General features: G+C 37.7%; 1 protein-coding gene across 3 annotated transcripts; it reads left to right on the top strand.

Moving 5' to 3' along the window:
* The first annotated feature begins 40,616 nt into the window (after positions 1-40,616).
* KHDRBS3 (KH RNA binding domain containing, signal transduction associated 3) lies at positions 40,617-136,462 on the top strand. Of its 3 annotated transcripts, XR_012633088.1 has the most exons (11): positions 40,617-41,140; positions 66,647-66,765; positions 78,141-78,257; positions 85,175-85,321; positions 91,697-91,836; positions 102,834-102,944; positions 104,261-104,453; positions 117,125-117,207; positions 131,593-131,651; positions 134,895-135,044; positions 136,405-136,462. XR_012633088.1 is itself a non-coding variant. In XM_074898393.1 (10 exons), the coding sequence occupies exons 1-10, from the start codon at positions 41,053-41,055 to the stop codon at positions 134,984-134,986; spliced, it is 1,149 nt and encodes a 382-aa protein (XP_074754494.1). In that variant the 5' UTR covers positions 40,617-41,052; the 3' UTR covers positions 134,987-135,502. The 3 variants fall into 3 exon arrangements, 2 of the variants coding, with proteins under 2 accessions (XP_074754494.1, XP_074754495.1); XM_074898393.1 differs by lacking the exon at positions 136,405-136,462 and having other exon boundaries at positions 134,895-135,502; XM_074898394.1 differs by lacking the exons at positions 102,834-102,944; positions 136,405-136,462 and having other exon boundaries at positions 134,895-135,502.
* The last annotated feature ends 7,717 nt before the right edge of the window (positions 136,463-144,179 follow it).

Raw genomic sequence — 144,179 nt, 5'->3', positions numbered from 1 at the left:
AGCTATGCAGTCAGTCCAGGTTGCTCAGGACTTTATCCAACTGTGTCCTGAGAATCTCCAAGGATGGAGACAACCTCGCTAACTGGGCAAGTGCTCCAGCCTGACCATCTCAGTGGCCCTCCACTGAATTCCTTCCAGTTTGCTGATGCTTTCCTTCCACTGGAGGACCAAAAACTGGATGCACCATCCTCAATTTTTCCCAGATGTCTCTTTCTTTACTTTTAAAAGATGAATATTGCTTGTAGGAAGTCACACTTTTCAGGAGTTTGCAGTGGGGGTCCATTGGATTCTTAAGGCAGAAATTCTTAAAAATAAGCAGAACATTTTTGAGAAAATAGGACAGAATGACACAGTGAGTATACTCCCTAAACTTGGGAAAGTATATTAATACTCCAGAAGACATTTCCCTGTTTCCTTCCCAGGCTTTTGGAGGGGCCTACAAGAAAGATGAGGAGGGACTCTATATCAGGGAGTATAGGAATAGGACAAGGGGTAATGGTTTTAAATGGAAAGAGGTAGATTTAGATTAGACATAAGGAAGAAATTCTTCACTGTGAGGGTGGTGAGGCCCTGGCACAGGTTGCCCAGAGAAGCTGTGGCTGCCCCCTCCCTGGCAGTGTTCAAGGCCAGGTTGGACGGGGCTTTGGGCAACCTGGGCTAGTGGAAGGTGTCCCTGCCCATGGCAGGGGGGTTGGAACTAGGTGATCTTTAAGGTCCCTTCCAACCCAAACCATTTTATGAGTCTATGATTTGGAATTATCATGACTCTTACAGCTGTGATGAGTTTATGAGTTAACTGACCACTGCTCCCACTTGTATACCTTCACACCGTTGGCTGTTCAGCCTTGGAGACTGCATTTTGGACATACCTCTCTGTTTCTCTTCAGGAAATTGCAATTCAAGTGCTCTCCTATGCCTCTCATCTCTGGTCATAAATAGGCCCTACATTGGACTCCTTCAATTAGGCTGCTAGTGTCAACACTCAAGTAACCTAAGGTCCTTACCACTGTATCAGCTAATATCGTCCTCACTGTCTTAACTTCCTAGAGAAAAATCAATATTATAAAGTATCACATTGATGTCTTGCCCACAGATAAGCCCTTTGAACAGAAAAATGCTTGTTTATAGCTATTATGGAGAAGAGTCCTTTATTCCAGCAGTACAGGCTGCCGTTCAAGGTTACTCACCTTCTCCCCAGATCTGACATGATTCTTTTGCCATTTCTGTAGTAGACTGCAATAACAGCTTCTTTATTATTAAACGCAAACATCTCAAAAATCGACACACATAACAGGCAAACAGCATCCAGCTCAGTAAGTTTCTCTTGCCCCACAAAGACTTCTTCATACTTGAGTCACTGGTCTATCTGGATTTCTTGTAAGCGTTTATCTAACAACTACCGCTTCATTCTCTGAAGATTTAAATTCCACACTTCTCACCTCACATCTTCAGGTAAATTCTGAGGGAGAATGAAATATGCAGTGCACAGCCTGCGTGTCTAACTATTACAAACAAATATGAAATAATCATCCTTATGTCAACAGAATAAAAACTCAAATGAAATTGTATTATCACAATCAGTAACACACTTAGATGAGAATTCATATTAAGTGCAATATGAAATATGGATATCATAACAGCTGAGCTATCTCTAGATGTCTTTCAGGTTGGTAAGTAATAACATGCTATTCAGAGACGCAGATCCATACCCTTCATCTATTCTAACAATGCAAGCACGGATTTCTTTTTTGTTAAGTGTCTACCTATTTTGCTGTAGATAATTTCAGTACTAAAAGTTCTCTTGATAGCTATTTACATAGTGCTTCTGCTCTTCAAAGTGACCGTGGAGCAATATAAGTATTGCATGTCAGTGCTTTTTATATCAAATTAGTTCAGTTTAAATTTTGAGGGGTTTTTCCTTCACTGCTTCCATCTCTACAAAGTCAAGCCTGTGCCCACACCGTGATAATCAGAGCTGGGGTTTTCCACAGCAAGTGCCACATGGACATACCCACCAAGAGCCTGGAGGCTGTGTTTCAGGGCCATGTTTGCTCCAGCATGTACTTACACATCCCGAGTTTCTAACTCCCAGAGTCATCTCCCCAAGACCCAGCTCTGGTATCTAGACCCACTGAATACACATGGCTCAGGTGCTTTTTCCTTCTGTATCACTCCTGGCAGTAAAGGTGGTGTCACATTTTTATCTATGCTGTCTTCAGGTTATGTTCCACTGTCTCCACATGATGCTAATTTCCATCCTTACAAGGATATTTTGTGCAGAACAGTTTTCTCTTGGTGTAACTTCGGGGAAAAGCAAATGGCAATAGGGTTATGGAGGTGTTATTGAATTGTTACTGCTGGCAATAAAGTGCCAGCAGAGAAAAGCACAGTTTGACTGCCATATTCCAAACTCAGTTACCAGCTCTGACAGCTAAGGAAACAAAATGAGTACATATCTTTTCACCGGTAACGTGATCACATTTGACTCAAAGCCCCTGAAACACTGTGCATTTGGAATGATAGGTTACACTTTTTATAGTCACTAATCAGAGGCGAAACATGATTTGCTACAACTTCTTTTAAAGGAGACATCTGGATGATATAAGCTAACTGCACCCAAAAAATCCTACAAAAACTGAAATTCTGATCCAAAGTTTTTGCAATAACCATACATATCTAAAATAATAGCTTGAGCTCCCTAATCTTTATAGCATGCGTAGTGCACCGCTGTGGTAGAATAGTATACATTACAGTCATTTGTTTTTCAGCACTGAAAATTTAAATAATGTTAACCTCTCTTTAGGTTTGATGTAAATTTAACTTGCTTATATAGCAAACTTCAGTCTTTCCCTGGATAAATTCTGCATTCCTCTTCCGTCTTGACCTTTGAAAATCTTCCCCATGACTACCAATCAAAACACTCTATACCTCAGAAAAGCTTTCAGATCTTGCTGGAAGATTAATCATTCTGTATTCCAAAATATTCAGTTGAGAGTCTTTTAGTTAGTTAATTTCCTCAAATCACACTCGAATAGTGTCTAAGTAATAAAAACTGGCAGAAATGATTAGTGGCAATATCCTACATTTGCCATTGAAAAGGACATGAATACTTCCAAAGATATTAATTCCCCGAAGTGTACTTTTTGCTTCCTAAGCTAGATCCAGTAAGAGACGCCTATGCCTGGAAGCTAATCTATGACATTTAGAGGTCTGTTTCCCCCCAGGCAGAATCCAGGACTCTTTGCTAAGTGTCTGGACTCTGGGTATGAGACATAGAGAATAACACTCCACAAAATGAGACTTGGGGCAGCTACTGTGCTGAGCAGAAAGCTGACAAGAGTGTTTATGCTCAGAGTGCAGCCATTTAGGTGTTGTCAATAAAAAGCACTGTTGGGATAACTTTGGACACAGCTTTAAAAGAGTTTAAAACCACCTCTGCTCTGTCTCCTTACACAATCTAGTTTCTTTTCAGGAATACTGAGAATCTAACGATGATCCAAATATAAGAGCAGACAGGTTTAAGAAAGGGCTGTCAAGCTACATCCACCAACTGTCCCAAAGCATGCTGGCAATTAGCACAGACACACTACAAACAACTTGCCAAATTCTAGCCTTGCCATAGGCAAGAATATGTGATGAGTGTGCTTGCAGAGAGTGTCCATGTTAATCTCAAATCCTCGCTCCTTCATCTGTTGTCTGATGGAAAGTAGAAAGGTAATTGGATAAGAAATAACCAAAAAGGGGGCTCTGGGATTTGCTGCTCTAACACAACGCACCCTCTCTCACAGGGGCTCGCAGTTCCTGTGGTTGCTATTCCTACAAGTTTAGTTTCTCCTTTCTATTGCATTGGAAACATACGTGTCCAAGGGAAAGCTCTGGATTTGAGCAGAGGGGACCAGGTCTTTAACAACAGGGTCATGTGGGTGTTCATCCCTTAATCTCTGCACTTTCTCCCAGGAAGTTCTTTTAATTCCCCTGTATATCAAAGATTCATTGCATAATTATGTTTATAATAATTTCTCCTTGGAAAGTACCAACAGGGTTGTTCAAGATGTAAGACACTTAAAAAAAAATTAGTTATCATTGTGATACTGGGATTTATCATTTGCAAACTATACAGATAAGAGACTTAGTAGCTTTTCCTAACTTTATGTTTGTGCTCTCACTAATTGGTATCTCTCTTGGGATTCTTCACCACCAGATGGGTGACCATATGGATGGGGACACTTGTTTATAAACCCTGTTATTTATGCACATACAAGGCTACCTAGGGAAAATAAACTTCCCCTAGATTTTATTAGGGAGACAGATATTAAAGTATTGTCATTCCATAGTGGCAGAAATTGCATTTTTCTTGTCCCTTTTCAATAGAAGCTAGAGAAAAAGCTCAGGTTTTGGTTGTTTTTTTTTTGGTGTGGGTTTTTTTTTTATACTTCGTAAAGAAAGCGAGTACTTGAATCAGTAGTAAGGTAAAAAGCTATTAACTGTTCAACTGCATCACCTTTTCTTCTCCAAAGAAAGAGCACAGAATGGCAAAAGGGAAAAAAAAATATATCTTGCAACAAGACTGACTCTAACAAAGAATAGCTTGTTTGATTATTGTAGAGTGCACCAGAAATACCAGCTGGAAAACCAGCAAATGAAACCTGCATTTTAAGTCCCACCAAGAAGGACAAGGCGTTCAGATTTTGATCTATTACATTAGCAAATGTTCAAAAAAAGTTCAGTAGCTCTAAGCCAACAATTATTTGCATTCATGCTGGTGTACTTGAGATCAGACCCTGTCCTGGAAACTGTAGTAAAACTAATAATATTAGAATAACACTTTAGGCTAATGATAATTTTCATTACTTAATTTGCCATTTACCTAAAGCCATTTAATCCACCAGAAAAATTAATTTGCTGTTAAAAGACCTTTTATATCCCATTGACTTCAGTGGACATTGGATAAACCTTTATGAGTTCACAGCAATTTTCAAAAGGAAATTAAGATAAATAGTAGCTAGTTTTAATATTGGTCAGTTGAGACTGTACAAGGAATACTATGAAACAGTTTATACTAAATAATTTTTACATAATTCCTGTAAGTCAGCAAGAGGGTTTTTTCTAACATGAAGTTAATAATTGTATTACTAACACACACGACGAGTGTTGTTGCACAGGGTCTTACATTGAAAATTCAACCATTTTGCATGCTGTTTGTGACATCAGTCCTGTACTGATACACCGTATGAGTAAAACCTGCAAAATCATCAGCCCACACAACAAAACATCTATTTATATTTTTCTGTAAGCATTAAACATAGTCTGATGTCATTGTTGGACTGAAGGACTGAAACATGGCCAACTGGTATAAGCAATGAAAGACAAGAGTTCTCTCCATCTATTCCTAGCAGGGCTGTTATGTTCATCCCTAGGCATCACTGTCCAACCTCTAAGACCTCATTCAGTTTCTTCCAGCCCTTGATCTTCCAGGCTGGGAACCTTACTGGGCCCTGATGAGGGCTTGTTCACCTTCCCAGTTCATGGATAAAGGGAAGAAAGAGATAGTGTCTGGGTCTCATCAAGACATGAAGTCAAATGTGAGCAGGGCCTGAAGGTGAATACAGGAGCTGGGAAACAGAACTCAAGCTGTTGGGCTTTTTTGTTTGTTGTGATTTGTTTTTTTGTTTTCAGATATAGCTCAAGAAACTGTTCGATTTGTGTTTAGCCTCTGCAGCCACTTAAAAGATAGGTTATAACAGAGCACAGCTTACATTTTCAAACTGTTGATTTCATCAACAGAGCACTGCAGGGAGTTTTCACAAAGCAGCTCAGCTCTAGAGCCCAGTGTGCAGCAATGCCTTATTTCCCTTTTGAAGCCCTGTAAGGGAAATAACAAGACAACGTGAAATGGGGGAAGTACTCCTCTGCGCTATGGTTCTGCACTTAATTCCACCTTGCTTGGATATCAGTCGAGTTAATTCAGCTGTGAGGTTAAATTAGGTAGAAGGTTTGTATTGGCACTTCTCCCTCTTCCCTATAATCCCCCAGTAATACTCACAGTAACTGCAGCAGCAGGTTGGCTACCCAAGTACTGATTTCTCACAACTACTTAAAAGATCCACACTTTAATGACAGAGTAGCACAGAAAGTGATTTCTAAGGTCAAAGGTTTCTTCCTATTTACCCAACAGCCACATTAATGTAGCTTTCACACAGAATTTACGGCTATGTCTATACAGTACATTAAACAGTGCCAGGAAATAGTCCTGGCCACAGGTATCCAATTCTCTGTACACACTGTTAAATCATTCAGCTGCTCCCTGGTGCCGTTTTGCCCCGTGCCAACCAGTAGTCCCCCAAACAATGTCCAAGAGCAGTCTGGGAGTTAGCACAGGCCAGGGACCACTCCTAAGAGGAAGTCTGGATGTAGCCACCCTATTTTGGAAGCTACAAATCTTCAGTAGTGTGGCCATTAGCCATTAGTTTCAGGGGCAGATGATGGTCTTGGTTACTTTTGACTTGTTAGAATAGTAGTAGTCTATGATTTTGTTGTATGAAAATGTACATGCCAAGAAAGAGATGCTTACAAAAGGGTGAAATTTATAGCCATCATAGATCATAAAAATCACATTTCCATTGTATCAGGCAGCAGTGCATGTTATTGAGGCAGTTTATGAAAATAGTGGATATAGGAGACAATTCCAGACACGATGGATCCAACAGGTACAATGTACTGTGAGGGTGACCGAGCACTGGAACAGGTTGTTCAGTGAGTTGTGCAGTTTCAGTCCTTGGAGATATTCAAAAGCTGTCTGGACATGGTCCTGTGCAAGTGGCTCTAGGTGGCCCTGCTTGAACTTCAGATGTCCTTTCCGATCTCAACCATTCTGTGTTTCTGTGATTTTAATGAAGAAATATAATTTTAAATTCCTCTGGTTTAATTGTGTCAAAGGCCACAATGAAGATGAAGGAAAATGTCCCTCCTTCTGGACTGTTTTGTAACAGAATTGATTGTCTTAGTGTGATGGCATAAGGTATAGGCAGCAGAGAGCTTGACCCATGAAAATACTCTGCTCCTGGATATGGTTCTACACTATAGTGCACAGGAAAATGGGAAAGAGGCTGGTGAACTCTAAGAGATTTGAATGAAGACAAAAAAATATCTTTGCCACCTTTCCCTTGTAGTAATAAAACATCAAATTCTAGTACGGACTAACTCAAGCTGGAATGCAACTTTTTCCTTTAAAGGCAGAATGTATTTCTCACAAAAGGTGATTAATTGTTCAGCTTCTGCACAGAACAGGAAAAACAAAAGGGTATGAAAAAGAAAACTTTGTCATGAATTGAAAAGCACATTATAATGGCTATTTATTCTGCAAATATGCCTTCAGAAGAAGTAAGCTGTCATCCTGTCATCTGAAAGAACTGCAGAGGACAAGTAGGGTGGACATCTGACCACTACAAACAGGGCTAAGATCACTGCACTCACTTTTGTCCATCGGTTGCAGGATAAAAGGTCCCATATCCCATAATTCATCAGGTTTATCGAGCCAGATACATGGCCACATCTGTGCTCCTATTTACTGAGTATGTTTGAGCAGTTAAACTGCCAATAAATCAACTTTTATGTAAAATCTGCAAAAGAAACATCTCAGATGTGTCCTTAATATTTCACAGCTTGAAGAGGGTTATTGCCCCCTTACCTCTCACTTCTCAGAGGGTTGAGAGTTTGAAAGGCATGTCTATACCACCTCCCTCTCATATCAACTGCACCAAATGTTATTCTCTCTAAATAACTGACATTCTGGATTGGAGTTTCTCGATAACTAAGTAGAAATATTTTGATCCTATTAGTACAATATATATTTAATCACTTTTAAGAAATCTATATTGATGGATTTTTTTTTTAATTGTCCTTGGACACTGGAGCAATTGATGGTACTAGGGAGAGCAACAGTTACAGAATCACAGAATCATCTAGGTTGGAAAAGACCTTGAAGATCATCCAGTCCAACCATTAACCTCACACTGACAGTTCCCAACTACACCAGATCCCTCAGCGCTATGTCGACCCGACTCTTAAACCCCTCCAGGGATGGGGACTCCACCACCTCCCTGGGCAGCCCATTCCAACGCCCAACAACCCCTTCTGGAAAGAAATGCTTCCTAATAGCCAGTCTAAACCTGCCCTGGTGCAACTTGAGGCCATTCCCTCTTGTCTTATCGCTTGTTACTTGGTTAAAGAGACTCATCCCCAGCTCTCTGCACCCTCCTGTCAGGGAGCTGTAGAGGGCGATGAGGTCTCCCCTCAGCCTCCTCTTCTCCAGACTAAACCCCCCAGTTCCCTCAGCCGCTTCTCGTACGACCTGTGCTCCAGACCCTGCCCCAGCTCCGTTGCCCTTCTCTGGACACGCTCGAGTCATTCAATGGCCTTTTTGTAGTGAGGGGCCCAAAACTGAACCCAGGAATCGAGGGGCGGCCTCACCAGTGCCGAGTACAGGGCTCAGATCCCTTCCCTGTCCCTGCTGGCCACGCTATTGCTGACACAAGCCAGGATGCCATTGGCCTTCTTGGCCCCCTGGGCACACTGCTGGCTCCTGTTCACCTGGCTGTCAATCAACACCCCCAGGTCCCTCTCTGACTGGCAGCTCTCCAGCCACTCCTCCCCAAGCCTGTAGCGCTGCTGGGGGTTGTTGTGGCCCAAGGGCAGAACAATACTTCAATTCTTACCACTGAAAATAGGCCATGGCTTCACAGAGGTCACTGCTCATTAAATGACTGGTGTAAGAGGAATTAGAGCCAGATTGGGGTGGAGAGTCAGGAAAGGGTATTGTCAGGTAAAACAGAAGTGGAAGGAGTAATTCCAACATGGGGCTCAGCTCAGCACATACCTACCAGTGAAACACCTCAGGCAAAGCAGGTTTCTCTTCCTGGCCCTGAACTCATTGCACATGCCCAGAATTGCCCTGGTTAATCAGGTAAGTCCCTACCTCATGTTTTCTACCTGGGCCATGACAGGGTAAAAAGAGTAAGAAAAGTAGGTCCACAGTGCCTTGACAATCCCATCTGGTCTGTTCAGGGTCACATAATCAGCACATCAACAGCTGTCTGGAAGCCGCAGGTTATGTGTATATTCTCAGTGATGCTTGATGACACTACCAACATTTTATATACGTTGCATCCCTTCATACATTTCTCCCAGATATCAGACTACACTAGCTGGAAAAGAGGATTTCTGTCCCTGTTGGTCACTAGGATGATGTTTGAACAGATAGGTGTAGCTTCTTCAAAACCACTGTGACTGAGAAAATCCTTGGACCAGGATCTCACTTTGTGAGTAAGAGCATCTAGCCACTTGTCTTGAAGGTAAAGGAGTGACACTACCACTGATCCTCGTTCCTCTTTAAAAAGACAAGAGTAAATCATCATCATATGAGGTCTGTGAGAGAATAATTGTAGGGGCTTCTTCTAAAGAGTGGACTTTGTGTTCTAGCTTCCAAATAGCTAGGTAAATATTTCTGAAATGCTTTTGTTGAGACTTCTCATTTCTGGGAGACAGGGTTGAAAATGCATCCACTTGCTTAACAGATTCAACAGACTACATGGAGAGAGGTCAGCCTGAGATCTGGAATGGCTGAGTTGTTCTAATACCTCACGATAATCAGAGGAGTGGTCTACTTATGTTTATATGCTCTCATTGCATCTTACATTCATGAGAGACCTTGCACCTTACTAATCCAGAGAAAACTGTTCACTCATTCTTAAGGCAGTTTTCTTCTAGCATAAGGGAGGGAGCAAAGAGAGAGGAGGGGAAAGAAAACTACACCTCTGGCTGAGTTTAGCCTTTTTCATGAAACTTCACCCTCATAAATTCACATTCTTAATTTGCTTTCTCTGCCTAAATCGTCCTGTACACCAGATAAAAAGTCAAACCTCTGAGATCTGGATGCAACCCTAGTCATCAGGCAATTCCACTTGTAGGTACTTAAGTCTTACATTGAATTAATTCAACAAGAGTCAATAGGCTACTGTTCAAAAAATCTCAAGGCCCAGTAACCACAGGTCAAACCACCAGCAACAGATCGGAGCTCTGTCACACTTTTCTAAAGACCCTTTGGCTGAGTTAAATTTTCTTCTTCTTCATTGCTCAAAGACAATGAGTAATATGGAGAAAATTTTATGTCTTGGAATGTGCAAAACAATTCAGGAATCCCCCAAGAAATGGGTATTTTGTTGTATAAGTGAAAAGTATTTGCACCATCATTTTAAAAATAGGACCTTGTGTAAATCTGCAATAAACAATTTGGTGCCTGACCTCGTGAAAATAGATATTACAATGGATAACCTAACACTTCAGTAATTCAGTTATTTACCATTTTTATTCCTGTTATTAATAATATTTGCAATGTAATTCATCCAGTTTCTTATCTACTTTTGTATCATTAGGATTAAGACACACTGGAATCCCGTTTTTTAAAATATATATTAAATGGTAGTTGTTGCTTTCATGAAGGTAATTCCTAATGGACATGACACGAGGTGAGTGTCTGTGCCTTCACAAGTACACCAACTAATGGAAAAGCTTGAAGAGCTGAATGAGATAAAGAAGCAGTAAGTAAAAGTGGAAGAAGAGGCTTTGAAAACAACATATTATTTCAGCATTAGTCATCAACGTGCATAATTTAGAGTTAATCAATAGTGTCAATTACAACTCCTTACTGACCTAACTATTATCAGATGGCAATATTATATAAATATTCATGTTATTGGAATGGATTACCATTATTATTCACAGCTATAATAATTTTTATAGTGACATAATGGTCAAAATCCTTTTCATCCATGTGTGGCATATTAAAATTTTAGTTTTGGTAGAAAGAGATCTGCTCCATCCATCTTAGTGCAGCTCAGCTGCTGATGAATTTTCTGATTACTTAACCCTGAAGAAATATTCCTGCTAAAATGCCATTTTCTCTCCTCTAGACACAATTTACATTTCAGAATAGCAGGACAAGTGCTGGGAGGTGTCAAGCATTTATAATTTGACTTCAGTGAAAGTTACAGATGCTCGATACTTTTCAGGTCATGAACCAACGTCTGCTTCTCTAGCTACTGAAACACCGATGCTGTCCACTGTAATTTGAGTTTACTTTCAAATCATGGATTTGATTGTCAATTGCTGGAGTTAATGGCAGTCTTGTCATTCATCCTACATGGGCCAGAGACAGCTACATGCAAAGGAAAAAGAGAGATTTATTTCTCATGATTGCATTGAATATTCTGTGAGGGAACTAAGTAATAGTAAAGCTGTATTTATAAAACAGATTTTATACACCAGTCATAAAAGTACTTTACAAATAGCAGAGGCCTACGCTTCATGGCCAACTCTCCCAACATTTGGATTAACTCTTGTGGTAACATTTGGTTAGCCTTTGCTCCACGTTCAAAGCTCCAGGTAATCAACAAAGTATTTGTTTATCAACAAAGCAGAAGAAAACACTTCTGGAAATAATTATTTTGTTTATCTATCCAGTAAAACTAGCCATAAAAATATCAAGTTTGGGTTTTATATTTTATACTTAAGTGACAAAACTTTCAGTAAGTATTGGCATATAAATAAGATAAAAATCTAAAAAGAGATAAATACATAAAGATATTACTCTGATGTTTACATACGGCCATGTATTTCTGTGCCTAGAGATTAGATGCTGTTTTGGAGATGATCATGTGCATTTCACGTATTCACCTCTGTTGTCTATAGTGTTTCTGAGAATTATTTTCTAGGCAGAAATGCAGAGTTATACTGACGTCTCAGAAAGGGTCTGCACATGTGTTGTTCAGCTGATCTACGTTTGCACAATTCTGAACTTTCCCAAATGGGCTGACCATCCAAGGAGTGAAGGCTGTGAGTTCTCCTGCATCTGAAGGGACAATGAATACATTTCAGTTCACAGAACTGCACAAAATCTTCTAACTCCACTCAGACTAAAGTTTCAGGCCAAAAAAAAGATGTGACTGAGAAAATGTCGACATATGGTAACCATAAACCACTGGGCTCTGCAAAGCAGAGATGCGAAGCAGAAGAAGAAAGGTGAATTAAATGTCTTGCAAGATGTTACAAATTAAAAATAATTCCATTAAGAGTTGAGTATTAAAGAAATCTCACCAGTGGGGTGACAATGACTGTGCACCACTGTCAAGATCTCCACAAGTTCACAGCTCTATTTATCATAGTTTTTGAAGGATTTTGATCTTGAGAGATCTTCATCACTTATAAATGAACTAGTCATTAGTAGTCTTTTATGTATCTCCAGAGAGCTATCACAGCTCTCATTAACCGCTGTATCTAAACAACTGAAATCTCCCGTTCCAACGGCATGTATTTTCAAGTCTGAGTCCCTACCCGTTACCATGTCCTGTCTTACAGAAGCAGAATAAAGCCTGAATAAATTAGGGTAAACCACAAATTTTTCAACCCTGCCTCAGTGTTTTGGATGTATATAAGATATATCAAACTCAATAGTTCAGTCTCAAAGACTTCTTCAAGAAAATGAGAAGAAAGCAAAGGACTGTCACAAAATATTTCTTCTGAACTGACAGAACTGGGTTTTTTCCACCAATTGTTGGTGATCTAATTTATATCACTAATTTGCAGCTATAAATGTAATCATTTAGGTCAGTAAAGAAACCTGTAATAAGAAGGTTTTTCTGCAGAACCAGTTTGGACAATTATTGAATCCTATCAAGAGAAGCAGCTGTGTTGCTTGTTCTTTTTTGCCAGTTTTCCAGAGGGAAAAAAAAAATAATCCAGCAATGAGTTGTCACCTAATTCACAGTTTCCACCCTGCCCTTTATATGGTTCTTTGTCTAAGACTGTGTAAAAATACTGTATATACTTAATTAATGAAATCAATTTGCTTCTCTCAGTCTTACTATTACCCTGTATTTTAGTTAGAAATGTAAAACATATCTGTACCTAACTAGAGAAAAGGTCCATCTTGCTGAGTCCTATTTGTGACAGTGGCTAGTAGATGCTGTTTATAGGAAGGTATAAAAACAGACTAAGGACCCAATTATATTTTCCCTCATCCACCCTACCAGCTTTCAGCAAAAATATAATGGGTTGCTTTGTACTCATCTTTTCACCCAATTTCTTCCCTTACTGCTAACTTGAAGGATTTTATGAAGCACTATAACTACACAATCACTGTCCTCTTTTATGGGCACAGGCAACATTTCTCCCCATCCCCCTCTTTTATTACATTTATAGTCTTTGCCTGCCAAGATACTTTTATGGTGGTGGGAATGATTGCCTCACTCTTGATAAAGTCTGGAGTATCCCTTGGTGCTCCATATAACTTGTCACAATATTCTTAACAACAGCTCGTCGCGTATTCCTGAGCGACTGACGCTTGCTACGAACTCCCCTGGTGTTCTTTCTGACACTGTTAAAAAATATTCTTCTTTACAGCATCTCCCACACAGTGCTGTGCACCAGCTCTTTCCAGCTTCTGCTCTTGGTTGTCTTAACTCCTGGGCTTTTGCCTTTGGAGACAATGAAAATTTATACATTTGCTTTGCACAGTAACTACACAAACAATTTGAAGTAAAACATTTCCTCTGCTGCATCACATTTCTGTTGAGAGTGCTGTGTGTGTTCTAGTAAGGGGTATATCCTCAACACTTTTTTTTTTTTTTTTTTTTTTTTTTAATGTAACTGGAAACCAGGCATGTTTACCTCAAAGTATCTTGAGGAGAGCAGCTTGCATTGTTACAAGCTCTTGGCTTTCCATTCAGCTCAGCCTTGCTGCCTGGTTCATCTGCACTTCCAGCTCACAGAAGATTGCATATGTACTTTCTGTACTGAACTGTGTGACCTAAAGGGAATAAAAGACCAAGCAATAGTATAGATTTGGTTCTTCTTCAGAGATCTAAATGGGAAAGAATTATTGAAGATACTGTTAGGGCCCCTTGCTGAATCATCGAACTATTTTGCAGTGGTAATTGAGACAGCATATAAATACTGCATAGATATCTCTTCAGGTCCTCTTCATAGACCAGTTATATTCCATTAAAGTGCTTTTCATGTACAGGTTAATCTCTCAGAATAAAAGTGGAAAATACAGCAACAAAACAAGATGATATTTTCACTACTCAATAAACCTCTCTTCACTTGCCTGTAAATAAATTATTCCCAGAGGCATCCCCTCCAGGGCTCCTGAAAATGCAAAAGGGCATGGAAAGGAATTAAAAAATATCACAGCCTGATCCAACACATTCATAGTATATATTAAAAACAAACAAACAAACAAAACAGCACATCAAAGTCTGTCCTGCCTCACTGATTTACATGGTATGCAAGTTAAATCAGATTTGGACCCAATCTGACTGTAGGAATACACGCCTCATGCTCCCATTGATTGAGATAAAGGTGAAAGCAACCTCCCAGTTGATATAAAGCAGAAAAGCTGGTGTTTATGAAAATGAGAATGGCAAATCAGGCTTGATGATCAAGACAAATCCAACGTGTGAAAGAAGGAGTAGAACAAGCTGCAATATCACCTCCTGTGATTTCCTGTATATCACTCTTTTTTTCCTGTCCTGTGATTTTTTTTTTTTGATTTTTTTTTTTTAGTACCAGAACTCTATCTACAGCAACTGAACAGCACCTGATATATTTTGGATTCTATGACAGTGTAACTACCGGTGACAAAAATACATTCTCACTGCAGCTGCACACATAGGAAAGTATTTCAACACTCATTGCTGGGCTGATTTCACATTACAGGTTAAAAAAATAGAAATGTCCCTCCTAAGGGAAGTGAAGACCTACAATATAATGTCTAGATTCCAGTATCAGGGTACTTCAATAAACTGAATTTATTTACAGTCTATATAATTGTATACTATGTGCCATTCAGTTTTGACACCTCTGTCCTCCTCCTATCCCAAATTGTTGTATAATAGTATTGCATATTCTGCCAGACAATTGTTTCTTGCCCAAGCAGTGGTCACACCTTCTTCATGGGCCTTGTATTTCCTCTCAAAAAGGTTGTTTAAAGGAGTTCATAAAATGCTTTGGGATCTTCGGGGATGAAAGGCACTATATAAATCTCAGTTATTACTATTAAAAGAGCACTGAGTGAGTTGTCTAGAGGCAACTCCAGTATGTGGTTTGGCTCTTTATTGATAAATCATAGAAACCTGCATTACTGGTCTGCTTTACTGTATACGAAACAAGTGTTGGATGACACCTTGTATTTCACCAGCTGCTTTCCTGCACTTTCTCAAAGAAAGTAACACAATATATGGCCCACCTGCTGTGAGAACATCTGAAATACCACAGACAGTAAAAAGCCTTTGAGTAAAGTTCTTCCAGAGAGTCTTTTGTTGATATACTCAATCTTCAGACAATATCTCTAGTTTTCCATGGAAAAGAACTATGCTTATATCACGGTTCATTTTTTTTATGTGCATCAGAATTTGATAAGAGTATGTTTTTTTAAAAAAATGTTCTTTTTCCTTTTGTTTTAGGCTTTTGTTTTGTTTTGTTTTTAATTTTCATTTAGGTCTGCACAAAGAATCAATCAGCCCATTATTACCTCATTCCTAGCAAGTACAAATTTAGCTCCGGCAAGAGTCCTTTTAACAAAGGAGTAATCTTGTATCCTTCACTTATGTAAGTAAATTGTCAGATGTTAGTGGAACTAATTACAAGAGCATTGCTTTCTGCTTTCATCAGGACTTCAAGGCCTGATTGAAGCATGGTCAATATACAGCACTGTCTTCCAATAACATCTTTATTCCAGATGTTGATTTAAAAAGTAGTGTCCTCTTTGAAGAGTGTGAAAGAACTTTGTAAGCATTAATTCCTCCAGTCACCTGGAAGGGGGCTACACCCATCCTACCAGCAGGTCGACTGGGTTGCAGCAAGGCTAGGTGGTTCATCCAACACAACATCATCAGCAACTGAGCCACGTTTTCCACAACCCACACAATTCTCGTCATTAAATTCCGCTTGATTCCCTACCAGCACTCTGTGTCTTTGATTTATACTCAATTCCTTTAGACCCACAAAGCAGCCACTAATTGTACTCTATGTACACAGTGGAATGGGACCTTAAGGGATAGGTTTTTAGTAGCTCTGATGACACCTTTCTAGTTAGTGCGGTGTAGCAGTATCCTATTTAAGATTGCTTTGTTTAATTATTTAAGAGCCATTATGGTAACTGGATATACTCTAACTGTAATTTATTAACTCATACACTTGAATTATCCAAGCCTGTACATCCACTTCACAGAATTACAGAGGAACTTGAATAAGGTAATGGTATCAAAATGCTATGGAATATTCCCTCTGCTCTGAGAAGTACAGTTCTCATCTCTCACAGCAAAGGGGTTCATAAGCATTTTCAAACTATGCACTAAGACCGTAAGAATCATTTTATACCAGCAGCAGTTGTTCATATAGGCACTATTAAGAAATGTATGCATTTTATATATATGTATGTATAAGTAAATATTTACACATATGTATGCATTCATAGATACATCTTCAATGTAATACTATGTTTTGCTTCCCTTTTTTTGTATAAAAAATGATACTGCACCCGTCTGTTCATCCTTCTTTCTCTGCTGCTCTGAATATGCCTTCTTCACACCCTGATCCTTGTCTCTTTTTCCACTCTTGTGCTTTCTTGTTGTCTACGTGTCTTGTTTAACATAGGTTGCCATGTTAGATGATTCCTTTCTCACTAGAAATACTGCCCATTCCCCTGAATCCCTCTTCACCATCTTCATCTGCATACACTGCCTGCCTTTCTCCTGCCTGCCTGCATGGGACATCTTTTTTTCTCTGGAAAAAGACAGCTCTGGGAGCAGCACCGTGAGAGTAGTTCTTCCTTGCTCCGATATAGTGTCTGTTCTTGTCATCAGCAGCTAGATTCTCTTCTTGCCATTCAGGCACTTTTACACATCTCAGAGCTGTCATTTGCAAAAAGAATAGAGACACATGGAGCAGCAGATGAAGAAAAAAAAACCTAGAGTAAATCATGTGAGCAACCAGCTCCCTGAAAGCCATAGCAAGCACTCACAGACCATCTCAGTGTCATAAATTAATTTGGAGCTGCTCAGAAAGGAAAACTTTTAGCACTCAAGATTCTTACTTACAGCAGTCTCTTCAGCAGAACATTGCTTTAGTTACAGCATGTATCCTTCTTAACCCAGGATGCTTACCAGAATTCTGCTGTGCTCCAGACAATATGTCATAACCATCATGAACCTGCAGAGCCATTATAGCTCCTGGATTCTGGGCTGCAGCATCCCTGCTGTTCAAATATACTGGCACAGGACAGAAAACTGATAACAACAATTCTACAAAGCTTTTGAGCCAGGAGAAGAAAAGGATTGCAACCAAATACTGCCTTGGAGGCTCAGATGTTCTAAAACAAAAAGTGGGAAAACTCATAATTTACCTGGTCTGATCATTCTTGCAAAAAAAAGTAATTTGCTCTAAACTAAGAGCTTGCCAAAAAAGAAAAGTTAGGTAGGCATGCCTGAGAAAGATTATTAGCAGATACAGAATGCTTTCCTGCACAAACAGAATTGTGTAATCACTAATGTACAACATCCCTCTTACACTTAACCTTTATGTGCTACCAAAGTACAGTGTCAAGACTGTCCTTCCAGCACATGTCTGTAACTGAAAGCTTTTAATATCCTCCTTCCATCTCCCTCAAAGCCAAGTTATCAGGAACATAGAAAGATTTAACCACTTATTAAACAGTGCTATATTGTCAGGCAATATGTTATTTTCTGCAGGGCACTAGTGAATTGAATGCGCAAGAGAGACAAGTGTCTAACAAAGAAAAAGTTGCTGCATGACAAGGATTGCTTCTCCTCTCCCAAGGAACTCGACTAGCAAGGAAACCTCCTTGTGGAGTACAAAACAAAGCAATCCTACGACAGCAAATGAGGCAATGGGAAATCACACAAATAAAGATGTAGAAAGAGACTGGGTGACACGAAATTTGTAACTTTTATTGTAAATATTGCTTCAATAATAAATGAAAACTTGGGCCCGAATTGCTTTGATTAGCTGGCTCATGATGAACCCATGTCTCCCATTTTTCTGTAAAATGGAGTGGGAAAAACCAACTCTCGCTGTCATGTTGTACATCACCACTCTACAAACATGGCACACAGCAAGCTGGGTACAGGAAACAGCTGAGAATCAGGCCTTGTGGCAGGCACTCATATGCTTAAGAACACAAAACAAATATCATTATATATCTATGGGCTTTTAACACTGTAGGAAAGCTGTCATTGGGTATTGCTCCAGTGAAAGAAAATGCAACAAACAGTCCTCCCATGGCAATATTACCACATCTTTACTGCACGGTTTGGATGCAGGCATACATACTCACATAGAGAGGTCAGAATGAGCCTATATTCAGCTTTACTGTCCCACAGCTTCAGCGTAGTGACACCTGCGCTGTCTGTGGAGACAAAAGCAGTGCAAACAGTTCAGGACTCCTCCATTTCTATGCTGGTAACTCTCATCTTCCACTGAGACTGCGGCTGATAGAGAGTTCCTCTAGCTCATACTTGCTTCCTGTCTTTAATGCTGTGTCTAAATCCGTAAGTAGAAGTTGATGTACAATCATGAGTGATACACAAAAGTCACCAACACTTCTGCACTCTTCAGTTTCTGAAACCCAAGACACACCAACCAACCTACTTGCCTCTGCAAATCTCTTCATAATTGGAGGACACATGGGCCTGGTTGCAGTCTTCTTTTTTTTTTTTTTTTTTACTTTGGACAGAATTCCACCAGAAAAAGAAGAAGCAGCCAAGAATATATGGGTGCATGGCAACCTTGAGTCTTGGGCTTCCTATGAGTAGCTATTTTAAAACTGTAGGCTGTAACTTTTACGGGGCTTGGAGCATCCAGTGCAACTTCTCTCACATGGCCTGATGAAATCCTAAGCACAGTTCTAAGGTGAGGAAGAAAAAAACCCCACAAAGCAACCCCCCAAACTGAATACATTGTGATTTCAACAGAAAATAAAATATTAATTTAAAAATTCAAATTCAAAAATACAGCCGCATTAATTACACAGTTTAGTTTTCTTGTCTATTTCACCTTTTAAAAAAAGGGGAATTGTTTTACATTCAGCAAAACAAACATTTAATTAGGCTTTATAATTCACATATAATTGAATAGAATACATGCAAAAGGGTGTATCCATCTCATTTTATACTGTTGCTTGAATTAATATAGCATGGCTTCATAAACAGTGGCTATAGCCTGACAAAATAGAAGTGTATTGTTTTTAAATGAAACATTAAACCCAAGGACATTTGCAAACTGTTGCATATTCAACCATTTAAGCTGCTTTCCTCCTCCTTCCTACATTTAGTATGGGGCATGGCTAGCAGAGACTTCTTCTATCACCCTTTGTAAAGCGTTAACGTTTCTCATCCAGCATGTGCCAGGTAAAGCTGACAGCCTCTGAGACAAGCTTTTTGAAATGATCTGAAATAACGGTGTTGGTATTAAACTTCAAGATCTCACTTTCCAGGGGTTGCAAAGAAAGTTCCCACACCCACTAATGGTGCCCTGTGCATATTTGTAGCCACGTCTTACCTCATTATACACACATATATAAGGCACATATGCCTGTACTTTGACCACGCTTTAAGATTTTCAGCTACTTAGTGGATGAAGCGTTAAAAAAGAAGCTGGCTATGAATGTGACAGTGGGAGCTGCCAGAGTCAGTGCCCAAAACTTTACAAAGGCTGACCCTTCTTTTAACAGTGACTTTCAGCTTTTGAAAAGACAGTCGTCTCCCAGGTCTGAGCCATCCTCCAGTCTTTGTGCAGACAGGTCAAGTAGACCTGGGTGTTCTTGAAAAGTCATAAGCAACACAAAAAAGCTAATGCATATAATTAAGTTGAAGGATACAGACTCATTAAATCATTTCTGCAAAATGATGAGAAGTTGCTAGCAATTAGATTGCTCAGTATGCTGCAGAAGAAATTGCTCTGGACCTAAATTTGACACAGGGAATATAACGCTTTGTGTATCCTCCTAAATAATCACACCAAGCCAGAATAAGAAAACAGCACGTTGGGGTTTTTAGTCTGAGTCTCAATTACTGCTACTGTAGTAGAATAATCATATGAAAAAGTCAGAAAAAACATCCTTCAACTGCACATATGGGTGTAGCTATGTCTTACTGTAAATAAAAAAAAATAAAAAAAAAAAATAAAAAAAAAAAAAGGAGTTTACTTACCTGTGCGCACTTACCATTCAAAATACAAAAGAAACAACATGATTTCTGTCAGCCACAAAGCAGCTTTGAAATTTTCAAGCACGGAGCGGGAAGGCGGGCGGGAGCCACCGGGAGGCAGCATCGTCCCTCGGCCGCGCAGGCTCCGAGCCCGGCGCGGCGCAGCGCCCGGTCCCGCGGGGCGCCCGGGGGCAAAGGGAGAGCCGGCGGGGCTCGGGGGCTGCTGCGTTTGAGAACGCAGGAGCAGTGTTCAAAATAGAGGCAATAAAAGTGACGTGCGAGTTTTGCTAGTTACCCAAGACTAAAGTGGTTCGGGTTTTTTTTTTTTTTTTTTTTAAATAGCATCATCTATCTTTCTCCTGAACAACCGCGGTATAACAAATAAAGAGGGCTCTAATGAACAAACCAAAATGTTATGTGCTTATGAAAGAGCTTTTTTGTAAATTAGATATTAAGGAATGTCTACAGAATGAACACTTATCTTTCAAAACTGCAAAATGCTATGCAAAAGGAAGAAACTGAATGGTGATTCAATCACTCACTCCAACTGAGTGGTGATTCAGTATGGCTCTCAGTTGACAAAACCCGTTACAGTTGTGGTTTATTAATTTTCCACTCTATCATCCCCCTTGATTATAACCTCACAAGAAGAAACAAAGCTATGTGTGGCACAGATGAAAATCAGAAACCACAGAAGCCTAAGAGACATCCCGTTCTTATACTGTCCCTCATCTGAATAAAAGTCCACAAAATCCAACCTGATTGTTCTTCCAGATACAGCTAAGGTGGTTTTTTTTTCTTGTCTTTTTTTTTTTTTTTTTTTTTAATGTAATTAACAATTCTTTTGCAGCTTGAAGAATGTTGTAGGTCTTTTTCACACCTGCATTCCATGATTCTGAAGGAATTTCATAAAATCATTCAACTCTTGCTTGCAACAGCTGTCAGAAAAGGCTTTAATTAATATTTTTGTCTTATGCATTTATTATATTTTTAAAAGCTGCCATAAACTTGGAAAAATACAGCATTAATTATTTTTTTAGATATTTTATAACGAAAATAACATATTGAAAATGCTGTTTCAAATAATGCTTTATGATCTCTATTGGTCCATATGAGCGAGAGTTTAATTCCTGAAGCTGATCATGCTATAACATTTTCCTTTTCTGCTGTTACCCACAATATTTCATATGCAAGATATTTGCCTTTTTTCACCTGAAGATAGAAACACACATACCTCTAATTATTGATAAATGTGATATCATGTCCCTTGACTGCCCAACAACAATTAACCCAGAAATATCTGCTGATAGTATGAACTATAGAAACCCTTATTATCATGTAAAGAACCCAAAGTGAACAATTTTGAGGAACATTATGCTTGGAATTATTTAGCTCACTACACAAAATACATTGAGAGAAACACAATACACATCTCAATTGAAACTCCTCTTTAGTCCAGAGGTTTTAATGTTAAAGTGAATCTAGCAGGTTAATCCGTGGGAATATCAAATGTTGCCTGGTATATCTGCCTGTGCCAAAAGCGTGTGCTTAGGCAGGTGGGAACATCTGGTTTTAATTTTGCTTCCACTCAAAGGCAGCAAAATGCAAATGAGCTCCAGGTTTGATAGCTGTGCTCCTGCAAGAGTGTGTCACCCGAGATGATGGATACCAGCAGAAACCTGAGCCAACGGCATTAAACAGTTCTGCTTTTACACCTGGCTTGCACTCTGCCGTGCTCCAGAGTAGGCAGAGTTAGCCCAGTCAGAACATGAAGATAACATCAGGGCACCAGAGGTGGTTTGCTGTATGGGGTGCTAGCTGAAATCTAATCCACTGCTCTGTCATAGTTATCTTTGGACAATTTTCTGTGCTTTGGATCTTCATCTACAAAAGAATAATTAATTATCATGGTATTGTAGAAATAAATCAATTTATGACTGTCACGCACTTTGATACTGTTGTGATGAGGTTCATACAAAATACTTCAGAGAGGTCCTTAGAGCTATCTTCTACAAAAGTGCAGTAAACTAGAAAGGAAGAGTTTATATGCCTCAGGCATGAGGCACCCTCCAGCTTCAGGACGAGGAAAAAAAGATCTGTTCATTTGATGTATTTATTTATTTTTACTTGCTGGACAAAGGGAACAAAGAGCAGTCATTTAGTTCTGCTCCAGAGAGGAAAAAAAAAAAAAAGCAAAGTTCAACCAATATTCTGGCTGTTTGCCTTTATTAAAACCAAACTGTGAAATTATAAAGTCAAGTTAAATGTGGGATTCAGACGGATTTATGATTCACACAGTCAGTGGTTACAAAGCAGCTCTGCCCCCACACTGCTTGTTGTCTGCGCTGAGAGTCCCAGAGAGTCCACTCAGGAACCTGTGATGACATGGCTGCGTGTTTTCACTCCTGTATTAATGAGAGTTAACAATCCTACAAAGAAAGTTCATTTTTTAAAAGTTGGCATTTCTAACCTTGATGTCAGAGGTAACCTGCAGGTAGGAAATAGTTTCACTGATGTTATTAGACAACTTAGTTGTTGACTTAGCCTCAGACATCTGGGGTTACAGGCAACCCAAAGAGGTTTCTTGAATCATTTGAACCCAGTAGCTCATCAGAGAGCATATAGGAAATTATATTTCCCATGTTGTTGCTACAAATTACGCCATCCAGGGAAGACAGTTCCAGAGAAATCTGGAATTTGACCAAATGAAACTCACCTACCTGCATTATTAGGACCATGAATTTGTACAGGACTGAGTATTATTGTTTATTTTTTCTTTTTTATTTTTTTTACCTTAAAGAACAGTATTATTTCTACAAGTTGGTGGGAGTGGAAACCTATAAACAACTGTTGATTGGTTGTGAATTACAATACTCTTGGAATTGTACAGAGTAATAATCATAATTAATAACAGTAATATTATGTACAATGTCATGACCTGGTAGAAAGTCTTTCATCTATAATTAATTATACTCCTCATTTTGGATAGATATCTTTTTAGAAATGGGCATGACAGTATTTGTCCTGATCTATTTAACTGCTAACATTAGTCTAATTTCACTCACCATGAAATTTTGTTTCTGATTTGCACCAATAAAAACAAAATCAGACTCATAATTCCTGAAAATTACCTTAAAACTAACTAAAGCTTTGCTTGCTTTTACCAAGGCACAGAAATAGAATTTTTTTCCTTATAAAAATAAGGTGAAAAAATATGCATTTACTTACCTTTACTGTCTGGAAGTTGCTGTTAATTTCTTCCATGTTGATAATGCAGCAGCTGCAGAGCTAAAAGATAAGCTCAGAGGACACTTGTTTTAAAATTTGCTCTTTGGAGAGTTATTAGATTTATGTGCTTTTTTATGGAAAAGGGCAAAACAAAAATGATGAAAATAGAATGCATAAATAGACCGTGTACCTAGTTATGTATCATAAATCATGCAGATTAGTATTTTTAACCGGGGAAAGGCAACACAAGAACAATGAAGAAATGTAGATGTTTCTAAACCCTAATGTGATGTTCTAAACCCTATTCTGCTGTTCTCGAGGCACTAGAAATGCACATATACACAGAGGTTTATAGAGCTTTGCTTACTTCTCAAAGGGAATTGATAAATGTGAGAAGGTATCCCAAGGGGTTCCCTTAGTTTAACAAAAAGAAAAGTACTTTTCAGTACATTGCTTTTTCCTCACGTCTTCCCTCAAATAAAATGAATTATGCACACAGATTGTTTATTGTCAGTTTGCATGCTGTGGAATTTCTGTTGTAATAAGTCTCTGAGGACTTCTCTTTAAATGCTTTTCCTGTTTTTATCAGTACAAATGCTTATCTCAACTCCAACATTTTATCCCCCCTACTTAAAAAAAAAAAAAAACCAACAACCAACCAACAACCCTAAACATTATTAATTTGAAGATGGTGAGATACCTTGTAAGTGTCTGTCTCCCTGCATCTTTCCATCTGGCAGAGCAAATGGAATAGGAAAGTTTATGTTCCTGCAGCATCGATTGTCAGATCTTTTGCATTTCTTATATACTTAGAAAACAGATTTGTGAGGTGTTTAAGTTAATTTTGTAACTCAATTTGCTGTAGGATTTAGGAATAGTCATTCACAACTAAGAAAAAAAAAAAAAAAAAAAAAAGAGTGTATATAAAAAAAACAACCTGAGGATATTTTTATGGTAACTCCATTCTGTACACAAATATGGCAATTTTTTTTTTTAAGCAGATGCAGTTCTGCCTTCTTACCCCCAATAGCTCGAAGCATGAGATCTGTCAGGATCCAGAAAATATGTAGAGCAATGCCTAACAGTCAAGGCACCTGGTTTGGAAAATGTCTTCTGAGAATGGTGGGGACACATACCCAAAAAGACAAATGCTGCCAAAATGCGCTTGTAGCTTCTTTCTTTATAAAAACCTATCTGCAACACTATCTGTCTTTATAATAGCTCAGTAGTTGCACAATTTACCCAGAAAATGTTGACAACTAACTTGTATGCTTTGGGAAGATTCTCCCCTCTCAGAAAGCTGCTCTGGTCAGTTAGCAGTTCACTGTTTCACATCCTTTCTCCTCCTGTCCTAGAAAACTTTCCTCCTTTTCAACACAGGTGAACACTTTGAATGTACCTACAGGCTACTATGTTCTTCTTTCAGCAATGAATTTAAAAAAGAAATAATGAAGTTGATTATTTTAAGCAAGTTGAGACTCCAGGACTCCACATTCTTAAGCCAAGGTATTAGGCACTAGTGTAAATGCATTTCTGATTAAGTGTTAAAAGCAGTAGGTTATTTTGTAGAAGGAGGCTTTACAATGTTTTTAGCACAAGATTTTCTTTCCATTCTTTCAGATTAGGCATCTTCCCCTGTGAACCCGTTTTGAGTCTGGACTCTGAGGAGGCTGTGTAGCATCTCCCTGGCAGAACTGGCTGTGGTGCCTAAATTGCAGTGAGGACACAAACACCGGATTTCTCCCATGCTCAGAATTTTCCACTGGTAACTGCTGAGGTCCTAGAAATTCCCTAATGAATCTGAGAGTCTTTGGATTGCCTCCCCAAGGGAACTGTTTCTCTCTGCAGCATTGCAGAGAGAGCACATAGTCAGTTTTGGCTTCCATTTCTTGGGACGAGCCACCTAAAAATTAACCACTGCAAAAAATCACTGCAGTTCTTTATCCATCTGTCTTTAGTGGTGGTGTGAGACAATTTTACTCTGAGTTGCTAGTACTGAAGGAGCCCTACTTCACTGATGTATTGCCACTGAAAACAGCTAGGCAGAGAAGCTGTTCTTGGAGGATATCTTTGCTCACTGAGGCAGATTATAGTACTCCACGCACTTACACAGTCTTGAAGAAGTAAGAAGATGCAGCAGGCTCATTTTGGCTCAGGTTGCTGTGGCTCCCTGTTCCCATTATAAATGTACTCGTTAGAGGCCATCATAAAAGGTCTGCATATACGCTTGAAGTTAAATACCTGCACAACCTTTGGTACAATGGGGTCATAGCCATTACCAGTTATATTGGTAGTTATTTTCATCTCCTCTCATGCTAGCTTGTTTTCTGTATTTTAAAGAGGCTACCAAATCACTATAATGTCATTAAATATTGTCAGGACATGAAAAGCTTGGTGAAGAACTTCCTTTCTTAGAGAAAAAAAGAAAAAAACTAAGTAAAAGCTGTATCATCCCTTTGTCTGAATATTGAAATAATATAATAGCACTCAGGATTTCAACCACTACTACGACAAAAAACCTATCATAACAGATTTCAACAGATGATTTATTGCGTGTGGCTCACAGACCCCATTATGAAGCAAATTATGAAACCCAAACCAAGCCATCTTCCATTATGCTCATAAAAAGCATCTGGCTTCTTTACTGAAAGAAAACAAAACACAGGCTCTAAAACCACCAGATAACTTAGACCAAATGCGGTACAAACAAGGTTATGGACCCCTGTTACACCCTAACATTCTCCTGCTAGTGCCATGTTGTCTTTAACTATGAGACAGTTTTATCAAACACTACCAGCTTTTCATCTCCTTTTCCCAGTGTGTTAATAAGGTTTAATTATTAAAATAATCACTTGCAGTAGAACTACATTTCCCAGACTGTTTTGCAAAGCAGTTATTTTTCAATAACTCTCAAGGCCAAATAACAGGAAACCCTCTTCTTAAACCTTTATCAGGGACTGGGTTTTAAAACCCAGTCAAATCAGCCACTATGTACAGCAGAGTTGTTCTCCACTCAGGGTATGCAGGTATTTGTAAACAAAGACAAAAGATTAATTTTTTATAGGGACCTTATATCATCTCAGCTTACTCTACTGTAGCATCTGTACAATGTTTCCTTATAACAAAAATTGAAAGGAGAACCAAATTTTCTAAGGATTTTCTCACCACAGGAAGTATTAAATGACATGTACCATGGGAGACATCTAGGGCTATATTGAGAGCTTCAATTTTGAGGGCTTTAAAAATCTTAAAACCCACAAATGATTTGTTAATATGAGATAATACGATTTTTCACATTTTTAATGCAAGTTAACTTTTATTTATTTCAAAATGTTTAATATTAGAGCTAATCCCCTTCTTGGTAGTTTGGTTCTAAGGCTCTGGGGGATCAAAAATGGATTCAGAATTCCTGGGCTGCTTCTTTCAAATTCGGGTAAAGAAACATGTTACAGACATCACTAGCTGTGTGTGAGGCTTTGTGTTTTCTAAGGGTGGAGGTTGACAGCTTTTTTAAAAACAGACTAGAAATTACCTGAGTAAAGACTCCTGCTGAATCAGCAGAACTGGATGAAAGCAATCAGTATAAAATGATGTATGGGCTTCTTTTCGTCATTAAAAAACACAAAACAAAACAAAACAAAAACAAAAAGAAAACAAAAGTTGAGAGCTCAGTGTAAGTAAGAAAAAGCTAGCTGAGATAAAGATTATATAAACATATGGACTTGTGCAAAGCATTTGACACTGTCCCACACAATATCCTTGCCTCTAAATTGGACAGACATGGATTTGATGGATGGACAGCTTGGTGGATAAGGGATTGGCCGGATGGTCTCTCTCAAAGAGTTGCAGTCAACGGCTCAATGTCTGAGAGCAGTGACGAGTGGTGTTGGGACCGGCGCTGTTTAACATCTTTGTTGGTGACATGGACAGTGGGATCGAGTGAATCCTCAGCAAGTTTGCCAGTGACATCGAGCTGTGTGGTGGGTCAACAGGCTGGAGGGAAGGGATGTGACATCCAGAGGGACCTGGACAGGCTGGAGAGGTGGGACTGTGCAAACCTCATGGAGTTCAACAAGGCCAAGTGCAAGGTCCTCACATGGGTCAGGGCAATCCCAAGCACAAATACAGGCTGGGTGAGGAGTGGATTGAGAGCAGCCCTGAGGAGAAGGACTCGGGGATGGAAAACTATGAGCCATTAGTGTGCGCTCACAGCCCAGACAGCTAACCGTGTCCTGGGCTGCATCAAGAGCAGTGTGACCAGCAGGCTGAGAGAGCCTCTACTCCACTCCCATGAGACCCCCCCTGCAGTGCTGTGTTCACCTCTGGGGTCCCCAACATCATAAGGACATGGACCTGCTGGAGTGGGTCCAGAGGAGGCCACGAAGATGATCAGGGGGCTGGAGCACCCCCCTGTGAGGACAGGCTGAGAGAGCTGGGGGTGTTCAGCCTGCAGAAGAGAAGGCTCCAGGGAGACCTTATAGGGGCCTTTTGAAGGGCAGTTAAAAGAAAGACAGAGAGAGACTTTTTACTAAAGCCTTTAGTGACAAGGAGTCACTAAAGGCTTGTCCTTTAGAACAAGGGGTAACAGTTTTAAACTGAAAGAGGGTAGATTTAGATTAGATACAATGAAGAAATTCTTCCCTGTGAGGGTGGTGAGGCCCTGGCACAGGTTGCCCAGAGAAGCTGTGGCTGCCCCCTCCCTGGCAGTGTTCAAGGCCAGGTTGGACGGGGCTTTGGGCAACCTGGGCTAGTGGAAGGTGGCCCTGCCTGTGGCAGGCGAGTTGGGACTAGACAATCTTTAAAGCCCCTTCCAACCCAAACCGTTTTGTGATTCTGTGATTCCATGAGCGCTGAATTAGCTTATAATTTATTCCTTTTTCTTCCTGTGTCTCTTACGCATTTGAAATTACATACTCAGCGTGATTTTATTTCTGAAATAAATATGTGGACAACAGTTTCTTGTTTTAATTAACAATTACTGACATAATTGTATATTTTTCTTCTCCTGAAGGACATAAATATTAGTCCTTTCAATCTCAGGACAGTCATAGCAATGAAATGTCATAAATCCAGCTCTTTTAAGCTCCTTGATATGGATGAACCATCTTGTAAGATTAGGGCCACAAATAGCCAACAGACTTTGCTTTCATTCTTCCAGAACAAAACAACTTACTTGTTTCTCAAATGACAGTGTTTGCTTTTTTCATGTGATATCCTTTAAGTTTTTATAAGTTTATAATAGAAAAGAAAAATTAGACAAACACATCTCTTTTGAATTCCTTTCATATTTTTTATTGAATTAAGAACTTTTGTCTTACCACTACTGTAGTAATAATACTCTCCACATCTTTTTTCTGAGTCCTTTCCATTTGGAGCAATTTTGAGATTATTTTTTTCTGAGCTTCACCAATCACATATTGCAGTGCATAGCAATCTAACTAAAATGACTGAAGCATTAACATTTTAATTATGAAGATTTTATTCAGAATTTATTCTTCAAAAGCCCATAACTTTTATGTTAACCTTTCACAAGTGCCTTCCTCTGGCCTTTACATTTAGTGAGACACAGAAGACCATTAGTCTGCAGCAATTTTATTGCAGTAGGTTTTAAATGAAAAATAGACTAACCATTAACCTTTTCAGCTAAAAAGGGGTTAATTGGGAGATAGTATTGCTAGTATAATTTTCATAACTGCTGAAGACTGGAACACGTTAGAAGAGCAGTGTGGAAAACACGTGGACTCTCACGTGTGATTTACTCATTCCACATGTAAATAGATACGGTGATGCCAATTCAGCATCATCTGTGAGCTCTGAATTAACTTGAAAAAGAAATCATACCATGAAAAATAGTAAAATGGAGGGAAAGTTAGGTTTTTATCTTACGTTTAATATAAGAAGGTAAGTAACTAGGTACTTGTATAGAGATTTCAAGTCTAAAATCGTAAGTATTCGTATCTTTAGAGTGGGTGAACAAACAAGGTGCAGGATGTGTAAGAGCAACCTGCATAACCTGAACAAGTGGGATAAACATATATGTTGTCTTATATAACTTTAGGGCAAAAGCTCAAGTCCTACAGTGAGTTCTGTCCTGGTGCACTTGCATCCCGTAGAGGCAAAGGCCATTACCAGGGGCATTGTATCCAATTTTCTGGTAAGGCAGTTCAGCAGATATTAGTGTCCCCTGGACTCTTTCCTTGGGCAAACTGTTGGATTAGATGACCTCGTGGGGTCTGTTCCACTCTGTTTTTTCTTCAGTTCTATATCATGCATCTCAGTGTATGACTGTGTTGTCAAGAAAAAAAATTCCTGTTGATTTTTTCCTGCATGTAGAGGACAACAGCATCTGCCAAAGCCATCTTTTATAAAGCTGCAGTTGACCACTGGCCTGTTATGTTTAAGGAAATCTGAATATTTGTATTTTCTTCCACATGAAAAAACAGCAAGTCTTTAACACTGCCATAGTTAAATACCATAAATCTTGAAATGAAAGCATATGTTTCTTTCACACATTCCCACTTTTATGCTTTAATTTGTCCCAGCCTACCTGAAAGTGTTTTTACTCAAATTAGATCTGTTACTAGCATAACATTATAGCAGTTCTATTTATGTGATATAAAAAAATGAAATAGAAATGTATCTGGGTATACTTACAATTGGATATTTTTAGGATTGCTTTCTAATCTTGCTGTGGAAATCTAATGCAATATAGAACATAAGAGATCACATTATTAGCCTTATAGCTATAATATAGGCCATCATGAATGAAAAAAAAAGTATACAATAATGAATATTAAAAATCTAATAATTTGTGTCATTTAACATTGTATTTGTTTTATAATACAACCAAGAATATGGCACATTCATGTAACACATTCTGTTTATTGAAAAACAAATACAAAATGAGATAATTTTAACTGCATATTGTATCATGGGAACAAAAGATCTGTGGCAAAACACCAGAGAAAAAAAATCACAGTAATGAATGAAAAAATCAGTAGCTGAGAAACTTACAGCTAGGGACCCATTTGTTCTTTAGGATTGTTATGCTAATTTTGCGGACTTGCTGCAGCAGCAAAGTTAAGATTTAGGATGTATGCATCAATTGCTAGCTACTAATGCTATAAAGATATCCTTAGCTTCTCAAGGTAATTTAAAAGACCCATTCATACCCTGCTTTTCAAGCATTGCACTTTTACTTGAACTGTATGAGGTAAACTCTTTAAAAGTCAATAAAACTTAACAGTTTCCTTAAGAAAACAGAAGTGGTTTCCTTGGGAAATATTATGTTTTAATTCTCCACTAACTTAAAAAAAAATCTATCTAGAGGCCTGTGAATAAGATCCAGAATTGAAGTATTGGCCCATTGATGTATTACTTCTAAGGAAATGTGTGCTTGGATACATTTTAAGCCTCACTAAGCATTTCTTACCCAAGCTTACCTTCACGGCTGTTCACTGCCAAAATAAGAGTGCATCAGTAATATTCAAACTATTTATTCTTAGTAACTTATTTTTGACAAAAATATATTTCTCCATTTAAGTCACAGAACTGCATTAAGTCAATATTCCAAATTGTTAAAGAAAATGATTGGGTGAGGGAAACTACATTTAAGTAAAATCTTTTAGCAGGAAAGAAAGACATATTCTCTCTAAACGTTTCACTTTATAGACTGATCTATAATGAAATAGTCCTTCTTATTTTCCCTCATTTTGCTAAAACTTAATACGCGGACAGAAGTGCTGTGATATTTGTGAACATAAGGTCAGGACTATTGTTTTCCAGTTGAATTCTAAATTAAAAATCTGAAATCAGGTCATTCTCACCCATTGAATTCTCAGGCACACTTTGTAGAAACAGGTTATTTTTTTTCCCTCAGTGACTTAATCTTTCTTTTCTCACAGGCACATTTTTTTTTACCATCCCCCAAACAAACAGCTCTCTCACCTCTTATATTGCTCTATTCTATGTGTTCTGTCTTGTTTCCACAACACATTGAGGACTCACAAATCTGAGACAACCTCTGGAACTGCTGTTTAAGCCTCAAAAGCCAATCTCCTAATGTACAACATCCAGACTGTATTCCCAGAGCACTTTCCCCTGGGATTTATTAATGTTCAGATTTATTTTTTTTTAAAAATGTAACTAGATATGATATGTTTGTAGATTTTTTTTTTTCTTGCTACACCATAAAAATTCCAATACACTCCTTGCAGTTATAACCTGTCCTTCTGGATTTTTTTTTTTAACAAGGCAGGCAAAACTGACTTTCATCCCTTAAGGTGAAATTCTGAAGTTAGCAAACATCTTTAAATACACCTAAAACTGCATGCAGTAAAGGAGGCTGTAAGACAGCTAACACGATACCACCTTATAACTGTAAAACTAGCATGAGGGGTTGTGACAACTGTTATAATAACTCTCTGTCCCCTTACCCCCATGTAATGCTACTTGATGTTGTGGCCACTCGACATTTACACAGTGAATGATACTAATATAGTTTTCCTCCTACAGTTAGACAACTAAAAGGAGGATTAATCTTGATAAACAATTTTAATTGATACTTCCATCCAGACTACTTTATCTCAAATAGAGACATAAATATATGGCTATAGAATTCATATAATTATAAAACATATAATTATTATAAAAAGCTCGATTACTGTTGTAATGCAGTATCATACTGCAGAGCAGACACTTTAAATTTCACTTCATATCTGATATAAAAGGAAACCTAAAAATGAAATCAGACTGTTACTGAATTAGAAATTACTTAGTCTATTTACCCTCCAAAGCAAGAAATACTAAACTTAAAGATATAATATTTAGTTTGCTTATGGCAAAAACTGAGAGAAAGTTAAGTTTAAGGAAACATTTTATTTCAAAATATAAGATTATTCAGAACACAATGATTAGAAGTTCTATTAGAACTCAATTTAAACTTATCAAGTGACAGACTTAAAGAACGATTTATTTGTGTGACAAAATTCATAAATATAGAAGCTGACAAAATGCTGCTTTGCCACCATAGGTACTCATTTTTTCTATTACTAAGAATTATCAATATATACACAGCTGAAATCTTTTTCGAAACAACTGTTTTGCATGTACTGTCTACCTGCTTTGTGATATTACAAAATTAAGAAATGAGATACATATGCAATGCTCACATCAACATTTCAGTGTGGAGCTGGTATTGATAGGTGGCTTGAAAGCACTGGGCCATACAAGACAGAACTACTTTGTGATAAAAGTGCAGGTGACATTATTTGGAGCTAAGCAATAAAAACACGCTTGCCTTTTCAGCAATTGCTAGTGAGCTGAGCAAATCTCTGATGGCAACTGTTTGATGATTCCATTTCTGTCCCTTAACTGTCTGTATTAACAAGTACATCGGATCTTGAGAACATTTTGCATTGCTTGATCCTTCCATTCTAGAACATATGCCTGGTACTTACAAAATCAATGTTTCACATACTGATTTGCCTGTATACCTTGAGCAAGGGCTGAGTCTTGCTGTCTTTCATGGCGAGTTCATCGTCTTTCATCTGTTGCCTGTAGAAGGTGCAGAAGGAGCATGCTCCCACTCCTAAACCAAAGATGAAAGAGTTAGAATGCTTTACACCTTTTTTTTTTTTTTTTTTTTTTTTTTTTTTTTCCCCAACAGTTCCTTTGGGGCTCTCCTACAGCTGCTGTTTTTCTTCATAATCTCACTTTCAGATATGCAGACTCTTGAAGGTCACTTGAAAGCATCATTATTTTTGTGTGTACTTTGGTCTCATCACGCCATGCAAAGCATTCAAGAATTTCTGGCTCATTCTCACAGAAGTAGCTGGTGCAGTTGAGCACCTGGACTAAAACCCCCCATCTTACAGCATTTTAAACAAGAATTTTTTCTCAAAAGAAAAATGAGCATTTTACTGTTATACCTCCTCTCCCTTAAGAGAAGCTTGAGAAATGCTTTTTATAAGACTGCTTCATGATTACTCTGTCTGAGTTAACTCTGTTTAAAAGCAAATGCAGTAAACTACCATCTCCAAATGGCCTCTATTATATAATAACTTTAGTTTACCCTAGCTCTCTGAGGATCTCAGCAGTCTGAACAATGATATTTTCTGATATATTATCAGAAGAAACTATCTACAATTTTCATTCAGAATAATGAAAGAAATGGGCCATGGGTAGATCAGAAAAGAAGTCTTACAGAAAAGAGCGGTATGCAGAAGATATTAATGCAGCAGGTTTCTTTCAGGGTTGGAGTAGATAGTATTCTTCACCCTGAATAGCCATTCGTTCCACTAGGTAGCAAGGAAAAAGGCAGGGGTATTTTCAAAGCTCAGATATCCAGTAAACTCATACAAGCAGAGAGGAAAACAGATTATCATTCTGAGCTGAGTTCTGTTTATTTTTAAAGAAAACATCACCATACAGAGATAAATGTTGTGAGACACATCAGTCTTACTAGGACAAGTGATAAGTTATGGCTGATGAAGCCTTGGTAGTTAGGAAAGACAGTCTGAAAGACAGGCTTTTAATGGCACTGAATATAAGAGAAAAAAATTAGTAACAAACAATTTCACACTGGAAAAAGCTGTCCTAAGAACAAAAGAGAACGTTCATTAGCACACAACTCAATGGGCTAAAAGAGGTGCAACCAGGAAGGAGACAGGTATAACAAAGATAAGAGTGTACTGGATTTGGCATCACCCACATTCAGAGCAATAGAAGAGGTATGTGGGAGGACCAGATGCATCAAGGTTTGTAAGTCATGTTGATTGTCCAGCACTAGAGAAGACAGTCACAAAGAACACAAAGCAAACCACTTCTATATGCATACTACACAGGAAAACAGGAAAGTAAAGAGCATACAATTTTGCAAAGTCTTCTAGCAGAGGAATTTATCAATAGTACAACATTCCTTTATAGCTACAGTACAGGATCAAGAAGGTCTTTTCACCATGATAATATTGATATATTTTGCATCATTAAAATTACACGAGGTATTACCAAGTATAATAAAAATGTAAAAACCTAGATTTTTAATAAATACATGTACAAAGCCAATACTAGGTCAGAGAGCTGTAAAATCATTGCACCTTATTTAAAACAAAATTAGAAAAGACTCTTTTTGTCTCACAAAATACTTCAGAGCAGAGAAAATAAAGTTCGTCATGATGCCTACAGGCATATCATTTATTAAGGTATATGGGCATGCAGCTCCAGGACTATGTGCACTGTTACAACTGCCATTAGCAAAATGCCTAAAGGAAAGAAAAAAGCCTTTTAGATCATGACATACATGAATATAATGAAAAAGGTGGTGAACTCTCTGCAATGTATTGCCTCAATTACTGCACTAGAAACTGGAGAGAGTGTTCTGATACAGTGCATTAGCTTTTAAGACCTAAAAAGAACAATAACATGGAATGCTAAAATTTACCTGCTACAGATGATGTAATCTTTTTGCTCTGCCAATCTCATACAGTCTACTCCTACTACTACATACTCCTACTACTGTGTTCTACCTGGATACCAGGAGTTCAGGCCAGGCAGATTGTAGCAACCCACTTTTCAGCTCTCTGGAAGATGGCAGTTCAAGAAAATGCTTTTTACCATGACTATTGCACCTGAGATTTTTAAGAAAGGTGCAATGATATACTAGAAGGACTGTTTGGAATTAGCCATTATTGATACTATACCAAGACAACAACAAAACATGATGGCAAAATCCTAATGTCACAGGCAAAAGATAGAAGGCGATGCAATCTAAAATTCAATTACACTTGATGGAAAACTGGTGTTAATCATTTTGGTTATGTCTAGGAATAGAGATGCATCTAACTCTCCGGAGTTAGTGCTCAAAGCAAGTAAAAATATTTTCTTTTTACAAGACCTGAAGAACATAATGAAGATGATGACTAAGACTGGCAGAAATCTAGAGCAATTGGAGAGGGAAGGATGAAAATGGTATTGGAAACACAGTCTGAATGATTTCACAGATGATGTTTTCCGTAACATGAAAGATTTAGACATTTACTTGCTCTACTGTAGTATCTTAACTCATTCAAGGAAACACACTGTAGGCCAATACATAAGAAGGAGAAGAGTAGCCCTTCATTAATGTAAAGTTATGCTTATCAGAATAGTAGTTACTTGTGGATACTATACTTTTTTTTTTTTTTTTTTCTTCACAGATATGGACACACAGGAACAGTAGAAACTCAACATAATCAGTTCAGATTCAACAAAAATCTTCATAAAACTTTGGCTCTCTCAGTGCTGACCCTGTGATACAATAGAAAAAATACAATGTGCAACCTGAATAAGGCATATAATCCTTAAAAAACCCCCAACTTTTTTGCCTATCTTTTGTACAATACGGAATCTTTGATGCGGGAAGGGATCTGTGGAGGTGTTCTGGTCTAATACCCCTGCTCAGGCAGGGCCACCGCGAATCAATTGCTCAGGACCATGCCCAGGTGGCCTTTGAATGTCTTCAGGGATTGGAGACTTCACAACCTCCCTGGGCAACCTGTGCCAATTCTCAGCCACCCTCACAGTAAAAAAGTGTTTCCTGATGTTCTGAGGAAATCTCTGTGTCTCAGTTTTTGCCCGCTGACTCTTGTCCTGCCACTGGACACCACCTAAATGAGCCTGGCTCCTTCTTCTCTGTACCTTCCCTTTAGATATTTATATACATTAGTAAGACCTCCCCTGAGCCTTCTCTTCTGGCTGAACAGTCCCAGCTCTCTCAGCCTTTCCTCACAGGAGAGATGCACCAGACCCTTCATCACCTTCATGGCCTTTTGTTGAACTCTATCCAGTATGTCCATGTCTGTCCTGTACTGGGGACCCCCAAACTGGATATAGCTCTCTGGGTGTGGCCTTACCAGTAAGAAGCAGAGGATAAGGATTACCTGTAAGCAACACTCCTAATGCAGCCCGGGATATCATTTGCCCTCTTTGCAGCAAGGGGTCATTGCTGGCTCATGTTCAACTCGGTGTTCACCAACACCACCAGGTCCTTTCCTGACAACCTGATTTTCATCTGGGTGGCCCCCAGCATCTACCGCTGCCTGGTGTTATTCTTTCCCAGGTGCAGGACTTTCCACTTCCCCTCATTGAACTTCATGAGGTTCCTGTCAGCCCATTTCTGATATTTAATACTATAAAATAAGGTGCAGAACAAATAGAAGACGGATGAACAGGTGCATGTGACACTATGGCATGTTATAGTGACTACAAATATGGTGGCAAAGAACTTACATGCCTTAAAACCTTTTTTTTTTTTTTTTTTTTTTTTCGTAACACAAGATACTTTCTTCCTGCAACCCTTGTTTCTCTTTGGAATAAAAGTAGAGGAAGAGTGTATAATATATGAAAACAATATAACAAACCTTTTAAAAGAATAAACTTAATGTAGCTGATAATTAAGTAAGTTTCATTAGGGACAAAAATAGCCTAAATTTTGAACTATGCGGCAAAAGGCATGAAAGTGAAAGCCATAAATTCTTAGAAGAAAGCATCCAGAGCTTTTTAAAATGGTTCATGATGGATGTCTTGATATTACTCTTACCTATTTTTTTATACTGTAACCCATATGTAAGTTAAAAAAAAAAAAAAAAAGAAAGAAAAAAAGAAATGGGCACAGGAATATTGGAGAAAGGAGTGCAATGGTAATTTCAATGTGCCTAACAGAAATTGGCAAGTGATGTATTGGAACACTAAGGAAGCCAGCACCTACTTAGCAACATGCTAATCAGAACTGTGGTGAGTCACATCAAGGACATATTCAGTAGATGTGGTATTTGTGACAAACTATTTCCCAAAATAGACCCTGCTTCTATAGGTCTTCAGCTGTGTGCATTTTAATGAGCTGAAGTCTCAAATAAATAATGATTCCATAACAGTCTGTTGTGGTCTGAGCTTTAAATCATGAACCCAGAGGTAAATCAGAGTCAAGAACTACATCAGAGTCATGTAAAATCTACCACAGTCAGTGGCAGTTTGATATGATCATTGAATAAATGTAGTAACAGTAGTCACACAAAAAATATAAAGATGAGTGGACAGTAATTTAGGCAAAATTATGCATATTTAAGTGGACTTACCATATTAGGAACAAATACTTAATGGTGAAAATCCTGTTTGTTATGTTGATCCAGCAAGTAAGGAATATGTGACTGCATTCAGTTGTACAGAACCTACACACCAGGGAGAGGATGAAGCTCAGTTTCAGCCTCTTCACACACAGTCCCCAGACGTCCCATTGGCTGCATCAAAAGGCACAAGAAGTAAGAAAGTGAATCTCACCCCTGAGAGCAATGGTACTAACACGTTCCAATGCTTCTGTTACGTATGAATATTAATTCTGGCATCTACTATTTTTGCGTATAATTAAGCAGGCACACTGTCCGGTCAGACAACCGGTGCTTTAAGAGAAGTATTGGACGTTAGTCTGACACTGGTTCCCGACTGATGTACACCTATCAGACTAACTTCCTGAGGCTACCACATGCATATAGACAGCAGGATGGATGTGCAAAAATCCCTGGTTAGTTTATTATTGGAGAGTAGTGATAAACACATGTAAATCATGAATTTTAAAAGTTTGGACTCATGACTTTTAAACATTTATGAGTACTAAAGCTAATGCTGGGCAGTTCCTTCACCAAGCTGCTTTTCAAGCTTTGTATAGATTTTAGTAGCAAGAAAGAAACCAGTCTTTAAGAAGTTGGTGTTTCCTGCCTTTCCCGGACAGAAGCTCAGCAGGCTTTTCCCAGCTAACCACATCCTAGGCTGCTTTCTACGGCCCGAGGCTCATAATTTCCCATCCCTTCTGTTCTCCTCTTGTTTTATTACATCCTAGTGAATTTCATTGAAGAAAACAATATCCTGCACTTGTTATGTGCAGGTTTGAGTTTGAACAATAGGGTAAAACGTGGATAATTTTATAATTCCTCTATTATTATAGACCTGGTGAGAAACAAATCTTCAGACTTTCAGTAAGTCTTTCTCTATTGTAAACCAGAGGGAATTGGTGTAATTTGGGAAGAAATACTGTGGTCTCTTGAAACACCAAATGTTTATTTAATCAGTTACCAGGGAGAATGCGACTCTTTTCTAGAAAGGTACATTGTGTCTTACACCATTCATAATAATATAGCTACCTTTCTGTCTGAGGTGCTGTACGCTATAGAGGGACTTTAAATACGTTTTTGGCTTTACTGGCAAAGATAGGGATTATTTTGCTCCAGGTCATTCAATAAAGATTATACTCCTACATATTGTTCTGTGTCAGTTGTATGTGCCTGCCACAACACAACAGATGGCTGCATTTCAGTAGTTTTATATAGATGTATATTGAAGGTTGAAATAAAACATTCATTGTAATCCAAGTTCTTCCAGTTGCTTATATGTTTTAGTTGTATCCATCAAGCTCGATGTCATGCAGGAGAATTTTTAAAATATAACTTTGTAAATTTGATTCTGTTCATCCTGCATCAAGATTTATTTGGAATGGTTGTAGAGAGAATGTAAATCAAGTGTATTTCATATTGCAACTTATCAGACATTGTTTTATGAGATATTCCAGTGTGTAAAATACAACAAGAAATAAGATATCTTAATATATGGTCCTTCTGTTTTAAGGGTGAAAAAGCACATGTAATTCTGAGAAGGGAGCCTTAACCTCTGCTTCCAAGCTTTGAGTAAGTGATTTCTCAGGCTAGCCTTTTCTTCAAAGCTTTTTTCTCCCCATCTTGCACGGATATGACTAAGATACAAGGCAAACCTTTTTTTTTTTTTTTTTTTTTTTTCATAAAATAAACGAGTAAATGTGTGATTATTCCATTTACAGAGATAAGAACATTTTCAGTGGTCTTTTAACTGTAGCTTATCACTTAGAAGTTTCTTACTGGCTTTTCTAGTAAATGTTGGTTTAAAATGTTACTTTACCATTATGGTTTTGGCTTCAGTGATTTAGTAATTTTTCTGCTTTTCCTTTGTGCTCTGTTACAGAGAACAGTCGGTCTTGCTTCCTTTGGGCTTTTGTCACCAAAGATTCATTGATGAAGCACCTAAGGTCTAATAAGGAAGAGCCTCAAAGCTAAAGATCGGAGTGAATAATGATCTAATATACCAAGTGTATCAACTGGAAAAAAAAAAAAAAAAGGAAAATAGGGTTGAGCAAGGTATTTTAAACTTTGCTCCTCTTTCCTGTCAAACAGGCTGCTCCTGAAACACAAACCCACTTACAAAGGCCCATGAGTGTAATTCATCGGAAATAAGATTTTCCGGCTCGTATTTATGAAGTGCTTTGTATTACTGAGGGCGTAAGTACAGAATGTTGGATAAATGAGAGCACCGCTGTCCGAGGGAGGAAACCGCGGGTTTCCCCCTCCTGTAAAAACGCATCTTGCCGTTTTTCCTTCCCCCTCCCCTAGAGATCTGACGGGGAGGGTCAGGCCGCTGCCCTGGCTCCCCCGGGCCCCTTCACGCCCCCCGGTGCCTGGGGGAGCGGGCCCCGCGCGGCGGAGCGCGGCCGGCAGAGGCGGGACGCGGCGGGCGGTCCCTTCTCCCCTCGCCCGCTCCAGCCCGGCGCTCAGGGCGCTCCCGCAGGCCGAGCGCCCCCGCAGCCGCCCGCGCCGGTGGGGTTTTCGCGTTTCAACGGCCCGCGAGCTCCCGGAGGGGGACCAGCGGCGGCTCTGCTCTCCGCAGAGGGTCCGCTGAGGCTTACGGGGACACCGCGCTCGCTGCCCGGCTCCGCGCAGCGACAGCAGCCCGGCGGGAGCGTCCCCGCAGCGCCGCGCGGCAGCGCCACCCCTACCCCGTACCGGGGCGGGGAAGGACAAGAGTAACAACCAACCAGAAGCTGCGCGTGGCTCCTGACTGACAGGCCACACCACCCAATAGGAGCCGTCACCTGAGTAGGCGGGACGACAGTGACGAGGCCTCTGCTATCCCCGCCCAGTAGGAGGAGCCGGAGAGCGGGGCACCGGCCCTGGGCGTGGCTCGGCGGTCAGGGGGCGTGGCTTAGGGCCCCTCGGGGGCGTGGTCTCGGATGGGGTATTTAAACCTGGCGCGGTGGGGCTCGGCCCGTCAGTCGGCGCGGCGCCGCGGGAGGGGCGGGAGTGTGCTCTGCGCCAGCCGCCGCACCCGCTGCTTCTGCCTCTACGCGCCCGTGTGCGGGAGTGGGAGGGGGAGCGGGAGCTGTCCCGCCTTGGTCAGCGTCTCCTGGGGCGCGTCTCTTCCTCCGTCCCTCCCAGCCCCCTGCGCCTCCGCAGAGGGATTTCTCCGCGCCCCTTGTCCGGTGTGGGGGGGCGTCCCCCCGGCCCGCGCCCCTTCCCTCCCCGCTCCCGGCCGGGGGTTTGCGGCGCTTCCTTCTGGATGCGTCCCCGCAGCCCCGGGCGGGAGGCGGCCAGGGGGAAGCGCTGCCGCCGAGGATTTACCGCCGCCTGGGACTCGGACCCGCGCCGCCGCCGCTCCCTTCCCCGCGGGGGCACCCGGCGCCCCGGCTCCGCTGCCGCTCCAGGCCGCCGCCGCCATGGATGAGAAGTATCTGCCCGAGCTGATGGCGGAAAAGGACTCGCTGGACCCGTCCTTCACCCACGCCCTGCGCCTGGTCAACCAAGGTGAGGGCCGGCGGGAGCCGAGCGGGGTCGCCTCGTCCCGCCGCGGGGGCGAGCGGGTCCGGACGGGCTGGAGTTCGTGGCGGCCGCCGAGGGGGCTCGGTGAGGGGTTTACTCGAGAGAAAAACACTTGGTGGGTTTTTCTTGTGTTCAGGCTAGTGGTGTTCAGGGGCTCCTGCCTCCTTCCCCTGGCAGGGCTGCGCGGAGCAGTCGGGGGGTCCCCCCAGCGCCGGCGGCCGCTGCCCGGGCAGGGCTCCGGCTGCCGCTCCGCGCTGCCCGGTGGAGCTCAGCGGCGCTTGCCGGGCTGCTCCGCTAGCGGACAGAGCATCTCTGCCGAGCAGCCCCAAAGCCTGGGCTCCCTTCCCAAATCTCTCCTCTTTCATAGGTTTCTCTTAGGGTAGCAGAGGCACGATCGCTCAGCGCTTCAGTTATTCTAAGTTGAATTGTTGTGTAGAACAGCTTGGGTCTTCTGCCCTCTGCTTGGGCTTTAAATGGATTCAAACCCCGAAAGGTGTTTCTGAACAATAAATAGCTTGTTTAGGTATGTGTGAGCCTTTTTGAAAAGGAGCCTACAACCTGTGTCCTTTCCTAGGAACTTTTAGCTCTGCAACTCAATATTACAGAACCGACAATATGTTTTGGTGAATCTTTGAAAAACCCAAAAGTATATTTACTTTTTGCAATTATGTAAGTCCAAATAATGATTCCTACCCTTTCTGATTCTACATGTCAGGCTTTACAGTGTGAGCTCTGTTTTGATGCTGTACTGAATAGAAAAGTAATTCTGTGATCTAGAGTATGATTTACTGCAAATCTGGGAATATTGTATAATTGGCAGGTGACTTTCAGGTTTCAGGAGAGACAAACACTTGATATCGTGCTTGTGATGGTCAAGGAAAATAAGTGATGAGCTGGTCTTCTAATACAACTTAGTGACAGCTGAAATGATTTTGGCTTCAAGTGAAGTGATTACAAAGCTGTGCTAGTGTACTCTGCTTCCTTTAACAGGAACAGGTCTAAATCAATGGGGCTGCTTTTAATGCATTGTTGTAGTTTTTGATGTGTAATGGTCTGCCAATGCCCATCTCTAAATCAGGAGGAGAATCAACTATTGTCAGAAATATTCTGGAGTTAAGAGTAGCTGTCTCGGTTTCAGCTGTGGAATGCATATGCCATGTGATTTGTAGCTGCGTGCCCTTGGACGATTGGTATTTTGTGTATTTTTCCTAACTGAATTTGTAATAATGTCACTGTTGACAGTGAGAGAGAGAGCTATGTTAATAGATACTTGTATTGTTTGCTATAAATAATTAAAACTTAGCTTGATGACTGAGAACTTAAGGCTGCAAATTAGTGAAGTTCTCCAGATAGTGAAGGAAGAATTTTTTGCGTATGTAAATTATTTTAGGAAGCTACTGCACTACGTGATTTACTATTTTACAGCATTTATAGAAGTAGATATGACTGTATAACTGTTATCAAAATTTTGACTTTTGGGGACTATGATAGTTTTTTGAGGTTCTCACTGAAATGAGAAATTATAGGACAGACAAACTTCTGCCTGCTTTCATCATGTAATATGTGGTGTCTACATGTCTTACAAAAATAAATTGTTATCAGTGAGAAAATGAACATAGTTGAACATGTATACAACCTTTTTATTCTAGTATATCTAGATTTTTTTACTTTGGAAATGAAGTCTTGTGTTAAATCTGAAGTGTTTCCTATGTTAGAGGCAGGTGAAAAGATTAAGCAGGGTAACTATCAACTGGTTAACAGCAGTGTAAAATGCAAAATTGTATAGTATCTGTGTAAAAGAGGTATTTTAGGCAGCTGTAGAACCAGAGAATCACATAAGGTGAAGTGACTGTATAATACAAGTGGGAAATATCAGATGTTTTACAAACCCATCCTGTCATGACGGTAACTATCAGTGACTGTTTTTCCATCTCAACTGTGATAATTCTGTGCAGTTAAATGAAGCAGAATATTAGTGGAAATTATATATGTAATAGTTCTGACTTCATATGTCAGGTGCATGAGTTCTATGCTAGCTCAGTGAGCAGGCAAATGAAATGGCTTCTCTAATTTTAAGTGGGTTTGTTTAGTTTTTAAATTTAGAATAAAACATGTTTCTAAGTTTGGCTTCTGCCAGGTATGTGTGAGAATGTCTTAGCAGAGGTTTAAGGGCTTAAAATAAACAGCTTAATTATATAATAGCATTTTGATGTCTTAATACTATTATATTTACTGTCTGTTACCTGAAACTGAGATACTGTAGATCAGTCAACTTTCTTTGGAAACTCAAGGCTGATTTATAAGAACTGTATAGTTCAATTGGTAAATCCTTCTGAGATGCTGAAGGAATTGAAGTGTGTGTACTGCTTAGACAAGAGCCAACCGGATTGCTAACAAATTTCTAAGCATGTTGAAATTTGGTTTCTAGTGAAAAGTCCTGTGCCTAGAGTTACAAAATGTGTTAATTATAGTTCTCAAATGGAAGTGGACACATTTGCATATTATGCTTATAATTACATATTGTAATTTTGGTATGTACAAATTACATAATTTTAAATGATATGGGGAAAAAAGTGGAGCTTGACATGCTCTGAGTTCCAGGGTAGCCTTTCAGTTTAAAAAAACCAATGTGGAAGATAACTAAGATGCTGCAAGAATACTTCTGTGGGCAGTATTATTAATTTATTTTTCAGAATTAAGAGATGATGGCATGGTCTCTTGACTGAGTAGAACCATGTTTTAAGCATTTTGAAAACATTAAAATCCAAGATCAGTATCCTTTATTGTGCCTGCATGGTAGTGCTGATTTTTCTTGCTAAAACTCTGCTCAGGTATTTGACTTGTCTCTTTGGGACACAAATATAAGAGCAATTACTTGAATTTTGTTTTAAACAGTCATTGAAACATTCAGCTGCTGCTTAAATTTTAGAACAGTAGGAATCTTGCAGGAGACTTGACTATATACTTTGCTCTAAGATTTGAATATTAAGCCTTCCTAAAAAGAGGATTTTTTCCTGTAAACCTTTAAACGTGTTATAGATTGGAATTAAACTTATTTTACATGGGTAGTAAGGTGACCATGCTAGTAGTGTTAATTTGCAGCTGGTACCAGACAATGGGAACTGGAACATTATGTCCAATTATTATCTTACTGTAACTTATGTAATTGAAGAACCTTGGGAAGAATGACATACTGTGAAGAATCAAAGGTTTAGTACCTATGGATTTATATTTTTCCCATTTACAACTCTCAGGTGCTCATTTATGCAAAATTTGAAAAATGTTGTATGTGAAAGTGATGCTTGTTTCTTGTTTATCATTGCAAGGCACTGAGTAGCTTTATTTTTTTAACTTTTGAGACCTTTATTTTGAAGATGGACCTTATTTGTGTTTGAGGTTGTGTGTAAATGTTAGTAAACGTGCAGGTGTAATGTTGATTGTCATAATTAAAGTTCATGAGTGGTGCTGTAAAAATATTGGAAGATCTGTATAGAGAGGAGTTGCTTTATCTTCATTGTTTTCTTTACATCTGTGCATAGTATTGATTTATGGAAGCGTTTGTGAATATTGGGTGAAGTATGTGAAATTGCAGATGGAAAAAGCTGACTGTAAATAAAACATGTTGATACCAGACATGTTTTGTAACAGGGCAGGCATTAAAACGGATGCCTGGCAGTTGTTTGATTTGTGTACTGTTAAATGTGTAGGTGGAGAGGACTCTGTAATCAAAGTTAGGGCAGCTGAAATCCTTATGAGTCCCAGTGCCATTGCTGAGAGAACTTTTACTGCTCTGTGTGTTGTACCAGTGGAATTCTTCCTTACGAGCTTATTTTAGCTTTGAGATGTGAGGTAATAGCTTGAATTGGTAAGGCTTCCTTTACATTGTCAACAAGATGTACAGGAATAACAAGCTTTCCCATCAGTAGATGGCTGTATGTGCTAGCTGTATATTAAATTGTGTTACTGAGCTGTGTGTCTAGTTGTGAACAGTAGAGACTTGCTGGTTCTTGTGTCAAATTTTGTGTAGGAGTTCAATAATAAAACAGACCAGCACCTCCCTAAATAGCAGAGAACATGGAGTGTGAGGAAAAGTATACTGATTTTTCTGCATGGTGGAGGATAACTGTCTTAATTTTTAGTAGCTAAGGGGTAGCTTTGTAAAAATGATTGAAGCAGGAACTTAATAAATTTTCTGTAGATGTTATTGATTTATGAATAAATCTATCTTGATATGCAAGGGCTTCAGGGTGCTTATCAAGGATTTTTTTAATTTTTCAGAAATAGAATTTTATTTTTTCATAACCCTAAAAGGTATACTTGGTGATATGTAGTAAAGTGACATACATATGCTGTGACAAATAATCGGTTTGCTACTGAATCATGCACTTTGCTCTGAGAACAGGCATTTCATGGCATGGAACAGACATACATGGTGCTGCTTGTTTCCAGTGCCTAATGGTGTTACCTGTACTCTGTTGCTGTGTAACCTCAAACTCTCCTTCATTTCTTGCAGTCTCAATCATATGAGCAGCACTTGTTTCAAGTGTCCTACTCTTGGAGGCTGGCAAAACACTTTATGAAGGTCATAGGTGTTTTGTAAAGCAAATTATAGTTTAAGAAATCTGAGTTTTAAGATTACTCAGGGCATCCTATTAACTTGAATAAAATAGCTCTGTAATTTGCCCTTCAGACAAATATTTTTTTAGACAGCAGGTCACTAAGTTTTCTTAGAGGTTAACTAGAAAGAAGAAAGTCTTCTGCTGTCTTCTAGTAATCAGACTTCAAAACAACAGTCTATGAAAATGCACAGCGGGAATTGGTTATTTGGCAGGCTCAGTGTGATGAGAAATTTAAGTGACAGTAATAGGAATGGATATGGTGTGATGGTAGCACTGTAAAACCAGGGAAGGCTGACTTTGGTTCTATTTCTGTTTTCTTAAAACAGCATGAAAAGTAATAAGACTTGGAGTGAAGAAGGCATATTTCAGAAGATTGTCCCTCGTGTCTCAGCTTCCCTTGCTCAGTAACACTTCAAAATTTCACGTTTTCATAATGGTTGGCTCCTTGCTTTTACTGCAGTGAAACTGTATTGGGAAAGTCATAGGTTTTATTAACAGATTCCAGTCTTGGTCTCCTAAATGGCTGGGGAAGCAATTTATCAGGTATTCCAGGCATGTTAACAGGGCTGCTGTGAAATGCCGCTAAAGATGATCATACATACTTCACCCTAGGCTCATCTGCTCTGAAGCATGACTCTAGCCTGCAGCCACCCACCAATGATCACATTTAGTCTAAAGCTGACTTCTAATTCACTTGCACACTTACTTTGGCAGTCAATGAGAGAGATCGAATTTAAAGGTTTCAAATTTAGACTGACATGGTTTGTCACTTTCAATCCTTTTCGACACCAGCCATGCAAATTAAAACTGTAACCTTCTGAGTACTTATTTACTGGAGAAATCAGAAAGAAGGTCACAGCGCTGAATGGCTGCTCTTCTGGCCTGTGGCTTGTTTGACTTTAACTTGCATGTACTTAAAAAAATCTATGTATGTAACCTTTCTGCCCTCTGAGGTTTTTTTCCATCCTCTCTGACTTCAAGTATAATTAAGAATTTAGGATGAGCTTTGATTTGAAAGAATTGGGTATCAAAGTTCAGAGTTGAGTAGCCTCTTTAAAGCATTCAGTGTGGTATTGCATGACTTTTTAATTAGTATTTAGCAGTTTCAGTAAAAAGCATGTTTAAATGGATTAGCTGGTAACTGACACACCTAATATTTTATGGTGAATTAACTGACTGTTCTTAGCTGAGCTCTGCAGGAATCTTGCAAGCCTAATGTTTACATTACTAATACAGTTTTTTAAATAGAAAATTATAAAGGACAGGATGCTTATACCAGGCAAGTGGAGTATCTTGATAAAGTGGGATTATCTACCCCTGAGAGCTGGGAAGGCGAGTCCCACCAGCACGATGGGAGCTGCATGGCAGGGGGGTGGTAGTTCTGGGAATTACTTTAGAGCCACATATTGCTAGCTGAGTGGGACTTCCAAGTACAACACTAGCTAGAAAATTAATATCTTTATGGCCTTAAGCTAAGACCATAAGGACATACGGAGTAGGGAATTTCATTTTCTTGTGACATTCTAGGTGCAGAAGTCCATATGTCTTAATCTTTGATAAGATCATGGGAAAAACCACAAGGCTTTGCAAGCTTCAGAAAGTCTGTAGGCCTCTTGCTGGTCTAATTGCTTTGTGAAAGTGATCCTTAACCTGTGGTTTGAGTGCTTTACTACCTTCACAGAGGTAAATAAAGGTGCTAAGAGGCCCTTTAAACTGATGAAATGTCTGGCCAAAAAAGTGCAAGTGGAAAAAAAAGCACAGTGCTTTAGCAATGGGTGATTAACTCCTAAATCAAATATGGTAAAACTGGTAGATTTTTGCATCTCTTGGCATCTTTGCTTCGAAATTAGATGCATGTCTGGACACTGGATCTTGACTAAATTTTTAGGCTCTTTACTGCACTGTTAATGACGGTGTATATATAGTGGATGTAGGCTGGCTGTTTATGACAAGGAGCAAATTAAAAGAGCAGCAACTGGAGAGGTGGAATGAAGAAACATTTTTAAGCTGAAGAAGCTGTATTTTTGAGTCTCAACAGCTGAGCAATGCATGTGTTATCCTTTGTTTATCCTATCTTAAAATATTCCTTTGCTTGAACTCAACTTTGTCATATTTATCACTTAATGTTCTTTTGTGTTGTCATTTTTCATCATTTTGCCTTATTGTCAAGGTGAAATTAATAAGAAACTGGAAAGTTAAATGGGTTTCCTTCCTATTATCCATTTTCAGTTGCTTTTTTGCTGGCTGCCTTCCATTTCTTATTTTGATGTGTTTATCAGGCTTTTGGCTTCAGCTAGCAGCTCAAACAGGAGCAAAGTTGCAAGGCAGCAAACAAATGTCAGTTTAATTCTTGTAGCTGGTAAATCTTTCACTTTTTTAGCCTATATAGGTGTTCTTTTATAAGTCTTTATTTTCTAGGAAGATTTTCTTGACAAAATAATTGGAAACCTAAAAGATTAGAAATCATTTCAGTAGACATTGTTCTTGCACTTAATCCAAAAGAAAATTTGTTCTAACAAATGCTGCTGTGCTGATCTTGGTATAATGTAGTGACAGTCAAAATCTGAATTTGCAAATCCTTTGAGGATTTACTGGTTTTCATCAACTTTATTAATCTGTTTGGGTTGTACAAAAGGAGTAGTTAGTAGGGGAAGATGCCTTTTCATAGACCAGACAAAATATAGGAAGTCAGAATTGTTGCTGTTGCGCTGATACTGAATGCTTGAAGAGTAAATGCATTTGTAATCTCTTACTGCCTCTATCCAGTAACAGTACTCTGGAAAGGAGATGTGTTTGAAAGGAAGAAGTTTTAGATATTTTCATCCATTTTTTCCTGTTACATTGGGATAATGATATTTTAAAGTTTTAGAAATGGAAGGACTGCTTTTAAAGAAGTCATTCTTCCTTTCATGTGTTTCCAGTTACTGATAATGGATGAAAGTTTTTGTTACTGGTTCCTTTTGATCTGTGTCTTAATCAACTAGAGGTGGTGGTGAAGCACCAGTTCTGATGTCTCTGGTCAGCAGCCTAGTTTGTTCCCTGGGCTTCTTAACCATCATACTGAGGATCTGAGCTTTTTGTTGTTTTCTGCAACCAAGCAGAAATGATGTGCACTGTTGTATGCAGACTTCAGCAATACAACTCTATGGGGGAAACCTGTAAAGTAAAAATAATCACCCTTTCTACCCACCTCCAATGTTACAGGATAAATTTCACTTCTGCAAAAGTGAGGAAGACTGAGGTCCATCATGTCTTTTTCCTGGATTTTTATTATACAGCATGATCCCTTCCTGTGTTTTTTTTTCTTCTAGACTTGCCTTCACAGTTTGATTATAGTGTTCTTGGTTCATTTGTGCAGTCATGAAAGTTCAGAAAACTAGTGTTTTTTCTTTACTAATTATCTGTTTCTATCTATTTCTTTACTAATTATCATGACCACTTCCAACTTTTTTTTAGTATCAAGAAGTCCTTATTTTAAGGAAGTAATGCAACAGCAGTATTCTGCCTTCCTTACAAGGCTTCCCTGAAACTTCTGTGGTAGGTGGAGTTTCTCAAAGTGAATCAGTTTCTTACTCATGACTTGACTCAGTTTCTCCATTTCAATCCTGATGTGTGGTGAAGGGCTAATCTGTTTCACTTCAACTAGGCTGCAGTGACACCTTTAGTTTTAGTTAACACTTGCTGCTTTTCTAGAGATATCCTAATGGTATCACCTAGGCTGCAAGGTGAAATGTGGCACCTTACTACTTGATTTTGAGACTGAATTACTGTGGTCCAATTTGTCTTGTGTAACACAGATCAGCCTTAAAGATACTTTTCACTTATCATATACCCTTGACCTTTTTATTATACCATGCATCCATGGTCTGGAAAAATGATTAGGTTTTTATTGGCCTACTGAATAAAAGCATGCAACAGAAGATTTATCATGTTTTTAAAGCTTAATGTATCTGTTCTTCAGACATTTTTGTGCAGACACTTGAAGTCTTCACAGATGCCTGTTAATACCATGTGAAACAACTGTTGGGAATGATGTAAGTGTAGTCATACAAAATGCTTGTGAGGGAATTAATGACTTAAAAATAAGGCTGAAAGAAATCTTTGCCTGTGAATTTGGGAAGCTCAGGCAATTATGCAATATTAATATGAGCAGACTGGAAAGAGCAGAACTGTTCCACAATGAGCTTTCCTATAGGATATGTATAGAGCATCTTAAATAGTGATGCTGAAATTTTGTGATAAAATTCACCCGGGAAGGTTTTTGGATGCTATCTCTATTGGGAAACTCTTGTTGCATTAGCAGCAGGTCACTAAGTATTAGAAATCATCACGCAGCTTTTCTTTTTGCGTGGAGCTTTTTCTGAAGGGCTTTGTAGGGCGTTTTGGGGGGGTATTTCCAATAGAGCGCTGGTGCCCCTTCACCACGCCGTCCCTGCAGTGCAGGCGCGGTGTCAGCCCACCCCGCCGGGGCTCAGCAGGCGAGTGGGACCAGTGGGGGCTGCCTGTGAGCGCTGGGGCCTCAGTCTTGGCTTGGCCCAGCAGCTCAGGCAGCCAGGTGTGATCTGTCTGCATCTGAAACCGCAGGTCCCTCCCAAAAGCTGGTCCTGGGTTAACTGAGACTGTGGTGCTTAAATGCATTTTGTCAATGACTTCCCATGTAGCTTCACTATGTGAATATAAAGCTGGTGCTCAAGGTATAAAGACTTCCATTAGAAACTGGCCCGTTGGAAATTAGCACTGGTTGCATCTCTCTGCTCAGCCATCTCGGAGCTGTTTGTCTTTACTGCTCATACCTTGGTCACAAGCTTAGGCTCAAATACAAACTGAGTGCTGGAGCTGCAATGGAACTGCCTTATCTTTGGACACAGGGTTTCCAAATACAACTGAGATGGATGAGACCTGAAATAGCTTTGGCCTTTGTGGTTCTCTTGATATATACTTTAAGACTGCTGTCAATCAGTCCAATTTCATAAGTGTTGAATGAAGTTTTAGAAGAAATACTTTGCCAGACTTCTAAACTTGTATGTTTTTAGAATATCACAGAATTGTCTAGATTGGAAAAGACCTTGAAGATCATCCAGTCCAACCATTAACCTCACACTGACAGTTCCCAACTACACCAGATCCCTCAGCACTGGCTCAACCCGGCTCTTAAACCCCTCCAGGGATGGGGATTCCACCTCCCTGGGCAGCCCATTCCAATGCCCAACAACCCCTTCTGGAAAGAAATGCTTCCTAATAGCCAGTCTAAACCTTCCCTGGAGAAACTTGAGGCCATTCCCTCTTGTCCTGTCGCTTATTACTTGGTTCAAGAGACTCATCCCCAGCTCTCTGCACCCTCCTTTCAGGGAGCTGTACAGGGCAATAAGGTCTCCCCTGAGCCTCCTCTTCTCCAGACTAAACCCCCCCAGTTCCCTCAGCCGCTCCTCCTACGACCTGTGCTCCAGACCCTGCCCCAGCTCCGTTGCCCTTCTCTGGACACGCTCGAGTCATTCAATGGCCTTTTTGTAGTGAGGGGCCCAAAACTGAACACAGGAATCGAGGTGCAGCCTCACCAGTGCCGAGTACAGGGCTCAGATCCCTTCCCTGTCCCTGCTGGCCACGCTATTGCTGACACAAGCCAGGATGCCATTGGCCTTCTTGGCCCCCTGGGCACACTGCTGGCTCCTGTTCAGCCGGCTGTCAGTCACCCCCCAGGTCCCTCTCTGACTGGCAGCTCTCCAGCCACTCCTCCCCAAGCCTGTAGCGCTGCTGGGGGTTGTTGTGGCCCAAGGGCAGCCCCCGGCATTTGCCCTTAGTGAAACTCTCCCAGTTGGGCTCAGCCCATGGCTCCAGCCTGTCCAGGTCTGTATCACATTATTATCAGCTGATTAAGTGGAGAGTGCAGGAAAACTACCATAATGTTATTTATAAATAATTTGTTCATAGATGCACTTACAGAATTTACAGATCTCATGAAATAATAGGCCTGGTCTGGAACACCAAGTAATAGTTCACATAGCTCAATATAAGGTTAATTAAAAGTGCTGATGTATATGTCATTATCACATAAGTGGCAAGTAGCTGCCTGTGAGATCAGCTCTATGAAAAGCTCTAGACAAGTTATCCTTTTTAAATTAATGTCCTGATAGAGGAAAATGGATGTGATTTGCTTTCTTAACCAGTAGATCAGTTTCTTTAGACTTCAGTGGTATGCTGAGCATTATGCTAACATAATGTATTTTCTGCCTCTGAGTAGCTTATAAGTCCTCAAGGCACTGATCCCCCCTTATTTTTGTCAATGTGCTCAAAGCAGTGAGCAAAGCTTTCAATCACTGCTTCTCTAGGCTAGAAGGCTACTTGTCATGATGACTTTCATGAAGATGATGCTGAGAAATTAGCTACTCCAGACATTAACTAAAATACTCAGCTTGCTGCATAGCCTTCTGCTTGGGAAGACAGTGAAATGGATAGAAAAAATGGAATCAGAAGTACTTTTTTCCCACTTGGATGAAGTAGGACATAAAACAGTGGGTTTCATTCTGTACAGTCCTTTCAAAATCCTTTGCCTGATGTTGTGTTGGAGTAATACCTGGCTAGAGCTCAAACCTATAGCTTGTAGTGAGTAAATTTTTCAAAGTGACCACTCATTACTTGTAAGTCTGTGAATTATGCTAATCACGTAGTTATGGCTTGTCAGTATTTGAGGTATCTTTGGGCACCTCATTTGAAAGGTTTTGCTGCTGTTATCAAAGCTGAAATGTGAAGGTTTTCTGCAGTGTCATCTGAAAAGAGCTGAGTGCAGAGAATACAGAAAGCAAACATAGTTGCCTTATTCAGATTCGGCACCTTAAAACATGGCTGTGCATTCTTGTCAGTAATGGATGTCAAGCTGTGTTGTAATAAAACAAATGTCAGAGCATTATTTTCTCTTTATTTTACTGATGAGTAATTAGCTATTTGAGCTGTATCAATTATAGTCAATCAGCTTTTGGTAATAACCCCTTCTTTACCCTACAGTATTTCATTCTCAAGACAGATAACCTGACATGGGAGAAATTTTTATATGTAACTAATTGAAGTCCTAACAGAATAGTAAATGCAATTTCAAGCTAGGCCATGAAATGAAGAAATAAGAGCAGATGGCCCCTTCAGAAAAATATATTAAAGAGAATAGATACTCCTGGCCAGCTACATAGTTAATCCCTTGCTTCTTGTCAAAAGGTACTGCCAATAGTTATTATGCAAGGGTAAAAGAAAAGCTGTATGAATTCAGTGGAAAAAAAGCTTTTCATCATTCCCAGCTCTTTCTGATAATTTAGTCTTCGTATTTTTAAGATACAACTATATATAGTAAACTGGATTAGTAACCTGTTAAATTAGTTGTCTGTTGCTTCAGAAAGGGATACTACAAAGAGCAATCCTGGGAATGGATTCATTCATCCTAGCATTTCTGGTATTTTCTTGCTCTGTGAAACACTGATGGTTGAGTCCTTAAACCCTCATGTCAGATTTTTTAGAGGTATATTTCTCCTGATGCCTTGAGGAAGAATTTAACTTCTCCCTTGTTAAATGTTCATTTCAGATTTATTATTAGTGGACAGTCAGATCCTTCAGTTCAGTTAAGCACCTCTATTTCTTTGGTTTATGCAAAGTAGCACATTTCAGCTTTTCAGGTGGTTATTGTGTTTGTTTCTAGTAAGTCATTTCTGCACTTGCTCTGATATCAATGAATCAAGAAGGGGAAGTGGATTTGAAAGTTAATATACACGTGAACCATTTTTTAGCAAGACTCATGCATGGGATAAGTACCTATTATGACTGCTTTGGTCTTTTGTTCTTCCCAATTGCACTTCTATGCTTTGCTTTTCTTTATGAGCAAAAAGAGTGATAGAACAATCGACCATATTAAGTGATCATTGCTGTCTCAGCTGTCCTTTATCCTTTGGGCACCTAGACCCTGAGTTTTTGGCAGCTACGTTTTTAAAAAATGAATCCCCTTTGTTACATCTTTTAAATGCATCCCTCTCTGTTACATCTAGAAAGTAACTTGCTTCTGTACTTTTGGAAAGTGAAGCATAGACATTTCCATTCCCATATAGAAGCAATTCCAACATCACTGAACCAAGCAGTAATGGCACCTCAGGTTCTTGGTGTTGACACTTTTCTTATTGCTTCTTGGCAGACAGAAGTGATGAAGGAGCAGTAACTTGAATATATGGCATTATGAAGGCAAATGGGGGACAGGCAGTGCAGATGTCTGTGGCTAGTAGCAGCTTCTGCCTTTTCCCAGCACTACTAATATCTATATGATCAGTACAGTTTTGGTTTTGCTGTCTCACCTGGACTGTAGCTGTATTTCCTTGGCTGTGAATTGTTCCACTGCACTTAAAGATGTCAGCTGCTCTGTGCATGTGACACCTAATAGTTATTCTATGTAAAATTTGTAGAAATGTACTGAAATCTGCTACTTAAAGCATTAAGTACAGGAATTCATCACATAAGAAAATTCATAGTGTACACAATCGTCACTGGGAAAAAGTTGTATTTGGTGAAAACTGGGATTTTGAACTTATTGTTTTAGTTTTAATCCAGCTAATATTCCTAAAATTTGTCACAACTACAAGATAATGTGATTTCTGAAGCTGCAGTGAAACGGAGGTATTACATTTCCACTTCCATATAAGCACTTGATTTTAAATGGTCTTCAAAAGAAATTTGTAAGACAAATGAATTTGCAGTATCTTGACTGCTGAGTAGTCACACTGAACATCATGCAGGTGTTCTGCTTCTTGTAGCCAAAACATAACCATGTCTGTTGGAAAGAAACTTGACCTTGAGCTTTTAAAAATACTTTTTACTAAAGAAGCTTTCTTATTAAAAATTTTACTAAGCTGAAATATGACTTAAAAGGAACTGTATGGTTTTACTTAAGCTTAAAACAGTGTCTTTACATAAATTATATTTCAGAGCTGTTTCCTATAGCAAGGAAAACATACTATAAATGCTCCTAAAATAGTAGTGTATTAACTTTTTTGACAAGGTTATGTTTCAGCAAAAGCTTACTGGCATAAGTTGGTAGTTACTTCACATACTTATGCAGGTATAAATCATGAAGGTCTGTAATTTTTTCTTAAATCTGCAAAATTATGAGCAATCTGTTATTAGGTGAATGCTAGAAACACTAGCTGAAGAAAAAACCCCTTTCTGTGGCAGATGCCATAAAAGTTGGAAGATGCCTTTTTCACTGAAGGTGCTGTGTGGGTAATCACATGATCGTACAGAGAACAGGCTTGTTGCAGACTTAGATCTCGCTACTTTCCTGGAGAAACTGGTCTGTTGGCAGAGAAGTTAGTGCTTTCCCTCATGAGCTGCAACTGGAATGAGTCCATAAGCTGGACTTCAAAGGTTTATCACACTTCTAGGGAAGTGTGATTGTGGTCTAACATTCCATGAAGTGATTCAGCTGATTTTATGATAATAAGTTGAATAGAATAATACTTGGAAACAACCGAATGTGGTAGCAATATGCTTTTCTGTGTATGAAGATACATATTACACAGAATTAAGATATTTGCATCTACCTGCTATTGAGCATGTGGAAGGGAAAGTAATTAATGTTATCACTTTGCTAGTTAATTTTTAACTTGGATGCAGAGAGTTTTGAACACTCAGTTTATGTTGAAGCTCATACATAAAATTTCCACATAAATTTTTTTAAGCTGCACTTTCCCATAGGGCATAAAAGTACAATCTGCCTTTATGTTTTTTCCTGCCAAGCTATGTTACTGCAGCCAAGGACTGTAATGGATGATAAATAGTAAAAGTACTGCCTACAATTGTATCAAAAGTAGTGTTTTTGCCTCTTTTATCTGCTGGCAGTGGGAGTAATGGCCTTCTGAAGGAGTAGAGGTGTTAGTCATCCAGAATAGCGTGCTGGAATTAGTCCCCTTTCTTCTACATGCACTAACTAACCTCCATAGGTTTTTTCTGTACATCTATGGACCAGATTACAAGGATGCTTCAGGATCTCTGGGTTGTTACCTTTTTCATAAATATTCTGAAAGCATTTTCCAAATTTTTGAGCTATAGTTTTGTTCTATGGATTAAATTACAGCCTATCAACAATGTTATGTCCCTCTGCATTCACCTGTGGTTTCATGTTCTTTCCATGCAAGTTTACCTTCTTACACAACCTGCATATCAATAGTTTGTGCTTTAGTAAAACTAAAGAAATCTGGGAAGCTTACATCAAAGGACCATCAAACTTGTGTTAGAATCAACAAGCTGAGAAAACTATGAACAGTAGGTTGAATCACCACAGATACTGATAAGGGTTACTCCAGCATATACTGTTTTCAATAGTTAATCTTTTCCAGGCTCTAAAGCAGTGGTAGCATTCACATTTCTAGTTCACTTGACCAGCGTAGTGTCACAGAATCACAGAATCATCTAGATTGGAAAGGATCTTGAAGATCATCCAGTCCAGCCATTAACCTCACACTGACAGTTCCCAACTACACCAGATCCCTCAGCGCTATGTCGACCTGACTCTTCAACCCCTCCAGGGATGGGGACTCCACCTCCCTGGGCAGCCCATTCCAATGCCCAACAACCCCTTCTGGAGAGAAAGGCTTCCTGACATCTAGTCTAAACTTTCCTTGGCACAACTTGAGGACATTCCCTCTTGTCCTGTTGCTTACTATTAGGTTAAGGAGGCTCATCCCCCCTCTCTGCACCCTCCTTTCAGGGAGCTGTAGAGGGCGATGAGGTCTCCCCTCAGCCTCCTCTTCTCCAGACTAAACCCCCCCAGTTCCCTCAGCCGCTCCCCGTATGACCTGTGCTCCAGACCCTGCCCCAGCTCTGTTGCCCTTCTCTGGACACGCTTGAGTCATTCCATGTCCTTTTTGGGGTGAGGGGCCCAAAACTGAACACAGGAATCGAGGGGCGGCCTCCCCAGTGCCGAGCCCAGGGCTCAGATCCCTTTCCTGTCCCTGCTGGCCACGCTATTGCTGACACAAGCCAGGATGCCATTGGCCTTCTTGGCCAATGTGTAGGTCTTCTCAGTTTCTGTAGTAGGAGTGAGATTATGCTTGTTGGTAGTGGTTATGTTGGATCCAGTGGGTATGAATTTCTAAGTCCTGACAGTGTCTGGTGCTGAGTTTCACTAAATTTAGCATAAGAATTTAGACATATTACAGGTACTTGTGGTAGACTCATCTGTGTTCCTTTCCCTAACACAAAATATGAATAAGAACATGTTTTTATTGGACAGAAAAATTTATTTTAGACAGTAGGGTGTTCTGGGAAGCAGTGGGAAGAGATGTGTGACTTTGGAAGAATGTGTGAGCTTTCAGCCATGCAGAGCAGAGTCATGGTGGGGCAGTGGAGAGGGGAAACAATGGATTGCTGTATGGTGGATCTGTCCAAATCTTTCTCTGGACTATTGAGCATATATAATCCTATGATGCAACACAAATTTTTAGCATGCTTCCAGGTAATAAATTATGGCTTTCTAGGCTGCAGTATCTTATGAGAAGTCTTGAAGTGGGGGCAGAGTTCACTCAAACTAGTGTATTTTTTTAAAATACCAAAGATGGAACAAATCTTTCCTTCAAAAAATCCTTTAAAAACTCTTCTGCAAACCAGCAGAAATCAAACAGGCAGCCTGTTGAACCTTGCGTCAGTGCTGATGAAAGAGGAAGGATCACCACTTTCAAAGTGCTGGCAGTGCAGTTCTAGTGTGGTTCAGGATAATGGTGGCCTTTACAAGCATTCATTTCTGGGTCATGTTGAGCTCAGGTCCTTGTCTGTAAAGCTGTTTTCTAGCTGTTTGGTTGCCACTCTTTTCTTGTGCGTGGGTTTATTCCACCACAGGTACAAGACTTTGTACTTCCCTTTGAACTTCACAAGACTGCTCTACCCATTTCTTCAGCTCTTCAAGGTACTTCTGAGTGTTATTACAACCCTCAGGTGTTTGAATCACTTCTCCCAATTTTCTGTTATCTGTGAACTTGCTGAAGCTGTGCTGTCCCATCATACAGGTCAGTGATGAGGATGCATTGGCCCTTGGAGCACACCACTAGTGTCTAACCCCCAGCTGGGCTGGTGGTGATACCAATAATCACAACCCTTTGAGCCAGGCAGGTCAGTCTTCAGTTCACCTCACTGTCCATTTCTCTAGCCTGTACCTCATCTGTTTACATGAGGATGGTATCCTACTACAGATGCACAACATCATCTACCTTGGTCTCATCTGTGGAGGTGCTCATATTGTTGATGCAACAGTGCTCATTGTCGAAGCCTCTCAGTTTTGTAAGGTGTGGCTTCCCTGCTATGAATCCATGGAGACTACACCCAATCATCTTGTCCTTCATATGCTTGGAAATGGCTTTCCAGGGCTGTTTACAGCATCATGGGGATCAAGGTTAGTCTTACCATTGTGATGTTCCCCAGGTCCTCCCTCTTGCTCTTAGCAAGTATCAGTCCTATCTCTTTGCTTCAGTTATCAAGAATGTTTCCTGATGACCATGACCTTCCAAAACCAGGGGCCTGTCAATGATGTCAGCCAGCCTTGTCAGCCCTTGTGGATGTTTCCTGAAATTTCTGGTTTAGTGATAATTTTGGGTAAATTGTGACTTATGGAAGATGTGAATTGTGTTTTAAGATTTATCAATAGGATATGACACATTCCTGAATTGAGAATTTCCAGTGTGTGATGCTGTATCCTGGCCTTCTGTCAGTTGGGATGAAGGGTGCTGGCAAAGCTCGAGTTGTTAAATGATTTTTAGAGAAGTAGGGGAAGATAACACTTCATCTTGCTGATGGCTGCATAAATCTTGAATAATGCTAGGTAAACAGTGTACACTTATTTGTGTAACTATCAATTATATAAAATAGGGGGATGAAAGATACCCTGCTAAGATGTGTTTTGGTAGTGTAGGTATCTTTGAGATTAAATGTGATTTTTAGACTATGCTGTCTTTGTCAGTGCCCTAAAGCTTTTAAGTGTGATCTTTAATAGCACTCAGGCCTGTCTGCTTTAGGGTTCAATAACTGGATGTGTTGTGGCTAGTGTTTCAACTTGGCAATAGTTTAAAATGTTACATGCATATTAAGAGCTGGAGGTTCATTTTTCAAATGAGATCTGAATTATGATTTTACTTTTGTAAGTTGTCCAAGGAATTCTAGAAGGTTTGAGTCCTGCTGCATATATAACAAGGAAGAAAGGATATAGACCCTTCTTGATGATGCACCAAGATGACAAGTTAAATCTTGTGTAAGGGCTACCTGATTTTGTTCATATGTATAAATGAAAAAGGTGGAACAGCTTTTAGTAAGGGCTCTTTATACAAAATAACCTCATTTTGTCAAAGCCCTGTGCCCCAAGTAGTGTAGGATGATCTGTGTGTTGGATCCCCTTCTGAAACAGGTAATGGCTTTCCATTTGAAATCTGCATCCAAGGTTGCTTTATATCTATACTGCCAATTGTCATGTTTGCACATGCTGTTTTCAGGGAACTCCCTGAGGCTCATGTTTAAAGCTGTGTAAGCAATGTGTTCTAAAGAGAAAGATCACTTAATACTAATTCCTCCAGTTTTGTTCCTACCATACCATCTAAAGTTTAGAGGGCTTCCAGAGCTTTGACTCTGGGGCTTGTGGGCTCCATGTGCTGTCATATGGAAGCAAAAAAAGTACTTGCAGAAAGGGAATCTTACTAGCTACAGGCTATTGTGCAGTAGATAGCTGGTGAACAGGAGGCAGTAAGGGTCCTTCCAGACATGTGCTGCTTCTAGGGAGGATCATAAGGTGCCTGAGCCTTTAAGAAATGTCTGTAGGTCTGGCCTCCTGCTCAAAGCAGGATGGAAGCCAATGCTCTTGCCAGTATTTAGGCAGCAAGATTAGGTGTTGGGGAAGTGGGGAGGAAAATGGCAGTCAGGTATATTTGTCCTGATAGGATGTAGCATCCAAGTTTGAAGTATTTGTGTGTAGGACATGGGGTACTGTTTTTCCACATGTATGTTGAAGTTGCCTTTGGAATTTTTTTCTGTTTAAGTTATGATCCAAATGAGTTAACTTTTTGCAGCTAGTGGATTCCTGGCCCTTGCTAATGTAAAAACATTCGTGTTTAAAGCAAGCTGTCAACAGTAGGTAAATCATATAAGAAATTTTAGCACTTTGTTATGAGTTCAGAAACTCTCTTCACTGAGTGATTTTTCTGTGGAGTGTGGTGGGTATATGGGACAGAAGCCTGTGTCTACATCTTGTTTTTTTTTTTTTTCTGGAGCAAGACTGACTGAACATCTGTTACTATCTTACATTATTTTTGACAGTTTCTACTGTGGTACTTTCTACTTTATTGCTAATATTAATCAGTCTAAACAGATTTTAGTGGAGTCGTTTTTGATGTGACGGTAATAGGTGTTCAATTAGTTTTGAATTGCTTAAATAAAAAGGCCTATTCAAAATATTTGTCATATTGGTGACTGAAATGTATTTTCAGATCAGTGCAGACAGTAGTACTTAGACTGTAAAATAGAACTTACAATGCCTGTGAATGCAATTTAAATAAAGATTGGTTTGAGTCCTGTAAGAGGGATATTATTAATTTGAGTAGTCTGAATGCTGTAGACATCATTCTAGCATGAACCACTCATTTTGCTGTAAATTCAAATTAGATTCATTGTCAGTTGCTTCTACAATATTAAGGTGGCATATGAAAGTTATTTGGAATTCAACTGTTGTAATAATGTGTTTGTTGAAGCAAATTCCTATGTTTTTTATGCACAGTTCATGCTCTTAATGTATTACTTTTTATGCCAGATCAGAATTAGGACCTACTGCGGAGGCTAAATTTGTGTTCTAAAAAGGCTTTTTTAAAGTATCAAAATGATGGCTGAAGAGGATAGGTGGAGTTTTCTGAAGCTCATAGAGGAATGGGGATGGATGCAGTAATATAGCAGCTGCATTAAAAATTGAAAAATTTATTGCATTTTTGATTTGAGGCTTTTAGGCCCATTCAGAATGGATCTAGATGTAACCATTCCACACATTTAACTCTTTAAAATATTTTTTCAGGGTGTTTACTTGATTACTTTGATGCTCTAATTTACCTTTTTCATGAAGATACACTAATTTGTTTAGGAAATATCTTGTGGGTGAAAAAAGGGGTATTTGTCCAAGCATTTACTTACATCAGAAAAAATGTTTCATTGCTGCTCTTAATTGTGTTTTTTCTCAGGGATTGAGATGCTACATAAAATTCAAACTGAGAAAAGCTTCATCTTTTGTGAAGGTATACACAGAGAAACAGCTTTAAAGCTAACTAGGCTATTGTAGACATATTAAGTACTCAGAAGTAGGAGTTTACCTCTTCTGTTTAGTGCAAAAATTGGGAAGGTTGTCCAGCTTCATACTGATCAAGAGGGCAGGGAGAGTGAGCAGTAAGTAGGTCTCTTAGAGCCTGCTTTCAGGAAATCTGTGGTTCTAGAAAGCCTTTTGAAATGTATTAAAGCCTTAGTGTGGTGTTTCTTGTTCAAGTTCATATTGTGCACTACTATTTTCAGTCAAAAAACCAAGAAATACTTGTTGGAGAGCTACTGTTGCAGATAACTTCTAATCATCCCATGAATGGGGGCAGAGAATAAAGGAGTCCAATGTAAGAGATACATAATCTGAAGCACAGTTTGAGACCATTTTACTACGATGATGAGATTAAGCTCTCAATGTCATCAAAATTTGGAAGTATTGTTGGGTTTGTCATTGTATGTTACTGCACTTCGGATTTGCCAGAACAAGTCATGGAAGGACTGTGAGTGTTAAATCAACATTCAGCATAGTAGACTTTCTATGATTTGGCTTCATTGCAAATGTTCTAACTGCCAATATTTTCAGAACAGGTGTGCTTAAAATGTGTCTACTGAGGTAAAGTAGGGATCTTGCCACAATGAAAATTTTCAAACAAGAAACAGTATATAATCTTGGAGAAATATAAGCCATTGCTATTACTCATGATATAAAAGTAAAGGTTGTTTCATAATTACTTATACTCTGAACTGGAAATTTTAGAAAGCTTGAACAAACTGAATTAATAATATCCATGGCTCTTTCTCCATTAAAGAAAAACTATTCTTCTTCTGAAATTCTGCTACAGTGAGTTGGAGTCCCTCTCCTTCTCTGGAAGCTTTTCTCTCATCAAAGCTTGGGTGTGTTCCTTAAAGGAGATCTTTATAAAATGTGAAGTTGTAAGCCATTTTTGTTTTTTCTAATGTGAAACCATAGGTAATCATACTGCCAGACTAGATATCCATCTAGGTCAGTGTTTATCTCCAGCAGTGGTCAATTGCAGTGACTTTTTTCAGGAAGTAGAAGGACAGGGAAATTATAGGAAGATATTTCTACAGCCTTCAAGTTGACTTAAGAGCTTTCTGAACTGAAGATGGTGTGGTTTTAAGTCAACTATGAACTCTTGAGAATTAAGAAATACTCATGTTATTGGGGCATGCTTCAGTAGTTGTATAACAAACTTGTTTGACTTGATCTAAATTTTGATGCTTCTTAGCTTCAAGCCAATAAAATTGGAATAGTCCAAATTTCGGTGTAGTCTTAGTAATTTGCAAAACCACTTCAGTATATTTCAGTCAGACCTTATTCAGGAATATTTCTGAAGGACAATATTGTTGTTACAATGTTTTCATTTTCAGAATTAATGTGGGAACTATTTCTAGTGAAATTGCAGTGCAGTTTTGTCAAACCCCTGTTTTCTAAAGCCATGATCATTTTGGATGTCCTAGAATTTGAGCCTTGGATTCTTCACTTGTTCTTCCATCTGAAGTAGAAAAAATGAGTATGAAATTATTTGGATTTTGAGATGTCTGATAAGCCTTCTGAATCTAAGGAATAATAGTAGAATGTTTCTTAAGGATTTGCAGACACATTTACTTGGTTCTTGTTTCTAATCTTGTGTTTCAGAAACACAGTGCTAAGGACGAATGCAGTAAACTTTTCTGTGTACTCTGATATTTGATCTTACATTGATTGTAATGATTTAGTATGGACAAATACAGAGCATCACTTTGTTCCATGTTAAACACAAGTATTTGTATTGGTTTAGCGGGGTGAGTTGGAATCCTGGTTTCTAGTTCTGCTGCAGGAAGATTAATTCTACCTAAAGATTAACATGAAACAATTCTACTTTGTCATTATCTGATGTATCTAGCAACATTAAGTGAATTAACTGAGGAGTAATCATTGCTTAGATAGATGTCTCTGCTATGATTAAATGTAAAGAAGAAAAATCCATGCAGTTATTACTTCATCCAGTTAAATTCCTGGACTGCTGCATTAGCTGCATGCTTGGTCTGAGAACATGGGATTTTAATCTCTAGCATTATGGGAAGCTTTAATGACATGTTTACTTATTATTTGTGATCTAGGAAATGTCATTGCTTCATATAGTTAAGCAGTACAGAATGTAATCTAAGGATTAGGAAAAGGCAAATCTTCCTATCTATTTGACCTTGAAAATCTGATTGGATTTCCTGTGTGATCTGGCATGATTTTTCCCTAATTATCTAAAGCTTGCTATGTGAGTGAGAGATACTGAATGAGCTGTTAAGATATGGATAAAATTCTAATACTTTCATATACATCTTAGATTTGAGTGCAAAGAAATGACAAAAACTAGAAAAATCTGACATAAAATGTGGTCTCAATGTAAGATAAATCTTAAGTAATTCAGTGGCCTGGACTTTGTTACTCTAAAATGAAAGTCTTAGAATAGTAGTGAATATGTATCAAGTATAAAGTCAGTTTGATTTAAGTTTGGACCATAATAGGAGAAACTTCTTACCTTGTTTTGTAGTGCTATGGCTATTAGAAGAAAAACAAGTCATTTGACTTTAAAACAAATGGGGAAGATTGTGATCCATTTTGCTGAGAGTTGATTTGCTGCCTTTTATAGGTTTCAGTAGCTTCTCAAAGGAAATGGAAAGTTGATTAAACAGTGAAAGTTAAAGAATAAAGAAGTGGTTGTTCTTAAAATGGTCAATAAAGTATGTGGCTATTTGGGGTAGGAAGACTGATCTTCAGAGTAACTAATGGATTTCTTTTAATGTTTACTTTGGCAACTTCCAGTTGACTGTTTACTAAAGGTCATTGAAAAAAATTCCCTTAACTTTTTTGTATTAACTAAATCATACTATGAGTGTATCTACCATAAAGTTGCAGTCCTTCAAATACTGAATTCAGATAACTTAAGCTAAAATACTAAGGAAATACAAGTAACAATGTAGTGATCTCTTAAGGAATTTATACAGCTGGTTCATCTGAGGAATGTAATGGAGATATTGTTAGAATTCTGCTCTTAACTCTTCAATTAAGTTTTAACCTTGACAAGTCTGAGACATCTGAATGTTCCTGAAATGAAACTCACTCTTAGGTCCTTAAACCACTGTTTGTTCATAAGCTTGTAGTTCTTTAAAATTTCTTACAAATTCTAGAAATAACAAATTTTATTAAATTTTTCAGGTGGGCGGGGGGATTGCACTGTATGCCATACTATGCAGTTGTATACGATAGTATATGACTTAGCAGGAGAAAACAAATTAACTTTACCAGTTCATGAAAACTTGGTGGGCTTTGTTAAAGGTACCTTATTTTGTAAGCTTAGATTATTTCAGGAAGTCCATAACTGTAACAGTAATTATAGCTGCTGGAAACTTCTAAAGATCTTGTATCAGTCTGACTACTTGGAGTCTTCAGTGCACTGATCTGTTCCAAAATACTACAGCACAGTGCATTAATTTTTAATCTTGAATGGAGTTGAACTGTGCTTTGCTGATTTTTTTTTTGAACAAATTCTAGACCTAACACTTAGTATGACCCCATTTAGTATTGACTAAACTTTGTTGTAACTGCATTTGCTTCAGTCATAACAAAATGGGTGTATCATTACAACTTTAATAGTTGCTTTTCCCTGGTGTAGAATGTTGCTGGAGAATACCACACATCAAATCTAGTTTGCTTTGTGTAATTATACTGTTAATACTGTATGCCAACAGCATTAGAAATGTTTCATATTTCTGTAGTTTATTTGTATTTGCTGTGATACTACTACACTTTTGTCTGAGTATCCCATTCAAGTACTTTGACTTCTAATCAATACCAGTCACCTGCTTCCTGAGTGGGAAGATCATGCCCTATAAAGCTCCAGTCTTAATTTTATCTGGTAGTGAGTTTCAGTGTAACATCTATTTAATTGGCCATAATTCTCTAGTCTAGAAAGCGGCACCTACGAAGAACATGTGAATTCCATTTTTATCAGAATTCAGCTGTTAAAATATGTTCCTCAGTAGTTGTTGTCAGCCTGTGGGCTGATGGGTTTGGAGATTTCTCTGAGCATGCTGCAACATAAAGGACACTTCAGAGGAAGGTTGCTTTGATCGGGCTCCTCCAGAATGTTTACATTACTAGAATCCATATGATTCAAACTTCCTAGAGCCTTGCCAAGAAGACTTGAAAGTATAGATGGGGCAGGCCTTTCTTTCAAGAAACCTTCAGGTAGTCTGAGGCTAGCTTGGGTTTCTTAGTTCTTCATTCACTGAACGCTGACTCGAGTAAATGCAATTGTACTTATTTTTCTGTTCTGCACTAGTGAGGTGAAAACCTGCATAGAAGACTGGAGTTCATTATTGGGAAAGATGTTGGTATCTTCATTTCTGGTGGTAAATGGGGTTGGACTGGTATTCATTAAAAAGCTATTGATGTGTAGATTTTTTCAGTAGTAAGTAATGTGTGGGTGTACTACTTTCTGTTTTTCACTGGAAGCCATTTGAAACTGAATTGTCTTTTAAAGTATACCTAAAGGATGCTTTCTTTAGTTTTGATTGGTTTCTTTGCACTCAAAAGTTTTTGTTGGTTTTATTGGCACAAGATCACATTCCCACTAAAACTTCAAGGTTTTGATGAACATCTTTAATATATACCTGTTAAATAGAGTAGAAGAGTGTTTCTTGTTGCAAAAAACTAACAAGATATTAAAGTGGATTGTGGAGGATAAATGCTAGATATCCACAGAACTTCTATTGCACTTGTGAAATTGTTTGGATTTTGGTATGTCCTGTGCTAACATGTTTAACTCTGCAACCCACATCGTGCTGGACCCAATCCAGCAAAGACTTCCAGTAATGCTTCATTTTTAGTCTCCTTGTATGCTACTCATGTTTCCCCATCAATGAAATAAAATCTGCAATTTTTCATTGTCACACTGGAGAGTCAATATTTGGCGAGAATTACATACAAAACTGATTCTTGATTATATCTCTGGAATAAGCAGTGTCATGCAGCCTGGTTTTGAATTTCTAAATCTTTCCTAATTGTTGCCATTGGTATAACACTAACCTCAGACTACGTGCCTCAGTTGTATTCCTGAAACTTCAAAAGATTGTTTTGACATTTGCTCATAAGTGCACTATAGACAACCACCATTAAAACTGTTTACTTTGTTTATACTATAGAGGAATAAAATAGTCAAGTATTAAACTAGGTTGTAAGTTTTTGAATTTAAAAATTAATAAAGGTATCTAAGAATAGATTTTATGTTTACATTTCATATGGGTCAAGCAGTATCATAAGTGTTAAAAGTTAACATTTAAAATGCTTACAGTGCTAATTCAAGGTGCTGATATGAAGATGAATATTAAAGTCTGAAAAAGCAAAACATGGTTTACTCCCTTGACTGATATAACCAGCTCTGTTTAGTTACACAACATGTCTTATGTATTATGCCATACAGTATTAGTTCTAAAGTTTTTAATTTATGCTAATTTTGAAGATTCTAAGCTTTTAGACTGTATTAAACTGAGACATTAACTAACTTTTTTGCTTTAACAGAAATTGAAAAATTCCAGAAGGGGGAAGGAAAGGAAGAAGAAAAATATATTGATGTGGTCATCAATAAAAATATGAAGCTGGGACAAAAAGTCTTGATTCCAGTAAAACAATTCCCTAAGGTAAGCCCAGCTTTCATACTGATAAATCAATCTAAGTGCTTATAAAAGATATTCCACTAATCTTAACAATCTCTACTGTTATTGTTCTGCAGTTTGTTCTATAGAAGTTCTAAGGTAGGACTGGTTCTTGGAATAAATGTGTGGGAAAGTGGTGCTGGTGACACACAACAGTATGATAACAAATAAAGGAATCATTTTCAGGGTATCAAGATCTTCAGAATATCAGAAAGAAGGAAGTATATTTAAATTGCCTCTGGCAGGCTTTGAAACTTTACTATTGTAAATAGAAGTAGTGCAGCTTAAAATGCACTAGTAAGAAACTAACTGTGTAAGCTTTCTCATCTCCTAAGTTTCAGCTACTGTTAGTCTTGAGTTATCTATGCTACTAAATTATGCATTCTGTTCTGGAGGGGTAGAGACTGTTTTGTTAATATCTTTGACCACCATGAATTCTTAATACTACTGCCAAATATTTTTCTGCACAGAAATGTTGCTACCTGAAAGCATTTATTCAACATTGAATAAGCTGTGGAACTTTATTCTTTTGGTCCCTTTTCAAATTATAAGGTTAATGTTACAAAAATCAGATTAGCATTTTTTTCTTGTTGGAAATAGATTTTTCTTTCTACTAGCTATTTCAAGACTTTGCTCATGGAGGAAAAGAATTCCTTCATTTCTTTAGGAAGACTTTATAAGTCTTTTTTTCCATACTATCAGTGTTTTTCCTCAAACTATGCTGAGTAACTTGTTGGAATTGCTTCACTGATGTTCAAAGTTTCTTGAAATATTGCTTCAGTGAATTCAAGACTATGTACCATTTATGTGGAAACCTCCTTGGAACTCTGACTTAGTCATCTTTTATGACTGAACACATATATACAAATGTACAGAAACATAAAGATGGGAAGGTAATAGGGGAACCTTACATGGTTGATGTTTGCAATCAGGATGTTTCTTAGATGCTGAAATCTAGATACTAGAGCTCAAGGGAAAGAAAGGCAAAATGCATATTAAGGGGAAGCAGTGCCTTTTGAAAGGTGCTTCTGCTTCTTTATGTGGCATCAACTTTCTTTTAAAAGACTAAACACTGACATTCTTATTTAGGATAGCTAGTAAGAGAGCCCTTGCCATCTTTAGAATGAGCAGGTATGCTCTGCTCTGTGCTCAGTAGCTCTGGATCATGGAGATGGTCTTTGACCTGGAATAAAGCCTGGTATGTGCTTTGGAAAGAAACCTGAATTTATATCCAGATAGAGCTTTGTAATCCTTTGTCTCTTTGGACCACTAGGATCCAGGGGTAGAGTACAACTGCTGTGCAGAATAGACACACTGTGGCAGTTGCTGTGGCTCCACTAGGACTTTCTCCACAGAAAGCAGAATACTGATGCCTCCACTCACACAGATCTCCCTTCTGCCAGAGTGAATAAAATCCTAGGTATTTTCTATTGAAGAATATTTCTACCCCAGTATAGGGGAGGCTCAATTTTTGTAGAATTTCCACTTTATTACATATAGATGGATATTTATGTTAAACTTCACTCATTAAAGATTCCACATAGTCAGAAGGAAATAAAACTTCTCAGTGTATAGGAGTAGTCTGGGAGGTAAGTATCAAATCCAACTTAGGGACAGGTACTCTTGATCTTCCGTGAAAAACACCCACCCTAAACCACAAGCAGTCACTGCAGTTCAGTATCACTTGTTTACTAGAAACAGGCTTGTGGTTCTATTTGAGATCTAATAAATTTTAAATACATTGTATGGAGTGCCATAGCTTTGACATGGCAAAGTGAGAGCCTTATTCTGCCATACTGTAGTCTGCAGTGAGTGTCATGAGTTTTGAATGCCTGTACACAGGAGTACAAAGTCTTTTTACATCATATTTTCCCTAAAGGCTCTTCCTATTAGGTGTGTTCAGAGGAGGGCTCATAAATTAGCGATGCTTGTCAAGTCTTTTGGGGTAGATATGGAATTATTCCAGTCATCTTGGTTTCACTGAGCTGTATTTAGAGGGCATGCATTACATGTTCAGATTCTGAAGAACTTAAGCAGAAAGTATTACATGATGCTTATAAAATCCGAAACAGTACTTCATGTAAATGCTTTGTGCCTCTCTAATCTTTTCTGTGCATGTGTGCAGTTTCCTAGACCATTTTGCCTACAAGAGATGTTAGTATTAGTGCAACGGTGTTATTTGTAGAAAGTATGAAGTGATAGTTCCTCAGAAGAAGGGTTAAAAGATTTGCTTCTGGTTTATGAGCAATTTTTTCCTTCCTACTGATCAGGATTGGTGACAAATGGCTTCAGAAGGAGCTTAAGACTTAAATATGGATGAAATCTGTGCAAAAAGCTCTTCTGCATGTGAGTATTGAGTTTAGCAAGCTGGCATCTGTTTCTGTATGCCTGCAGTTCACACTAATGCTATTAGCTGCTGTGGCAGATCCTGAATAAAAAAATACCTCCAGTCTTTCAGGAGACATAGTGTTTTTGGTGTTGGTGAACTGGGAATCTGCTGTTTGAGGCTGACCAAGTCACTAAAATTGATCAATCTGTCAAACTAGCATTGGGGCACCAGTTGGGCTTGAATAAGACAAACTTGAGTATCCAGAAAGTGAGGAAAAACTAAAGTTGTTTCAACTTTATGAATAAAATAGTGTTTCCCCGAATAAATGATCGTGCTTTTAAACAAGACCAAAAAAGCAAGTTATCAAAAGATTAAGGATTTTGTAACTTAAATGTCTGAAAATGAAACTATCTACAAATATAAGTGATCTTGCTAGCAGGAACTATTCCTTTGTTTATATTTGCCAGTGATAATCTAGCAAACAAAGATGCTTCTGCTGTTTAGGTATATAGATAAGATTAATGAAGTATCAGTCATTGTTTGGTGATAAATGAGGTCTCTGGACCAAAACAGCCCACCAGTGCACTACCCCCATTCAAACAGCTTACTGGACCTGACACAGGGTTAACTAAGTTTTCTTTAAGTATTTCATTGCCCTTTCCCTCTTTAAAACTTCTCTCTGACTCCTTGAATAAATCATAACCTCAACACAGGTCAGGCAGTCCTAGCTCTGATCTGATCAGCCTGGCATTGTAATGCCTGCTCACATTACCTTTCCTGTCAGATAATATTCTCACAGGCTCATAGCTGGGTCCTGTGCAAATTTAGCCTCATTACCTCTGACAGCCCTGGAAGGTGACAGGTTAACTGCAGCAGAAAGCTATTCAACTGAATTTCAGAACAGCTGGGTTTCTATTGGAAAAGAATCTGTTAGACCTCAGATTCAAAAGTAGGTATTCTACTTTTTTGGGGCATCTTGGTCTCCCTGCAAAAACTGTGAGTTTCTGGTCTTCTGCTTAGTGTGCAGTTGAGTCTGTGGTGATGTGCTTAACATGCCTCCTACAAAACAGCTCTTTGTTGCTTCTGCATGCTATATATGTATATCCTCTAGCTGGGACCTTCTGTCTTGCTCAGACCTTGGCAGTGTTAACAGGCTTAATATCTAATGCTAGAGGTAGCTGGCCTAAATGTTTTTTTCATGTCTGGACCTTGATAGAAGGTGATAGACTAATCAAGACAGCCTGAACTTTGTCTGCTTTATGAAATAATGTAAGGTAGTCCCAGGAGTTATGTTCAGTTTCTGCTTGAAGCTGGTTGTGCATTTGAATTAATTTCTTCAGTTGTGTTCTTTAGACTCAAGTACACATTTAAAAAAACCCTGAATTAGTATCTCTTGATACGGTGACAGATAGTCTTACTTGGCAAGACTGAGACTTGTGGAAACTGTTCTACAGATTGCAGGTCCAGTCAAGTCTTTCCAAAACCTGTTTGTATACAATATTGTTATGAATTTTTCAGGTTGGTCCAGCTCTACAGATTCCTCTGAGAAGTCTGAATTGCTGTGAAAAGGAAATTAATCTGAGGTACATAAGTGAGGAATGAATATGCTTTGGTCATGCTGTCTACAATCCTTTGTAACTGGGACATGTGCTACAAGCAAGGATTAGGGAGGTCAGGGCTCTTACCTGACCTTATTGGGAAAGGGCCAACTTTTTGAGGCAGGATTCAGTTGTAAATCAAGTCACTACAGGTAGGAGTCCATGTGGATGCAGGATATCTAAACTGCCATGAGTGGAATGAGATCTTGTCAACTTAGGCAGTGGAGTTCAGGGTGATTTAATATGCCTTGCTATTTGATCAGCTGAGTATATCAACTGATTCTAGGTCAAGTGTGAAAATGTGACCCTTAAACCTGTACTTCTGCTGTATTTCAGGCTTGAAAATAATATTCAAACTTGCACAGACTTCAAGGCAGAATTCAGCTGGCCATGGAAGGTCATGATGTTGTCTTGGTGAAGGGACTTTCTGGATCAGCCCTAACAGTGATACAAAACTCCAGCATGAGAGGTGTTTCATAGCTTAGATACGTACAAATCAGGCAGGAGGGTGTTATCCCCCCTCCCACACATATAATGAATATACATTGTGAAGTAGTTTAGTCTCAGAAATGTGATTTTGCTTTGACAGTTACTGAACTCGTGTTCTGAATTCAGAGATAAAAATAGCTTCCATGGATAAGTGGAATGATGATGGTTTTCCATGAAATGATACAAAACTATGGGAACAATTATTTTTTTGTGACAGGCTACCTCTTCAAAAATTGCTCATAGATCTGCACTTAAATACTAGGTAAATCTCAGAAGTCAGTAAGAAATGGTCTGTGTTGTGTTCCCTGAAGTGGTCCTTTAAATATAGTCTCAAAAGTTAGACTTATGAAACTGGTGTCAGTTTAAGCCTTTTAGCTCAACATTAAAGTGAAATTATCTATTTTAAAATGTCTTTGTCATATCTGCAGTTGTTACATAAAGTTATGGAGAGTTTAATATTTTAATCACATGACTAGTTAGAAAACAATTTTTCATAATAGCTTAGTTTTAAGGATTTCTTAGAAATGAGAAAATGTGGTTGTATAACCATAAGTGACATGGGGGAACAAGCATCAAATGTAATACCATTACAACTTTTGAGCAACTTTATAGTAATTGACCAAGCTTTCAGTAAATAAATGTTTAAAGACCTATTACTGTGTTCTGTGGAGGAGAGAGTAGTTTGTGGTACCATACAGATGCTTGAAGTATTTACCTTTGTATACAAACCTTGTTTTCTTGAGGATAAGGTTTTGCAGTCTTCCTGGTTTCAAGTCATTGTAAGGGAAAGTGCTCAGAATCTTAATTTAACTGTTTTTTTTTTTCTAGTGACCCTATCACAGAGGAACTGTTGCAGAAAACTAATATGCCAAGAAAGCTTTCTATGGCTTTAATGGCAATGGCTTGCTTAGAGCTTTACAGGAAAGCATTTGGTCAAGCATTTATACTTCCACTAAGTATTTTAAGCTGGATGAACCATTCCCAGCACGCTTGTCTTGGTGGAGATAAACAAGGATTACTTGTTCTGTGGTATCCCCCTTTCTGTAATATATACACTTAAACATGCTGTAGCACTGGCATCAATTTGTCTTCTGCTGAAATTCATACATTAGATCAAATGCTTATGAAGAGAATGTCTCACTTGTATACCGTTTGTAGCTGTGTTTTCTCCAGAACCGTTTTCAGGGAATAGTAGTTTCAAGCAGTGATCTGATAAGGAAATAAATCTCTAGATGACTGTTATTCATATTTTGATTTGGGGATTCTGAAGAAATGGGTGTTAAGCAGTGATGTTTCTAATCTCCATTATATCTGCAGAAATGCTTCTTAAAATGAAGATTTATGAATGTCTAGACAAGAAACAATTTTCAAGCAAAAACATGATTATTTTTTGCTGTTTCTATTGGGATGAATTTTCTATATTAATGTATTTTAAATTGGAGAATTTTTGGTTATACAGTACATTAAGGTAATCTGTTAAAGGGAAACATATATGCTTTCAATACTGGTGGAGTTAACCAGTATTTGTGGGCTAGTGGACACCATGGCCAAGGGGTAGAATCCCCATTGAGAAGGAGCTGTTGCACTTGATGGTGTATCTTTACCCATAGAGTAAACCAGAGGTGTAGGTATAGGAGGATGTGCTTTCAGTGATAAGTTTTAGGGAATAAGAACACCCCTTAGATCTCGCATCCTTTTGCTCAAATTAATGTATATCTGGTGATAGTTTGTAATGAATGATCTAAGACTACAGAGAGTACTGTTTATCACTACTGGAATGTTATTTGGCTTGAAGTGTAGCTGAGGTAACAATTTTTCCCATCTCTTTCAAATTGTGACCTCCCAGGTCTGTTAATCTGAATCCTGATACTGTTTTTGTAAATATGCCTTAAATATTTTGCTGTAATTTTGTTTGAGGTACCATATTTGGCATATCCTTCAGAGCTGGTCTAGAAGCAGCTTTGAGTTGGGAACTCTATCTTCTGTTTTATGTACCGTCATCCATAACATCCTGAGTCTTACCTAAGACATCAGAAGCTGTCTTAATGTAGAGACAATCCTTGATTTAACACAGATGAATCATCTGGTGTTTAATAACATTCATGGCTGGTTCTTCAGAGTTCAGTTATCCTTTACAACTGTGTATTGGGCAATAGCTTCCACATCAGCTTGTACTGGAAAGCAGTGTGACTGCCTTAATACAATGTTAAGATGAAGCTAGTGACCTAGAGGACAGCTTGGGGTATTTACGCCAGTTTGGATGTGACCGTGCTGTACTAGGGTGAAAGGTGAGAAGAGGGCAGTCTGGCATGTCTGATTCTGAGCCAGAACTAGTGAATGTGACTGATCTGACTTGTGTAGAGCTGCTCCGATGTATTCTTGTTGCTATTCAGTGCCTCTAATTCAGAGATAGTTAGTTTATAAGCTTGAATTCAATATTAGACCTGATATTTTTTTTTGTTCTGTTCTTGTGCTCTTGGGCAAATAAACTCTAGATGTGAAACATGGGGAGGGCCCATGAAGCTTATACATGAGCATCTTGTGTAAGAGCTGACTTGAATATGCCAGACTTAATGATTTCTGTTTCACCAGCAGATAGGCTGGATTTGTTAATTTTGTGACAAACTTGTATTACTGCAGTGGTTTTGTACCTATAGGTACAAGTTGTCCTACTCATTGATTGCTGGGGATAAAGAGTATAAATAATCATAATAATTTGATATATTTTTGAGTATTTTTGTATCTCTGAAATACTTCAAAATAAACATTTACTGATCTGATGTTTCACATTTGATGTAAGAGATAAACCAGTGGTTCAAATGAAATACAGTACCTGTTCAAAGTAAATAATCTGTTTTCTACTGAAAACTCATTCAATATCATAAATGGGTTTTGTTTTACGGAATTAACTGAAATGTTCAAAAGCTTTTTGTCTGTTAAGTGAGAGCAAAAAGGCTTTGGGACTGCATTGTAAGCCATTTTTTAGTAGCCTTCAATGTTCATTGTGTTTTTAAGCTACATCTAGAGGTACTGTGCTTTCAAATCAGCAGAATTTCAGACTTGCAGCACGGTTTCTCATGCTTCAGACTTGTCAAATCTAATATTTAGAGCCTCAATGCACAGGAAAGAATAGTTCATTGGACCTCAGGATACAGCTAATACATTTTCATGTTCATTAACTGTGTTGTCTAGAACATGTCATCTGTGCAGCTACTTGTATAGTTACCAAAATGTCTAGCTTCAGTGCTAGAGGTTTTTGATTTTGAGAAGGTGACAGCTTCTGGTGGTGGTACATTTTGGAGGTCAATTTTTAGATATACACAAAATATTAAACTGTTTGGCTTTAAAATAATACAGCTGCAGTAAAAAGTGTTGAAACACCCAAATATTCTGAGTACCAAAGCCTTTTAGCTATTTTGATTACACACAAAGTGGATTTTGCTTTTGTTGCAGATACGCACTTCCATTTGTTAAGATTTGTAGTTTGTATTTTAATTGTCATAGTTGTTTGTTCCAGTGAAGAAGTGATGTTCAGATCTATGCATTGTGTTGTTAAATACATGCTTGTCTGCTCCTAAATTGCATTCAAAAGTGGAGCAAAACTTCACCTGAATATTTTAGCTAAGAATACTGCTGGATATTTAGACTATACCAGACTGTAGGGACTCAACAATCTGAAGTAATTTCAGCATACTTCACTGTAAATGGAAAATCTCTCATTTTAAGTGTATGCAGTGTTTATTTGTGTTCCTAATAACTTACAAGGCTATTTTAGAGTAACCATAAGTAATGCTTGAAAAACTGATGTAGTATTCCACTATATGAAAGCTTTCATTTGAGCTTAACTATGAACTCCCTGTTCATAAGTAATGATCCTTTATTTAAGCAAACAGTTTACAAGGAGTTACTGACTTCTGGAAGTTAGACTAGTTCTGAACTGCTTCAACTTGTTTAATTTTTTTAGTTACACCTCCAAAAATAATAAAATCAGAAGTGCAGGTTGGAAGGGAGGGACATCTAGAGAACACTTAGTCCAACGTTCCGTTGAAATAATGACTAAACCAGATTACACAAGGTCCTGTCAGTGACCTCGAGTCTTGAATATTCTCGGCAAGAGATATTACTGTTTTGTTGGACAGCTTATTTCTGATAAATATTTTCCTTGGCTGTATCTTAGAATATAAGAAAAAACAAATTGCCTGACAATTTCTTAATTTGGCCTAATTTTAGAAGAGTGTGGTTCATGGAAGGCCTTAAATTTAATAGCTTCTGTGGACTTTAGTCATCCATATGCAATTTGTTCAGTTGTCTTGGTTCTAACTCAGGTCTACATTGGGAGATGATCTTGCAATTACTAAGGAGGAAACAATCATATTTTCACATTTAGGCTTTTAATGCTTGCATTTCTTATCTAAAGCTGAAGTGGGTGAACTAAAGCTGTAGACTTTCTGCGCTGTAGGTTGACTGCAGTTGGGCCTTTTTTGTCAGCAAGAAAGGATTTTGAGCTGCTATTAACCCATTGTCAAGTGTTTTCAAACTTCTGCAGAGGAACAGAGAGGTCAAAGCAGCCCATCTTGGGCCTTTAATGACACAGTAGTAGGGGAAGAGTCAGAAAACTTAAACTGTTAAATAAATTTGAAGCTACAAACCAAGTAATATAATTATGCCTGTTTACTTTTTAGCACCACTGTATTTTATTTGTGCTTAAAACTATCTTTTCGTTAACATGATGTCACTCTGGGTTCCAACAGTGAACATTCTGGTTTTACATTCTCACTGGGGATAGTAAATATTCCTGAACAGTAGCTTTATAAATCTCTCTCACATTATTATTTTGTCAGGATTTGTGGAGGGTTGACCTTTGCTGGCTGCCAGGTGCCCACCAAACTGTTCTATCACTCTTCTTCCTCAACAGGATGAGGGGAGAAAGATGGAAAGTTTGTGGGTTGAGATAAGGACAGGGAGATCACTTGGCAATTAGTCATGGACAAACCAGACTTGACTGAATTTATTGCCAATTAACTGTAACAGAAGGACAGTGAGAAATAAAACTAAACCCACCTTTCCTTCAATTGCCCCCCTTTCTGTGCTCAACTTCACTCCTGACTCTACCTTCTTCCCCCAAGTGGCACAGGGGGATGGAGAATGGGGTTTGTGGTCAGTTCATAACACCTTGTCTCTGCTGCTCCTTCCTCCTGCTCTTCCCCTCCTTCAGCATGGGGTTCCTTCCACAGGATAGTAGTTCATAAACTGCTCCAGTGTGGTTCCCTTCCTGAAGGGCTGCACCCTGTGGAACAGACTGCTCCAGCATGGGTCCCCCATGGGGTCACAAGTCCTGCCAGCAAACCTGCTCCAGTGCGGGCTCCTCTCCACAGGCTGCAGCTCCTGCCAGGAGCCTGCTCCAGTGGGGGCTCTCTATGGGCCACAGCTTCCTTGAGGGCACATCCCCCTGCTCCGGCGTGGGGTCCCCCCTGGGCTGCAGGTGGGTCTCTGCTCCCCCATGGAGCTCCATGGGTGCAGGGCACAGCTGCCTCACCACGGGCTGCACCGCGGGCTGCAGGGGAACCTCTGCTCTGGGCCTGGAGCACCTCCTGCCCCCCTTCCTCACTGGCCTTGGGGTCTGCAGAGTTTTGTCTCACATTCTCAATTGGCTCAACTTTGTAGTGGTTTTACCCTTTCTTAAATATCATATAGGTGCTGTGTGGCTGATGGACTAAGCTTTGGGCAGTGGTGAGTCTGTCTTGGAGCTGGTTCTAGCCAACATGGAGTAAGCTTCTGGCATCTTTTCACATAATTCACCCCTGCAGCCTTGTGCTACCAAAACCTTGCCATGTAAATCCAATACAGGAATAAATTGCTACTTTCAGGGAGTTTCTGCAGCATTCCATAGCAATTTCCAAGTGTAGCTTATCTTTGTCAGCTTTTTGGGTGTGTTTTTTCCCAACTAAAATAGTTGTATGCATACTTTCAGTGAATCCTGAAGTCTTCTCTATAACTGTCCTTCAAATTTTATATAACTTCCAAAACAAAGTGCATCAATGTATGAAAGTGGGCTGCTGAATGTATACAGCTTTTCTCCTGGTATGTGTAACTGGGAATATATGCCCTGTGGGACAATTCTCATGAGAACTTTTGTACCTCTGGCCTCTATGAAACCCAGTTTTGTGTCACTGAAATGACAACAGGCAGGTTGTCCCTTGTTTTCCTTTTTTGAGACCAGTTTTCTTTACCCTTCTTTCTCTCCGAAGTACCTTTTGGCCTGAAAGAACATCAGCTGTATGTTTGGGTGTTTTCTGTGAATGGAAATGGTTGGTTTTTCTTTTTCTTCCTTTTTGTGGCTCACCACTTTCTTCTCCGTAGTTATCTTAATGGTATAATGCCATGGTTGTGAACCCCACCTGGCTTTGGTAAACTTCAGTGATAATGGGAGTTGAGTGACACATGAAAAGATCTTAAATGTAGATTCTGGTTTGGGACCATGTTTATGTGCTTATGTTCTCTGCATTTAATTTCTTGTTTGTGTGTTTTAGTTTAGGGCACATTGTATGGGTTACTGCATAAATCAAGTGAGGATAAGGCAAATAAGATTTTTCTTCAGAGCTTCGGTATTGTATCTGTGAGATTGCTGCCAGCTTTGTTTTTATGGTTATGTACCTGGTAACAATTGTTGAAAAACTGAGTTGCAGTTTGAGTACATCTGTTTGCATTGTTGAATGGGATAAACACAAAGTTCTTCCTGTATTACTTGAGTTCAGGTACTTCTGTGTTTCTGTTGACACCTGGTGGACATGCTATTAACTGTTCTACACAGTTGTACTTAATGACACTGTAATTTATGATCTAACATTTGTTTGCACATGGAATAAAAAGATGTTTCAGCAAAATATTCCGTTTTGCATGTTTTTATGCTTCAAAATCTAATGAGCATAATTTTTTTCTTACAGTTCAACTTTGTGGGAAAACTTCTGGGTCCACGTGGCAATTCTCTAAAGCGTTTACAGGAAGAAACACTGACAAAAATGTCTATTTTGGGAAAAGGTTCTATGAGGGACAAGACAAAGGTAAGACCCGAGTATGACTGTTAGTGAAGTGTTTGATACCTGTGTTTTCTAACTTACCTAAAATTTCAGGGGAGGTGAATGCACCATGTGACAAAAATTGGAGCAAATAAGAAGCATGGGATATCCTTATATTGGTTAGATTCAGGTGGAGTCTGTTTTCCAGGAAGTCTGTTCTCAGAGTATTTTGAAACTACCATGAGTTGTAAGTAGGACTCCCCAAACTGCAGTCCTTGGGGATGTGAGTGGGGCATTACCAGTGGTGTGATCTAGGTTGGTCTTCTACAGTTTATAATGAGTAATGCCCAAGTGACCATGGCAGCGTTCTTCCTTTTGAAGGAGCCTGATTTTCTAGATAGATCCAAACAAACATTTTCACATAAAAACATTTAAATCGAATACCATTTGATAACATTTATAGACAGAGAAGAAAAACAGCTGATGAAAGGAGATAAAATACAACCATAAATTTCACAGCTCTGAGGAGGACTTATGCAGCTTGAGCAGTTGACAAACTGCAGTTGTTTCTTTGGGAAGTGTTTGATTATACTGGATATATCTGTTACAAGAGCCAAAGTAGATGGCAGAGGAGACCTTTAGCTTGCTAGGTGTTTGTACTAATCAGTTTCACTCTTCACTGAAATAAATCTCTGGCTAAATCTGTAGCAGGTAAGTGTGTATCAGTGAGGAGATGTCAGCTGTCTGGTAAGCTGCATTTTTTTAATTGGAGCATTCCTAATGACACAAATTAAAACACTGAACATATTTCTTGCCTGTAGCATACTGTGTTTTATGGGCTCTAGTGAAATCTTTTTGTGCTTATGTAATCTGAAATTTAAAAATTGTGTGCTGTAAAGATTAGTAATGAGATGCATATGGAGGAGTGACTTAGAGCTGGCTACTGAATTTCCTAAACTATACTTTTTAGCACATCTCCATCAGCAAAATATAATGGTAGTGATTTATAGAATATTAAGAACTTGATCAGAGCCCATAATTACTTTGTTCTGTGCAAGTTGAGGTAACTCTTCCTTTTAGTTCCTTCTTGGGGATATTTTTATTAAATATAACAGGTTTACACAAATTGTCTTATTGACTTGACAATGAGGGATTTTTTGGAATGGGAGCTGTTATGTAATACAATACAACTTTGTGTTTCACAACTAGTTATGAAAAACTACATTGCTAGTAACTTTAAGAGGAAATAATGATTCAACTAGAAAAAAGAATATAAAGTAAACTTGCTCTAAGCCAGGGTGACAAAGTAAGTCTCCAAATTCTGTTTTAAATGATGCTTGGTGAACTTTCTGGAGTACATGTGGAATGTGCCAACTGGCATTCTTCTGTTGCTGCATTACATGTTTCTGTATCAAAGTGCAATGTGTCATGGAGTAGTAAGGCCCCTAGGTTTTCCTAACAGCTTTGCAGTATAAAATTTGTTTTATTAAAAACAGATCACACTGACAAGTTCAGATCCTAACTTGAGTCTCAGAATCCTGGGGAAACTTTAAAGGTTTCTATTTAAATTATATAAGCTTCTTGTTTCCTTTGGTAAAGAAGTAATTGTTCAAATTGTTATTAGACATCTCCTTGGCTGAGATGCTAGCCAAAACTGTTGAAGTAATTTTTTTGAAAACTGTAATAAAGTTGTTTGAGCTATTGTTTGGAGAAAACTTCAATACAATTCATCTTTGAGTTCAGAAACAGTAAGATGCCTGTCACTGTAGGTCTGGCTCTGTTTTTAAAAGTTACAATAGAGAGGAGCCAGTTGGATACTTCGGCATTATAGAGCTAGAATAACTTGTATGTACCTATTTAGAGTAGTCCTTAGTCTGCTTTAATTCTGAATGACAAATGACACTGTTTCCAGTACTCAATTGAACCTACAGGATATGTGTAAGAAAGTACTGGTGCTATTATACAAAGGCATCCTATCAGCTAATAACCTAGACCAGGTTGCACTTGTCCCTAGTTCTTTGGGGATGTGGCTTAGCAAGCCAGAGACTCTGTATATGGAGAACTTAACCAAACGAGAACTCAAGACACTTAATTCCAGTTTCATGTAGATTACCTATGTACTAACTGTTTCAACCATATTTCTTTAACAAGTAATTTATTATTTGCTTTGATCTTTGTACATTCCATTTAGCATTTTTGGAACTACTGTATTGGCCAGAGAACTATTGAATAACAGAACCCTAATTATAGATTTATTTTTCTGTATGAGAAAGGAGAGGTCTTTGCTGAAGGATTGAATTACTCGGTGTGGACAAGTTGCTGCTCAAAAGCTGGCGATTCTTGCATATGACCAGTTTTTGTATTACTTGGAAAATCTAGTGGAATCTTTAGTGTGGTATTGACAAATAATGAAGTATATTGCTCTTAGAATCATGGGTTGCAAGGGTCCTTTCAAGGTCATCTAGTCCAACTCCCCTGCGATGAGCAGAGACACTTCCAACTAGATCAAGTTGCTCAAAACCCCATCCAACCTGACCCTGAGTGTTTCAAGGGATGGGACATGTATTACCTCTCTGGGCAACCTGTGCCAGTGTTTCACCATGCTCACTGTAAAAAAATTTCTTCCTTATCTAGTCTGAGTTTACCCTCTTTTAGTTTAAAACCATTAACCTTTGTCCTGTATGTTATATTTCAAATAGAGAAGCCTGAGATGCTCCTACAGGAGAGCAGTAGTTCAGTAGTGTATGTTACTCTTCTACTTACATGTAAACCAGGTGACAAAACCAAGCAGTTCACTGCTGCCTGGGTGATGCTCAGAGCACTAATCTAGAGAAGATGAATGGTGAACCAAGGTGTTGAACCAGCCTAGACACACACATAGGGGAGAGACTGCCTTTTCACACCTGTGACTCCAAACATGAGTTATCTTCCACACAGTTTCTCCAGCATAGTTGCTTCTCCCTGTTTTCTAATGGTCTATTTGACCAAACAGAAAATCCACAGGTTTCTAGCATGCTATTTTGCATCTTGTAGGACAGGAGGAATAATTTAAAAATGATTGCCATTATGTAGGATCTTCTTCCAATTCTCATTGATATTTTAAGTGTCAGATGACAGTGAAATCTGAACAATGCTGTATTCTGGTAAACAGGAGATTGGAACAAACCTTGTTTTCAGAAGTGCATAGGTGATATAAGAATATGTTCAACGACATGAACTGTAATGTAAAGTTTTTTAAATACCTGGGAAAATCCCCTATTTTCAGTTTTGAAGCACTATTGTGTTTAGAATTTGCTACAGTTAGCAAATCTTTGGAATTACCAAAGGTTTAAAAAGCCTTCAGCTGATGTAAATTAGCATCCTTACACTGAAGCCAGATTTACACCACAACAGCTGAGGATCTAATCTGTTGTCTCTAAAGTTCACTGCAGCACCTTTGCTGCCACTAGAAGTGAGAGATCTTAATGCTCATGGCTACTTAGTGATGGTGACCACAGATTCTGGGATGAACCATTTGCTGGAAGCTCTGGATCAGATTGTCAGGTATTTCTAAACACTTGCACGTTAGTATACCTGCTGCATTACCAGCTTTAAATTAATGATTACTACTTTGCTGCGGTGAGGGAAAGTGGCAGTAAGCTTCATAGACTTCACTAAAGTTCTAAACACTTTATTTTTTTAAGATAACTTCAAAGGCTTGTGGAAGAAAGCTAATTGATGTGGAAGGTTGAGAAAATATAGCAAAGATCACCATTACCTTTTGCAAGTTCCCTAGAGAAACAATTAGATAAGCCAGGGTAATAGATACAGATAAACCAGTCTGACTTCAAATTCATTTGGGGCAACAGTGTTTCTCTAGCTCTGACTTGTAATTGCCTTTTCGGAATGTCCGATCCTCATAATACGAGACTTGGGTTTAAGAGCACATTCTAAAGTCTTATTTTTCATATCTTTGTTCCTTACTTGTTAAACTGAGCTCTAGAATCAGTCTAGGCTTCCATCTCTTGTCAACATCTGGAGGACCATTTCATATATCTGCTTGCGATATACAATATCTAAATTCAGTAATTCTCTTAAAATAACATGTTTTTTCAAGCTGTGCTGTCACTTCATCAGTGTCTTTTTACTAGTCAGTGCTGAGATGCCTTCTGCTAGACTACTCAGGCTTTCATGTGTCTACAGGAGAGTGAAGAAAAGGATCTATTTCGGAATTTCTTTATTCCATGACAAGATTGCTTTTTATTGTAAATCTGAAGAAACAACTTAAAGCTTTCCACCCCAGTTGGTTTATTCGTGTGTTACTAATAGCTTGAGACTGGTACAGGCCTTTCAAGAACTTGAGTGTTCTGAATGGTTTATTAAATCTGACAGAAGCCAAATTTAAGATAATATTAAAAATAGATATCAGGTAGTACCTAAAGAAATTTAGAATCTAAATCAAAGGTGATGTAGTGAAGATGAAAACACAGTACTATGAGCGTGTTTTGATAAATACTGCTACTCAACTTCTGATTTAAAGCAGTAGACTTATAGGGCTGGTATCTGGTTCTTGATAGCTTGACAAGGACAATGAAAAGCAAAAAAAATTCTGCGTATGGTACAATACAGGTCAAAGTATATTAACTGTGTTGTAGGCACATTGCCAGATGCCTTGTGCTGCCATGCATCATAAGCTGTGCTAGTACTCTGCTTTGTTCTGGACCACGAAGGAATGAAATACAAGAGCACAAGGTATGAAGCAAATGGGGTAAGCTTTCTCATAAGGCTCTTGCAGTGCATTACTCCACTGAAAATTGTACGGATAACATGAAGTTAAATCAGATTGTCCAAACCATGAACCATTTGGTATGATACAATTTGTATGAGAAGATGGACATTCAAAGGACAGATTTTTTTTTAAATAAAGCAAGTGGTGACTTGCTGTCTTATCTCCCTTGTTCCACATCTGGTGTGCTTTCCCCCTCTACTGCAATGGAGATTTGAGAGCTTCTGAAAGGATGAAAAAAGTTCTCTGTTTTGGCCAACCAAGCATCATCCACATGCACTAGGCCAGCCTTACCAGTGTAGGTACTGTCAGGTAATGGAAGGCAGAGGATTTTGTGGGAGCTAAAAATACTGTCAGATACTGGAATGGAAACAAGTGGTGGCTTTTGTGTTGGTCATCATGGGGAATACAAAAACCTGAAATGCCTAATGTGTGCCTAATTTTGGGAGACGTATGCCAAGTGAGCTCATTCTCATTTGTGTGTTAAGAGCTGTGGAGAGTAGTGTTGCCAAGTCATGTTATGGAATTGAAGAAAATCATAATCAGTGAACTTCTCAAGTGAAGCAAGAAAAAAGGATAAAATTACTTTAAAAGTTTGCTTATGGAATGATTTTAGAACAACCTGCACTGATATCTTTTCGGTTTTGTTAAAATTACTGATTTAAATCGTCTTTCACCAGGTATTGTATGTGAAATTGACTTTTTTTATTGCTTGCTGCTATTACCAGGCAAGTTGATTGATAATCACAGAAATAAATTTTCTTAATTCTCAATTCTCTGCACATCTAACTGTACAGTGATTTTTTTCCCCCTTTAAAATAAAATAAAATAGGGACTGCTTGATAGCATGTCTATACTAAAATACATATATGGGGAACTCCACTGATTAAAATATCTAGCTTCCAGTACTAGATGACACTTCATATAACTTGAATAACTGTGCTTAAATTACTTAAACAGTTCCTATTAAAACTAAATTTTTAAGTGTGTAATGTTTGTATTGTTTTACTTCCTGTTTAAGATCAGTTATTTGTATTGATGATGGTATTGCTATCAAAGTCTAATCCTGCTCACTCTGGCCTCTTAATGCTCTTGTTGTGAATGCTCTAATGGCTAACTAGAATCTGCTGATTTTTTTTAACATCCTCATACTCAAACATTTAGTATGATAGGAATGTTAGTAGAGAAGCAAAAATGGATTTTCACTTACAAACCTCAACCCATAATTAAGGATGTGTGAGTGAGTTTTCAACTATTATTGAAGTTATACTTTTAGTAATCTAAAGGGTGAAGTATTTGCCTGGTTCTTGCTGAATACAGTAAGCAACAGGGGGTAGTTTAGAGCTTTGTTTTTTTTAGATAGCAGAACTGCTAAGAATTTGATATGATCTGGTAATACAGTGAAATTGTTTTTAATGGTAGTTTAGTCTTTTGGAATGCACCTGTCAGACTCACATAGGCTCCCCTCCTCTTGTGTGTAACACATGATGTCTCCTAGGTCTGTGGCCATTTTGCATGTGAATGCAAGTATTTGGGAACTGAGCACTGCTCCACTACATTAAAACCTCAGTTTCTCATTGCTTCTGAAGTGGGTTGAGTGAAGCAGAAAAAAAGAAATAAACTATTTTCTGAAACAGTCATGTCGTCCTCCCTTGTCTCATATGCTCTTAGATTCATGTCCAAGTAAGCATGGTTCTGTGAAGGATGTACTTATGGGATAGAAATCTGTGAGAACAGAAAACAAAATCTGAGCAGTGCAATAGTACAGAGATTGGAATAATATTGGTAAGTCTCGCTCTTGCAGAATGTTAGATCAAACTGTTTCTAAAGACTGCTTTTGAAGAAAGAGGCTTCACGGTCACTTTTTGTTTCTGCCCTCTGCATGAATCTGGTGCATTTGGGAAAACTCCTGGGAACATTTTCTTGTGCTACAGTTCCTGTATGTGAGCAGAAGTGTGACGTGGGTCATACTTCATGTGTTGCTGGTGACTTACCGTTAAGGAAACGGATACTACTCTGATGCTGTAGCAGTGGGATTTGAAGTGTATCAGGGAAGTGTATGATGTTACACTTTATTTGTTGATATCTGAGTATGAGTAAACAATATGTGCAAATGCTTCTGAACCAACTTTCACACTTGCATTGTATGTTTAAAATAAGAACGTGAAAAAAAAAAACAACTTTCTTTATCTCCTAGGAGGAAGAGTTGAGAAAAAGTGGAGAGGCAAAGTATTTCCACCTAAATGATGACCTGCATGTTTTGATTGAAGTATTTGCTCCACCAGCAGAAGCATATGCCAGAATGGGACATGCATTGGAAGAAATCAAGAAGTTCCTCATCCCTGTTAGTATTTTATTTTTTTCATAAGAATTCTGGTAGTCTTGAGTGAGAAATTCTGTCTCTAAACCCAATTTCCTGTACAGTGTTAGGTGATGTTGCTTAATTTCCTTCACCTGTGAAAGAAATGGTGATATTTACAAATATTTTTCATTTTGATATAGGCAGTTATTGGGTGAATGTGTAACTGTCCAAATACCATCTCATCTCATGATGACCTATAGTAAGAGCAACTTATTCTCATTTAACTGGTCATGTGCGGAGTATTTAAGTCTACAAATAACTGTACAAATCTAAAATATGGGAAAATAACTTTGCTTAAGGGTAGGGTTTTTCTGTGTTCTTTGTACACCTGAAGCATCAGGATAAGGTTCTGTTTTACTAAGGATAAATAAATTTGAAATTGCAGTATTGCTCATACCCATAATCCTGGTTTAGTGTTCAGTGATGAGAATAAATTCAATTTTATCTTGGATCTTTACTTTTTCACAAAGCTAGTGATACATGAGTTATACTTGTCTTCTGGTGTATACTTCAACTTGTGATGTACAGATGTATAAAATGAGATGTGATTTCCAGTATAAGTTTGCACTCCAGGTTTAGGATATGTATAGACAATGGTGTTGCAGGGTTTCCAATGTCTTTCTACAGAAGATTCCTGTATTTGCTTCTCATGTAAGGACCAACCTTGATTTGCTTTGCAATATTAAAGTGCTTGGAACAATCCCAACCCTCAAGAAGCTGAGGTGTTTGAGGTGGTAGTACTATATGTGAAATTCTTAACTGTAGAAGGTTCACTAAAGAGCAAATAGCTTTACTGGTTATCAAATGAACAAATACAGAAAGCAAAGCATCCTCAAGGTGCATCAGCTTCTATTTACTTTTACTATTGAAAATATTACACAAGTGTTTAGTTTTGATCCATGTCAGATCTTGAAAACGTGGGAGACATAGCTAAGGAAACTTTACTGAGGTGTGTATCTAAGTGTCAGCAGCACATGAATGTGTGAGTATAGTGTAACTGTGTTCAGGACTAGTTGGGGATGTCTGTTGTGTGGCCACTACAGCCTGTTGGGGGTAGAACCACCAGCTGTACTCTGTGGTGAAGCAGTTGGTGCTGATAACCTGACAGTGCTACTGTATGCATTAGGGAGGTTTTGGTATGTTCTAAACCTAGTCTAGTTCCATGAAGCTACTTTCCTGAGTTACTAGAGTTGATTAAGTGCTCCTGGAATGTTTCTTCTGGCATGTTTTAGTCTGAATGGAAGTTAGTTCATATGCCCCATACTACTTCATGACATGAACCAAAGCATGATAAGTGACAATCATCAGGAGGTTAACTTATTTCACATCAGGATGTATTCCTAAAACACCAACGTAGATACACCTTAAGACAGTGTAAAACCAAAGAAATGGTCTGAGCGTTACATTCTCATGTTAGAAAGAAGCAAGCACCATATTATAACTTTGCAAGTACCAAATGACTGTCTTGATTTATATGAAAAGGTAAAGAAACATGTCACGGTTCAAACATTCTAATTGATCAGCTAGGGAGTTCTCAACAGTTTTTGTCAGAATGCTGGGATGTCAATGTTGAAGGCTACTGTATTTACATGATTAATGATTTGATTGTGTGAAGAGTTAAGGCAGAATTCATTTCTTGGCTATTCTAGTGAGCAAACCTCCTGCTTTTAGATGAAAATATGCTCATTTGGATAACGGCTTTTTGCATGCACTGGAAGTAAGGATGTATCTGGTTCCCCTGCCCCCTTCACTAGAGATAGTTTTCTTCATTAAGCTTGATTCACCTAACGTCATAATAAATTAAGTTTATAAAAACCTAGCCATTACTTCACTGCTCTTAGGCCAGTAGAATTACAGACTGATAATGAGCAATTCCATTCATGGATTGTACACATTTCCATCTCAGCTGTTGATCATTGCATCTTTATTTTATTGAGCTGAACTGATGCTACATAAACTTATCTGAACTATGGGATCAAGCCAACACTGCCATAATTTCTTTGTCTTTTTCAATGTAATTTTATCAGAATGGTTCTGAATGCCTTAATCTCTTCTGCCCTGCCCCCACTTGCAGCAGGCACTCCAGGAAGCAATAAGGAGTGACAGTGTCCTCTCTAGAACTGCCATTTTGGTTAACTGCTGCCAGATACAACTTAATTTTTATTTTTGATAAGGTCTGTTGTGGCTTACTTCACAAATTAGCAGTTTTATTCTAAGAGAAGTCCTGCTATCAGTATATATGATTATGATCTTAATTTGTGTTCTCCTTATGTAAGTTAACCACAACTTGAGATGCTGAACCTAATTTATGAATGTGGTCATTGTTCAGTTTGCAGATTGGGCCTGAACATAGTCACAATTGGTTCTAGAATATAGGTAGGATACAAAATATTCTTGTGGTACTTGTAGTAACTGGCTATAGCAAAAATGCTTTAGCCTCTCTTGGATCTTTTTAGATCCATGAACAAACACCTTTTGCATTGAAGGTCAGACTCAAGCAGCTGCAGAGGCCACTGCACTTCCTTGAGACTATTGGTATAACTCAAACCAAGACACAAAACCTTGACTTGAGGTATTTTTTGGCTGTGCTTATGTTGCCTTGACTCTCCTGTCTTCTGTAGGTAGAATTGTGGCTTCTGACTTGTTTTGTCCTCCTTCAAATTAGCCAGTCCCTTTGTTCTGGCCAGTTTGACTGTTAGATTGGTGGGTGTTATGTTTGATATTATTTATCCCAGAATTACTTCTGTCAGGACAAAAAGCTAGGTACTTCCACCCTCACCTCCTCCCTGGGTCCTGCATTATACTGTGGTGACTGCAGTTTTGGCCAATAGAACTCTTAGTCTAGTTTAATTTTTGAGTTGTGGCAGTTATTCTTCTTTTGACAGTTACAGCATTCATTATGCTTTGCTCTTGGTTATTTGAGTTTCTTGTTTTCCTTGTCTTGAAAGAAAAATACAGAAACATCCTTGAGAGAAGAGTCTGTTGTAGTCAATTTACAATGTGAGCAGAATTTACCATTTTTACCTGTAGTCTACCTTGCCTCCTGCACATGCAGTTTAAGATGTGGTAATGAAATAGCATTTAATGGCATTTGGAAGAGCTTGGTGGGCTCTAGAAACTCTTAACACACTTTAAGATGGTGAATAACTAAGGGGTGTGTAGAAAGGTGGCTTGAAACCTGGTAACTATTGCTCACTGCCAGGATAAAAATCTGCTTGGGTGTTTTCCAAAACTGCATAGGGTTTTGCAGGGATCTGTCCAAACATTAAATGAAAATGTTTTAATTGATAATTTGAATGATAAATTTGAATAAGGTCTTAGGTTACAGGTGATCCTAAGGAGAGCTGCTGCCAGAGTCTTGATCAGGGCTGGGTGGAAATAACAGATAAAATCTCAAAGAATTTTGGCTAGTTGGATCATGATAGCAATTCTGTGTAGGGAGAAAATCTCTCACGTGTATCTCGATGTAGTCATTCCTACAGAAGAAAACATTCTCCATCTTCAGAGAAGGCGGTAGTCAGAATGGGCAATATTCATAAAATGAGAGTACCTCTGTCCACTTGAAATTAATCAGTAGCATTTGACTGTAATTCAAATGTGTTTTGCCAGTTATCAGGCCTAGCATAAAGGACACAGCCAGCATAAAGATGAACCAATAACCAAATTGTATTTGATACAAAAGGGTCAGTACGTGGGTGAGTGCTGGGGATACAAACAAGTCAGTCAGGTTATACATAATTGACATCAATCCCACTGACCCCAACAACGACACCACACAACCAACAATGGGTGGAATCTATGGGAGACTGCATGTCACCATTTAAGGAACAGGAGACAACCGGGTCAACAAGCCAAACACATAAGACCAAGGAAGCCACACACTGAATCCCTACACAGCCCACGTTTACAGAAGCCAGACCTGAGTGGAGCCCAGTCCCAGGGAGGCGGGAGGTCCTTCCCCAACAGGGAACTCTGCTCAGGACATCCACCTCACACACAGACACTGCCCCTCCTGCAAGGGGTCCCAGCTTTTACCCCTCAGTGGACACCTGACCTTGGGTTACTCACTGCGGGACCCCTGGGGCTCATTGACCCAATGGCTCTGTCTGCAAGGCCGCCCCACCCTGGAGGGAAGCCTAAAGGGAAACTCACCCCCCTTTGGGAAGGGCTGTGGGAATCACCCACATGTCAACCTTAGTTTGGGGCTTGGGGTTGAAACCCCAGCATTTCAAAGTGTTACCTCTGCCTAAATTGTACAGGGGACGAGCACAGTCTAAAGGGTTTCTGTGTATGTCATATGTTCTAGATGAGGAGATCATTGTCTCCTCAATTTGACTTCAAGTGTGCTGCTTTCCAGCAGTGGGTATTCATAAACTGACCATTTGTTACTTTTAATTGAAGAATCCATTTCAGAGTCTAATGGATTAACACTGCTGCTTATCGTGGCTTCCTTCTATGCCCCTTCACTCTGTATCCTTCCTGCTGCCTCTGGCATATGTGATAAGGACCATTTTTTCTGTTCTGTGTCTTGGCACAGTGGAGCCTCTGTCTAAGGCTGCTGATATGTCCAGTAGTATGCTACAGAAAAAAAACCACCAGGGAGAAAAGAAAGATCCTAAGCACATTTTTAAGAAATTGAATGAAATGAATATAAAATCAAAGGTATTTTTCTAGGAGCCCAATTCTGAGGAGGATGTCTTGTGGAGAGTTGATGAAGGGCATCTGTTATATGCATGTCAGAACTTTGAAACCTAAGTATTGATTGTGGTACAGTTTTAACAACTTAGCATTTTGTTTGAAGATTGAAGTACTGGCCAGTTCTGGTCCAGCAGCAAAGTACAAATATAAAGTGGGTTTCTGTACATTAGTTGACCAGAGTAGTGTTCAATTGCCCATTTTGATTCTACTCCCTCTGATGGTTTGGCTGTGCATTGGTTCCAGGTTGTTTTATAACAGAATCTGTTTCTCAAAAGCTTCAGTTATGCAGTTTGAAACAGTTGATTCAGTCTTCTAGACTTTTTTCCTTCATCCTGCTTGGTTGGTTTCTGTTGCTAAATAGAGGATGATCTTGGATGGACAGTTGAATTACGTTTCAGAGCCTATTTAAGAGTTTGGAAAAATTCCTTTGTAGTCCCACTCTTTTTAATACTAGTAACTATCTTCAGCAATGGCATATAAAGGAAAACTCTTAATCCTGTTAGTGGAAGATAGGGCAAGTGGAATGTTTTAAGGCTAATGGAGGCCTTTGAGTTCATAGATGCTTTAATCTCCTTTCAATGTGGAGTTATGTTTCAGTGAGTTGTTTGCAAGGCTGCCTGACAGTTTTCTGGTACCTGTCTAGTGAATAAATGTAATATCAGATTTCCAGTGAGAGATACAGATCCTTTGTTTTGCAATTGAAATATAAAAACAGACCGTATTTGGACAAACCTGCCTTGTTTTAAATAGGATTTGCAGAGATAAGAGCTGTTACATCAGAAGTATCGCTTCATTCTTATTAGAGGACCTGTTAATATTTTGATACTTAGTGTGTGTATCACTTTCTGATTCACCTTTACACATGCATTCTTTGGTTCACTTTAAGTGGAAGAAAAATGGCAGAAAAAAATGTACAGCTCGAGTTCATTGCTGCATCTATTATATTCCTGTGCCATGTGCTAGTTTTGGAGATTGGCTCAAGGTCCCTGAAAAGACTCTTACATATTTGAAGTACCCTGTTAATTCCATGTAAATAACTCGAGCTGTCTTTTCAATTGACCTTGAGATAAGATTTGGGCAGAAGAAATAAGCCATGTGTCTTCAAATTGTTTATCCCTGCATGTTCTAGAATTGAAATTTTTGGAGCTCTTACTAGATAATAGTGAATGTTTGTAGTTGCATTGTTTATACTTTAACTCCTGATTTTAAAAGTGTATGTGTCTAATAAAATTCCTTACTTGTCAGGGGCTGTTCTCTACAGTGTATTTTGTATTGCTTTGCACACCAGGCAATGCAATTTTTCCTGGTTTTCAGACTGTTCTCCTGCTGGAACTACAAACAACATCTCAGCTCAGGAATGGGACCTTGATTTCTTTTGTTGTTTCCCCTTATCTGCAGCATTTTAACAGTGGCATTTTAGTTGGTAAAACTATGTGGAGGTAATATGCAGTGGGAAAGAAACATGCCCAAGCAAAAACTGCAGTTAATACGTAGAATTCTTCTAGAAGTTTTTGAATTACTATGCCTATAGTGTTCTGCACATTGAAATTTTCCAATAAAATGTTCAACTTCAGAGAAAACTTTGAGGAGCAGTGTTTGCTGATACTAACTTGGTGTGGTGGTTGAACAGTTTTTTTTTCACTCTGCCCTCTGTTTTAGGACTACAATGATGAAATCAGACAGGCACAGCTTCAAGAATTAACATATTTAAATGGTGGTTCAGAAAATGCAGAAGTTCCAGTTGTTCGTGGAAAACCATCTATTCGAGCAAGAGGAGTACCAGTTCCTGCTTTGTCCAGGTAAGTATCTCAGCTGCAGTAGAATTTGATTTGAATGTCTATATTTTAAGCTTCTTCCTCCAAATAAAAAAAGTACAATAGTGAAACATCTGAAGGACCCCCAAAATAAGAGCAGAAGATAGGGGAAACAAATCTTGATTTGTAGAACATAGTCTAAATAACTTAGACTGAATTAAGTGGTGCTGAAATTTGTCTTGATGAACTTGAATGGTACCTAAGTGGAGAAACCATGTGCATCATAAAGATGTTCAGTGCTGCTTCACTTGTAACTTCTAGTTACTCCCTTATCTGTGTGCAGGGTCTGCTAGTCCTGTGGAGCTCACAGCTTTGAAAAACTGGTAAATCTTGCCTTGATTGACATGAATTTCAGATTAATTTCTCTTAGAGAATACACATTACTTTTACTGTATTGGTGAATTTATAGTCCTGATAAAATAATTCAGAAGTGTTTTGGTGGTAGAATTTGGATTTGGTCTCCTGCACTGTGCTGTTTTCATGAAGTGGCATTTGTTTGTTTCAGGAATAGGAAAGTCCGCTGCTTCTTTTGCTTTATTTTTCTTTGACATGGGAGGTGTTCTATTTTTACTCTAGCATCCCCCATCTTGATTGCAGTACTGAGATGACAGCTTCAAGTCCTTTGAGTCCCAAAGTGTGAAAACAAACTAAATAAAGTCCATAACTGTTTCTATTACAGTAGAGAGACTGTGGCTGCAGCAGTTAAGTGTAACAGTTTTCTACAGTGAACTATTTTCTTTGATGTGGCTATGGTGCTTATTAATGCAAGCTTGAAACTTAATTTCAGCTTTTAAAAATTCAGAATCATTTTCTGAGGTGTTTTAACTCAGATTAAGCATGTTAGAAGGAAAAAGCACTGTGGAATTATTCCATTTATACAGATCTGTTATGTCTATCCTGTAATAATTGCAAATGCAATGCAGAATGAATTTTAATTTAGAGAATTTACACATACTGTTTGTGGTATCCTGTAAGTATATAATTTTCTCCAAATAAACAAATTTTTGTTCTTATATTCTTAAGTAATGTTGTGCAATATATCTAGTCTGCTGCTTTTCTTGATTTTAATGTTCAGAGTAGTGGTAATTATATACCAAGGTTCACTTCTTTAGCACTGTAATCAGCCATACAAAAGTGCTTGCAAATTAGAATCTCGTTTGATTTTGGAGATGTGTTTTTTTGCTAACTTTTCTTCAGTTCTTAAATATCTGTTTTTAACTTTCCCATAGATGCCTGTAACAACTCTGCTACAGATTGTCAGTGTAGAGACACTCAGTTCTATTTCACTTTTTCTTCATTTTTATGTCCTTAAGCTAGTGTTTGATGCAGAAGTAACTGTTTAGTCTGGTCTTATCACTAAAGTTTCATACCTAATTTCCAGTACTAGTGTCTAGCAAATGCATACATAATCAACTTTTCATAGTACTGAATTGCTAACATCTCTAGTTCCATCCTCTGGCCTTTGGTAAATTATTCTTTCAAACATGCATTTTATGTAAGATGTACATGCTGTTAGGTTGCTCAAAATTCTTTGTAGCTCATACTATTAGCCTACAACTATTGAAGTGTCTTCAGGGTAAATGTAAATGTTGTTAGCATTTGATCTGGAGATGACAGCTGAAAATTGTATTTGTCATCTCATTTTTAATGTATGTTCTAAGGAAAACTGAAAGGTTGTTGCTTTGACTTGTCCTTACTTTAACACTTGTCTCAAACTCTAAGATTCTTTCACTTCAAATCGAAGAGCTCTGTTAGCATAAAAGATTCCTTAAGTGAAATGTAATGCCGTTGCAACTGAGATACTACAGCTATTGAGTTAAAGATCTTCAACTCAGTTGTAATGCTCTGAGTCTTTTTTTAGCCCAGATAGATTTCAGTGAGTAATACTTCCATTGAAGGGAGGCTTTGTTAAAGGCTTTGTCTTAGTGTTAAATAAAACAGTTCTAATAGCAAGCATCCTTGAGATACCCAGGAGAGGTTCAAGCAAAGCTTGAAGATTTGTAAAATGAAGTCTAAAAGCTTGATCCTAACCTCTCTTTATAATCCAGATAATATTTTTAAGATACCAGCCTTTATGTGAAACATCCTGTTGAGGATGCAGTAACTGAGTGTTTAACTTCATATTTTTTTAAGCCTTTATTCCTGAATAGTTTCATTTCAAGGGACCAAAGTGTACTAATTTATGCCTTTCTTTACTCCTTATCAGACGTGTTGAGACTGGAGATAATGCATCTTATCAAGTGCCTTCTTTTAAGAAGACTTGTTACATGTATGTTTAGCTCCATACCAAAATTTTACTTTGTAGAAAACAGTATGCTTGTGCTTGCATACAAAATTGTAGCTTGTGCACAGGTATTTCTGTATATGGTAAGTAATTTCCTGATGGCTGTGGTTTGGTAACTTTTATTCTGCTATTTCTGGCTTGTTCCATATTTTCTTGGCTGATTTTTTTTTAATGACTCCAGAACCCAGTAAGATTTTGGGGATGGATGGAATTTGCTGTCAAAGAGTTGTGTTTTGAGCTTTCCCTTTAGGAATATGCTTTCCTTCTCATCACTGATCTTGGGCGCATAGCTGCTTCCTTCTGCCCTCTGCCCCCATTTTTTTTCCTTCATCCTAATATTGTTAAAGGTTACCTTCAGATGTTTTCGCAGTTTCTGTGGTGTTTATACTCAGCATTTAACCTCTTTAGTACCTGACTCATCTGTGGAACAAGAGAAGGGACAAAAGAATATTTCCCTGGTGGAAGTCCTGGTTTTCAATCCTTTTTTTTTATTGTAGACTGACATTGTTCTTAAACAGATTTTTTGGAGGTGACTATACAAAATGAAGGATCATACCAGTTAATTTTAATGTGCTAGTAGGCTTAGAGGATCCATAATGATTAATGTGATGCTGTTATAATGAGTAGCTAGAGGATGCATCTCTTTGGAATCAATGTCTTTAATGCATTTGAATTTCTATCTTGAATCGGTGGAATAAATACTACTACTGAAATGTGAATTGAGATTTCTGGTTAAAGACTGAAAATAAACATGTAACATACATGTTAATGTATAACACTCAGGATATTTTGCAAATAAAGTAGCATTTCCACTCTAAAACTTCCCATTACTGTTTTAAGACTAAGCAAAAAAAAAAAAATTAAGGATCACTGATTTCCAATTCTAAGGTATTTTGGAAAAGTTATATTCTAGAGGATAAGATGATTAAAGTCTAAGTACATGGGTAAATCTTCTTTGCCACTTGGGGGTGGGGGAACCAATTCATAGTTCATGCCACTTACAGCTGGAAATCAGTTAGAATCAAGATTGGTTTGGGTTGGAAGGGATCTTTAGAGATCATCTAGTTCAACCCCCCCACCATGGGAAGGGACATATTCCCCTAGATCAGGTTTCTCAAAGCCCCATACAACCTGCCCTTGAATACTTCTAGTGATGAAGCATCCACAGCTTCTCTGGGAAACCTTTCCCAGAGTCTCACTACCATTATTTGTAAAGAATTTCTTATGTCCAATCTAAAATTGTTGAAAACCATTGCCCCTTGTCCTGTGACTACTGGCCCTTGTGAAAAATCTCTTTCCATCTTTTTATAAGCAGCCCCCCTTAAATATTGAAAGGCAACACTAAGGGAAAGTGGTTGGGTTTACTCCCCAGACTGAAAGGAGTTGTATTTGAAAGCAGATACTTTGATTTCACTAAGATGAATGGAGGAAAAAGTAATATCTCAGAACTGAAAAGAAATTAAAGAAATAGCAAAATTCTGGTTTACGGTTGTATCAGATTGTTGGGTTTTTTTACTTCCCTATTTATTCATCTCATATTTTTTTCTATGCATGTCTGGGATCCTAATGGTTGAGTGACTGTCATTCTATCTGAGGACAAATACAACTGTTAGTAAAGTTGTAGGTTAGAATTTGTTGTCGTGTGTGTCAGACATAATATGAGGCGATGTGGATCACTGCTGTAATGTGTTCACAACTTTCAATTGTTCTTTATTAGTCAGCAGATAAAACTTGAATCATTCCTTTCATATATCTGGAATCAACTGGTTTGTTTAAAGAATGACTTCATGTTGAGAACATGTAGGACTTCAAAAAGTTCTGTAGCACAAAAATATTTTTCAAAGACAGTTCAGGATTCAGGACAAAGGCAGGTACTACATTCAGTGTGTTTTGTTTCTTTAGTCTTCTGATAAATCTCCCATTTTTCACAAAATGAAAACAGGAACATACATATTACTGTTTTCAAAATAAAAATATGAAATAAAACTTGAGTAAGAGTGTTAACATCAATGGTGATTCATTTGGAAAAAAAAAAAAACGCCAAAAAGACAGGAGGAATCCTAGCTGAGTGGTATCGGAATATCAGTGTTGAGTGTTTTGGTGCTGACACTTTAACATAACAGGTCTATTTTCCACATGTCTAATAAAACCTGAACAAAAATACTTAGTTTGAGCAACATTAACTGTAGTTGGCTCTGCTCAAAGGAATAGAAGTACTCAGAATTTGTTACATCCATTTAAACAGTTTAAATCCTTACAGATGTGTGGTACCGTGAATGCTAAAATTAAAGAATTCCAAGTGTTTCCTCATTGAATAATACAGTGTAGGGAACTGATCCTAAATTTCACATTTATTTTTATTTTGAAGCTATTCTTACATTTACTTCCCTTTCTGGAGAGGAGATAACTGAAAAGGAGCTTCATACTGCATAAACCTGTTAAATTTTTCTTTCACAAAGTGAAAGCAAGCTGTGAACTGACTAACTGTGACTTCATAAGTAATTTTACTAAGTCATCTAGTAAAAAACCTTGATATTAAAATCAGTGTAATACTAGAGAGAAGGAAGTGATAAATGAAAAGATAAAGTAGAGCTATTGCTGAGGGAATGTGGGAGTTTTGGCTTGACAGTGTGTGCTGTGGTCAAGTGTAATAGTTTGCTGGAAAGAAATCCTAAAACCACTATGGGACTACTATTAATTAGACATGTCAAATTATTGCTAATAAAGGCTGAAGAGGAAGTATTCAAGTTGTATGTGTTGGTAAAACACTATTTTGGTGACAATCAAACATTAGATCAGTACCTGTGCATTACTTCTAAACATTCATAAAATATTTGAGTCTAGCATAGTATAATGTGGCTGAGTAGAACTAGTTATTTAGAATAGTTTTCCACATATTAAACTCTTTGCTCAAGTTGTGAGATGAATCAGTTACAAAATGCAGTTTTTCAGTAATATTTTAACTGTACAGTGAGGCACACTTTCCAGATTTTCTTATATATTACAATTATGTTCTAAAATTACTATACTGTATTTACAAATCACACTAGCACATTCGAACACTTGTCAAAGGGTGGTTCTCCCATTCTATACTATATTTGATAGCTTTATAGAAATGTAGTGCTTCACTTTATTTTTTTCCCCTCATGCTAAATTGCAAGTATAAATAACAAAATAATGCTATGGGGGAAGTTTCAGGTTCCAGCTAAAATAGTTTTTGTGATGTTGTCTTCAAGGGATGCTGTGACAGGAGGTAAATTAGATTATTTCCCCCTGCTATTCTGGCACACTATTCAGTGTAGTGAAAACAAAAGATTTTAAATGAATTACTGAGTTTTGCTTTATCTTGTTTAGTGCATGGTACCCAGATTGAAGAAGACATTTTCACTGTAGAGCCTGTAAGTTGATTACTTAGTTGTGAGTAAAATTATTCTTTATTTAACCACTTAACTTACTTGTGTGTTTAATGGGGGATGATTAACTTCCTTCTCTAGGTTCACCACTGCTGGATTAGTAAATTCAGAAAAATCACAGCCAGACTGAGAAAGATGAAACGGAAGTTTCAGGTATTCTCACATAGCAGTGCTAATCTGTTTAAGGGCAGCAAAGTGTTTCTTTTTGATTATGACTCAATGATCTCAAGTACATAGACAATCACTTTGTTAAAGCATGTCTGGAGGTGATAACAGCATTTGGCTAGAAGCTGGGATTTACTGAGTATGTTTACTGTCTAACTAGTACAGTGTGTGTTTAGTATAAAATACAGTTAATAGGTACTTAAGTAGTAGAGTTTTCCTTGTCCAAATAAATCCAAGCTGCCGGATAGCATCCTGATGTAAGATCCAGAAGAGGAACAAAAAGAGAAACACTAAAATCTCCTGTGATGCTTTAGTACTTGTGTATTTGCAGTGTCATAAATCTGAGGGATCACAGGCAAGGACCTTTTTATTTCAGGTGTCTTGAAAATAGGGCACATTAACTCTGTCTCAAAGTACTTACACAAGCAAAGTATACAAAAATTTGAAGATGAGTATGTGGGGGATTCAGTGCCCTTTTGCATACACCATTAGTCTGGATATATTGGCAGTGTCAGTACTGTAATAGATGTTCTTATGGGCACTGAGGTGAAGAGGACCTTCAAAAGACTTCCAAAAGGGAATGAGATGGCAGCATGGTAGTGAGGAGAGAAAATGAAGGCCGAAAGACTCCTTTTGTATTTCAGAACATGATCAGGTAGTACATGCTGACACAGGCTGACAAAGGAGTTTTGATAACACAAAACTTCCAAGGTTTGGACATAGTGCTTTGTGGCCTATAGAAGTGGAAACAAAGATCTTCTGTAACAAATAGTGGAAGGATTAAGAGGGCTATCAGGCAAGGAAGTGTATTGGAAGACCGATCAAATTTCAGATTCAAAAGCATTCTGATGGAGGGTTAATACAACAGTTTTCTTTATCAAAAGTTATTTCCAGTAGTTGTGCTGCTTGTAGTGAAATGATAATTTTGTGCTTGAACTGAAGTTGTGGATCAAGACTGCTTCATAGTTATTTGAAGAGATGTCATAACTTTAGTAAAAATAAATGGGAATTTGGTGTCTAATCACTGATACTCCAGACGGTTTCTAAATAAATCTATTTTTCTAAACCCTGAATTAACATGAAAGAATCTGATTTTGAGGAGTTTCTTATTGTCTTAAAGTTTTGATGTCACCTGCAATCTCCATGCCAAATAACTTCTAATGTAATTTGAAAAGAAAGGCTATTTCAGTTTTTTTATAAAGAAAAGAAAATTCTGTATGCTGTTTGCAAAGACAAGAAGAGTTGGTGATAGCAGCTGAAATTTGGCCTGCAGAATTATGTCCTTGGTCAAAGAAGCAAGCAGTGGCAGACTTGGAGGGACTAGGAGCCATGATGAATTTGATTTGATGGTAAGATATCTCTGTGCTAAACAGAGCTGAGATATTTTGGTTTGGATTAAATAAGTAGAAGACTTAATCTAAATGTTAGCAGATGCACCAAGGCTTTAGAATTTATAGGTGAGATGGTTGTAGAAATGTAGAGAGAATACCCTCTGTGCAGTTTCTTCAGAGACCTGAGAAGCAAACGGATACCCCCTCAGAAGCAGTTGACTGGGAGAGGGAAGAAAGCCCAGGAAAGTGAAAGAACAAGATTCTAAAATGTTAGTGCATCAGAAATGGTATATACAACATGAAATATGTGGAGAAACTCTGTAGGAGATCTACCTGAAAAGTTGTTAGACAGTCACTGGAAGTGCTTTCTAATATGCTGTGTATATTTGTGCACTACTGAACATTCACTAAACTTAATTGTAGTAGTGGGTTATATTCAAGTATGAGAGAAACTTTTACTTAAAAAGTAAAGGAAGACCACTTCATCCTTAAACACCTGTAGTAACATGTAAATTATAAAGGAGTTAAATGGAAAACAAGAGTAGGCAATATGGATCAGAACTGAGGTGTGGAAGCATTAGCTAAAGCATAGATGGAAGATGAGAATTAGAAGAGATGTGTGGAGACTAAACTCATCTAGAACCATCAGTTCTGCCCCTAATGGGGCATGTCTGCTATGTAGACACAAGTAGAGATGACTTGCAGGAGTCATCAGCAATTGGGTGAGGGATGTCAAAGTCAACAAGTGTTTCTGTGAATACATAGATAGCGATAGGAAGACTAAGGAAAATGTGGGCCTACTGCTGAATGGAGCAGGGGCCCTGGTGACGCAGGGCATGAAAAAGACTAAGGTACCTAATGACTTTTTCAGCTCAGTCTTTACTAGTAAGAGGGGTCTCCTGAAATCCAAGGCCCCAAAGATGAAGGGAAAAACACACCCTTGGTGGAAGAGGATCAGGTTAGAGATTAGCTAAGCAAACCGAACACAAGTCCATGGGCTCTGATGGGATGCACCCATAAGTGCTGAGGGAGCTGGCAGATATAATTGTGAAGCCACTCTCAATCTCTGAACAATTGTGGAGATCAGGAGAGGTGCCTGAGGACTGGAGGAAAGTAAGTCACCCCTACCTTCCAAAATGGTGACAAGGACCTGGTGAACTTGTCAGCCTCACCTCAATCCAGAGGGTTATACTGTCATCCAGAGGGACCTTGACAGACTGGAGAAATTATTCAGAAACCCCATGAAGCCCCACAAGGGGAAGTGCAGAGCCCTGCATCTAGGGAAGAACAACCCTATGCACTAATGTATGCTGAAGGCCACCCAACCGGAAAACAACTTGGCTGTAAAGGACCTGGGTGGACACCAAGTTGAATGTGAGCCAGCAATGCAGAGAAGGCTAATGGTATCTTGGGCTGTATTAGTGTTCCTTGCAAGACAAGGGAGGTGATCCTTCCATTTATTTAGTGCTGGTGAGGCCCCACCTGGAGTGCTGTGTCCAGTTCTGGGCTCCCAGATATGAGGGACATGGGTGTACTGGGTAGGGTTTGGCCAAGGGCCACAAAAATGAGGTCTGGAGCATCTCTGCAAGGAGGAAAGGCTGACAGAGCTGGGACAGTTCAGCCTAGAGCAGAGAAGGCTCTTCTCAGCAGTGCCCAGTGACAGGACCAGAGGCAGTTAGCCCAAACTGAAACATGGGAGGTTCCCTCTGAATATCAGGATGACTGCTCAGGGTGATGGTGGAGTCTCCCTCCTTAGAGACATTCAGAAGCTGTGTGGGCATGGTCCTGGGCAAATGTCTCAAGGTGTCCCTGCTTCAGCAGGGGGTTGGACTGGATGACCTCCAGTCAAGTTACTCAGTGATTGCATTTCATAGGAGCAGTCATAGTGGCTCAGATGTTAAGGCAATTTGGTTTAATATTCCATCTCTCCCAGTTGATGTCCCTTGACTGTTAGATTGACTCCTGATGTGCCTTCTCTGTTCCCTTGATGTTGCTACTTAGTTCTGTTGTATAAGTCTCAATTCTTGTTTCCTGTATGAAGTGCCTTAATCTACTTAATTGTTGCTTGTATGTAAGCTGTTCTATACTGTTGGTCATCTTTGACATAGTTTCTGATGCAAATACAGTTCTTTTACGTTCTTTTGAAATTAGGCAACAGGACTGTAAGTACACACAGTAGGGTAGCAAAGTTTTCTGTATTCCCTTATTTTCTAAAACTTGATTTGTTTTTCACTGTGCTGACCTGACCACTGGGCCAGTCTTAATTACAAATGTTCTTTGTGTAGTGATAGCTCAGAACTTATTGCTTTGTATAATGTTAGTATATAAAAATTTGTGTGTGTAAATATTAAGTCCTGAGTGTTCCCTCCTGTAGTTTGTTACTTTAAAATTCTTTTTTGCTCTTTAACCATTCAGGTTGGGATTTAGCTAAAGATTAAAAAGATAGACATCTGAGCTCCTGTCGTAGTTTACAGAAAGAGTGCAATTATTCTTAATTGCTCCATTTGTTCTTTAATTTGTCTAAAGTCAGTTGGCATGACCATCCAGTTCATTCCCCGTAAGGAAGGACTAGCATGAGAACCTTGTTTGGTCAGTCTTGATTATGTAGCAAAATGAATGTGTGTGTGTGTATATATATATCTCCTTACTGTTCTTCATTGGTGATTTGGCCTCAGACTGTGGCACATTTCTGAATTCCAGAATGTTTGAAAGACTTTTTTTTAGGCTTTCTATAAATTCTTTAAGTTCTGACCTACTTTTTCTGAGTATTTTGTATTTGTTTTACTAGCATTTGTCTTCTGATGTTAGAGATGGGTTCATCTTTTCACAGTGAATCAAGTGACCTCTTAATATCTCTCCTTACCCTGCGGTTCTAGCCTTACTCAGCTCCTTTTGCCTTCTCAAGTTTTTCTTTTTTAACAGTTGTTGTGTATGTACTCTGACTTCCTCTGGGATTTCTCTAAATGTCTTCCCATTTTATGTATTTATGTTATTACTTTTAAATCTTTTAAAACACAATTTATATAGCTGCCCTTTTTCAAATTAAGCAATACCAGAACTTGTCTGGTTTTGCAAAGGTAGGGAAAGGTTCCTATTCAAAGTGGTTCCTCAATGTTTTCAGTTTCTGTTTATTGTTCATGTCAATCAAACTTCTGTACTTCCCTGTAACTTACTGAAATAACAATTTACAGTTTCTAAAAATATGCTCTGAGCATCATACCTTGATATGACTCAGATCGTCATGGTGGTAATGGAACTCTCCTGTTACTAGTTTCCCATCTCTGCACCTTTCTCATCTCCTCTAGCCTGGTGCAGTAACTATCTGAGTGGTGTAATACAGAACTATACATCTCAGATTGTTTATTCTTCCTACAGTAACTTTTTTTTAAAAGCATGTAAATGGTTTCCTAATATAAGAGAAACATGACTTCCCACCCATCACCACTGCAATCTTATTAACTGTTTTTAAAATGCAGAAAAGACCTTGTCATCACGTGGATCTGGTGTTCTAATTACTCTTCAGGAATAAATCTATGCTGGCTCTAAGTATTGCACTTTTTTTTCCCCCTCCATCAAATGTTTTTCCATGTTTTTAGCATGTCCCCCTTCCTGCTGCTCTGACTTGCACTGTCTAAAGGACGCCATGAAGATTAGGTCTAGTGATTCTTGAGGTTTTTTTACTGACGTTTTTACTTGGTATTGACTTTTGTCTATGCCAATAGGTTCATTTCCCTTTCTTTGGCTTCACTTGGAAAGTATCACATTTGCTATTTCTTTATATTACTTCAGCAGGCTGTGTCTGGGAACTTCACTGCTCACCCCTGCCCCCACTACAATGAAGTCAAATAAGCAGCTGGTACCCTGTCCTGAGGAGGCATTCTACAGATTAGCCAAAACCAAGTAATAAGCACAGTTTTAAATCACTTACTCTCTAGGCTTGTTTAAAATACTTTGTGACTGTTTTGATCAGTAATTAGAATTAATAAAATCTAACCTGATTGTATCAACTATTTAAGCTTTTGAATTCTTCATTTTGTGATGCAGTTTTTCAAATTTTTTTTGCTAAATGATTATATTTTCTGATAAGCTTACCAAGGAGAAATTATATGATTTATGTGAAATGGGATAGGCCAAAACTGGATTTTACTTAATATTATAAAGTTGGAAGTTTTTATGGAAATCGGGACAGAGTATTTTCACTCATTTACTGCTTGAGATTAATTAGATGATGGCTTGATAGGTAGAAAGATAATGTAGAGCTTGTGTGTGTTTTCTTTATATATCTGTTACAGTATACAATAAGGGTGTGACTTTCTTGGAACAAGTCTATATGCCTACAGAGCAGTAGTTTACGTAACTGTAGTCCATGGGGTGATCTCCTTTAAATAGGAGATGTCTATTAGCAATGTCTTAGACATCCTGTTTAAAAGAGGATAAATGATGCAAATTTCCCACGGGTTGTACCTCTAAATCTCCCTTTACTATAGGGAGGTGGGGGGGCACCACCTTTAAATGGATCAAATGTGTTTGAAAATTGTTCTGGTTTAGGTCTCAGATTTTTCATCTCTGTTAAGATTTGAAGTAATGGAATGCAAGCTAATGCTTATCATTGAGAACTCTAAAAATAAACTGTTACTGTTCTTAAATATAAATAACATCAGGTTATATCCTATAATCACCCTGCACGTTTATTACATGTTTGAATGTTTCCCGCAACAGCTGGAAATCTCTTTAGAACCAGAAGAAAATGTAACTCAATCTCTTACATGCAGTGTGATCTTTGGATTGTATTTAGAAGCTTACACAGGATCAGAAGGGAGTTGCAACTGATTTCTGTGCTGGGTTTGAGTATGATATAGGCTGACAGCTTCAAATTAACCTGTTACTCTATGATTGTGTTTTCACATACTATAAGTCAAATTGCTAGTGAAGTTGACTGATTCCAGCACATTGGTTTGGGTGTCTGTGTATGTGAGAATGTCTCAAGCTAGTGAGAAGTTCATCACTGAACCACATTATCTAGTTTGTATCTTTCAGCATTTTTTGCATAATGTGTGTAATTGGATTAAAGCATACATAAAAATGATGACTATAAACCTCTTTTAGACCTTTTTTTGGCTGTAGCAAAGCAAAATTATTATGATGTGAGGGAGGGAGCTGTTGAAAGGGAGGCCAAGGGTATAGTATTTAATGGTAGGTGATCCCTATATTTACAGGGGCCGTGGAGGAGTGCCTCCACCACCAGCAGGAGTACCAAGAGGGGCACCAGCACCCAGAGGAGTGCCTCCCAGTAGAGGACCAGTCAGTCGTAGCCGTGGACTTCTAGCACCCAGAGCAAGAGGAGTACCTCCACCTTCAGGCTACCGCCCCCTTCCACCACCTCCAGCACAGGAGACATACGGTGAATATGTAAGTTGAGCTGTTGACATACCATGCACAAAGTGTGTAATTTTGGAAGGATGATCCGAACTATCATTTTAGAACTCTGGAGAATCTCTGTAATTAGTACCTAAATAAGACTTTTACCTGGAATCTATGGGAAATGTGGTCATCTTGTATCACCTTTTCTGACTTGGAACTGTTTCATATTAATGAAACGTCAGGTTATATGTGCTACCATAAAGACATTTACAGTGCATTTTGGAGAATAGTTATGCACCTCTTAAATGTATTATATTAGGGTTCTGCTTTACAAAAATCCAAGAAATCCTATTGTCAGATTTTTTAAATTTTTAACTAAAACAGAATATTATTCTACTCTTCTTCCTAAACCTATATTTGTGGTCATATAACTGTTCAGTGTTTAGAAATTAAAGTATTTCTATGAAAGCCTCAGAATTAATCCTAAAATTTTAACAATATAAAGTGTATCTCTAAGCCATACATATTTGTCTTGATTTTATTAAAAATTTAATACCATATCAAAATACTTCATATTGTACATGACTGAATTATAGACAGTTGTGAATTGTTAGGATAAATTTAATTTAAATTGAACTTAGAGCAGTGAGATAAACATTATTAAATCAAAAATATTGTCATAAAATGGATTTAGTCTTACAGAAAAATAACATTTTCAAGGACAATGCTTTTAATGTTTTTTATATCTTAAAGCATTTTAGCGTACCTTCTTTACAGCCAGGTCTGTCTGGTCTTTATTATTCATACTATCAGAAAGGAGTTCCTGAATTCCAGAAAATGCTTTTGTTTAGACATTTTTTCTTTTTTCTTAACATTTCTTCTATAAAAATTGTCCCTTTCCTCATCACCCCTGTGAAAACTCTCTAAATCAAATCTCAACCTTTGTCCTTTTGCTCAGAAACCTGATTTTCTCTAAGTTACAGCTTTTTGCAGAAAGTTTAATGTCAGTACAAACATAATGCATGTACCTGAACAATTCAGAAGAATCTGATGCAGTTTAATTTTATCAAAACTAGTACTTGAACAGTGTATGTAAGTGTCCCCTGGCTGTAACTGACTTGAGTCAAGGTGAGCACTGCAAACAAATGGTTATTTCACAATGCTTTCAAAGGAATTAGTCCTCATTAAACACCCTGTTTCCAGGGCATACACTGTAGAATGCATGGTGATGTGGTAAAAAATAAACCTCTTTGAGTAACGTGATATTCATGTGTCTGCTGTTTATAGCATGTGTTATAGAAGTGGCATGGAAATAACAGCTGTTTGAATCGGTATCCTGATATATATACTGTACTTCTGAGAGAGTAATTAGAAAATAGCACTGTAAAGAAAACTAGCGCTGTGCTAAATAATTTCTAAAATGAATGTTCCCTGGAACTGGATCGCCTATCGTCCAAAGAAGAGATCTTAACTGGGATAGATATATTTAAAGCTGTAATTGATAAAGCAATGCTAACGGGTCCACTTTAAAATTAACATTTTCTATGTCTCCTTTTGTTAAAGTGGAGATTCATTAGAATAAAGTTTCGCTGCTAGGACATAAACCACTAGAATATTTTGTTAAATTCAATGCATTATATTTTTATACCTGTCCATTTGTATTACATTATCAAAGTACCTTAATTGTATCTTTCACATATAACGTAACAGGGTAGAAGTCATTAGTAGAATTTCTATCCTTTCCTTACTAGTTGCTGTTCAGCTGTATCTAGTATTAAGCACAAGTTTTCCAAGCTGAATATCTGAGTAGGGTAAGGTGTCACTGTTTCCTGAGAAGTGTCTGTAGAATGAGAACTTCAGTGAGATTGTGGGTGTCATAAGAAGTTATTTTAAGCAGCGTATAGTTTCAGAGCTTCAGAGATGGGAATATCCAGAGGTTAAAGAGGAGCCTTTAGAAGTATATTGGGTTTGTGTGGCCAGGTTTTGGTAGCAGGGTGGCCTCTGTGAGAAGCTGATAAAAGCTTTCCCCCATGTCCAAGAACCAATGCCAGCCAGTTCCAAGATGGATCTGCTGCTGGTTAAGGCTGAGTCAGTCAGCGGTGGTGGTAGTGCCTCTGGGACAACAGGTTTCAGAAGGGGATAAATCTGCTGTGTAACAGCTGGGAGAGGAGTGGGAATATGTGAGAGCAGCAACTCTGCAGAAGGGGGGCAGGAGGTGCTCCAGGCCCAGAGCAGAGGTTCCCCTGCAGCCCGTGGTGCAGCCCGTGGTGAGGCAGCTGTGCCCTGCACCCATGGAGCTCCATGGGGGAGCAGAGACCCACCTGCAGCCCAGGGGGGACCCCACGCCGGAGCAGGGGGATGCCCGAAGGAGGCTGTGACCCCGTGGGAAGCCCACGCTGGAGCAGGCTCCTGGCAGGACCTGTGGCCCTGTGGAGAGAGGAGCCCATGCTGGAGCAGGCTCCTGGCAGGACTGGTGGCCCTGACCCCACGTTGGAGCAGTCTGTGCCTGAAGGACTGCACCCTGTGGGAGGGACACTGGAGCAGATTGTGAAGAATTGCAGCCTGTGGGAAGGACTCATGTTGGAGAAGTTCATGGACTGTCTTCTATGGGAGGCACCCCACACTGGAGCAGGAGAAGAGTGTGAGGAGTCCTCCCCTTGAGGAGGAAGGATTGGCAGAGACAACGGGTGATGAACTGACCACAACCCCATTGTCTGTCTCCTTGTGCTGCTGGAAAGGAGGAGGTAGAGAAATCAGGAATGAAGTTGAGCCTTGGAAGAAAGGAGGGGTGGGGAGGGGTGTTTTAAGATTTGTTCTTATTCCTATTATCCTACTCTGGTAATAAGTTAATTTTTCCCCAAGCTGAGTCTTGTTTTGCCTGTGACAGTAACTGATGAGTGATCTCTCCCTGTCCTTATCTTGACCCATGAGCCTTTTGTTATATTTTCTTTCCACCTGTCCCATTGAGGAGGGCAATGATATCATGGTTCGGGCACTTGATATCCAGCTGGGGTCAACCCACCACAAGAAGGCTTTCTGTTGAGGATTGGAAAGTCTGCAGGGATTCATGAATCTTTTCTTTCCCTTACGCTTAGAAGCCTTTGCTTTCTACTCATTAATGTGAAACTGTGCGAGTTCAGAAAGAAGCAAACTCTCTTCTGGATGGAAGCCCTCAGCCATTTGCTTCTGTAACTCCAAGTATCTCAAAGATAATGTCTCAAAGATGAGCAGGACTTTCACTACATAATTGTTGCCCATTTCCTCTATGGAATACTATTAAGTATACCTTGTGACATAAAATGAGGCCATCATTGAGTCACAAACATCTTCCCTTTTCTTTCACTCACTTTGCTAACTTTTTTCCATAGTCCTTAAGACCAATGAGTCTTTAACATCATGAGGAACTTACTCAGTTCTGTCTCCTGTCTATCCTAATCTCTCTCCTTCCTCTTCTTGATTAAGAAGTTGTTTTCTAAAAGACAATTATCAAAATGGGAAGGGGATTACATAATTTCCTAAAAAATTGGAAGGGTTAATTCTGGAGGCAGTATCTCATGTGGGGAAAAATACCACAGGCAGAATAATCATTAATTTGAAGTTAGATGCATTTTAATGTGGGCTCAAGATAAACAAAACTAGGTGACTGTTGCTGTCCTGTGCTTGGAGCCCATAGGGAAGTTGTCCCAGACTTACCTGATGGAAAGCTCTACACAGAGGTAAACTACCTCTGTCAGCTTTTTGGGCTGTTTCTAATGCTGACTTGGGTTGCTTGATTTGGTATTCTCTGCAGAAGTCATGCAACATATCAGACTAGCAGCAGCATCTGCACATTTTTCCAGTTCAATATAACTAGTTTTCCCACTCTGCTGTTGCCGGTCTCACCTATGTATCAATCTGTCCCAGGACCCACTCCTCCTGGGATCTCACCATATTGTTAGTACCATGATGAAGTTTTTGAAGCTACTGAATGACAGCTGCTTATCATTTTCTGTGAACGTTGTCTTTTTAATAGCTGTAGCATCAGTTTAGATGATAGAAAAAATACATGCCTCTACAGCCAGTCAGCTTTATAATCACTGTTCTAACCTCACTGCTCTGTCTGGTGTGAAACTTCTTCTGAAGGCTAACATGCCTCCCCTTTTGATGTCCTCAACTTCTCGGATCAAGAGAAAGCTTAGTATGATGTGTGAAGTATCTAAGGATTATAAAAATAATCCTGGCGATAAGGGAAATAATACTAGGTGATTGCTAGATACATTGAAGCTCTTATGGATGGTTTCAGGGTCATCATTCTCTTAATTACATGAGAATTTTTCTCTACTTATTGAACCAAACTGTAAAAGATAAATATTTTCATGTATTTTTAAGTTGACAATTTATTCCATGAAGCTAAGAAATAGAAATTGTATTTGACTACTAGCTGGAAATGTCAAGCTTTTCCATGTTTTTCAGTAACCAGGAAATTAGTAACAGTAAGCTAGCAATTCACTGCCCTTTAATAGTGTCAATTCCATAGTGGATGTTCAGTCAACATAGGGTAGAACATAACTGTTCAGTCTCAGATAGTGTCTAGTTACAATTGCTGCTCTCTGCCTCTTCCTGTTGTCCTCTTCTTCCCAGCTTCAAACCTTTGAGGATTTTTTCAAATTAGTAACACAGCAATGTGACTGAAGCTTTAAGATTATGTTTTTATTTGCTGCTATTTTCATTTTACAAAGGTAAAGATTTTGCAAATATTGTGTAAATATTTCAATTATGTACTTTGTATGAATATATTTGTGATGGTGCCATGTCAAGTCCTGTTTTGGCTGCTTAAATGTTATATGCAAACTGAAATTTATCAGATTTGTAGGCATTAAGAATTAGACTTTAAATATGTTTTTAAAACCTATTACTGTGGCAGTGTGGAATGTCTGCACTGAAAAATAAGACCTGTCAATCTAGCAAGTTATGGCTAAGACTTGCTTCAACACTACCTGGAAAACAATCAGATCTATGTGTTTCTACCTAGTGTGTATGTGAGAAAGTTGTGGCAGAGCTTTAGTTTTGTTTCTGGCAATTTTATTGATGTTTTCTTGTGTTCAGACAAGGATTATCTCAGCAGCAGATTTTCCTAATGCAGTGACTACATGTATAATTTCTAGCAGTTAATGCTTCAATTAAAATGCTTCTATGAGATTGCTTTGTGTAATAAGAAATTGAATTGAGATGGAATGTCTACCAGTAAGAGACCTAGGGAGCCTTTCTAATGTTAAGTAAATTGCAACTTGAAAAAGAACATTATGAACTATTTTCAATTACACGTCAAGATTTTTTTTAACTTAAGGATACAGATACAGGCTACTTAGAAGTATGTACAGAACACGGTGCAAAAAAGATACTGATAACAAGCTTCAGAAGTCTACGCTTTGAAATGTACATTTAGTTATTGCCTGGTTCTAGAAGATCCTAAAGCTTAGGGATGGCTAACTTTTTAAGGTTTATAGTTCCCAAAGCATACATTCCTGGATATTTCCAGAAATGTTGCATTTACTGATGGACAAAGCAGTGCTTGACTTAATTCAGATTCAAGCTTTTAATTTTCACACTGCATCTGTATTACGAAATTATACTTACACTAGATATACTGTAAAGTACATAGATATTATAGAAATTGCAACAGTATGAGGCTGCTCCTACTGTTTCCCATGAGAAATGGGGAAGACTGAAAAGATACTACCATAACCTACTGCCTGACAAGATCTCACCTAAAACAAGAAGCAGATGATACGGTGCTGTATGTCTCTTTGTAACTGAGAGCTCAGTTTTCCTCCAGTAGTGGAAGGTCCTTGTTTCAAATTCCTGTCACAGGGATTTGTATTCCCTTGGTTCTTAGTGGAGATGGTGTGCTGACCACCGGGATACTGGCTGTTGTAGCACACAGTGTCAGGAGAGTGGGTTTCAGTTGTTCAATTTTCAAGAAAACCTTACAGATTTGTGGGAAGACGTAAGGGAAACTTGCTCACAAATAACATTTGGCTGGGTGGCTGAGAACAAAATCCATTTCTTCATCCAGTAGTGATTGCTATGAAATATGCAAGTATGTTCCAATTACTGAAAAGAATGAACACAAAGTCTCACTATTTACAGGTGAGAGCCAATTCTGCTGAATAACCTATAGCTTTTTATTTAGTGCACCTCCCTTGAAAGCTAGTGCAAATTCTGGTTTGATATCCAGCACTGAGCTTGAATTCCCTGTCTCCTCATTGAGATCGAATTTAGTTTACAGTTTGAAAAACTGAAAATTAAGATTAATGTGGAAGCAGTTTCTTGGAGCTACTAATACAGTGCTGATTTTGCATGGTGAACTGTTCTTAAAGTAGACTTTTTTCTCATTAACATTCATTTGCTTACTTGCTGTTTGTGGTTGAAGGAAAGATCTGTAGGAAAAAAGAGGAAAAACTTTGTATACCGTATTAAAAAACCCCTAAGCTTTTTATTTACAAATAAATGCTTCTTGGAGTTGAGGTGGCAGAATATTAGGTGAAGTAAGGGCTAGTCCAGATTACAAGACTTTGAAAAGAATTAAAATTCTGCCTGAATAGAGTTCAAGTATAATTTTAATATAAAAGAGTCAAACCATGTTTCACTTTACCTTGGTCTTCCGAATGTTGACAGTTTTCTAATAACATGCAATATTTCAGATGCTTTTATTTGCTTAGTTGTTTTGAGTTTGCAGCTTGTTGTTTGGATACCTGGAAAAGGGCTTGAGGTATCTTCATTCCCTGAGTACTAGAGAAATGATCTTTTGTCCGTTCTGCTCTGTTCCCCTCTGGATAATGTTGCAGTTTCCACTTAAGTTTTATGCCTTTTTTAAGCAATGTATTTATTGAGTTTGGACTTTGCAAAGTGCTAAGACTTATTAGGGTAAATTCAGGTAAGAGTTCTGGAAAGCAAGTTCATAACATCAGACCATTACTACTTGGCACTTTTTTCCCAATTACAGTATTCTCTTTCATAATAGATAGGACAAGCAAGAAGAAATAAATGAAAAAATAGTTCAAATTTAAGTCCCTCAATTGTTTTGGTTTTGAATCTTACATTTACCTTTGGGGTTTTCAGAATAAGGTAGAGAGAATAGAAAATCTTTTTCTCAGGAACTTAGGTGACTTTGGCTATGGAAACAGTTAAATGTTTTAGAGGAGAGGCTGAAAAGCTTTTCTACCTGCCCGTCTTGAAGTTGAAAATGCACCTATAATGTGCATGCGAAATATTTTATTTGCAAAGTATTTTATTTTAAGCTGCTCATCTAAGTTGACCATTTTCTGATTGAAAGAGTGTGAGCCGTCCTGATTCTGACGCTGCTCCCTGCTGTTATATATTGAAAGACAGAATTGTTTTGGCCTGATAGTAAAATTTAAACCAAGTTACTGCCAGTATTAATTACCAAATCTTTTCTTGTTTTGAGGTGTGTGAAAGACAACCACTAGTACATCTTTCATTCCAGGAATACCTTATTTGTACTGGTTGAATATGCACTAGTCTTCGTCTAGATGAAAACAGATGAAAATCTACTAAATAGGAGCTTGCAGTCTGTGAATGTTTGCTGCTACTGTCCTTAATTTTATCACTCAGTCTTTAGATGGTAGTAGCTACACATACTTGTTTTGATTGCCCCATATTCCCTGTTGATTAAATGATAGGGAGAGGTTATTTCCATCTAACAGTGTCTCTGTTCCTTTCCTTTACAATTATAATTTGCCAAAAAAATTCTTCATTGCACTGCACTGAAGTTGCCTCATGTGCTTTCTCCTTCAAGTTAATTTCTGTACAAACAGGTTTCTTAGTATGATACTTTTTATCTAAGACATTCCTGTAATATTCTGTGATAAAGTACTGATATAGGTATTAATTTCAGAGAATGATGTAGAAAAGAAACAACCTTTAGTTATAGTGATAACAGCTTTAATTTTTTTCCTTATATGGATTTCCTTCATTGGGGAGGGCTGGAAAATTGATTTCTTATTAATTTGATTATTTTCTCTTATTGATTTGATTATTTCTTCCAGCACTGCAAATGGCCTTTCTTTAAATGAACTTTTTACCCTTTTTTCTTCCTATTTCTGTTTTGTTCTCTTACCATTATTAATTTCCCCTAAAAATGACCCAAACACTAGTCTGTCATTGTCACTGCCAGCAGATTACAATTTAAAGCCACCATTTCCTATTCCCCATGAACAAGAGTATGTTATAGAGCACTTCATTATTAGAAAGAAACACTGAGTAAGGCTTAGCATGATTTATAATGTTTTGGGTGGTGCAGAGGTTTTGGCTAGGACTGCTTTCATTGCTTTTATCTTTTCATCTGTGTTACTAACTTAATTAATGTACTTGAAGGGTGTATTTTTACATACTGCTTTTGGTTCTGTTCGTGAAAAATTTCTGCGTTTCATGCTGAACAATTACTGTTGCCAGTCCTGCTCTTCAGATTTATATGAAGTGTGGGTGCTGTCATTGAGACAGCTACAGGCAGGAGCTCTCTTTAAGAGGAAACGTAATGTGATTCTGGTGTATAGACTGGTTTAATAAAGGAGTTATTAATAAGGTTTGATATTTTGCAGAATAATTTCATATTATTTCCAGATATGTCTTAAAATTCTAGCAGTTCTGTTAATTTCAGCCTTAAGAACCTTCCCCCAAAGTAACAGAAATCAGGACAATTACTCTTGGTACCTTCCTGGTTGATATTTTAAATGTTGTGTGGAAAATACCTGTGGTTTAAGAGGACTTAAACATTTTCAGCTTGCTCTTTTACTTTTTTTTTCTTGTAAACACAAACTATACAGCATACTTGCATTTTGATCAGAGTAAATCTGAGAGTTTTCTAGGTTATCCTGAAAAGTAGAATAATAACAGAAACAGTGTTCCCATGCATGGGATGAAAATATGATCTTGTTCAGGCTTTTGTTTTTTTGTAGCGGGAGAGGAAATAGGACTTCACCTGAAAACTCTTTCTGATTACAGAATACCTATGGGAAGAGCTTTTTATAGACTTACTAATTGGAATTGAGAGGGAAGTGCATTGTATTGCATTGGTAGGTAGTAGGAACACAAATACTGTCATCCACATGAAGAATAATGGCTTTACATACAAAAAATTAATGCATTTATAAATACCTGAAACATGCTGAAAAATCAGCAGGAAAAATGCAATTAAAATATTCTTATGAAAGTGTAATTCTTCCTGTACTACACGGAAATAAATTGGTATAGCAATGCTTGTCAGTGAATCGGTGATATACTTCAGTACAAGCTATATGTGCATGTTTAAGTTCTGCTCTGTTCACTGCCGGGGTTGTTTTCCACCCCTGCCAGGGTCTTGAACTTCTCATGTGGGACCAGGAACAACACAACACCAATATGATGATCAGATCATTCCTATATTCTCAGATTCTGGTTACATTTTACAGTATTCTGAGTTCTGTACACGCATGGTTATCTGTTCTCTAATAGGCTGCATGCATTGTTCAGGAGCTTCTACATACATTTACACTGATTAATTATATTTATGTAAATAAAGCTCAAATCTTGCCAAAACTTCTTTTATCTATATCTTTGTTCTGCACAAACTGGTACACTTCTGCTGACCACAGGTGTTCATTCTTTTGCTATCTGTTGATAACTTTGTCTTCAGCCCTGTACTTTCCCATCCACATTCTTTTCCCTGACTTTTCCTTCCACCTTGTATGTTTCAATCTACTTTTTTTTCCCATCACATCAGCTTTGTATCCCTATCTGCACGCTTTCTGCATTAGCTCCATCTAATGCAGCCCAGACCCCTACAGTCCACTCCCATTATATATGCGTGAAAATAACTATCACTTCTATTCATTTAGCATGATATATTATTGTACTGAAGCATGCCAGGTGGTCAAGGATATTTCACCTAGATACTAAATTAAGTTAAAAAAATTTTATTGAAGCCAGAAGAGGTCTGTGTGAGAAACAGTCAAGTAGTATGGATTTAGTCTAAAATGTAAAACATTCTGCCTTGGCCAACCTTATTTGTAACCTCCTAAAAGAAGATTTGCTAATACTGCATGACTAAGAAAATACTGTCAGACCTAATTCAAGGAAAGCTCTGAAACATACTTCAGGTGCCCCAGCCTAATTGCTACTTCAAGGGACTAGTGCACAGTAAACAAATGTTTTGGAGTTTTAATCTCTTATCGCTTAACAGAACAAGCCATTGAGCAGCTTTATAAATATATTCTATTTTAGCAGCATGTTGCATGTGAAGTTTATCTTGCTTTTAATGTGAATTTTTGGGTTTATAAATGTAAATGCAGCAGTAAAAATGAAAAAATTGCTCTATTTAAGCAGATTATAGTAATTGCACCAGCACAGGTTGATCTTTTTAATGCTAAGTGACAGGAGTCCCACAAACTACAAAGCATATATCTTTCTATTCAAAGCTTGTAAGAGCCACCTTCAACAATATAATCAGTGCTTAATTTTTGCAGTACACAAAATGGTGAACAGTATTGAGTTCTGGGTAAAATTTTTCTGGAAGGGAACTGATAATACTAGCAACACTTAAGTCTGATAGTGTGGACCTTCACAATATTTTCCCTTTTGTTCTGCTGGACATCTTGTTAAGGGTCCTCCTATTTCAAATTTACTTTTTCTTTGTATTCAAGGAGTTGTAGATACACTAGAACTTCAGAGTAGTCTGTTTTCCCCTTTTCTGTCATGATCATTTTTAGTATTTAACATAAATGTGAAGAATAGGACTGATTGCCTAAGAATTATTCAATGATTCCTTAGTGGCAAAGCATTAACGTGTTAAAAGGTTAATTTCAGTCCTCTGCTTTCATTTCGTGTCTCAGCTGGCTGTGCATGGTTTGAAGTTCAGGAGCCCCTCTTAGGGGGTAGTTGGTTCACGGTTGGGAGATTCTAAAAGAGGAGACCAAATGTCATGTAAATGTTCTGGAACAGGGCAAATAAGTTGTCTCGACAGCTTCTGCTGTTGATCAATGTCTGTATTGTTAACAGAAGTCTGTGTATTGCATCAATAAGTAATAAAGTGCTTCTTCATAATAACTGCCAGGAGACAATGTTTTTGTGGGTTTAGTGTGTGGTTTCTCAAGAAAAATCCATATCAGATGGACAAAGAAAATGCTAAGACTCTATTTTAATTTTTAGTTTCAGGATAGTGAATTACTGACAGAAAACAGTGCATTTCCTTTTCAAGTGAGACTCTTTATCCATGGATCTCTTTGCAACAGAATCCTTGTTTCTTCTTCCAGACACAGAAATAGGCTGTCACTCATTTGTGCTGGCAAGTATTCATAGACACCCTTCTACTAATCACGTTCACTCTTCTAGTGGTGGTTAAGCAGTATTGATGGGCAGATTGCCTGGTTTTCCTTATAAGCAATTTCAAATGGCTGGAAAAAATGCTAAAAACTTTCTCAGCAACTTCAGTTTCCCATCAGTAGTTTTTGAGGATGGCATTGGATTCTGCTATAGATAGCTTTCCTTATAGTGTCTAAAAAGCTGTCAGGTTCCTGTCACTGGAGGTGTTTTCTACTGCAGTTGGACAATCCATCATCTGCCATACCTACCTAATTGATACTGCTAGTTGGTTTTGTTTTCTGTCATTGGTGAAGGATTCTTAAAGGTTCCTCTTCCTGGGAAATTTTGTTTTTTCATGAGACTTTATCATTATGTTGCCAAGGTTTGATACACATTTATTTGGAAAATACGAGATATAAGACAATACCAGATTTTAATTTTTCTGGGTCCTTATATCTTCAAAGTGTCTTCTCATTGTCATTTGTATCTGTCAAAAAGGAGAGTTTACCCCTAAATATCCATCAAGGTCTTCAGCATATTTAGATATCATTTGGATATTAGGATTTCCTAAGAATCAGTACAAAGGAAGTGCCATTTCTACTTTTATGTCTTTAACTTGAGTTTATTACTGGATAAAACAATAAATTGCTTACAGTTCTCTTGGATTTCTCACCCTTCTCTGGGAAAACACAGCATCATTGTCACTTGGTTTTTATCTTAAACTTCTGTATGGCTCTAGCTGGAGTTAGTGCATTGTTCAGTTTGGTACTTAAATACAGTAATTTTTTGGGAAGAGTGTTACTACTACAGTGTATGTTTATATAATGTGGGTAATGTGGGAGGAGTAAGAAAATAATGAATACTAAACTCCCACAAATTGAAGAGCGTACAGAGGGCATTCAAAGAGGTAAAACCATCGTTCTTACTAGTCTCCTTTATGGATTTTTCCCATCTGTATTCTGTGTAGAATATTAAACTTGTCCAGAAATAAGTAAGCTGCTTAAGTCAGTTGCGTGACATTTATTCAGATGTTTTGATTCCAGAGATGCTTCCCAGATTCTTGAAGATCAGTGGCTCACTCATCTCAAACCGAGTACATGGAGACATGAAGCTTTTGTACTGTTTCTGCACAAGCCAGTGTTAACTAAAAAACTCTTTTCAAAGCACAACAGTTGAAAATACCTTTAATTATTGTCTTATATATGTGTAGTCTCCTACAGGAATGTAGTCTCTAATATTGTTAAGGTTCTGCCATTTCATGGTGTGTATGTGTCATGTATGCGTTTCAACAGACTATTGACTTTTGTATTTAGAACCAGGTTACTACTTTGTTTCTGGAGTGTGCTTACGGTTAATATCACCTACTTTTTTTGTCATTTCAGGAGTATGATGATGGTTATGGAACTGCTTATGATGAACAAAGCTATGATTCCTATGATAACAGCTATAGCACTCAAGCACAAAGGTCAGTCTTCAAATCTGCTGCAACTAAATTTGAAATATTCTACAGTTGGAAAAATAGTTCTACTTAAAGACTTTTTCAATTTCATCTTAAACAACAAAAGTGTCATAAGAGGCTTATTAGAAATAACCCTCAGAAGTATAGAAGTCAAGTTAGTGAGTGGTTGAAAGGAAACAATTATGGGAACTTGAAACAAAGGGTTTCAGTGATGCCAAATCATAAATCAAAGTTTTCAAAAGTTCAGGAAAACTTATTCAGATTCATTTTGGGAGGGAGGCAGGGAAGGAAGAGTAGAAGTAACTTTATAAAAGTTATTCAATGATCTGAGACAGAGCTGATTGCATTTTCTTACTACTTTAACATGTTTATATGCCAGTATTTTACCTTTACTTGGTTGTAAAAAAAGTACACTCTTTAGTTTTTTTATTTCTTTGTGGAATTGTCTTTGTGACAAATGTGGATTTTTGCCACTCGTCTTCCTTCCCCCACTTCATTCTCAGCAGTATTTTTAAGCACTTCCGATGTATTTACATAAAATTTTGCTTTTTTCAAAGGACTCACTATTTGGAAACTCTGTGAATTACAAAGAGTACTAATATGTCCCAGTGATGGAAAAAATGCTATGAAGTACAAACTACTTGTATTAGGTGGTAGTTTGAACTTAAAGGCAAATATCATGCTGACACATTACTTGGCAGCTTGTTTGATTGTCCCCGTTATTAGGTACTTCTAATGTGCATGTCTGGAAAGGGAGCTTCTGTGCATCTGTCACTGAGTTGTAATATACTGTCACTCTTAGACCAAGTGTTCATAGTTTGATCAGTAGTAGATTTTGTAATGACATTGCTAATTTCTTTAAACTTTTATGGCAATAAACTTGAAATGGTTGAAACAAGCATGTTGAGAAAATGATAATGCTATAGGTCTTCATTACTGCTTTGGTTATCTGGGGTGATGTGAACTTCAAACCTTGCCTTCTGGGAAGATGACAGGAAAGGGAGATATTGGTGGATACTCTCATGCTGATAAGATACTGCTTAGACTATTTTACCTTGGCAATGTAGCCTTATCTGAAATAGTACAGAACTGTTCACAGTGAAGTTGAAAACAAAGCTGTTTACACCTGACATCTGCTTTGCTGTAGTGTTGACACACCCAGCTTAAATTTTGTTGTATAAATGAATGCTTTCCTATGCCCAATAACTTAGTGAATATGAAAAAAACTAATGGAAAGTTCATCATTATTGGTAAGAACTAACAGAATGAAAATGCTTTTGATACTTTACACCTACAGAGTCTTGTAAGCTACTGAAAATTGATTAAAACAAAATATGAATTAAGAAATTAGCAATGTAGGACCTCCAGAATATGAAGCTCTATAGAATGTTACACTTAGAGAGCAGCTGCTGGTAATGGAACTTTTTCCAAAGAGAAATTACCAAAATAGTCCTCAACTTTTATGTTGGTAATTCTGTTCTGTTTTACTGCTTCTAGTGCTGGTAAATGGGTTTATTGCACACAAACATTTGGACTTCATTACAAAGTCATTTGCCTGAGCCACAACTAAACATTACTTGGATTTTATTTTTTTCCATGTTAATAAAGTTTTCACTAAATTTTTTTCTTTGAATATAAAATTAGCAAAAAGCAAATCTCCCAAGAAATTAAATTGTTCTTGTATAGTACTTACACATAAGAATATGTATAATATTTATAGATACAATATATACACATGAGTAACTGTCTGGAAGGTGATACTTCATAAAATGATTGCTCTACTCCATATTTTAACTGTAGTTTCACAATATATATACTGTTACATTTTGAGTTCATTATCTTCTGAATGATTGTTTCACTTTTTTCTCCTAATTTCATTAAGTGCTGCATAGTAAAAGAAAACAAGAAATGATTCACTTGTTTGTTTCTCATGGGGTATTGACAGTCATTTTCTGGCATTTTCTGGCTTGGCAAAAAAGATTTTTAGGATTGTATTGGCAGGCAAAAAGTAATAATGGTAAACAGCCATCTGAGCTACCTAGAACAGCGTTCCTATCTTTAATGTGAATATCACATAGTGGTCCATATTGTAAAATGCCATTTTGTAACCGTTAAGAGATACTTACCGTATTTAGGTGCATTGTAATGCTTTTACTATGAAGGAAATCAGGGGAAAGTGTATTGTTTTCATAGCTTACCCTTATCATTCTTAATATTTTGGCCTCAAAGCATGGAACAAAAATGTACTTTAAACATGTGAATACCCTCTGTGCAACTCTATCATTTAGACATTATCATGTCTAAACTTTCCTCTTTACTTTTGCAATTTGAAAGAAGTAATCTTAAAGCAATGGTATTTCAAGTATGTTTTCTGATGTTAATGTCTCTAGGAGATTGTGATTCTAATGATATTGTGTATTAAAGAGCAAATTTGAGAAATAGCTACTAAATTAAAAAGATGGGTTTGCTCATAAATTATATGCAGTAGTTCTTCAGTACATGAACTCTTTTCCTGTACCTTGCCAAACTTAGTTAATGCTCAAGTGTACACTGTGTGATCCAGTGGAGACAGTTGAAGGTAGTAGGTTTTGTTTTAAAGCTTTTGCTTATTTTAATGTTTTGTTAGAGATGGAAACTTGGAATAGAATTGGAAGTATCTCTAGAACTGTTTAGATGTACAAGATGTTGTACAGTGACACATTTTTGATAGGTGTGCAGGAGTACATTCTCAAAATTTGACCATTCAGTACACAACGGTATGAGTCCACTTTATTGTTTTTAATGTTGCTGTTTCTAGTGTATTTCCCAGAAATGGCCAAATCTGAGATTGGCTAGGATGGGTAATATGTTCAGATATGAAAAATAGCATACTGTGTATTTCTGTGTGCATTAAGGTAGCTGAGACTTTGCATACCTCTGCATACAATTCCTTTCTATAACTGAACTGCTTGCTGGTACTAAATCACGTGTGTTTAAAAGTTTAGCGGTATTTTATTTGACATTGTGTGAAACTGTGTCCTTGCTGTGTTTGGCAGTCTGAAGCTTTAGTTAAAACCTGTCACAGCACTATTAGGTAGAGAAACATCAGAGTTTTCTCAAAGTTCTCATCTATCTTAATGCCCTGTAATCCTATAAAAAATTGTTTTCCTTTAAAATACTTTCTTATCCAAAGTTGTTCGTTCGTGCGACAAAGCCTCAAATAGTGCTTCAGGATGTCTTTAACTGAATTATTTTTTATGGTCAAAAAGACATAAAAAAACACCCCTTGGAGCTGTACTGAGCTTGACTAGATACCTTAACTGATTTTTAAAAGATGTGACTAAATTATATGTGTATTTCTTGCACAGGATGATTAGATAATATTTTTACCAGTATAAACTGGGATAGCTAATCAGTTGGGCTGTTCAGTATTGTTATAAAAAATAAAAACCAATCTCAAATTAACAGAATATCTCTCCATTTCTAAAAAGCAAAGGCTAGTAAACACTTGAAGCAGTTGAGATGCTTTTACTTTAATAAAGCATAATGCATACTGTCAAAATCTGATCATTTATGGTTGATACTCAATGCCTATCTAAGGAGAACAGCAAGACTAGGCTGAATGTTACTGTCATGCAGGGCAGATTTCACATTATGCACTTAGTAATTTCTTCATAAAATTTCTTCCATATACATATGCAGTAATTTAACATGTGTAGTTGTATGCCAAAAACCTTTTTGGGATCTTATGCTAGAATGTGAATTCCAAGTGTGAAAAACCATTGTTGTGACTCCTGCTGCTGATACTTGCCTTTGTCAGATGCCTGTAGACTTGTCAGCTTCCCTCACCAGCATGTATGCATCCTTACACAACCTAGCCAACTTGTAAAGGACTTCCCCAAATCTGTCTAGAACTGTAATTCTTTACTTGGATTTATTGCAGAAAGTAGTGGGTGTTTTAATAACCTGATGTTAATGCTAGACCAATTTTACTATGAAAATTCAGAAAAGAATATTGTGGAGGAATCGGCACCATTTAGTTGGGTCTTCGTTTAAATTTACAAATCAGTTTAAACATTTTCAGCATGAAGAAAATGTATTTATTTTAAATGTCTGAAATATGTTTCAAATTGAGCAAAAGTGCTTTTGTCCCTTAGTGGCTCCATACATGATCTGCACAAGTGTTTGCGAAGACAATAATAGGGCAAAGGGAAATGGACGCTAATAAATCAATTGTCACTGTCAGTTCACTGTTTAATGTTCTCCAGAATACATAAGATTTATCGCTGAGGAATTGTAGAATAATGGTAGTGTATGGAAACAAAGTCCACCAGGGAGATGTACTACATCATTCGGATTTAGCGCTGCCATCTGCTTAATAGCATTGAGATGACTACAGAGGTACTTATGATCAACCATTCATAGCAGTGACAGATGCTGCGGAGAGTTAACATCCCAGAGAATGAGGTTTGTTGCTAAAATTCAGATTATGTGACAAGGTTGCTGAGGAAGGGGGCTGGGTTTGTTACCTCTCCAACAGCATTAAAGGTTTACTGTGTGCCTTTAAGTTTACTATCGAGAGAGAATGGCTAACACAGTTACTGTAGTACAAAAAAAAAAGTGGAGAACCCCATCTGTCTGCTTCATGGCACTCAAAAGTTTCAACTAACTTCTTTAGGCTTGTCTGCTAGCATTTAAAATTAGATACTTTTCCTAGAAAAAAATGCTTTTGTCTAGCCTCTTTGGTTTTTACCTACAACAGATCAGCAGTCTCAACTATAAAACGAACAATTTGTGGAACTTTATGCCTGTGTCTGTTCAGGGACAAGAATAAGTCATTCATGTAGTAATGTCATTTTTTGTTTAATTATAAGTTATAAATTTAAAGCTGGTTTAGATCTTCAGTCAAGGTGATCTTGCCTTCACTCCATTGCAGAATTTAATCTAAACACTGATATAAAAGGGGAAAGATAGGTATTAGGGCAATTACTGGCTTTCTCTACAGTTTTCTGCAATGGTTTCAGGCTTCCTATCTGCCTATGCTATAGACTTCTCTTGGCAACAACCATCCATTGTACCATTGGCTCAGACATAGTATTGCTCAGTCACTGCTCTTGCATATCTAACAGTAATTGCCACCACTTCAAATCATACCAAAATGTGGTGCAATCAACTAGCTGTAAGTTCTCTGTAAACCTTAGAGCCATCTAGTCAAGCTAATCTGAATTGAGGGAATTGGCAAATTCTCTTTAGTATACCTGTGTGTCTCTTCAGTTCCTCTAGTTCACTCTGTTTATTGGTTAATGTGTTGGGAAGCGAAAAGTACATGCTGCAACTTTATTTTAAATTATTAATCTAAAAGCATAAAAAGAGAACTGCCCATGTGGTATTTTTTAAGCCTGTTAAAAGCCCAGTGTTCTGAATGCCATGCGGTGAGGCCTTATTCTTTACTGTTGTTTTCAACAGTGAATGGTTCAAAACAAAATTTCTTTACAGTAAACTGTGTACAGTGACCCTGTGGTTTGAAAGGTTTGAGGAAGTTTGTGTTTCGTAGCTTGTGGTAGTTACTTGAGAAAAATAGATCAAAAAGAGGACTGGAAAAAAGACCCACCTTGAAATTGGCAAAGGCTGTTGTTCAACTGATGCCTAAATAATATAATCAAATATAAAGATTTGAATCCTTCAAGTCTCTAAATCTCAGATTTTTGTGCCACTCCAGAGGCAACTTAGTTTTGAGAGAAGTTTTTTCCTAGTATATAGTTATTGCCAAGACCCAGAGATGTGGTCTTCTCCATTTTCCATTAGGAAGTCAAATTTTCAGGTGTATTCTGAAACTGTGTGTAGTAGTCAAACAAAAGATGATGACATTGCTGTTTATAAGAGGAGGATTTTCATAGAGCTGAGTGTATGGATTTGAAATTAGCTTATGGAGGTGTTGTTGTTGGTATTTGAAAGTTAATCGCTAACATTTTGTTTGATGCTCAGTGTTTTAAATTTACATTGTTAAGTTTGTCAGCAATCATGCATTTCCAGGGTGTATAAATATGTATTAAATGCAAAACAGTGTCTGTTACTGTACCTTTTCAAGATGTAATTCTGTGGATTTTAATGCTAGTAGATTTTTGTATTTCATGCTATGATTTATAAATTTAATCAATCCACAGCAATTTGATTTCTGGGGATAGTGCAAATGGCAAGTATTTTGCAGTTGTTGCTTATCAACATCTGGTATGTATGAGCTTATTGGAGGTTATAATTTTGCACAAATAAAGTCTCAAAAGCATTAGCATAAACAAGCTAATATATCTTTGAACTGAAAATCCCTGCCATGTGGTTTCCTGCTTAATTTTTATGCTCATATAACTGGAAGAGATTTATTTTCTGCAGTTTTTCAGATGTAGTTCTTCAGGTTTAGATAGATGCTTTCCTTTTTTGTTACCTGTTAAAATGTGACAAGATTAAGTATTCAGAAATACTTCAATAGCACAGATAGCTTTAACTGGAGTCTAGCATACATGATTTTTTTAAAGTGTTTTACAGAAATTTCGCCTGCAAAAGGAAACATGAATACGACTAAGGCAATTTAAGTGTAATGATGGAAAAACCTTACCCTTAAAGGAAAAATTAAGATTAACTTAAGTATATCACATGCTGCACTCATAAAATTGGAAAATGTTTTTAGAATCCTTGTCATGTTAAATTGGATTATTTCACCAGTTGAGAAATGTTAGGAATAGTTTTAATTTGTACTAATAATGCTTGGTAAAATGCTTTTTAGATACAAAAAGATTTTTGGCTTTCTTCATGGCATTGCTATTAAACTTAACTATGAACATGCCTCAATGCATAGAAAACAAGTAAAACTGCATTTAAAAGTAAGTTTAGAGACCTGCTGGAGAAAAATTATATAGAGGTGCTATAGTGGTACAAATAGTAACATGAGATTTTAAATGTTTGAGGAATCGGAAAAGGAATTATTTCATACAATTACATTATTCATTTTGTGATTGGTTTAATTTTACTTGGGTGGTTTTACAGCATCTTAAACCAGGTGGTTGAATTACCACAATATAATTAAAGAGGGTGAGTATTTAGTAGGATTTAGTCTTTTTTCTTGACTGATTACACAGGTGGAAACATGAGAAAAGGATAGGTCAAACAGGGTCTTTTAAGAAGTCCTTACTAGGAAGAAAAACTCTAACAGTGAATATTAAATATTAAATGCTGTATTGTTATTAATGGTAGCTTGTGGAATTAGTCATACTTGAAAAATATCTTAGTTAAATGGCTGCTTCAACTTAATTACAGTATATTTAAAAAAAAAATTAAGCTTGGATGATGGAAGTAACAGAGGAAGGGGAGTATGCAGTTGCTAGGCCTCAGCAAGATGCTACAGCAGTGCCACTAGATATACGGTCTTTGGAGACTGAACTTGGATAATGAGGCTTCCAAATCTTACAAATTAAAGTTGTTATTCATTTAGAAATAACTTTTCAAATGTCTTACATAATAAACTTTCTAGCAGTTTCATTAAGAGATACCAGGATAAGGAAGAGAAACAACATAGTCTCTCTGTGACTAGAGAAAAGACAGCATCATAAATTCACACTTGCAGTAGGTAGTGAAGAATATATAAAGGGAAGATTTATTTTCCCTGGTGTAGGGTGAAGAAGGAACTTCACTGGAAACTCACACTTGGAAGCCAATGTCTATTAGTTGAATGAGAAAGGTATGAGAAATCAGGCTTCATCAGTTCAGAACATGTTTTTGTCACAGAATGCCTTTTGTAGATGAAGACTTGACGTTATTTTGCTGGTTGGCAGTCAAAATACTATTTCTGTTTACTAGCAGTACTAGAAAATTGCAGTTTTTATCTTAGAGTATCCTGTAGTAGTTGGTTTGCTTTCAGGATAAGAAAGATCTCACCTCTTTCCACTGGTAAGAAAATACCTATTTAATTGGACAACTTTAGGAAAGGAAAATGGTTGCAGGAAAGCTTCAAAATGGTCTGACTTGTCTCCTGCTTGTATTTTATTTTTGCAAAAATACTAGCAGCTGTAAATTGCACTTTTAAGCACAATCTTGGCATCATTCAGTTGACAGATGATGAAAAAAACATCTTAGTAGCCATGAGAATTTGGGGTTTATTGTGGTGTAATTGTCAGGTGTGATGTGCTTGAAACTTACATGTTGATAAAAGTGGTAGAACCCACATGCCCAGCAAACAAGTCTTAGCACTGAAGTGGATTTAATTATCTTTAACACAATAGGAGGAAGTCTGCCTTAGTGTGCTTGGAAAGGCAAGGCTTGAACCCTGCCTGTGTAAGGGGTGTTAGAGAAGCACTGAGAAGGTCACAAACATGGTAATACACTGCTTTTAAGATCTGTCAGATGATTATGCAGCCCTGAAAACGGTTTTATAATCTCTCTAACCAAATATAGTCCTTGATGGCACTTTATTTTTTTATTACAATCCTGTGAAAACTGTGGAATGATACTTCTTCCCTCAAATGCTCTTCAGTGTCAGCTGATGAGTAAGGATATCGTTTATAGGAAACTGATTAAAGTTGTACTGTTCCTTCAGTAAGTTAAAAAGACAAGAAGGTATGATGTGTATCTTAGTAGTATTTCTAATGACAGAGTGGTAGCACACAGTCTGTGCAGTTTTTCTGGATGATGATATTAGGGGCAATGATGTCTTGTACTCCAATCTGTGACAAGTAATATCTTGGATCTCTAGCAACATCTTATGCAGGACTCAAGAGAGATAACAAATAATTGGATGGAATAATACCCACAGCTCTATCCAATATTGCAATGGATAGTCTAAAGATTTTGACTGATACCTGTCAGAACTTCATTGTTTTCTGTTTCTTCCACTGTCCTGAGTAGCCTTATCTGTCTGAAGGGAAAGGACTGCAACCTTTGCCAATGTTACTGTTCACATCCCTGTTCTCCATTTAGCAGTTGGACCATGTTTGTTACACACCCGGATAGTTTAAGACTTGTACTTTAGTTTCCTCTGATAGCAGTATAGTTCACTTCCCCGAAACCGCTTTGCCAACCAGACAAAAGTGATGTGGGGTGTCTGGGTTTTGGTCCTAATACACAGGCCAAAACCAAAATGCTGATGTTCATGCACCCTGAATTTTTAATTTTTCTGCTGGTGCTTTCTTGCTTGTAGTGAATTTTTGATATTTTATTTAGCATTTCTCATGTTTAGTACTGGATTTTTGCTGTATTCTATTCATGGTTTCAAGGTAAAGCTATCGCTCCCTGCTGCTGCTGTTCCTAAGAAGCCTTATTTGTGCCGTCCTACAGTCACCTCTGCTACCTGCCATTTACCTTCCCTGTTTCGAGAGATGGGTCATGAGTGGAGTGGGGGGTAGGAAAGACTGAGTTCATAGACAGCAACAAGGGGACATTTCAGCCTTAGGGAACTGCACAGAGTTCTGCCAGAAATATATGGATAGACATAGTTCTGTGCCTGGTAGGAAGCACCAGAATGCAGATGCCTCTAAGGGCATTTCACTATTGAGAAGTGCAATTTATTACAATTTCTGCCATAAGTAACTTCTAGATAGTGATAGCTAAGGGAATCCTTGAGAGGGCACTCTGGTCATCTTTTAGGATTCTAGGTAATAGTTCTGCTATTTGTATTATCCATATGAGTACAATGGGATATCATTTAAGGAAGACTGCATCATTTTTCTGTATTTTATAATGCTTTCACATATAGGTCTCAGTTGCTTTCTGAGATCATTATCTGTTTTACAAACTGATATGCAAGGATGAGACTATGTACTAAAACTTCTAAGAAGTGGCAGAACTGGGCATTAAATAAAAATCTATCTGCAAGATGCCAAAAAAGATGTGGATATCATCTTGATATCCTAGTTTTATGCTATCCTGCTGTAAACTGGATTACAGAATATGTTGTTCAGTGATCCACAGAAGTGTTAAGAACAGATACTCAACTCAATGTTCAAGACAATTAGGGAGTTATGAGAAGCTTCACTACAGTGATTGTTGTCTTGACAATAATGTTTGGGGCACTTCTTCCGCTTACTGTTGATGGATGACTTTTAATATCAGAAGCAGATGAGCGTGAAGACCTGATAGGAATGATAGGAAGAGGCTTGTGTAAGAGTTGTGTCCAGATGTGATTTTATCAGTCAGGATCTATCATAAGACCTCTGGCTAGAGATCCTCATCCTACTTTGCTGTTCTGTGCAACCTCTATGTAGAAGGACAAAGGTGATGCTTGTGGAGCTACTCCTAGCACAAAAGAAAACTTTTGTTTGGTAGGGGGTTTTTGTCACTTTGTGAAACTGCCCTGGCTTCAGACTAAAGCAGTCAGTCCCTTTAGTGATACTAATGTACAAAAGGGAATAATTTTTTTCGATTTTTCCCTAGTAAGCATTAAAATAAGTTGAACTGGTAGTGAAGGCTGGTTTTATCACTGAAGATGAAGAAAGCTTCTGTTCATTCAGTGCTTAAGCCAGGTAACCAGGGTTGTCAGTGCTTATCTGGGCTTTTCCAGTAAACTAGCAGCTTTGTCAGAGACCTCTTATTGTCCCATTACCAGTCAGGCTCCCTGCCATACTACTTCTGTTTCACACACAGAAATGGCATAATGCTGATTCTGAAAGATGCCTGTATCAAAGAGCTATGGCAATCACATTGATTAATCACAATATATTTTGACTACTTTTATGCATTTTCTGGAAATACTGCAGAACACTTGCACTGTGTGGTTGACATGCCTGTCCTAGGATTGTCCCAAAAATACCCCAATGACCGATTCTGATATCTTCATGAGTGTTAGGTTGAAACTCTACCATTCTGTTGATAACTGTCCCAAGAGAATATTCCAACATCTCTAGACAAAATAAGCTAATAGTTAATATAGTATAAAAGGTGAAAGCGTTCCTTAAGACATAAACCGTGTCAAGATTAGTTACTGCTATTTGTTTGTGTCATAAAGATTTGTTCTTCTGTTATGGTTCATCAAGACTTTTTCAGAAACAATCAGCTTGGCAGAAAAGCCTGAGAAATTCAGGTCGTATTCTGCAAGACCTTTGAAGGCTTCTGTTGAATACCTCTAAATTAAAGTATTTTAAGAACCTTCTCACAGCACAGTGGTTCTAGAAAAATGTCAGGAAGCTTCCCAGTCCTCTTTTACTAGATAAAAAAGCTTCTCTAAGGCTTTACTTCCATCAGTGATGCAGTACTAAAATCTGAGGGTGCTCTTCTCTATCTCAGGCTGTTTCCCCCTGACCTTATTTAGACTAGTTAACTGCACTTCACACTTCTCTAACCATTGTAGGATTAATGCCCAGCCCTCAGCAGTTAAGTGACATACTTAAATTTATTGTTTGCTAATCCTTCCATACCTTTAGGTGGTTCCAAGTTTTTATTGACATGGAAAATCAAAGCACTTTTTTCTTTGCCATCTCTGTCTTTTCTCTTGTCAGCCCAAAGACTCTGTGCCTGAATGGGAATACGAAAGAAGTTAAATAGGAGGAGATAGATGCAAGGGTTCTATATGTATAAAAGATCTGAATCACAGCTGATAATCCAGTGTTGAGTGTACTTGCACTTGTACTGTTAGTTGATGGTTAGGAAGATGCTTGAAGACTCAGCTGACTATACCAGGTAATGCAATTATCCATCTACAAAGTAGACACCTGGGGAAGGAAAAAATAAAATTGAAGAAATGGCCTCAAGAAGACATTTTACATGTGAAAACATAGGAACTCAAAGCAGACTCCAGGTTTAGTCTTGCTGGGTTAAAAAGTATCCATGTCATGTTCTTATTCTGAAAGGGAGGAGGCACGTGCCGTAAAGAAGAAAATGAACCTGTTTTGTGGTTTTATTGTCCTTTATGTGAGACAAAAATGAAAGAAATGGGAAGAAAAAGGCTTCCCTTTAGAGTAAATCCATTGAAGGGAAATAGAGATTTTCAATAGTCTTCAGTCAGGATGCGAAGATGCCAGAGAACCTACATAAAGTATAAATGTCTAGGATGCTTTTAAAACAAAAAAGATGTCATACCTTCTGTCCAGAGGAAGAATTATTTAATATAACTAGTTAATTTCTCAGAACAGGATAGAACTCAACTACTTCAGTTAATGAGTTCAGATGTACAATTCAAGAGGAGGTTTGGTATTGCAGGTTCCTTTTGACTAGGTTTCCTTTTTAACTGGTGATTGCTTTGGAAAAAAAAAATACAGTTCTGTAAGCTGTAACTTCATATACAGTACTAGATTTTTCTGTAATTCCTCTAAAAACCCCTCAGTTATCTTTGGTCTTGGTTCTGAACTCCATGGGGTATTCGACTTGTTACAGATGAAACCAAAATAATATTTTAAAAGTTTTCCTTTTTACTGAGAATTCCTTACAACCATGCCTGATCTTTTTCTTAGGGTCATAGTCTTTAAGTTCTCTTACTCTAAGTTTTGCTTTTGTTTAACGTACAGTTCAATTGAGTGTTGGCTTTGTTCATAGACAACAGATTAAAGCAGTCGGTGGGCAGTACTGAATTCCCATTATAACTTGTGCTTTTGGGAAAGATTATGAATTTTGAAGGGTTTGATACTGGAAGGGTCATGACCCATCTTTAAGTAGAAGTTTTTTCCTTTCTGATGATTTGTATTGCAGTCTACATGCTGTAAAAATAGTTATTTTTTTTGTTTAATAGATATTTTAGATCTATGAAATGAAATCTTGCACAAGTCATTCTGACAGGATTAACAGATATGGGGATAGGGCTCAGCTGCTATAGGCTTCTAAACTTGATGACAGCCTTTAAATCGAGTACTTTGTGGAAGGATAGTGAATGTCAGTTTTAAGTTGATTGTCAGAAAAAAGACTTTTCACTGGCTGCTGCAGGGCAAAATTATGTTATTTGTTATGCTTCAAACTTTGCCCTTGTTTTTCTGGGGTCCTCATTGCAAGGACTGACAAATGGTAGATAACATTTAGGTTGTACGTGGGTACTTTTTGTGGGTCTTTGTAGTGCTTTCTGATGAAGTTTTTGTTTACGAAGCCTTATACTAGCAATAATGAGTCCTCATCCACACTTTTTGGATATGCATTTACACACACAAGAACTGTATTGTTGTTGGCCTGGTTTATTTTGTGGGATATAAAACTTTTTAGCTAAAAAGAACAACCCAACAATGACAAAAACAAAAACTTTTTAAAAAAAAAAACCCACCAAACTAAAACACAAGCAACCCGAGCATAACAAATTACCTTTGTCTTTTGTCGGTTTAGAAGTTTGTGATGTGTTATTTAATGTAAATGCTTTATCTGCTAATTCATGTTAAGGCTATAATTGCTTTTTCTTGCTGTTTTTTATTTTGTTAGCAATCAATCTAATGTTAGAAACATTTTGTCAATATTAGTAATCATTTGCTAGTGATCATATACTAGTGATTTCCTTCTCACTCAGAAGGTAGTGACCTGGTAGCATCAGTTTGTAGACTATTTTCCAGATATTGTCAACCCTGGGTCTGGCTGTGGTTAGAAAGAAAAGAAACTTGCAGAAAGAAACATTGAGACTTGCTTTTGATGTCCTACAAACATGTCTGATAAACTTTTACTCTGCCAACTATGTAAAAGACTATACATAGCTATACTTGCATGAAATATGAAAGCATAGTGGAAAAGTAGTATGTACTAAAGCTTGTTCTTCAGTTTCCACTCACTGGCACTTAATACAAATAGAAGTGCCATTATGAAATGGAAAACTGTTTTAGGCCATGGTTATGGTTATTCATACATACTTCTGAATCCTAATGACTGCAGATTTCTGCTTTAACTTAGTTCTTATTGTCACCTCCTGTCTGCCTGTTAAAATGACAGCCTTTACAGATGTGCACATTTGTCTTGTTTTGAAGACACAGACTCTCACATGTGTAGCAGCTTGTAACCATCTGATCAGCAAGTTGCTTGTCCTTTTTTGCATTTTTCATCAGTGAATTCAAGGATGCAAAGGCAAAATACTGGACAACAGTAGGTAATGTGAAGTTTATACGACAGATGAGTTGGTTCAGTACCTACGCCTCCTACTTTTTCTTTATTGGCACTTGTAAGATCTTCAACCTTCCTAACTATAATTTTAAATATAATATTCCCACATCCACATTTACACTGTAGAACAGGGGCTCAGTGATGACAAAAAATCCTAAATGGTAGTTAATGTGGTTTCTTTTCTAATTAATGAACAAGCAGGATGTAAGTTGTCATTGTCACGTGAATGCTTACCTTTCTTTCCTTAGGGCATGTCTAGATCTTTCAAGCTTTCTTTTGAAAGGTAGAATGTGTAACAATAATCATTGCTTCTTAAAATGTAACTTCTTTATTCCTTGTTCTTGTTCTTCCTGCTTCCCTCCTCCCATACAGTGGAGCAGATTACTATGACTATGGTCACGGACTAAGTGAAGAAACATACGACTCTTATGGTGAGTGGCTTTGAGCTGAATGACCACAGCATTAGACTCTTGAAAAAATATAATCAAAGACAAACTTCCATAAGGCAAGCTTCAGTTCTGCAGTGGGTAACAGCTGTTCAGGGATTCTTGCACCATCTCAGAGCTCCTCTTGTGGTTATTGAGAAAAATACTGGAGGAGGTCTCTGTGGTCTGTTAGCAGCATAGTCATGTGAAACTAAAATCAAAGAAATAAAAAAAAAAATCTAAATCATGCTGCAAGTACCCTTTTTGTTGCATTCGAGATTTGAGACCTCTTTTCAGGAGCTATTTGCAGCTGAAAGCAAATGTTTCTAGTGTGGCACAATTGGAGTTGAAACTTGGTACTACAAGAATATGTTGCAGTTGTCAGCTGAATCAGTGCCTAATGGAGTGCATTTTAGATTTGTATGCTCTTTTGGTATTTATTTCCATGCATCAGTCTTATGAAATCAAGCAGGGAATCATTATGTAAAGGTTGTGAAAGTACTTTAGGTAGCTAATAGACATGAGGGCAGTGGGTTACTCATATGGAGACAAAATAATGCGTAATGAAGCAAAAAAACATATGCCAGTGGTAAAGATCACATTTTTTTTAAGCTAGAAGTGTGGTAGTGACAGTTTTAATTAAAGAAATGTTATGGATTAGAAGCATAAAGCATGTTAAGACACCTCTGCTTAAGAGATAAAAGTTAAATCTCTGGGTAGAGATCAGAGAAATATAATCTAGCTCACTCAAATCTCAAACATTTGAGGGTTGTTAGTAACTAATACAAGAGTTGTGATTTTTGGGTAGTGGATTATTTTTTTTAGATATCTACTTAAAACTTTCCACGGTGTATTTCTTGAACTCCATTTGGAAGTGCTTCCTGCTGAAAACTAAAATGACCTCAACGAAGTTGTAATAAATGCACCTAATACAGAAGTTTGCTCAATGTTGTCTGCTTAAGCTAATTATTTTGCTGAAGGGGAAAGTCAGCTCATCAAAAGAAGAGGTCACTTGAAATTCCTCTGTCCCCCAGCACTTTCAGGTGGTGTTGGTAGATATATAGCTTAAATCTTTATTTCAGCATTAAAATAAACTGTTTGCCTTTAAGCCTGATATTTTTAAGACTAAATTTCATGAATGCAAAGTTGATGGAGGAAAAATATGAAACTGCTTAATGTAGATAGAGTTGACTGATGGTGAAAAATGTCGATTGCAGTATTTAAGGTTGAAAATACAGATTTTTTTCGTTGCTTTTGCATTTAAGATTGGTTTTCTATTTATCAAAGCACAGCCACTCAGAATGTTAAGGGATGTATTTACTTAAGATGACTATAAATACCTTGAAGAATGATTGTTAGAGCCACTGAAGTTTTTGCACATACAAATAGTTGTACACTTTATTTCTTAACTAGCTGACCCTGAAGGACATCCTTAAATGCATAGTTAGATACTAATAAACATCCATATAATATGTAAAGCACATTTAGTGCCTTGGAAGTACAATTCGTAAGACTGGATAGTGAGCAGGTACTTGCCCAGTGCTGGCCAGGAAGAAACAGATTCCCAGGAAGTACCTGAACTTTTCCTTCTCTGAGAAGCTCAGGTGCCAATCTAGAGGATGTAGGAAGAATATCAGTATTTTTAGAATTTGGAACCCTGAATGGCACCAAAATGAAAACTTGATGAAAAGGTGACTCTTTACACTAGTGATTTGACCAATTGCTTGAAAAGGAGCAAGTATTCCCCTTAAACTGTAAAGAAGACTGCTTTTTATTTTTAAACAGTTCCTTGCAGTGGTGCTTAAAAGCTAAGATATTTTTAACTCTTACCCCTCAGCCAGCTGCCTTTACTGTTAGGCTAGGGTTCTTTTCCTTGCTTAGTATAAGCCTTGCTTTTTGTGTGATGAAGAAGCACAAGCGGTTGCTTCTCATGTATGTTATTCTGTTATCAGATTCCTGTATGACTTGCCTGAGGTACAAGTTTAATTCTTTCAGCCATACACCAAATTAGAACTTGTTCCTTTTACCTCCTAGGCGAGTGTTGTGACACCTAGGTATGATATATGATGTAGGCTCTGCAGGCAACCACCTAAATTTTTAAAAATAAAGTAGCTAGGAGAAAACTTCTATGAAGAGATTATGAAATCGGACCCATGACTTAAGGGACTTGTCATGTAACTTCAGTTATCTTCTGTCTGAGCAAGTTACTTTGCCTTTCAAAGTAGGGAGATCTTTGACTGTTGACTTTGTCTTTCTAATCCATTAAAAATAAATGAGTGATGTCTACACTTAGTTTACCATACATTGGATTCAACCCTTAATTTCTGGATTGCTTTGGGTTCACTTGGATGCCTGACTGCTTAGAGCAGAGCAATTCTCCAAAAGTAGATATGGAAGCACATACACTGCTTCTAGAAATCTTTCTGATTTTTTTTTTGTGAGGTGAGACAGTACTCTTGGCTTGATTAAAGTGTACCTGAGTACTGTTACATTATACTCTGCATTTGGTCTTGTTTTCCCTCTTGCTGTAAATGCCTGGCACAGTAGGTCATTTAAGACAATTCTTCGCTACTTTTTGTTAGTATTTCTTACCATCAACATGTGGTAGGATTATGAAGCATTAAATACATCACAAGTTTTTCACAAATTTCTTTTGATGGCAAGATGAAAATAATTTCCCTTGACATTTTAATTTTTTTTATAACCTGCCTTTGTTTCTTGCATTTTAGAGGAAGTGTGTGTTTACAGTGAAGTTGAGTTATTTCCCCTAGCTTGTTAGAAGCCACAGGTGTTTCTAGAGGTACTTGAGGCTTTTTGTTCCTGGATTGCATATTTGAATTAAGCCTAAATTAGTACTGATACAAAGAAATTTATTTCTGAGGGTAGCTGATTTGCTTATATGTAACTCACACCCTCCATTCATTTCATCCTAGCATAATTATTTGTAGGTCTGCTACTATAGCTGACACTTCTGTGTATCTGTAACAGACAGGTCCACCTGAATGTCAGAGCCCTAAATATTTTTGCCACTAGCTTGTCACACTCCATGCTGTTATGTGCTGAAAAAATATTATGGGATAGCTCATATAAATGTGTTATACCCAGGTTTTTTGGTACAAGTGTTAGATTTCACTTTGTACACCTTGGTTTCATTAAATAAAATGTCACTATCTAATTCACAGTTTAAGGAAAATATAAGTACAGCATCTAAGAACAGGAAGGTGTCTAACGATATTTTTTTTCTTGTAGGGCAAGAAGAATGGACCAACTCACGACACAAGGCACCTTCTGCAAGGACGTCAAAAGGAGTCTACAGAGACCAGCCATATGCCAGATACTGATTGTACTGTCTGATGTTGTGAAATATCCAATCTCCACCAGTCCTGTATACTGTTCAAAGTAATTTTTTCTATGAACAATCCCTTTTTATTAAATCAAAGTGCATAAAAATCTGAATGGATGGACTGAACTTAAAATATTTTGTTGAAAGAACAACCTGGACAGAAAGATATGTAAAACAAGGAACTTTGTTATTTCCAAACTGTATTTGAAAAAATAGGTGATCAAAAAAATAACCTTTGATTAACTAGTGTTAAACAAAAAATAGGTTTACTAAATATGTTAGTCCGTTCTTTTAACATAAGCGTAACCTTTTATTTTAAAGGTTTTCAACAATTTAGTTTTTAGTTTTTATTTTCAGCCATTTGCTAGATTTTCTCTTTGCAAACATGCGTAAAAAGGGAAGCAAATTACAAATGCAAATAATGTGGTATTTTGTAACTCAAGTCTTGAAATGTTCTGTAGTGTTAAGCAAAGTTTTGCCCTTGCTTGATACTAAATAAACTTTTGAAAGAAAATCAGTGTGTGTGAGATTAATTTTATGCTTTATCTTATACTAAAACTTCATAAATAGTAGTAAACAGGGAGAAATGTCTAACAATGATCAGCATAAAAGGCTCATATTAAACATTGCGCAACTTCTTTAAAAAAAATGGTATAAACCTAAATGTATATATATACTCACAGTAGATATAAATGCTGTTTAAAGTATCCAAATGGTATGGATCTGCTTGAGTGCCACATTAAATCAAAATACTTTTGTTAAAAATGGTTTAAAATAGCTAATGAATTTTCTGAAAAAGATGTGACTAGTTTTCATCTTGTTGAGCGTTTTTTCACTAGTGCAACTTTGGAATTTTTATGAGAATTTTGGTACGTTAATGACCACCTCGCTCCGTGCTGGAAGCAATAAACACAAAGCTTTTAAAGACTTTCTGACTTGACTAATTGAGGTCGCTTTCTTCAGAGGCAGAGGATGTGTAACCCTTAAAACGGTCTTCATTTGCAAAGGTAAATAAATCAAATAAGATTTTAATCTCAATTTATCTTAATATAACCAATAAAAACAGGGAGGCTACAACTTAGAAAGTTTCATTTTAGAATGTAGGAAAGACTTTGAGGACACCTAAATTCTCATTTTAAAACGTTTAATTTGTATTAGTAATCTAAAAAGTCTTAGCTTAGCTAGTTAAATTTGGACAAACTATTCCCTATTAAAAAACTGTAAAACCTCATAACCAATACTTTGTAATATATTATTTTTCCATAAATTCTAGTAACTTAAACATTACAAATGTTATCTACAGTCTTTTTGTTAATAACTGTTTTTATTAATTATAGCTTGATTTGTATTGTTTTCTTTAGTTTTTATTTGAAAGTCTTTGAAATGTAGTAAAAATATTTTTTTTTCTCTTGTCAGGAAACCCACCTCCTTGGACAGCCAAGAGAACAAAAACCCTAATTGTCTGATGCTTTGGTAGGTATCTTCACTCATCTGTGAAATTACTAGATAAATAATGGGGGTTTTGATCAGGTCCTTAATTCTTTATACACAAGGCCTTAATTTATGTAATTATTACTGAAGTAATAATACTGAGTTGAGGCCAGCAAAAGTTCAGTTGTGGTGGGAAAAGGTATAGTTTTATACTATCATTAACTGGAACATTAAAATGTCCCAGTGTGTGGCCACTGTCCTCTGGCTATTTGTTTATTGAAGGTTACACATAGTTTTGACAACATTTAAGTCAATTAAGTATCTCACTGGGTGGAGGAAGGTGAAAGAAAATGAATGTAGTTTTATGCTAGTAGTGGTCAAATGGGAATTTAAAACTAATCTGGTCAGCAAACATGCCTAAAATGGTTTTGCAAAGCTGAAGAAAGCATTTTGTAGAATGATTTTCGAAGTCAAGCATTTCAGCACAAGGAGCAGACTGGTTAACACAGGAGAGCAAGTCCATTGAGAAACGTTAACTGAAGAATAGCTAGCTCACCTGTTTCTGGTGAACTTGGTATAAAAAATAAGAAATAGTTTAACTGTATTTTTGCTCAGATTGCATATATTTTAAATAGAACAGATTTTTTTCTTTAATTCCTGCTTGGAATGATAATTCTTCCTGCTAACCTCATAATCTCGATGCCTTTAGTTTGACATGACTTGGAGCTCTATACTTCAAAATATTGCATGCATTGCACTGCCTCCATATATCACAGTAAATTTAAGAGACTGCTGTCACAAGTTAAAGGCACTCTTTCTAGATACCAAATGTCTTTAGATAATTTTTGAGAGTATTTTTAAGATTTAAAACAAGGGACCCTTTTAAGGTTAGCTTAGGGAAGATTTCTGCCCTCTGGGGCTCAAAGAGCAAAAATTTGATACCAGCTGTTAGAACTGCAAAATTTTTTAATATATAAATATAATATAAACTTTTATACTAGATTAATATATATAAACTATACCAGAAAAAATCTATATAACTGTATAAATATATTCTAAAAACATTTATAATAGAATTGACCAAAGCTCTATTTCTATTTTGCATTTTAAATCACATGATTTAAATGTGATGAGTTACATAAATCATAAGTTTTCATTTGCAAATACAAAGTTTTGTATTATCCTATATGATGAAACTTCATGGGTTGAAACTAAAATACCTAGTAGCAAGGGTGGCTAGTAGACAAATAAGTAAATTGGAAGTGAATTCAACCTGTAATATCCATCTCCTTATGCCATTTTTTTCTTAGTGCCTTCTGTATGGAGGATGAATGTATCAGCATGCATTTGTGCCACTTCTCTGCTACTCTGCCCTGAAGGCCTATGAACCTTTAAACTATTTCATCTTTACTTTGAGGGGGGAAAAGTGTCTCCCTGTCAAACCAAACAGAGGCTGTTTGGATGCACCATTGTATGACACGGTGTCGTAGGACTGGATGTTGCTGGTCACATGAGTAAATTAAAAGGGAATTCCCCTCCTGTCTGAGAGCACAGCCATCCCATGGTCAGAAGTGATTGTTCTGGGCACGTGCCAAATGTGCATCTGACCAGATGGAGTAGTCTGTGCCCTCATGGTGTTCCCATTAAGATGATGTGGCCCACCTTGATGGAGAAGTTAACCATTTGAGTCCAGTTTTATTTGTTCTTTGAATGAGTTGCAAGATCTAAATTTGACACATCTAAGACAGTCTGTATATATTGAGGATAATAGTTGTATGCATCTCATATCCATTGTCTCCCTTACATTTTGTTTCTAAGAAAATGTGTTTTCATGTCCTTCAAAAAAAGTTTTATCAGTTCTTGTCCTATACATGTGTGTACAACAAACTACATCAGTTCAAACAGCTGGTATTAGATATTCTTAGAAACTACATAATTGCAGTACAGAACTTCTCTTGACAGTTCCTGAAATAACATGCACTAGCACTGTGCTCTGCTATTGCATTTCTGTGTTTTTTGTTTTTGGTGGTTTTTTGGAGTAATCAATGAAATGAATTCCATTAGATTTTGAACAGAGGGGAAAAAATCTAAAAATGTTTCTAAATTAAAAAAAAATGTGGATGGCAGCCTTTCTTGTGACAAACTAACCTAAAAGTGCTTATCCACTCTAGTAGTGTTTTGTATTCTGACACTGGTCAATTGCTATATGTTACTGGTCGAACAAGTAATGTTAATTATAATTAATCATATAATTAATTTGCCTTTATTGAACCATTTAATCACATTAGCACTGAATTTCAATGATAGCAGTTTCTGCAGCGGTTTCCATTAATCTACATACATTATTCTATGCATAATTACCTGATCCCACTGTTTATAATCTGTCAGTCTTCAGAGAATTCATAGTTGCTAGTCTCAGGATGTATACAAATAAATTATATTTTGCTCTTTTTCAGGAACTTCTGCCATGTTAATTACGGACTGCTTAGAGCATTGTACTTATCCGTGTGCCTAGACAACGAGACAGGCTACGGAGTATGAAAATCCTTTTCAATATTTCTTGTATTAAAGCCTTAAAGTGTATAACAGTATACACTTTTTAAAATAATGGTATATTTAAACTCTTGTTTAGTGATGCAGCAGTGTTTTATTTGGATCTCAATAAAGAATTTTCATTGAAGTTCCTGTTACGAAGCAATAATGCAACCTGATGTTTTAGTGACTCTTTTTAGCCTTACTCAGCAAGTGTAAGAGAGCATGTGAATCCTCATGACTTCGGAAATAGCTTGTCTAATGTATGAACAACATGGATAAGTTAAAATGAAGATTGGTGTTTTATGCTGAAGCTTTATTTAATAGCTAATTGTAAACAGGTCTACTCAAAACAAGACTCTTGGGTAGAAATGATACTCCAACTTTCATTTCCTTCCGAAACTTGTATAACATGAAGGTGTTTTAATTCCTGTCAATTATACTATGCTGCTTATTCTCTTTCACTTGGTGTTTGATGCATAGAAATGTTTAATAGACAGTCACAGGTTTTCTAGTAGTAGTCTCGGATGAGGCTTTTACACCTTGATAAATCTCGTATCTAACAGTCATGTTTCCTCAGTGCTTTGTTTTATATTAATTGTGATTGTGATAATTTGTAACAGAAATAAAATTCTGATAATTTAATTTTTTTGTGTTTTTCTTAAATGCTGCTTGCAAAGTATGAGTGTCCCATTCCTCAGTATTGTTTCCATCAGATGCATTTTTCTTCACTGAATCTCAAATTCATCCCAAGAAAAGCCTAATTTGGGTGTCTGTTTTATTTTGAAAATAAGCAATATCACTTAATAGCTTCACACCAAATGCCTCCTCTTTGCCATATATTCATAACTTCAATAGTCAGTATACGGTGTTAGAAGAATGACTTTGAAATTCATGGGGATGTGGAGAAAATTAAATTTTCCTGTTAACCCCAGTAAAGTGTCTTCAACAAGAAACCATTTTTAATAGATAAAAAACCCTGACAGTGTAAAAAAGGCTGTATTTTTAACCTTCAAATGTCTAAGGTGATTTTATCAGTTAATCTCACATTCTGGAAAGTGTTTCCCTCCCTTGTCTCTCACTGTACTACAACTCTATTTTCCACAGCAAGCAATAGTAATTATTTATATAAGAAAAAAAAATTCAAAACCATTTAAATAAGCATGAGAGATGTATCATAATGATTCCCTTCAGACTGACAGGCAGGAACCTCTGGTGTGGAACAGCATCTAACACTTTAAATGTTAGCCAAGTATAAAAATTGTATATAGATACTGTGGGGGGAATGCAGATAAGCAGAATGCAATTTCACTTGCTGTAATTTGGACTGGACACCAGGATTACCAATACAATCTCATTTGAGGAGTGCTATGAACTGTTAAAGGAGTGAAGTATCAAGCCTTCCCCTCTGGAGTCTTGAAGAACAGAGCTGTTTAATGTCAGGACTAAAATACTTTGCTAGTGTGACTTATTTTAATATGTGACTATCAAAGCTATCTAGCAAGTCCTGCAATTAGTCTGAGATCTTGTCCTGAGTGACCTAACACAGCAACTGTTAGGATGCAAAGGGGTTGTCTGTAGAGTAACCAGCTGTTTCTCTTACAAGTGTTTTGCTTGATTTCACTAAAAACTTAGGGATTTGCTGTTTCTGTGCCTTGTAGTCTGCTGGTTTTTATTATCAAAGAGATCTGTGTATTTCTTCTTGTTATTTGAGTGAAACAGTTTTGTTCACTTAAACCATGTATATACCTGCATCCTGCCTGTGCTGTTGTTGACTTTAACCTAAACTGTGAGACAGTCCTGATTCTTTCTTCTGTGATACAAGTTCTACATGAACATTGCCTTACTTAAAGGTTTTGAGCAAGGACATGAGCCTGCTGCTTCAGATGAATTGTCCAGTCTGCATCACAGTCTTTCAATAGTGTTTATCCTGATACGGGGGTGTCATCACACTTAGGTAAATAATGTATGAAATTAAATAGTCTATCACTATGCATTAGAACAAACCTTGAGGTCATGCATTTTTCTAAATGATATTGTGGAGCATACTTTTGACGTTGGAACTTCAGCCTTCTGGGCAGAGGAACTGGAAATTTAAAGAACAAAATGCAAAGTTAAAATATATAAATGATGATTGGTGATAACTAGGATCAGATCTGCCCTTGAATGGTTCTGCTTCCATTTTTCCACACAGACCTTTTCAGTCTTTTTTTACTATTTTAGTATTACAGTTATATTTTGTAGCAGGTTTGCATTTGTGTGGTAAAAGGCCCAACTTGTAGTAGAATCTCCAGGTCACCTATGTCCAAGAACCTCAGCACACTTGCAGTTGAGTATAAATGCACAAGAATCAGAATATCTTTGACTTTCTGAAAAAGATTAATAGGATGAAGGGGATGAGAATTATTTTCACAATCTCAGCAATATTGTCTAAGACAGCTGTATTTGGTTAATGGGAGAAAAACCCCTTCGGTAATGGAAATTATTGAAGGTATTTAGTGTTAAATCACATTGTGAAGATGATAAATGTTTGTGCAGCCTCAGATACTTCTATGAGTTTGCAGTGCATTGACCTTTGTCTTCAGGCAGGTTTTCTCTACAATTGCAAGTCAAGAGAACATCTCTAGCGAACTTGGATTTTAAAAATGCTTAAACTGTAGCCAAGGGCAGAAATAAAGCTGCTTTGCTGTGTAGTTCTTTTTTAGGTTTCTCACTGGGAAAGTATTAAGAAAGTATGAAATGTCGACATTCCTAAAAATAGCAAATTAGGCAACAGACTTAATGGAAGCTTCCACTTTTCCATTAAAGATGTACTTGAAAATTATTAAATTAAAATAATCTAGATTTAATAAAGGTTTATGACAAGTTTTCTCATGACTCTTTAGCCAGTAATCAGGATAACTCATGTTCTTTCAGGATGGAAAGTTACTGAGCTAGAATGCCTGACTAAACAAGGTTCTGATCTTACTACCCTGAGAGAAATCAAATGTAAATCAGTCCTTGGAGCTGAGTTTCTCCTTTTGCAAAGTTAACACTTAACCAGTTCTTTATGCCTAGAACCATTTGGTATAAAAGATATGAAATGATCTTTTTTCTGTTCTTACTGAAACTTAGAATCAAGAAAGAGTTTTCACCTGAAATGAAGTGCTTGCCCCTCTGTAAAGAAAAAGGGAATTATTTTTTTTACTGGCCTCCATAGACTGCTTTTTTTATTGTCCTTTTTATGCAAAATACAGTGAATTGCACCAAATGCTTACTCAAGCAGCAACCTATGAACTCAATAGTTCATTGTCTTCTACAGCAAAAGAGTAAGTGGTAACTTGTGCTATTGCTGTTGGCCTGTTTGTAAAAGATCCTGATGCCCTAAACATCACAAAGATGAAACAGTTTTTATTCATTTGATAAATTGCCTTGCTTCTTCATTCTTTTATTAAGAGTTGGGGTTTCTTAGTGTACCTGTTTCTTCTGTGTTTTTACTTAGAGGAAATATGCAGACTCCATCTCAGAGTTCACTACTCTTATTAAGCAGATTAAAAAAAAAAAAAAAATTGTCTTTAAGTTCATTCTTCTGATAATGCAATTACCAGTTCAGAAATCCATGGATTAAGATGCTTTTGCTTCAGAGACTTAAGACTGCTACAGAATTGCACAGCTAAACATACATTTACAGACTTTGGACTTTTACTAAATCATTTTGCATTGTTCATATCAGTATAAATACTTTTTTTAAAATTCAGTGAACCTTTCACGATAGTAAATTACAGGCTTGAAAGAAAATGAGAAAAATAAGTATAAACTATAGTGAATGCTGCATATGTGCATATTGGAAATCATCTAACTAATCAGAGTCATCCATATGTGAAAATTAAACTGATTCTGTTTAGGATAAGTTTCAATTTTTTCCAGCACATGAGACTCTTAACTTGAAATTGCTTGCATATAAATTTTTCTTAGATATTTAAAATATTCCAGTGATTATTTTCTCTTACAGTATATTAATAAAGAGAAGTGTGTGTGACTTTTTCATTATTCACTTAAACTATGTTACATCAGAAACAGAGTATCTCTAAGACTTAGAGAATTAAGGAAGTGTAGTTCAAGAAATCAGAGATGATCCTCTGGCATTTATTCCTCTTGAAAGATCCGCAGAATAAATGTATAAGGTATTGTGGTAAAGTTTTGTGGTATGTTTTACAGTGGTGATCATGAGTGGCACTTCTTTACACTCATTACAGATTGGAGGAAATTAAAATGGGAAAAAAAATCATATCGTACAACAGGAAACTGGATGGGGGCTGGGAAAGATAGACTGCTAAAAAGAAATCTAAATACTAAAACCCATTTTGGATTTCAGATTCTGGGTGGAAGAGGAAAGCCCCCGGATTCCAGAGCATATCTTCCTAAACTAGCTTGAGAAGCCGTGTAATAGCTGCTAATTTTTAAAATGTCTTTTTTCCTTGGTGTTTTGTTTTTTTTATAGGCTATTCCAACAATTATTTCTTGGAGATCACTCTTGATTTAGACATATAGGATGTTAGTAAGTTGAAGTGATGAATCCTAGTTCAGAGGGGCAAGAGAAACATAGGTCACAGGCATGGTCTATGGTAACGTTTTTCTACTTGTGTCTAGCTAGTCTGTCACTGGAGTCCCTCACATAGTAGGAATGACTTCATTAACTTTTAGTCATACCCTTGAAAGGTATAAGCATATAGTTTTGTAAATGCCATAATCAATACCCCTTTGAAAGGTCAATTTGTGTACTCCTGAGTAATATTTAGATCCACGTGTACGTAATTTAACATATTTGTTAAGGGCTCTTCAGAAGAATAATTCAAAGGACGGAAGCTGATATCTTACTGTGAGAGACTTAAAAAGCTTGATTATGGTTTATAATTGCTTGCACAGGGAGAAAATAACAAGTACTACATGACTCTAATCTAGTAGTGAAAAAAAGTAAGAAGTAATGCTGAGTGTAAAAGCCCTGCAGTTTTAAATGAGAAATTAGGCTCAAATGAGAGTGATTAACCACAGCAGCAAGCTACGTACAGAAGAATGGACTTCTGTTGGTTTTTCTACATAGCAGACTAAACTGAATGATCTAATAACTGTGTCTAAACTTGAAAGTCATGGATCAATGATTCTTGTATAATAATTCTACCCATCACAAGAAAGCACTTTTTTTTTTTTCCCGATTTGCAGGTTAATAGAGTAATCTGTGAGATTTAAGA

This window comes from Athene noctua, chromosome 2, assembly GCF_965140245.1.
Source record: "Athene noctua chromosome 2, bAthNoc1.hap1.1, whole genome shotgun sequence".
In the NCBI taxonomy this organism is placed as follows: domain Eukaryota; kingdom Metazoa; phylum Chordata; class Aves; order Strigiformes; family Strigidae; genus Athene; species Athene noctua.
The sequence above is the reverse complement of the archived record's forward strand: the minus strand, read 5'-3'. Positions and strand labels throughout refer to the sequence as shown.

Coding starts and splice junctions, on each gene's coding strand:
- KHDRBS3 (XM_074898393.1), top strand. CDS start 41,053: ATGGATGAGAAGTATCTGCCCGAGCTGATGGCGGAAAAGGACTCGCTG. Junction 66,766..78,140: donor CAGTAAAACAATTCCCTAAG/GTAAGCCCAGCT, acceptor TTTTTCTTACAG/TTCAACTTTGTGGGAAAACT. Junction 131,652..134,894: donor AGAAACATACGACTCTTATG/GTGAGTGGCTTT, acceptor TTTTTCTTGTAG/GGCAAGAAGAATGGACCAAC.